The sequence below is a fragment of the Bubalus kerabau genome, chromosome 17 (assembly GCF_029407905.1).
Source record: "Bubalus kerabau isolate K-KA32 ecotype Philippines breed swamp buffalo chromosome 17, PCC_UOA_SB_1v2, whole genome shotgun sequence".
In the NCBI taxonomy this organism is placed as follows: Eukaryota; Metazoa; Chordata; class Mammalia; order Artiodactyla; family Bovidae; genus Bubalus; species Bubalus kerabau.
The window spans coordinates 66,640,286-66,756,115 of record NC_073640.1 but is presented as its reverse complement, the minus strand read 5'-3'; the positions used below and the strand labels follow the sequence as shown (position 1 = coordinate 66,756,115).

At 57.6% G+C, this 115,830-nt stretch overlaps 12 protein-coding genes and 2 long non-coding RNA genes across 30 annotated transcripts; 8 read left to right on the top strand and 6 right to left on the bottom strand.

Moving 5' to 3' along the window:
- Window positions 1-3,085: 3,085 nt before the first annotated feature.
- Window positions 3,086-6,288, bottom strand: ZNF579 (zinc finger protein 579). 2 transcript variants are annotated; one of them, XM_055551863.1, is made up of 2 exons: window positions 6,158-6,288; window positions 3,086-5,188 (listed from the first exon to the last, which is right to left on the bottom strand). In XM_055551863.1, exon 2 carries the CDS (start codon window positions 5,184-5,186, stop codon window positions 3,504-3,506), a length of 1,683 nt encoding a protein of 560 aa, XP_055407838.1. In that variant the 5' UTR covers window positions 5,187-5,188; window positions 6,158-6,288; the 3' UTR covers window positions 3,086-3,503. The 2 variants fall into 2 exon arrangements, with proteins under 2 accessions (XP_055407838.1, XP_055407839.1); XM_055551864.1 differs by lacking the exon at window positions 6,158-6,288 and adding an exon at window positions 5,852-5,914.
- A 7,708-nt stretch (window positions 6,289-13,996) lies between these two features.
- Window positions 13,997-19,679, bottom strand: FIZ1 (FLT3 interacting zinc finger 1). Of its 2 annotated transcripts, XM_055551584.1 has the most exons (3): window positions 19,585-19,679; window positions 17,794-18,151; window positions 13,997-16,930 (listed from the first exon to the last, which is right to left on the bottom strand). In XM_055551584.1, the coding sequence occupies exons 2-3, from the start codon at window positions 18,109-18,111 to the stop codon at window positions 15,749-15,751; spliced, it is 1,500 nt and encodes a 499-aa protein (XP_055407559.1). In that variant the 5' UTR covers window positions 18,112-18,151; window positions 19,585-19,679; the 3' UTR covers window positions 13,997-15,748. The 2 variants fall into 2 exon arrangements, with proteins under 2 accessions (XP_055407559.1, XP_055407558.1); XM_055551583.1 differs by lacking the exon at window positions 19,585-19,679 and having other exon boundaries at window positions 17,794-19,377.
- ZNF524 (zinc finger protein 524) lies at window positions 17,360-23,516 on the top strand. Of its 5 annotated transcripts, none has more exons than XM_055551586.1 (2): window positions 17,360-17,379; window positions 22,234-23,516. In XM_055551586.1, the coding sequence occupies exon 2, from the start codon at window positions 22,273-22,275 to the stop codon at window positions 23,068-23,070; it is 798 nt and encodes a 265-aa protein (XP_055407561.1). In that variant the 5' UTR covers window positions 17,360-17,379; window positions 22,234-22,272; the 3' UTR covers window positions 23,071-23,516. The 5 variants fall into 5 exon arrangements, with proteins under 5 accessions (XP_055407561.1, XP_055407566.1, XP_055407563.1 ...); XM_055551591.1 differs by lacking the exon at window positions 17,360-17,379 and adding an exon at window positions 19,685-19,797; XM_055551588.1 differs by lacking the exon at window positions 17,360-17,379 and adding an exon at window positions 20,007-20,144.
- A 474-nt stretch (window positions 23,517-23,990) lies between these two features.
- On the top strand, window positions 23,991-34,829 carry ZNF865 (zinc finger protein 865). 2 transcript variants are annotated; one of them, XM_055551580.1, is made up of 2 exons: window positions 23,991-25,087; window positions 31,288-34,829. In XM_055551580.1, the coding sequence occupies exon 2, from the start codon at window positions 31,314-31,316 to the stop codon at window positions 34,437-34,439; it is 3,126 nt and encodes a 1,041-aa protein (XP_055407555.1). In that variant the 5' UTR covers window positions 23,991-25,087; window positions 31,288-31,313; the 3' UTR covers window positions 34,440-34,829. The 2 variants fall into 2 exon arrangements, with proteins under 2 accessions (XP_055407555.1, XP_055407557.1); XM_055551582.1 differs by lacking the exon at window positions 23,991-25,087 and adding an exon at window positions 29,454-30,297.
- Window positions 34,830-37,242: 2,413 nt separating this feature from the next.
- ZNF784 (zinc finger protein 784) lies at window positions 37,243-40,451 on the bottom strand. The gene is given in 3 exon segments (XM_055551585.1): window positions 37,243-38,371; window positions 38,374-39,124; window positions 40,304-40,451. Coding segments are annotated over 3 exon segments (963 nt in total). The 5' UTR covers window positions 40,382-40,451; the 3' UTR covers window positions 37,243-38,237.
- Window positions 40,452-51,622: 11,171 nt separating this feature from the next.
- On the top strand, window positions 51,623-59,874 carry LOC129631509 (OTU domain-containing protein 7A-like). 5 transcript variants are annotated; one of them, XM_055552571.1, is made up of 3 exons: window positions 51,623-51,967; window positions 54,113-54,214; window positions 59,551-59,874. In XM_055552571.1, exons 1-3 carry the CDS (start codon window positions 51,921-51,923, stop codon window positions 59,765-59,767), a joined length of 366 nt encoding a protein of 121 aa, XP_055408546.1. In that variant the 5' UTR covers window positions 51,623-51,920; the 3' UTR covers window positions 59,768-59,874. The 5 variants fall into 5 exon arrangements, 1 of the variants encoding a protein (XP_055408546.1); XR_008704061.1 differs by lacking the exons at window positions 51,623-51,967; window positions 59,551-59,874 and adding exons at window positions 51,994-53,758; window positions 55,992-59,531; XR_008704060.1 differs by lacking the exons at window positions 51,623-51,967; window positions 59,551-59,874 and adding an exon at window positions 55,992-59,542 and having other exon boundaries at window positions 51,983-54,214.
- A 126-nt stretch (window positions 59,875-60,000) lies between these two features.
- On the top strand, window positions 60,001-62,685 carry LOC129632524 (zinc finger protein 580). Its single transcript, XM_055554220.1, has 2 exons — window positions 60,001-60,630; window positions 61,973-62,685. The coding sequence occupies exons 1-2, from the start codon at window positions 60,175-60,177 to the stop codon at window positions 62,501-62,503; spliced, it is 987 nt and encodes a 328-aa protein (XP_055410195.1). The 5' UTR covers window positions 60,001-60,174; the 3' UTR covers window positions 62,504-62,685.
- Window positions 62,575-65,292, top strand: ZNF581 (zinc finger protein 581). Its single transcript, XM_055554225.1, has 2 exons — window positions 62,575-62,993; window positions 63,567-65,292. The coding sequence occupies exon 2, from the start codon at window positions 63,586-63,588 to the stop codon at window positions 64,180-64,182; it is 597 nt and encodes a 198-aa protein (XP_055410200.1). The 5' UTR covers window positions 62,575-62,993; window positions 63,567-63,585; the 3' UTR covers window positions 64,183-65,292.
- A 696-nt stretch (window positions 65,293-65,988) lies between these two features.
- Window positions 65,989-69,592, top strand: CCDC106 (coiled-coil domain containing 106). Of its 3 annotated transcripts, none has more exons than XM_055554223.1 (6): window positions 65,989-66,136; window positions 66,818-66,884; window positions 67,000-67,107; window positions 67,196-67,372; window positions 68,368-68,580; window positions 68,978-69,592. In XM_055554223.1, the coding sequence occupies exons 2-6, from the start codon at window positions 66,863-66,865 to the stop codon at window positions 69,292-69,294; spliced, it is 837 nt and encodes a 278-aa protein (XP_055410198.1). In that variant the 5' UTR covers window positions 65,989-66,136; window positions 66,818-66,862; the 3' UTR covers window positions 69,295-69,592. The 3 variants fall into 3 exon arrangements, with proteins under 3 accessions (XP_055410198.1, XP_055410197.1, XP_055410199.1); XM_055554222.1 differs by having other exon boundaries at window positions 65,993-66,241; XM_055554224.1 differs by lacking the exon at window positions 65,989-66,136 and adding an exon at window positions 66,212-66,245.
- A 150-nt stretch (window positions 69,593-69,742) lies between these two features.
- On the bottom strand, window positions 69,743-71,564 carry LOC129632527 (uncharacterized). Its single transcript, XR_008704573.1, has 2 exons — window positions 70,643-71,564; window positions 69,743-69,901 (listed from the first exon to the last, which is right to left on the bottom strand). It is a non-coding gene; the product is annotated as an uncharacterized LOC129632527 (long non-coding RNA).
- U2AF2 (U2 small nuclear RNA auxiliary factor 2) lies at window positions 71,286-84,347 on the top strand. Of its 2 annotated transcripts, none has more exons than XM_055554219.1 (12): window positions 71,286-71,483; window positions 75,048-75,183; window positions 75,664-75,708; window positions 75,952-76,055; window positions 76,150-76,301; window positions 77,394-77,510; window positions 77,646-77,784; window positions 80,573-80,652; window positions 80,764-80,886; window positions 81,048-81,134; window positions 81,243-81,491; window positions 83,612-84,347. In XM_055554219.1, the coding sequence occupies exons 1-12, from the start codon at window positions 71,435-71,437 to the stop codon at window positions 83,744-83,746; spliced, it is 1,416 nt and encodes a 471-aa protein (XP_055410194.1). In that variant the 5' UTR covers window positions 71,286-71,434; the 3' UTR covers window positions 83,747-84,347. The 2 variants fall into 2 exon arrangements, with proteins under 2 accessions (XP_055410194.1, XP_055410193.1); XM_055554218.1 differs by having other exon boundaries at window positions 81,048-81,146.
- A 560-nt stretch (window positions 84,348-84,907) lies between these two features.
- EPN1 (epsin 1) lies at window positions 84,908-95,845 on the top strand. 2 transcript variants are annotated; one of them, XM_055554216.1, is made up of 11 exons: window positions 84,908-85,178; window positions 87,668-87,988; window positions 90,884-91,133; window positions 91,711-91,835; window positions 92,248-92,322; window positions 92,755-92,838; window positions 93,565-93,868; window positions 94,057-94,167; window positions 94,288-94,374; window positions 94,932-95,183; window positions 95,259-95,845. In XM_055554216.1, exons 2-11 carry the CDS (start codon window positions 87,761-87,763, stop codon window positions 95,465-95,467), a joined length of 1,725 nt encoding a protein of 574 aa, XP_055410191.1. In that variant the 5' UTR covers window positions 84,908-85,178; window positions 87,668-87,760; the 3' UTR covers window positions 95,468-95,845. The 2 variants fall into 2 exon arrangements, with proteins under 2 accessions (XP_055410191.1, XP_055410192.1); XM_055554217.1 differs by lacking the exon at window positions 92,248-92,322.
- Window positions 95,846-103,708: 7,863 nt separating this feature from the next.
- On the bottom strand, window positions 103,709-110,938 carry LOC129630861 (uncharacterized). 2 transcript variants are annotated; one of them, XR_008703793.1, is made up of 3 exons: window positions 109,021-110,938; window positions 108,184-108,285; window positions 103,709-104,795 (listed from the first exon to the last, which is right to left on the bottom strand). It is a non-coding gene; the product is annotated as an uncharacterized LOC129630861 (long non-coding RNA). The 2 variants fall into 2 exon arrangements; XR_008703792.1 differs by having other exon boundaries at window positions 109,119-110,938.
- A 3,921-nt stretch (window positions 110,939-114,859) lies between these two features.
- Window positions 114,860-115,789, bottom strand: LOC129630743 (vomeronasal type-1 receptor 4-like). Its single transcript, XM_055551236.1, has one exon. The coding sequence runs from the start codon at window positions 115,787-115,789 to the stop codon at window positions 114,860-114,862; it is 930 nt and encodes a 309-aa protein (XP_055407211.1).
- Between the last annotated feature and the right edge of the window lie 41 nt (window positions 115,790-115,830).

Below are 115,830 nucleotides of genomic sequence, written 5' to 3'. Positions count from 1 at the left end.
AATGGAATATTATTCAGCCGTGAAAGTAATGGCATGCTGATACAATTTACAACCTGGATGGACCTTGAGGACACCAAGTGAAAGAGACCGGATACAAGAGGCCACGTGCTGTGTGACACACGTCTGTGAAATGTCCAGAAAAGACAGGTCTCTAGTGACAGAAAGTACATTTGTGTCTGCCTGGGATTAAAGGTGGAAGCTGGAAGTGTGTTTAATGAGCAGAAGAGATCTTTGGAGCGGGGTGGGGCGGGGAGCAGTGATGAAAATGTTCTAAAATTGGCTGTGGTGATACTTGCATGATCCTGTGAATTTACCAAAAATCATTGACCAGCACACTTAAGATGAGTGAATTCTGTGGAATGTAAGTGACACCTCAACAAATATGCTTAAGAAGAAAAAAGCAGAGCCTATAATGGTATCTCGCTAATGATGCCATTGTGAAGACTGTGAGCTAATTCACATGAATCTCCTTAGAGACATAGGGCAAATACTCAAGAAATCTGCTCTGTATTATTATGATCAAGTGTGACAAGATCGTCTGTGTAAAATGCTCACTCCAGGGAAAGACAGCGATCAACACAGAGTTAAGATTCACGAACAGCCCTAATATTGCTTTACGATAATACCAATCACTTGGTTGTTTTACAGTTTCCTGGGGCTGTCCCGTGTACATGGACCTCAGTTTTCTCATCTGTAGAATGGGAGATGTGGACTGCATCTCTAAGGCCCTTTTCTTGCCATATGTCCTATATTTTGTTCTAGGAATGTTTCTCTTCAGATGTAGTGTCTTGAAGTATGAGTAAGCATGTGGGGTGGGGGAGGGTAGTGGGCACACCTGTAGTGGGGGTGCCTTGGGGCTTGGAGGCCAGGATGTGTGTGGGGGGGCCTTGAAAGGTGGGTTATATGGCTGGGAGCTGATTGTGAAGGTCGTATGGGCTTGGTGCAGGGTTCAGGATGTGGAACCAGTCCAGCCTGCATTGGAATCCCGCATCCACCGTTGCCTACCTATGGGACTTTGGATAAGAGAGTCCTGCTCCGAGCGGTGTTAACTCCTCTGGAAAATGGTGAGGATGTTCCCTGTGGGAACTATGATTCCCTGAGATCATATCTATATCAATAAGAAAGCAACAGCAGCAAAAACTTGCCCCCAGTTGTCAACCACTGTCTTCAACTCTTTCCACAAAGTGATTTTTTTTTTTTTGGTCATGCCATGGAGCTTGTGGGGGTCTTAGTTCCCTGAGCAGGGATTGAACCCAGGACCTTGGCTGTAGGGGTCCAGAGTCCTAACCACTGGACCTCCAGGGAATTCCCCCACAGTAATACATTGCTCCAAAGGGCTCAGTTCACGTTAGTGATCATGGAAGTAGGACAAATGCCTTCTTAGCATGAACCCTCAGTTTGCCTCTTCTATAAACGGGGCTGTGTAATCACCTTCCTCAAGGAGTTTCATCCGTGAGATTGTGCTGAAACGGTGTCTGGCCCGCCATTGGTATGTGGTAATAGGGAGCCACTGAAGGTTCCTGGGGAGGGAGGTGGCTGGCCTGTAAGGAAACATACCCCAGCCCCCTTTCCCCCAGCACCCAAGGTTAAGTTATAGTTTCAGGTAGGATCTGGTGCACTGGAGAATGGGGCTTGTTTGGAAACTGTCATTATTCGTGCCGATATGTGATTACCTTCCCAGCAGTCTGTGAGCTCCCCGAGGGCAGGTGTTCCTCTGGTCTTTGGCGCCAACATGCAGCCTGGGGTGTGGTGAATGCAGCACAAATGGAGACCTTCCCACGTGCCAGGCACCGTTCCAAGGGCTCGGCTTCAATGCGTCTCGTTACGTCTGGGAATTCTGCAAAGCGCCGAGTGGTCATCGTCTCCCCGGCCTGCCTCTCAGCCCCCATCTTCGCAGCTTCCCTCCTGCCCGCTCTCTCTGCCAGTGTTTCATCGCACCAGGGAAGCAGACCCCCTCCCTGAGCCTCGAGCCTCCGTTTGCTGCTCTGGAAAACAAGGATGATGTCACCCGTCCCTCTCCTGGCCTCCCAGGTGTGGAGATAACCTAAGTAGTCAGGGCCACTGTCTGCACAGGGTGAGAGAGCCGTCGACGGGCACCCTGGTCGGGGCGGCGGGGGCAGGATGTTGGTAGGAGGAAAGAGAGGGAGCTTAAGGAGGACTGGCCTGGAGACATCCCCTCTCCACTACTAGGACCTAAACAAATGGGCTAAACACACACACACACACACACACACACAGACCTCGAGGCTGTGTACACAATGACACTGCCCACCCAACCCATGATTCCTTGTGGTTTCTTAAACAGGGAGAAGCCACCCAACACACACACACACACACACACACACACACACACACACACCTGCTCCTTTGCCCCTGCTCTTCCCTCTTTCCACCGGTTCTTCATTCAGGTCAGAAGGTCAGAGGTCATCTCCGCAGAGGCCTTGCCGTCCCCTTGGGCTCTGTCTGCATAGCGCCCCGCAGTCCTCCTGGAAGCCCTTATCAGTACCTGATGTTGTGGTGCAGACTGGTTTATTACCTAGGACAGCGAGGTTCTGGTGGAGCTTTTGGTGATGTGGAATGTTTTAGATTTGTGCTGTCCAGCCGGGTAGCCACCGGCCACAGGGGGATACTGGGCACTTGAAACAGTGTGACTGAGGAGTGTTTAATCTTATTCTGTTTTAATTATTTTATCATGAACGTATTATTCTCCATTTCAGCGGGAGCACCGCCTGGGGCCCGTGGCTACACAGTGTCAGCCGGTGCTGAATGACAGTCCCGGGTCCCTGCAGAGTGTCTTTCCTCTTCTCACGTCTCTGGGGCCTCACACTGCGCCCAGGCAGTATTCGGTGAATGAGTGCATGTAGGGGTCCCCAAAGACCCCTGGGCAGAGGGCAGCTTGTTGTTTCCCACCCCTGGCTTTTCTCATGAGTGTCTTGCTTGGCTCGCGGGCCCATGTCCCCTGAAGTGGGGCTCTACCTTCTTCCACTCTGAGCCAAGGCTCAGGGCCTGGCGGACGCCGCCCTGCTCCTGACTCCCCCACCCCACCGGCCTTCCCTGTACAGACAGCCCCACTCTCTCCAGTTCCACAAACTCACATTTATTCACAGACGGACAAAGGGACAGGGACAGACCTTTGCTCACTGGGGACTGCCCCCCACCCCAGGATTCGGCAGTTCCAAAGAGGTGATGGTGTCCAGTGTGTGAAACGGGGAGGCAGCCAGGCTGGGGGGTGGGTCCCCCTTCAGTCTCCATCCCTCTAGCCAATGTCCTCCGCCTCCGACTCAGAGTCCTGCCTACAGACGTGGGGCGAGCAGTTTCTAACCAGCATCAGGGGCCTGGGGGTGGGCGATGGGGACGGAGGGGCGTCCAGCCCCCGCCCCTAGTGTCGAGGGCTGGAAGGGGAGGGTGGGTTCACAGAGGAGGCTCCTCTCCTTTCACTTCTCTCCTCCATGCTGCAAACCAGGGGCGGCTCCCACAGTGGGGCTGAAGGGGGTGGGTGCGGGTCAGGAGGCCAGGCCCCCCAGACCGCGCAGGTGAGCCTTGCTCTCAGTCTCCTCTTCCTCCATCTCGAAAGCTGAGTGGTCTTGGCTGTCGAAGCAGGAGGCGCTGAGGAAGACAGGGGGTGCCGCCGCCGGCGACTGGGGCGGGGACCCCGGGGATGGCGGCTCTTCCTTGATGTGGTCGAGGGGCAGCGGGAGCCCCTCGGTCTCCTGGCCCGCGGGGGGCGGCGGGGCGCGCGCTGGCGAGGCCGGGGCCTGCAGCGCCTGCTGCGCGGCGGCGGCCCTCTCCAGCTCGGCACGGTGGCAGCGCTGGTGGCGCAGCAGGCTGTAGGCGCGGGAGAAGCGGCGAGAGCAGTGCGGGCAGGGGTGCGGGGCCGGGCCCCCGGCGTGCACCTGCGCGTGGCGCGCCAGGTCGGCCAGCCGCTTGAACTCCCGCTGGCAGCGCACGCACTGGAAGGGCCGTGCGCCCGAGTGGGTCACCCCGTGCTGCCGCAGGTGTGCCCGGCGCCGGAAGCCCTTGCCGCACTCGGGGCACCAGAAGCGGGGCTCGCCGGCCGGGGCCCGGGCCGGGGCCGCCTCGCCTCCGTTCTGCCCACCCGGCCCGCCCTCCGCCCCTTCGCCCCCCTCGGGCCCCCTCCCTGAGGTCCGGCCGCCCGCCGCCACCGCCTTGTCGTCCTTCTTGGCCGCCGCGGGCAGCGGGGCCAGCAGGCTGAGTGCGCCGTGGACGCGGCGGTGCTGGCGGAGGTAGGAGGCCAAGCGGAACGCCAGGCCGCAGTCCGTGCACACGAAGGGGCGGTCGGTGGAGTGGACCAGCCGGTGGCGGGACAGCGACCAGGGCCTGGCGAAGGCCTTGAGGCAAATGGAGCACTGGTGGCGCTTGGGGCGCGGCGGGGGTCCCCCCTCGCCCTCCTGGTCGCCCTCGGGGCGCAGGCACGGGTGCGCTTTGAGCTCGCCCTTGGTGGCGAAGGCCTCCCGGCAGCGGAGACACAGCAGCGTCCAGTCGGCCTGCAGCAGGACCTGCTTCTCCTCCTGCCGCCCGGCCGCCAGCGCCAGCTCGGCCCTGAGCTCGGCCGCCCCGGCCTCGGCCTCGGCCCCCTCCGGCTCACGGGGCCCCGCGCTTGTGGCGGCCGCTGGCGTGCCTGGCTCCCCCGCGGCCCACGGCTCGGGTCGCGCCGCTGCCTCCTCCTCAGCCGCTGCGTCTTCCTCCTCGGCTCCGGCGCCGGGTGGCTGCTCGGCGGCCTTGTCCTGCGGGCCCCAGCCGGACTCGGCTGCCTCCTTGGCTGCCCTGTCGATGGCCAGCTCAACGCCGCCTCCTGCGTGCTCCTGGGCCAGGTGGCGCCGGAGTTGCGCCGGCTCGGGGAAAGTGCGAGGGCAGGCGGCGCAGCGCAGCGGGGGCTGCGGCCCGTGGCCACGCAGGTGGCGGGAGAGGTGGGCCGGCCGGCGGAAGGCCTTGGGGCACAGGGGGCAGGCGTGGGGCCGCAGGCCCGAGTGGCTCAGCCGGTGCCGGGAGAGGTAGTAGGGGAAGCGGAAGAGGCGGCCACACGTGGGGCAGGGCAGGGGGGCCCGGGGGGCTCCGGCGCCTCCCCGGCCACGGCCTCGGCCTCTCCCACGGCCTCTGCCCCGGCCCCGGCCCCGGCCCCGGTGAGGTGGGCTGCCCTGGGCTGGTGGAGGGGGCTGCGGATCCATGCCTGTAAAGAGAAAGGGAAAAGACAGAGATATTGTTGCGGGGGCTGGGGGTGGGGTGGGGGGGGGGCGGTGCGGAAATGCAGGGACAGAGCGATGGAGAGACAGAGAGGGTCAGAGGGTTAGCGAGGCAAGAGAGGGAGAGACAGACGGAGGAAAGGGGCCGGGGTGAGAGGCAGAGACCTGGAGAAGCAGGAAGATGGGACGGCGAGAAGCAGAAAGCAGGAGAGAGATGGGGACACCCAGCAGAGACAGAGATGAAGAGAAAACAAAGAGATGCAGGCAGAGATGGGGCCAGCACAGAGGCCAGCGGGACTGTAGCAGGATGGAGCTCGGAGAGACAGGGAGACAGAGAACGAGACGGAGACAGACAGAAGAAACGGGGGCAAAGTCGGTGAAGCGCTTTTCCTCCGGAGGGACCCGGCCGGAGCCTGCCGGGAGGGGCCGGGACACAGTCCCCGGTGCCAGAGAGGAGGGGGTGGGAGGCAGAGTCCGGAGGCCCCGGAAATGGAGTGTGGGTGCCCGGGTGGCCAGAGGCTGGGAGAGGCCGGGATAGGAGGGCTGGGAGTCCTGGGCTGGGAGGGGGCTCAGGGGCCCGGATTCCGGGGGCTGGGGGTGCGCGAGCGCTGGGGAGGAAATGCTGGGTACCCGCATCTAGACTTGAGTACCTGGGGTGGGGGGTGTGGATTCCAGGGTCCCCGGGGGTGGAGAGGGCTGGGGGAGGGGGCCGGGCGCCTGAGACAAGGGAGAGAAGGGGGCTGGGGGCCCGGGCTTGGACGCCCCCCGGGGAAGGCCACTGGGGCTGGGTGGGGAGCCCCCGGCCCCCGAGGGGGGCCCGTCCCCCCACCGGGCCGAGCCCTCGGTCCCCCGCAGGCGTGATCAGCAGAATCGGGGCGGCGGGTAGCGGCCTCCCCGGCAGGGTTCTGAGCCCTGGGCCCGCGGCTCGGCCCCGCGGCCCGGCGCCCAGCCCTTACCTCCGCGCCCTCCGCCTCTCCGCTCCTTTCTTCCTTCCCCGCGGCCGGCCGAGCGCGGACGGCAGTGGCGGGGAGGCAGGGCCCCCGAGCGCGGTGGGGGCGGGGGCGGGGGAGGAGGCCGCCTCGGTGTCGCCGCCTAAGCCTTCCCCCCGGAAACCCGGCTACTCGTCCGCGCCTGGAAGGGGAAAAGGCTGGCGGGGAGGCCGGAAGCTGGTGGACGGGGGGACCCAGGAGGCGGGGACGCAGGGCGGCTCGGACGCCTGGGTCCTCTAAGGGGAGGGGGCTGGGGGCCCGTCCTCTGCCTCCAGGAGGTCAGCCCCCACCTCTCACAACACACACACACACACACACACACACACCCATTCATTCCTTCAACACATGCACATTCATCAGGTCCTGTCTGCGCCAGGCACTGTGAGGGGCGAGGCGGGTGGCCGGGAAGATGGTGAATGCGGCCCTGAGTGACAGGCGACGGAAAAGTCTCCGCAATCGGGATGGGAACCTGGCTGCAGCCGTCACGCGGCTGCCTGAGAAGGCGACGTTCCCTCTGTGAGCCTCAGTCTCGCCCTCCGTGATTAACCCCCCCGTGGCTATCCACTTGACGCTAAGAAACCAGTTTCTCATTGTGCTACGTACTTTCACTCCATCCGAAGCCACCGGTGTTTACTGAGCACCTACTATGAGCTAGCTCTGTCCTTGGTGCTGGAGCTGAAGTAGCTAAGACAGAGGCCACCGGACCCAGTGCACAGGGACCTCCCGGTCTGACGGAGCAGGAGACAGTCACAGGCCCTTCTGCCCTCCTGGAGAGTGTGCTCCAAGGCAGGAAACAGGATGCCGTGGGATTACCGGAGCAGACTCGCCTCTGAGTGAGAGTGACCCCTGAGGGCTTCCTGGAGGCAACAGTGTTTCTGCTGAAACCTGCAGGATGAAAACCAAGAGTTAGAAATGGGAAGAAGAGCAAATGGAAATAGGAAAGAAATATACCAGCGCTACTCAGAAACATGCCAGGAGAGGTGTCTGTATCAGGTTAATCGTTGCAGTATTGTGCCTTGCTTCAAAACAGGGGAAGTGAACTAAATGCCCATTGGTCAGGGATTTGAGTGATAAATCTACCCAGCAGAATGCTGTGTGTTCATAAAAGAAAGAACAAAGAAGTTTGCTGTGTAGAAATATGGAAAGTTCCAAGTGATAACAGAGAAAAATTTGGAAGACAGAGTACAGCCTGCCCCGTTTGCACTTATCAGCAGGCTGTGTCTGGGTGAACTGGGAGAACTGGGAGGAGAGCAAAGAGCTCGCAACATTGTCTAACTCCCAGGACTGAAAATGACTACACTCTCTCCTTTTGTACTTTTGGAACTTGAAACCATAGTGAATGTGTTCCATACTTCACAAAGTAAAGAGAAAAGAAACAAATGGGGATAATAAAAAATAAATGAAAATAAATGATAACTTACAATGTAAGTGCTTTACAAACACAAACCCATTTGTTCCTCCTCGTGTTCAGTTCAGTTCACTTCAGTCGCTCAGTCATGTCAGACTCTTTGCAACCCCATGAATTGCAGCACGCCAGGCCTCCCTGTCCATCACCAACTCCCGGAGTTCACCCAAACTCATGTCCATCGAGTCGGTGATGCCATCCAGCCATCTCATCCTCTGTCGTCCCCTTCTCCTCCTGCCCCCAATCCCTCCTATCCTGTTAGGAAGTGGGTAACATTACTCTCCCATTTCACAGAGCAGTAAAGTGAGGTCCTGAGAGTTTCAAAGTGGTGGGTCTAAGTCTCTATCTCACAAAGAGATGACAGAGATGATAGTTGGTGAGGCGCATGATTATTAAAAGCACTTGGTCGATAATACTGTATTTTAAGGATCAAAAGTCTAAACACATCCATGGAAACAATAAGCACCAAATTTGGGGTAAGGTGACCTCTGAGAAGGGAGAGGCAGTCAGGGGAGGGGAAAGATCTATGCAGTCAGGAGTACCTTATGTTTTAAAACTAGTAGTCAATATATGAATGTGTGCGTGTGTATATTTTTATTTGTTAAAATACACATAACATAAAATTTACCACTTTAGAGACTTCCCTGGTGGTCCAGTGGTTAGGACTCTGGGCTTCCACTGCAGGGGGTGTGGGTTCGACACCTGGTTGGTGAACTAAGATCTCACATACTTTGCGGTGCAGCCAAAAAATAAAAAATAAAAATTTACTATTTTAGCCAATTGGAACTGTGTACAATTCAGTGAAATTAAGAACATTCACAAAGTTGTACAACCAACTCCAGTGTCTAGTTCCAGGACTTTTTCATCACCCTGGACAGAAACCCAGATATATTAATCTGTCATTCCCCATTCCCTTCTCCCCTCAGCTCCTGGCAACCAATAATTGTCTTTCTGTCTCTATGGGCTTGTCTACTGTGGCTGTTTCATATCAGTTGAGTCATCCAGTGTGCAGTCCTTTATGATTGGCTTCTTTCACTTACAGTGTTTTCCAGGTTCATCCATGTGTAGCCTGTGTCAACACCTCATTCTTTTTGATTTAATTATTTTTGGCAGCACTGGGTCTTTGCTGTGGTGCACCGGCTTCCCATTGCAGTGGCTTCTCTTGTTGTGGAGCACAGGCTCTGGGCACGCAGGCTTCAGTAGTTGCAGTTCATGGGCTCTAGAGCACAGGCTCAATAGTTGTGGTTCAAGGGCTTAGTTGCTCCATGGTACGTGGAATCTTCTCAGACCAGGGATTGAACACGTGTCCCTTGCATTGGCAGGCTGATTAGTATCCATGTGTCACCACGTATGTGTGCTGTGTGTCCAATGCTTCATTCTTTTTATGGCTGAGTAATATTCCATGCGAAGAGCTGACTCATTGGAAAAGACTCTGATGCTGGGAGGGATTGGGGGCAGGAGGAGAAGGGGACGACAGAGAATGAGATGGCTGGATGGCATCACCGACTCGATGGACATGAGTCTGAGTGAACTCCGGGAGTTGGTGATGGACAGGGAGGCCTGGCGTGCTGCGATTCATGGGGTCGCAGAGAGTCGGACACGACTGAGTGGCTGAACTGAACTGAACTGAATATTCCACGTATGGGTTACTGTATTTTGTTTACCCATTCATTTGTTCATGAACCTTAGGTAGTTTCTACCTTTGGACTGTTGTGAACAGTACTGTTAGGAGCATTCGTTACGTGTAAAGTTTTTGTTTTAATGGCTGTTTTCAATTCTTTTGGGTACATACCTAGGTGTGTGTGCTATTATTTTATTATATATATTTTAAGGCCTTAAAGTATTTTTTTCTAAATAAAAGAAAGAAACGAATTCAGGAATGAAGGTGAGGGAAAGCAGTTTCAGAGGGATCAGCGTGCTGTCCGTATGTGCAGGCGGCGACGGCCGTGGGAATCCGTGCCTTGGGGGGACACATGGGGCCTTGGATGGGGGCATGGCGAGAGCCGCACGAGCAAGGACGTCCGGCCTCCCAGTCCAGGCTGAAGGCCTGACGCATTCCGAATGTACTGAGGAGCTATTGAAAAGGTTTTAAACTGGAGAGTCACATGATGCGATTAGTGTTTTAGAGAAATTCCTGTGGGACCCGCGCGGATGCCCGGCCGGATGCAGGGGAGATGGAAGAGAGGAGAAGGGAGGGGCGGGGCCCAGGTCCAGGTGAGTGAGGAGGCCTGGGCTGGGCCGGCTCGGGCTGGGGGCGGGGTCCCCGGTCAGGGGGCGGGACCGGCTCGGGCTGGGGGCGGGGTCCGCGGGTCGGGGGCGGGGCCCGGGTCAAGGTGAGAGAGGAGGCCTGGGCGGGGCCGGCTCGGGCTGGGGGCGGTGTCCCCGGGCAGGGGGCGGGGTCCCGGACAGGGGGCGGTGTCCCCGGCCTGGGGGCGGGCCTGGTGCTGATTGGCCCAGCGCTGCCCTTCTGGGTGCTACTCCCGCCGCCGCCGCCTCCTCATTGGCTTCCCTGCTTCGCGGCCCCGCCCCTCCCTGGAGTCCTGCCTCCAGCTCTTGGAAACCGCGATCACTTTTGCTCCCGCGCTGAACGCGGTCCCGGGGCTCTCACCTCTTCCTCCTCACCTTCCTCACCTACACCCTCGCTTCCCGCCCTACCTACCTGAACCCTGGAACCTCCCTTAATGGGTTCCAGCCTTTCTCCCTCTGCTCCATCCTCACCGCGCTCTTGGCTCGTTCACTCTCAGGGCCTTTGCACGCGCACTTTTCTGCCTGGAATGCTCTTCTCCTAGGTCGTCGTGTCCGACTCTGTGACCCCATGGACTGTAGCCCGCCACGCTCCTCTGTCCATGGGATTCTCCAGGCAAGAATACTGCAGTGGGTTGCCATTTCCTTCTCTAGGGGATCTTCCCAACCCAGGGATCGAACCCGCTTCTCCTGCACTGCAGGAGGATTCTTTACACCTGGGAAGCCCTCTCCTGGGTTACCATCATGTTTTCCTTACTTCCCTCGTTTCTTACAGATCTCCTCAGAAACATCTGTCCCGTCCACCTTAGCTCAGATAGCCCTTTTGGGAATTCTCTGGCAGCCCAGTGGTTAGGACTTTGCGCCCCCATGGCAGAGGTATCGGTTTGATCCCTCATGGGGAACTGTGACCCCTCCCACAAGCTGCGCAGCGCGTTCGAATAAATAAATAAAAATTAAGAGCTCTCCTGTCACCATCTAGTCCTTTCTTGGCCCTAATTTTCAACATTGTACGTATTACAAATATTAGTCTGTGTATCAGTTGCCCACTGATTGCCTATTTCCCCTTCCACTTGAATATAAACGCCCGAGGGCGGGGGTTTCTTCACCTGTTTGTTTACCTGCTTTACCCTAGTGAACGTCGCACATCGAGCAATATTTGTAGGTGAATAAAGAGGGCCGAGGGGCTTCCCAGGCGGCGCTAGTGGTAAAGAACCCACTTGCCAATGCAGGAGACGTTCAGAGACGCAAGTTCGATCCCTGGGTGGGGAAGATCCCCTGGAAGAGGGCATAGCAACGCACTTCAGTACTCTTGCCTGGAAAATCCTTTGATCGAGGAACCTGGCGGGCTACAGTCCAGGGGGTCGCAAAGAGTGAGACACGACTGATAGCGCGCACACAAAGAGGGACGCGAGGTGAGAAGGACGCGGTTTTGCAGTTGGGGCGCCCTGGAAGGGAAGACTACCGTGGGGAGCGGGGAGATGCGGAGCGCAGGTGAGCGGGTCTGTGCGCGGGAGTCAGCGCCGCCCACAGAGGCGTGGGAGTCGCCGGCGTCTGGCTAGTTAGTGATGCTCCGGAACCGCTGAGATCGCCCCCAGGGTAAAACCCACCCCTTCAGCCTCTGAGCCTCAACTGAGCACATCGATAAAATGGGGTCTCCGTGTCTCGAGTAGGGGACCAGCTCCAGGCCACCCCCTGGCACTGGGGAGCATTCGGGAAAGGGAGTGAGTTCCTTTTGCTACCGTCTCGGAAGAGAAAGAATTGGTGTGCAGGTGAGGTGGGAGGGAGGTCCCTACTCATCACCCTACTGCCAGGCGGGCGTCTCCATGACAACCCTGGCATGTTTCCAGGCCCTCGGCTCCGCAGGCCGAGCGGGTCTCCAAGTGGGCGGGTCTTGTCCTTGGGGGCGGTACCTGTACCTAAGGAGGTGGGTCTTATTTTTCTAACTCGGAGGAATATGTATGTGTGTGTATATATATATATATATATATATATATTACCCCAAATGGGTGAGTCTGCTTCCCCTTGCTGAATAGTGGGGGTATAGAGGAGAGGTTGAGCATTCCCAGGGGCCCACCTGCCACCTTTCCAAATGGGCACGTGTGGATCTCCAGGCAAAACGTCTTCCTTGAATGACAAACTCCCACTTGTTTGCCCTCAAACTTATTTCCTTCCATTAAATGTTTTTTTTTTTTTTTTCTGTGTGAAGTATAAGACGTATCGGTGTAAAGGGCATGATAAAAACACACAATTTAACAAAGAATTATAAAATAATCATCAGATTAAGAAAAGCAATGTTGGCAGCCGCCCCAGAGCCCTATAGAAGGTTCCACTATGTCCCACACCGAGCTTAACCCATCTATCCACACTGTTGTGAGTTTTACAGGGGAAAATAAAAGTTTTCCTCTAGATGGCTCATACCAACAGGGCGTCCTAAACAACATTACAGTTCAGTTTTGCTGCTTCCATGTGGTGGCCTGGCTTCTTTGTAACTTTCCTTTGTGAAACTGTGTGTCTCTGTACTCATGCATTCTTTTCCTGTATAGTGTTTATGGATTTATCTGGCTGGGTTGGGTCTTTGTTGGGGCAGGTTCCTTGTGGCATGTGGGCTTAGGTGCTCAAGACATGTGGGATCTTAGCTCCCCCACTGGGGATGGAACCTGTGTCCCTGCATTGCAAGGCAGATTCTTAACAACTGGACCTTCAAGGAAGTCCCTATAGTATTTCATAGCATAATATCTGTCGTTGTTGTTGTTGTTCAGTCACTAAGTCACGTCCAACCCTTTTGCAACTATGTGGACCCATGTAGTCCACCAGGCTCCTCTGTCTATGGGGATTCTCCAGGCAAGAACACTGGAGTGGGTTGCCATTTCCTTTTCCAGGGGATCTTCCCAACCCAGGGATTGAACCCCAGTCTCCTGCATTGCAGGAGGATTCCTCACCATCCGGGTCACCAGGGAGGCCTGGATAAATATACCACCTTTTATTTATTCACTGTATTGGTGATGACTGTCTTAGTCCATTCAGGCTGGTATAACAAAATACTACAGACTGGGTGGCTTATGAACAACAGAAGTTTATTGCTCACAGTTCTGGAACCTGGAAGTCCAAGGTCAAGGTGTCAGCATTTGCCTTCTGCTGAGGGTCCTTGTTCACTGCTGTGCCTTCTCTCTGTGTCCTCATGGGGTGGAAGGGGCTACAGTCTCTCTGGAGTCCCTTCAGTTACAAAGAAGCCCTTTATGAGGCATGAATCCCATTCGTGGGGGCTCCACCCTCATGACTTAAGCACCGTCCAAAGGCCCCCACCTCCAAATACCATCACATTCATTGGGTACTAAGATTTCAACATATGAATTTTGTGGGACACGCTCAGATCATATCAATGAGTATGTCAGTGGTTCTGAGTTCAAGGTTTCTCTAGGGTTCATGCCTATCAATAGCAGAGCCTTATTAAAGCGTGCCATTGAGGGCTGGAGAAGGGGTCAAGAGGATGAGATGGTTGGATGGCATCACTGACTCAATGGGCAGGAGTCCGAGCAGACTCCGGGAGATAGTGGAGGACAGGGAAGCCTGGTGTGCTGCAGTTCCCACCACCTCCCAAGCATCTCAAATTTAAGAAGCTCAAGATGGCACTCGTGACCCCCTAGCCACTACCTAAACTTGCTTTCTCTACGTTTTTGGCCTCACCATGAAACCAGCCCCCGCGCTGATTCCTCCCTTTCCATTAAACACACGCACACACACAACACACCCTCCCACATCCCACCTCCAGGATTCATCTCAGGGGGCCCCCAGCTCTGTCCACCACTCGGCTCCAAGCCTGCACGTCTCTCTCCTGGTGGACTGCAGTAGCCTGCTCTGCATTTCCTCAGCCCCCTTCTCCACTCAGCAGCCAGAGGGACCCTTGGAAAGTGCAGCAGCGGTCGCATCCCTTCATACTTACAGTCGTGCTTATCAGTGTCCACGGAGCACAGTCAGATGCCTATGTCAGCCCAGGGTCTGCGTGCCCTGACTCCTGCTCACCTCTCCACCTCCTCTCACCACCCCCTCCCCTCCTGTGCTTACCCAGCTGTCCACTTGGCCGGCCCCTCCTCACCCTTCTGGTCTCAGATCAGGTGTCACCTCTGCAGAGAAACACCCCCTCTCCCCACACCAGACCACTCCACCTACGGTGATGCAGCCCAGCCATTTGTTTTTTCTTTTTTTTTTTTGCCATTTGTTTTCTTAGGGAGTAATTTTGTTCGCTGCTGGATCCCCAGGGGGAATTACAGTGCCTGGCACTCAGTACAGGAATAAAATTTAGTGTGTAGAAGACAGTGTGGAAAGTCTGCTCACTCTCAGATGGGAGGATCCTAATCTAGGGAAGGACTCTAAGGGACAAACTTGGTTGCCTGGGAGACAGCACCTAAGGGGCGGGGCCTTTAGGTGTTTAGGGGGCGTGTGCTGTGGTATTGAGGGTTTCTAAAGCGTGTGTCTGGTCCCAGGGGGCATGTCCATCCGTTGGGGGTGGGTTTTGCTTTTCAGAGGCAGGGTTCCACTCGGATGAGATCTAAACCATCCCTGACATTAAAACGGTCATACACTGGGACTGGCAGTGTCCAGTGGTTAAGCCTCCACGCGCCCAGTGTGGGGGGACACGGGTTCGATCCCTGATCGGGAAAATTAGGATTCTCACATGCCACGAGGTGGCAGGCAGTCTCTGTGAGGGAGTGGAGGACTCGAAATGTTTCCGGCGAAAGGAAAGCTCTGTCTTTGTCTGTCTCCCTGCCCTAATTCAGGGAGGTAGAAGCCCCCACGTCCCTAAAAACCAAGGATCAGGACATGAGACGGGAGAGGCTGAAAGGACAGCGTTTATTGGGGTCCAGGAGAAGCTACGGAGTGGGGCGAGGGGGCGAGGTCAAGGCTCACAGGGGACACCCCGCCCCCAGCCAAACCCCCCTTCCCCTTGGCGCTGGGAAGAACACAGACAAACTGACAGAGATGGAAAGACAGGTGCTACAGCAGAGCGAGGGATATCCCGGTGAATCCCACGCCCCACTCTTGAGCTCACAGAGCGGGGAATGACGTGGACTGGCCCCCACGCTGGAGGGAGGGGAGGAATGTCTGCCGTATTCACTCTGAGGAGGTGGGGTGCAGGCTGCAACCCGCACCCGCCCATTCCAGTGGACAGGGGGTGGAGTCTATGTGCATCCGAATCAGTCCATCCTATGGGGGGCGGGGGGTGTCGGATTCTGAACCAGCCTATTCTAAGTTTTGAGGGGCGGGGAAGATCATTAGGGTCCATCCATTCCGCAGTAGGGGAGCGAGACCGGGCAACTACCCTGGTCCTCTTTCCACACAGGGTATAAGTGACAGGGGAGGAGGCAGATTCCGGCTATATTTGTTATCTGGGGGCACCAGTGACTCCTGGTGGGTAGCATTTGGGGGGATCCAGGGAAATCCGGGGACATGGTTGCCCCCATTCTCCAGATCTAGGTGGTTGGAATGATGGCTCTTAGGAAGAGGGGCAGTCTTCCCTGGGGTGGGGAAGGGGGTGCCCATCTTTTATTATTAGGGCCCTCAAGAGGAGAAGGACTTGTGGAGACCCCTTTGTCATCCCCAGGTCCCCACATATTAGAGGCCAATTGACTTGGGGGTGCTGAGCACGTGTTCCAGGGGCCTCGAGGTTACGAGTCTCTCTATAGATCCCGGACCCTTGAGGTTAGTCTTGCCGCCCACCAGCTCAGGGGCCCGTGCAGGTTCTGGGTGGTCCCCTGTCCTCCAGCCAGGGTCCCCTCTTCCCAGGGCCCGTGCCTGGCTCTGGAGGGCCAGTGGGGGGCCTCCCTCGTGGTCCCTAGGTCCCCGGGGCCCGGGCCTTGAGTCCAGCCCGCCGGGGAGGGGAGGTCGGACAGCGGGGCGCAGGCCCGGCCGCGTCAGTCCATGCCCCGGTGCAGCTTCAGGTGTCTGGAGAGGTTGCTGAGCGTGATGAAGCCCTTGCCGCAGACATGGCAGGGGAAGGGCCGCTCGGCGCCGTGCAGCAGCCGGTGGCGTTTGAGGTAGCACTCGTGACGGAAGAACTTGCCGCACTCCAGGCACGGGAACGGCTTCTCGCCCGTGTGCACCAGCACGTGCCGCTCCAGGTCGCGCGGCGAGCGGAACAGCTTCTCGCACTCGGAGCAGCCAAAGATCTTCTTGCCGCGGCCTGAGGCAGACGCGGGCTCCCCGGACGGAGACTCCCCCTCGCGGGCGGGCGCTGCCACCGCCTCTGCGCTGCCCGCGCCTGCGCCTGCGCCCTCGCCGTGGCTGGCGCGCCGGTGCTCCTCCAGGGCCGCCAGCGCCGCGTACAGCGCCCCGCAGTGGCCGCAGCCGTAGGCCGCGGGGCCCGAGTGCGCCTCCAGGTGGCTGGCCAGCGCCGCCGCCGACGCGAAGAAGGTCCCGCAGTCGCACTGGTACAGCGTGTCTTCCGACGGCTCCGCGGGCGCCTCGCCGCCGCCCTCGGGGAGCAGCACCCCCAGCTCAGGCACGCCGCCCCCGGCGCGGCCCAGGAGCAGCCCGCCGTCCCAGGCTGGCTGAGCCTCGCCGCCCTCGCCGGCGGCCCCGGGGGCCCAGGCCTGCGCCGGGGGCGCGCCGGGGCCCTGCAGGTCGTGGGTCAGCTTGTGTCGCTCCAGCAGCGCGGGCGCGTTGAAGTCGCGCTCGCAGCGAGGGCACTTGAAGGGCTTCACGTCGGTGTGCGCCGCCCAGTGGGCCGCCAACTCACGGCCCTGGTCGAAGCGCCGAGCGCACGCGCCACAAGCGAACGGGGGCAGGGAGGCCGCCGCTGCGGCCGCCGCGGCCTCAGCTAGCCCCCAGCCCCCCGCGCCGGCACCTGCCCCCTCTGGACCCTCGCCGCCGGCGCCGCCCCCGCCCGCCCCTGAGCCCCCGCACACCGAGCAGGGCCCCACGTTGCAGCAGACCGAGCAGGGCGCGCTCAGGGCTGGCAGGCCTGCGCCGGGCTGCAGCGGGGACGGGAGCGCCCCACGATGCTGGCGCTTGAGGTGGCGGCCCAGGCTGGAGCGCGAGGAGAAGCGGAGCTCACAGACGAGGCAGCAGTAGGGCTTCTCACCAGTGTGGACGACCTGCAAGGGCAGGAGGGAGAGCCCGGCAGGGCTGAGAGTCTGGCCCTGGGGACAGAGTCTTGGCCTCCCGAAGGGACGCGGGGGAAGCCTCCGGCCAGGTCCACCGGGCCAGGATCTAGCTGCGACCCTCTCCTCATTTTCTGCGTCCGGCCATTGTCCGCATTCTTTTGGTCCCTCCAGCCTCAGGACTGGCTGTTCCCTTTTCCTGTTATGCTGTTCGCACGGCGAATTCCTGCTCTTCCTTCGGGTCTCAGCTGCACCATCACCTTGCCCTGACTTTCCTACCTTGTCTAGTAGCCCAGAGCTTTCCCCCTTTTCTCCTTCACAGCAGATGGTTATTAGTGCTGTTGCTGTTTTAACTTCCTTCCCCAAATCTCTTCCTTTCTAGATCACCCTCGCCTGTGAATTTGCTGATTGTCTACCTGGCTATGGACCACTTTCAATGGAATGTAAGTTCTCCGAAGGCACGGACTTTATTGATTTCATTCTGGTAGCCCCGGGGTTGGGAACTGGGAAATCAGTTGATAGATAATTGCTGAGTAAAGGAATTAAGTACATATATGGTAAATCTATCTGAAAAACGGTACGGGAAGATGAACACAAAGTTGCAGATGCTGGCATATGAGCAGAAGCACAGGACAGGGGAGGGGCAAATTTACTGTGAATGTTTTAGTTCCTGGGTTGGGTGGTGACTCAAAGAGAAACACCTCATGGTTTCACTGGACAGGATGCTTCGATGGGGAGGGAGGGAGAGAGAAATTCTCAGGGGCCAGCTGTCTGCTACTGCCCACAGTGGGTCTCCGGGACTCCGAGGGCAAGTCCAGCACAGCGAGGCCAGCCTAGGGCCGGCCTGCAGGACTCACCTGGTGATGCAGCAGGCCGGTGGAGTCTCGGAACCCCTTGGGGCAGGCGGAGCAGCGGTAGGGTCGCTCGCCGGTGTGCGAGCGCAGGTGGTTGGCTAGGTTGAAGCTGTGCTTGAAGCCCTTGCCGCAGCGCGGACACGCGTGGGGTTTGAGCGCAGTGTGCCGAGCGAAGTGGCGCCGCAGATCCGAGCGGTAGCGAAAGCTCTTGCCACACTCACTGCAGTGAAACGGGACGCGGGGGGCAGCAGCGGGCGGAGCCGGGCCCGGGGCCGGGGCCCGGGCGGGGAGCGGGGGCGCTGGCAGTGGCGCGTCATCCATGGCGGCGCGGTGCAAGGGCAGTGGCGGGTGGGGGCTCTCTCTGGAGCAGGGAGACATGGAGGGGGGTGAGGGAGTCACCTCCCCATCAGCCTCCCCAATTAGGCTCCTTGGACTCCGAGACCTGCCACTTGTCCCTAGAAATCCAGCGAACTAACTCCTAAACCCCGCCCATCTGTCAAAGGCTACACCCACTGCTCTTAAAACCCCTCCCACTCTCCTTGGACCCCCGCCCCCCACTCATCTGCCTATCTTCCCAATCACTTCTAAGCTGGACTCCACCCTGCTCCAAGCCCCACCCACTGTGGTTAAGCCCCGCCCGCTCGCGCTCAGGCCCCACCTACTCCTTCCAAAGTCTTGTTCCTGAAGCCTGTTGTATTTCTGAAAGCCACCCCCTCTCTTTGAAGATGAAAGTCATCTTCGGAGGAAGGCTGACATTCTTAGCCAATGAGAGAACAAAGATTTTGGGTTAAGGGCATATGAATCAACCTTCCAGGGTGACCATGACTATCCTCGAAAAAACCAACTGATTCTATTTCCATCCACAAAATAGGATACTAGGAGGACCTACCTCAGGAGGTGGTGAGGACTAAGCAAAATTGTGGTCACACGCGCCAAGTGCTTACTGACCGCACAGTAAAGATTCAACAGCTAAGCTGTTTTGATTAATTGCTGTCTGCTAAATTCCTCCGAGCTTCCTCTTGAAGTCCCCATCTCTTCTCCAAGATCCACCTCCTAAATCCTGCTTTTTCCTTAAGCTCAGGCTTTATGTAAACCCCTTTCTTTCCAAGGCCACATCACTCTCCCTCTCTTGCCACCTCAGCCGTTCCTCTCTGACACTCTCCCCATCTTCTCTAAGTCATTTCACCTGCAGTTATAAAGACTTGCTATTTCCACTAAAGACGCCCCCAAATTACACGCTTAAACCCCACCCTCCTCCACTATGCCCATCACTTTCTGAAAGCTTCATCCCTCGACAAACTCCACCCCTTCTTCTAGCTCCTCCCACCTCCACACTGAACCCTTTTCCCCACTCAGCCTCAGTGGGGACCCTTCAACCTAGGGCCCGCCTACCAGTCTCCCGGAGCCACGCCCCTTCGCCAAACCTCGCCCCTTGCCCAAGCTCCTCCCACTTCGACCACAGTCCCGCCCACTCCCCAAGCCACGCCCACTTAGCCTCCTCGTAGCTATCGCTCCGCCCCGGCGCCGCTAAGCCCCGCCTCCTCCCCACCCAGTCGCCCGCGGGGCTGGCCCCCCTCCCCAGTCAGCTCGGGGACCCAGGCCCGGAGAGCCGGCCTTTTGTGCCCCTCCCCCCTGTCCCTGAGGTGCGGGCCCGGGAGCCCGGGGCGGGGGCAGGTCTGGCTGGGCCCGCGATCCGGCGAGTCCACCTTGCTCGCTCGGAGCGGGGTTTCTGGAGCCGTGAGGCGGCCCCGGGAGGCCGGGAAAGTCAGTCGGCTTTCCTCTTTAATTACTTACACCTCCCTCTGGGCGCCGACATTTTGGGCAGCGGGGGTAGCGTCACTTCCACTGGGGGGCCCCTCGACTTCCGCCTCGGCTCCCTTCTCCCCCGCACTCCCTCTTCCTCCCGCCTTCTTGGCTTCCCTCCTCCCCGCCGCCCTCCCTTCTCCTTCTTTCCCGTCCCTTTCCCAGCTGCTGGAGGGTAGAGAAGCCAGGGCGGCGCCATCTTGGGTGAGGGCATGGGGAAGGGGCGGGACTTAGGGAGACCCTCGGCGCCATACAGACTAAGGGCAACAAGCTACGAGCGCGCGGCCTCATCCCGGCGTTGTCGACGCTTGTGGGTGTTAACAAAGATGAGGGCAGATTTGATTCCCTCGTCGCAGCCTCAGGCTTCTCCTGGGTAGGACGTCGAGTTGCATCAGGAAAAAACAGATATTGAAGTTCGCCGCCTGCGACAGAGACAGGAGGAAAGAGCGGGCTCCATCTTGTGCTTTACTCTTCCAGTGGGCTTTGAAGCCCGTCGGGCGCCATGTTAACTACGGGAACCCGCCGCCATTTTCCCGTTTCTCCTCCTTTTGGTACCTTTCTTTCATTGGGTCACCCGGCTGGGTCCTTTGTGGGAGGACGATATTTCTGTTTATGTAGGATGTGTTGGTACGGTAATTTTTTACCGCTCGGGGCCAGCGAGAGCGGCGGGTACTCAGGAGCGGCCTGCCGATGGGGACGTGAACGGCCCTTAGGACCCAGCGCGTGCCCTTTGTTCCCCGCGGGCCGAGCCTGGCCGGGCGGGGGCGCCGGGGGCGGGGCGTCCACTCCGAGGGGCGGGGCCGCGCGCGCGCCGCCGGGAGGCAGGGCCCCCCTCTCCCCCGCCCCTCCCGCACGCCGGCCTCGCGCCCCCGCGCGCGCACACTCGCGAGTCCAGGCGGCATGCAAATGAGGTACCCGAGAGGCGGGGGGCCCGGGTGGGGGGACGGGAGCGGGCGAGGGGAGGCCCGGGGCCGTGCGCGCCTGGAGCGCGCCCCCCACCTGCTCCGGCTCGCGCGACCGCCGAGGCGCGCGCGCCGACCTCGCGCCCCGCCGAGCCGGCCCTCCTGGCCGCGCGCGCGCGCAGACCCCCTTCCTGGCTCGGCCTAGCCGTCCGCGGCTCGGCGCCGCTCATTGGCCGCCGCCCCCGCAGGGCCCGCCCCGCGCGGTCGGGGCCGCCGGCCGAGCGCGCGCCTGCGCCCGGGTAGAGGAGGGCGAGGGTCTAGGCCCTGTTCCGGAGACCCGGGTTCTGGCCTAGGCACCCCCAGCAGAGGGAGCCGTGTGGTCACGGAGAAGTGGCTGCCCTTCTGTGGGTCTCACTCTGGGTGCCTGCTCTAATGGGGCGCACCTGTGTTTCTCGCCCTTCATTTTAGTACACTCTAGTTCCCTGGTCCCAGGCCCTGGTGGTGTTGCTGATGGTAGATCGTTTGGTGCTTATTACAACCGGCAACCCTGCTATGTTCATTTTACAGAGGTGGGAACTTGCTCGGAGAGGCAAGGCCGCTTGCTAGTTAGCAGAGCGGGATTCAAACGCAGGGCTAAGGGACCTCATGAGGTCCCCTGGGCTCATTTCTTATTACTCCCTGAGACACCGGGGTCCCTGAGAACAAGTCCTGACCCGGCCGCTTACCAGTGGAGGGAGTTGCAACTTGTGCCTTCGTTTTCCAAATTTGCAAAAAGGAGGTGATATACCTTTATTCAGAGGGTTGGTGTAAAGCTTAGTTACAAGCCATGATAAGAGCTAATATCTCCTAAGGACCTCTGTGTATGAAAGTGTTAGTCGCTCAGCCGTGTCCGACTCTTGTGACCCCATGGACTGTAGCCCGTCAGGCTCCTGGGTCCGTGGGATTCTACAGGCAAGAATACTGGAGTGGGTTGCCATTCCCTTCTCCAGGAGATCTTCCTTACCCAGGGATGGAGCTCGGTTCCTCTGCATTGCAGGCTGATTCTTTACTGTCTGAGCCACCAGGGAAGCCCCCTGCGTACTGAACACTTTACATATATTATCCTCATGGCACGTCTGTGCAAGTAGGTGGAAATACCCTGTTTCGCAAAGGCTTAGCTGGGGCTCAAAGAGGTGAGCGCCTTGCCCAAGGCCACCACACAGAGAGTGAGTGACAAGCTCAGGAATCTGAGCTCCAGAGCTCTGATCAAACCTCTGGCTCCAGAGCCCAGGCTCTTAACAGCTCTGACGTACATCCTCATCCACAACTCAGGAACAGACAAGTCCCTTTCTTTTTTCTTCCAGTCGTGACACCCCGCCCCCTTCTCTCACCTCCTCAGGAAGAGAGAGAAAACATTTCTGAGGCCTCGCTGGCTCTTCTCTCTGTTCTGAGGCTCAAATACTGGCCTGCACCCTCAGTTGGACTCTGTCCCCCCAGGAGGAGTTTTCTTTATTTTTGCTGGTTGACCCTGAATGTCTAGGAGGAGTCAGGGAGGTCTGGGAGACGGCTATGGGGCTCAGGTGTTTAGTGACTGGTACAGAATTATCCTGCTATTTTACCCACTAGCTTGGCTTTAATTGCGCGTCCAAGCGGATGTCGGCCATGCCCTGGTCGCCGGACTGGAACCCAGGAAGTTGTCTGGGGTACTAGGGCTAGTCCAGACCACCCTGCATTGACGGCTGCCCCTCTCTTCTCTTAGCCCGGCTCCAGTGCCCAGACCCAAGTCCCCCACTGCTCAATGGACACCCCCAGCCCAGACCCGTGGCCTTCGCCTTTGCCTGAGGAAGAAGAGAAACCTCTGGCTTTACCGCCTCCTGTTCCCCGGGGCCGCCGAGGCCGAAGTCTTGGGGGGGCCACCTCCTCCCACCGGACGCTCAAGGCCTCCCTCCCGCGTAAGCGGGGCCGCCCCGCCAAGTCAGAGCAGGAGCCCCCCCTGGCACAGGGGGTGAGCGCCCCGGTGGGCAGCGGCGATAGCAGTGACCTCCTGCTGATCGATGATCAGGGTGTGCCCTACACGGTCTCCGAAGGGTCAGTGGCCGGCGGGCCCGAGAGCTCCGGCCCCGGCCCTAAGAAGGCGCCGCACTTCTGCCCGGTGTGCCTTCGGGCCTTCCCCTACCTCTCCGACCTGGAGCGTCACAGCATCTCACACTCAGAGCTGAAGCCGCATGAGTGCAAGGATTGCGGCAAGACCTTCAAGCGGTCCAGCCACCTGCGGCGGCACTGCAACATCCATGCGGGCCTGCGGCCCTTCCGCTGCCCGCTCTGCCCCCGCCGCTTTCGAGAGGCAGGCGAGCTGGCCCACCACCACCGCGTCCACTCCGGCGAGCGCCCCTACCAGTGCCCGGTGTGCCGGCTGCGCTTCATGGAGACCAACACGCTCCGGCGCCACGCCAAACGCAAGCACCCCGAGGCCATGGAGGCACCTCTGTGTCCTGCGGACCCAGAGCCTGAAGCGCAGTGGGACGACGACGGTATCCCGGCCACGGCAGGGGCCGACGACGACGAGGAAGAGCTGGAGGGGAAAGAGCTGGCCTGACCCACACCCCCGGCCACCGCTTCCCGGGCCAGGTTTAGAGCTTGGTGTGCCGTGGGCGTGGGGCCTGGGCAGCGAGGCCGGGACACCTTGTCTGGTGGTCTTCCCATTGTGGGAGTGGGCTGAGGGTGCAGACCTCAACTTCTGGATCTTGCTGCCTTCTACCACCCTCCCCCGGACTGACAGGCCTGTGGAGGCAGGGACTGTGGAAATAAATCTCTGCCTACTGCCCACTGGTGTGTGTTCCCTCAGGGTCCCAGGGCTGGCCCCCTTCTCCCTTCCAATGCCCTTCCGCCGCTGCACCACCCCCATGCCACGTGCTTCTTTAGCTTGGCGCTAAAGACTGGGTTAGGAGAAGCCTCTGCTGCCGCTCCCATCTCCAGTGGACCCCAAAGCACTCCCTTTAATGTCCACTCAAGTAAAACATAGAACCTTCGTTGCAAACGTGACCCCGAGTCCCCATTCCCCGCGTCATTCTAACCAGATTCCATTCTAATCAGCCACCACTTTGGCCCATCTCTTTGTTCTGGAGCTGTTTGCAGAGACACAACGGAATTAAGGGTTGCGTGCTGGACTGACCACTCCAGTGCTCTTGCCTGGAGAATCCCAGGGACGGGGGAGCCTGGTGGGCTGCCGTCTATGGGGTCGCGCAGAGTCGGACCGGACTGAAGCGACTTAGCAGCAGTAGCAGCAAATAGATAAGGAGTGACCTGGACCTGCAGATCTCAGGACGTTGCGCAGTTAGGTGATGGCTGTGGGCGGGGCCTAGGATAAGGGGACTGAGGACGGGGAGGGGCTTAAGCAAGTGGGCGGGTTGGCGGGCAGAAACTGAGGGCGTTTAGAGGGAATGGATAGGGGGTTTATCCGACGGGAGGGGCTTCAAGGGGAAACTGCTGGAGAGCAAGGTGTTGGGACAGGTAGGACTTGAACTGTGAGGATGCTGAGCGGTGGATGTAACTGCTGTGCAGGCCAAGGGGAGAGAAGAGGGTCCTTAAGAGAGGAGTACCGAAGGAGAGTCCCAGAGGAAAGCAGAGCTTAGGAGGAAGGGCTGGAGAGACTTGGGCTTAGCTGCTTGAAGTGGGGCTGAGTTAGAGGCGAGGCTTAGAGCGAGTATACTAGAGGGGCCGTGTAAAATGTGGTAAAGCTGTGTGGTTCGAAACTTCAGCCTGCGTCAGAATCACCTGAAGGGTGTTTTAAAACGCAGGTCCCTAGGCTCTACCCCCAGGGTCTGTGATTCAGGGAATCTGGGGTAGGGGGCTGGGAATTTACATTTCTAACGAATTTCCTGTGGCGCCGCTGCTGCAGGTATTCAAGCCACACCTTCAGACCCCCTGACTTAGGGAAATGCTTTGGAAGTGCGAAACAATTGTACGTGAAAGCGGTGAGAGAGGCGGGGGCTTAAACACTGAGAGCGGAAAAGGCGGGGCTCACGCTCAGGGGCGTGACTCGGCCCCAGAAGCTCCGAGAGGCGGGGGTTACCAGGGAGAGGTGGGCTTCCAGAGAGTGGGGGCCTTTGAGACTGGGAAGTACGGGGCAGACTTCAAGGGCTGGGTCGACGAGGGTGGGTTCTGAGGCGGTGAGCGGGGACTATGCTAAATAAGCTCCGAAAGAGGAGTCGTCGGGGCTGGGGCGGGGCTTAGGCGTTAATTTTGCATAAGGGGCGTGGCTTAACGAGGGGCCCCAGGCGTGTGGGCGGTGCCCTAAGAAGGGGCAGGCGCACTGCGCTCCGCTCGCCCACCGGAAGCGGGGCCGGCTTCCCCCTGTCCCTGCGGCCCCCGAGCCAGCGCGCAGGCGCACTTCCCCTTCCCGGTCTCCGCCGCCGCCTCCCCTTTCCGCTCCTCCACGCCGGCGCCTCGGAGACGGGCGCGATTTCCGCTTCCGGACGGGCGGGCAGGCGGGCGGCGCGGGGCTGCCGGGGAGGGGGAGGGGGTGGCACTTCCGGTCGGGCCCTCGGGTCTCCCCGGAGCGGCGGCGCCTCCTCCGCCTCCTCAGCCTCCTCCCGGCGGAGACCCCGGCGCCGGTGAGTGACGGGGCGCGTGGCCCGGGGGCCCGGGGGCAGCGTGGGCGGGGGGTCCCGCCCTGGCCCGCCTTGGTTCCCAGAGCGTTCCTATCAGTGCTTCTCGCGCCCTGCCCTCGCTGGGGGCCCCCCCCATGACTGCTCCCCCAGAAGACTACTCCGGATAGCGCCCCATTACCGCCCCCCGTGCAGGACAGCTACCAGAGCGCTCTCATTCGTGGCGATCCCTCAGCTGCTGCCAGGGCCCCCCACTAAGGCTTTCTCATAGGTTCCCTTTCTACACAGCCCCCCCCCCCCCCCCGTCTTTGCTTCCTGAAGGACAGCCCTCAAAATGCCATCGGCATTGCTCGTCCCCGTGCAGAGCAGCTGTCCGTGAACCCTCCCTTTGGTATTCTTGTAGGTTGCTTCGCAAGAGTGTGGTATTAGTGTTTTATAGCAGACCCCTATTCTCTCTGTCCACGCACAACAGCCCCCAAAGCTCCTAACCACCACCACCCGCCAACGCCCCTTTCGTTACTGTAAAAATACATTGCATTCTGATCAGCCGCCCAAAATACCTTTTTTCCTTTTCTCCCCCACCCCTCCCCGCAATAATCCCCCTTGAGAATATTGCTTTCGATGACCGACACCCTCACTCCCCCCTTCCATAAACAGCTCCCCCTAGAGTTGTGCTCTCACACACCCTCCCCACCTTCAGGTAGGAATAGCTGCCGGTTTAGTCCCAGGCTCCCCTGAAACCCCACCCCCCACCCCGCCCTCCTCGGGGTCAGCGCCTGTCTGGGGTCCTCCCAGGGAACCCCACGTGAGGCTTTCCCCTCAGCTCCTCTGCTCCTGGCCCTAACAGCTCGCATCCTCACCTGCAGCTTCTCCCCACGCCCCTTCTCCTGGACTCCCCAAGGAAGACCCAGCTTCGGCCGCCTCTTCCCTTGGACATGCATTCGTTCACTCTTCACCGAACGAATATGCACTTGCTGTTCCAGGTCCAGGGTGTACAGCGTGAAGGGGAGCGAGCCATACAGTCTTTGTTTTGTGGGTCTTTACAGTCTGGTTGAGACAGATCAAAAGCAAGTAAACAAGATCGGTGCTGTTTTCTGGGTTTTTCTGAGAGCCTTAAGAGGTACTTCAGAGGTGAAACCTGAATTAGCACAGGCAGCCTCGCCACGGAAAGGTCTGGATGAATTGTTCCAGGCAGAGGCCCTGAGGTGGCTGTGAGCGTGCTGATGGGAGGGGCAGCAGGGGAGGTGGTGAGGTTGGAGCAGAGGAGTGGAAGGGAAGATGAGGGGGGAGACGGTGTGATCTCACAGGGCTTCAGAGGTGGGGGCATTGTGATCAGTCACCTGGCCTTGGTCAGCTCTGCGGAGCCCAGAGCGTTCTTCATTTGTTCATTCTTTTCCTTTGTTCAACAACTGTTCAATGAACACCTGCTACACACTGGGGATGCAGCAGAGAACAAAACAGACAGCCCTGTCCTCGTGGAGTGCATATGCCAGCTCTGGGGCAGACAATTAAAGAGCAAAATATAGATACTTGTGTGAAAGAAATACAGCAGGGTAAGAGCATAGCAGGGCTGCAGTGTCAGAGGAAGTGACAGGAAGGCCTCTTTCAAGAGATCCCTGTCCCCCCAGCACCAAGAAGTTAGATCTGTGTGTAGACTCCTCTCCTGGACAGCTGCAGTCCTCCGGGGGGGATGAGGGGACTCCTTAATGCTCACCTCTCCCGGGAGTGAAATGGTTAAGAGCATGAAACCTGGCTCGCACTAGCCTTCATATCTCTGAGCAGACCACTCCCTATTTCCAGGCCTCATTCATTCACTCATTTAACACATTTGTCGAGATAGGCCCTGTTCTAAGTGCTGGAGCTAGACCAGTGAACAAGTCAGATGCAAAATCTTGCCTGCTTGGAGCCCACCTCCGGGAGGGGCAGTCCAGCAACAAATAGAACATACGTGGTGGTACTGACTGGAAGGCATGGCAACCCACTCCAGTATTCTTGCCTGGAGAATCCGCATGGAGCCCTGTGGGCTGCAGTCCATAGGGTCGCAAATGCACATACGCATGCACTGACTGGAAAGGAGAGAAGCGAAGGAGGCTGGGGTGAGCAGGAATGTTGCTCTGGGTGACAGGTCACAGTGGTCTTGGAGCACCCTGTTGAGAAGACAGCATCTGAGCAGACGTGAAGGAGATGAGGGGGTGAGACAGCTGTATGGATGGGAGTCCCAGCCTTCCAGGCAGAAGCAACAGCCTGTGCAAAGGCCCTGGGGCAGCGATGGAGCCGGCATGTGGCCAGAGCTGCCAGGAGGCAGCTGGGGCTGCGGAGGTCTTCTCTGACCTCCTCTGAGATGTCACTGCAGGTTTTGAGCAGAGGAGCAACAGTGACATGGTTCGGTCTTAGTCTTCTGTCTACTAAGTAAGAACAATAATAAAGCTTATCTTTTTCCTTTTTTCGTATTTATTTGGCTCAGTCGGGTCTTAGTTGTGGCGCGCGGGCTCCGTAGTTGCGGCATGTGGGATCTTCATTCCCCAACCAAGGATTGAACCCACTTCCCCTGCATTGCAAGGCAGATTTTTAACCACTGGATCACCAGGGAAGTCCCAGGAATGCTTATCTTGCGAGTCTGTTGTGAGTGTGATTGAAACAAGACACATAAAACAGTGCGGTGTTGGTAGCATGGAGGAAATGCCAGTGGCTAGTCCTAGCGTTGTGTGGCGGCAAAGTGAGTGGGCAGAGTATTTCCGGCACAAAGTGGAGTGAAGGCTTTTTAAAAATTTTATTTTGGAGGAGATATTGAAAGACAGCATGGAAATTCCCTGGTGGTCTAGAGGTTAGGACCCCATGCTTTCACTGCAGGGGGACCAGGTTCCATCCCTGATCAGGGAACTAAGATCTTGCAAGCCATGAGTTGTTACCACAAAAATAGAAAAGGATAGATGGCATGTTGTGAGGATAACAGCATGTCCTCTTGAACCTCATCACTGGCCTGCGATTCCTGGCCCTGCCACTTGGTGGTGGTATGACTTTAGGAGATTAATTGACCTCTCGGGCCCTCAGTCTCTTCCTCTGTAAAATGGGGTTAATAATCTGAACCATCTTCTACGGTTATTGGGAAGACTCATTGAGTCAACACACATGACGGATCTAAAAGGGTACTTGCCACGCAGGAAGCACTCACTCGGGCCCCGTTACTGTGTGTCATTGTTATTGTCATTACAGATGAGAATCTCATCACAAGGCAGCTTTATTGCACCAGCATGGCCCACAGGTCTGGGCATCAGGGGCCTGGAATCCAGTACTTGCTTTCCCCTCCTTGGGGAAATGACCCCTCCCACTTCTGTTTCCTTCCTTGTGCAATGGATCCAGTCATGTACAGGACGTTAGGAGGCATCAGGGTGATGGTCCACATGAAACCCGACAGACAGTAAACACGAGTTGCTAGGACTGTGATTGCAGTTGCTGTGGGACTCCTGCCCCTTGGGAGGGGCTGCCCCCTCAGGCCACTGCCCGAAATACACCATACATCTCCCCTTAGAAAGACAGCAGTTTAAGACTCAGGTCCCCGGAGACAGGAAATGTGGCTCCTTTCCCAGTGGAAATAGTTGTGAGTCCGTTCAGTTTTGTCCTTCAGTCCCACCGCCTGCATCTCAGCCTCAGTCCTTAGGCATCTCACCTGCCTTGGAGGCCCTCTTCACGACATCATTCCCACCAGAACTCATCCTCCTGGGTACACCTCGACAATATCAGCTCCATCTCGGCTAAATGCTGCCACCCCCGCCCCCGCCAACCCCGGAAGTACTGTTCAGCACAGTCGATTCCCTTTATTCAACGAATTTATATCAGCAGACACCAACAGCTATGTTTGCCTCTGAGCCCAGCTTTAGCTGCATCTAACTTTTGTTACTTTTCCATTTTTGTCCATCTGATTTCACACTGGTGATGAGGGAGGGTGCTGTTTAATCCCCACATTTCAGCAAATAACTTACCGAGTAGCCACGCTGCGCCAGGCGCTGTGCTAGGTGCTGGGCGCCCAGTGGTGAGCCACACAGGCCAAGTGTTCGCTGTCTTAGGCGAGGAGAGCCGACAGTAGAGACAGCAAGAGGAAATATGCGCAGTATGTTGGCAGCAGTGGCTTTGGTGAAAAAAGCGCGGCAGGATGAGGGGCGCGTGAGTGGTGGGGCGAGGGATGCACGTCCCCTCTCCTGGAGGCGACATCGACCCGGAGCAGAGACCTCAAGGGGGTTAGGGCAGGGGGCGTGGGGTCTGGGGACAAGGGTCTAGGCAGGAGGGAGCAGCCTCACCGCCATGTGTTCAGGAAGGTAACCCCCCTCCCACCCGGCCCCTGTAGAAACGCCCCTCATAACCCAGAGAGCGCCCCCAAAGTAAGGCTCCTGTCCCCCCAGTTCCACCCTCACCTTCCTCCTCCTCGGGGAACCACCTTGTGCGTGCGCGTCATGGCAAGGATTCCGAGGGTGCTGGCCTGGGGGAGCGCCCCGCAGCCTTAGCTGTGTGCTTGGGGTGGGGCGGGGCTTCATCCCGGGACCCGGCCCCGCCCCCGCCGGGAGCTTCCTACCACCACCCCCCCCCCCCCCGCCCCCATCCTTCACATGCCTCCCCACGGTCCCCTCCCCAGCCCACTCTAGCACTGCCTCCCGGACTCGGCTTCGCACACAGGCTTCCACCAGCACCTGGCCACGCCTTTGCTCCTTCCGGAGATCAGATTAACCAGCCGAGTGTGAAGGGCATGGGCTGCTGAATCGCACCCAGGGACACCAGGAGCTGGAGGCTAAAAATTCTGACCTCCGGGCAGGGGTCGGGGAGGCACTCACCTTTCACCTGTCTGGGGACAGAGGCAGCCAGACGGGCCCACTGACCCCTGGGGTGGTCTGGCCGCAGGGCCCGGGCCCCAGCAGAGGGGGGACAATGGCTAAAAAGCACGCCTGACCGGGCGGGCCCTTCTCCCCGTGGCACTCCACCCGCTCAGTGGAGGCATTTCCCGGGGCCTCTGGTGGGTGTCAGGCTGAGATCAATTGCAGGGGACACTGGATTGAGGCAGACGGATGCTGGCCAGCTGCAGTCTGGAAGGAGAGGTCCTGGAAAAGTGCTTCGAGAACAACTGCTGGGTGGAGGGAGCAGGAGTTGCCCCCAGGGGCGAGGGCGGGAACCCCGACTCCTGGACCACCTGCCACCAGGCTCCTCCCAGGCGCGTGATGCCCATGAAGGTACACGTAGCTCCAGGGACTGGGCCAGCGAGCTCTGCCAGCCAGCCCCCTTAAGTCCCCCTCCTTATGGGGGTCAGCGCCCCCTTTACAAGCATAGGTCAGGACGGGGATGGGGCTTAAACCCTGGCCCGGCATGTTTCCTACTGTAGCTTGTTTTTCCTCAGGCCGGCAGCGCCTCCTTCCTACCTGGTAGTGCAGGAACTACCCACACGGCCCTCGTCCCAGCTCTCCCCCTGCCCCCCCCTCCCCCAACCCTGTTTGTCCTGACTTTGTGTTCCTACTATGAGGACGAGAATCCCCAGAGGGCACCGAGTGTCCACCGGACCCACCAGAGCTTGTCGGGTCCTCGCAGCAGCCCTGGGAGACAGGGACATGCTTTGTCACCTCCACGTGTAGATGGGGAGGGTCAGGCACAGAGAGGTTCAGGAACTTGTCCAGGGTCACACAGCGAGAGGCTAGCAGGGCATCGTGGCTCCACAGGCCACCCTCTTAACCACTCTGATTGAAACGGTTCTTGTCTTTTGGCAAAGGCAGAACCTGAGGGGTTTGGGAGCACAGGGCTTGGGCTAGTGCGTGTGTGGTGGTGGGGGCTACAGAGAAGAGGGCCTGGGTGACCCAGCCTCGAGGCCTGAAAGTGTTTGCACAGGGGCCTGAGACCAGAGTCTGAGAACAAGGTGTGCCGGCGGTGTTGGGGATGGATGGAGATGTGTGGGAACCGCGGGAAGAAGGGAGAGGGGGAATCTCTGGAGGAGGAGGGAGACGAGGGCCAGAGAGGTCGCGAGCAGGGGGCGGCAGGCCGAGTGGGAGAGATCAGTCATCGTGCCAGCGGAGCCCTGGGGGAAGACCACTCGGTGCGGGGGAAGGACAGAGGGACCGACGGGCGAAGACGGATAGTGCGGGGGCCCGGCTGGTGCGTGTGGCTCTTTTAGTGCCCGCAGCTAGGGGACCCCGCGCGGCCCTGCCTCCTGAGCCCGGCTCTCCTCTCCGCAGGGTCCCCCATCTCCCCGCCGCCCAGGATGGAGGCCAACCCAGCGGGCAGCGGCGCCGGGGGCGGCGGGAGCGGCGGCCTGGGGGGCGAGGACGGGGTCCACTTCCAAAGCTACCCCTTCGACTTCCTGGAGTTCCTCAACCACCAGCGATTTGAGCCCATGGAGCTGTACGGGGAGCACGCCAAGGCGGTAGCTGCGCTGCCCTGCGCACCGGGGCCCCCGCCACAGCCGCCGCCACAGCCGCCGCCGCCCCAGTACGACTACCCGCCCCAGGCCAGCTTCAAGCCCAAGGCCGAGGCCCCCTCCTCGTCGTCCTCCTCGTCCTCGTCCTCCTCCTCGTCCTCGTCGTCGTCCTCCCAGGCCAAGAAGCCCGACCCGCCACTGCCTCCCGCCTTCGGGGCACCGCCGCCCCCGATCTTCGACACGGCCTTCCCTGCCCCGCAGTGGGGCATCGTGGACCTCTCGGGCCACCAGCACCTGTTTGGGAACCTGAAGCGCGGGGGGCCGGCCTCCGGGCCGGGGGCCGCCCCGGGGCTGGCCGCGCCCCCGGGGACTCCCGGGCCGCTCCCCGCTGCCTCGCAGGCGCCGCCGGGTCCGGCGGCGGGGGCAGCAGCCTGCGAAGCGGCCAAGGACGACAAAGGCTACTTCCGGCGGCTCAAGTACCTGATGGAGCGGCGCTTCCCGTGCGGCGTGTGCCAGAAGTCCTTCAAGCAGTCCTCGCACCTGGTGCAGCACATGCTCGTGCATTCTGGCGAGCGGCCCTACGAGTGCGGCGTCTGTGGCCGTACCTACAACCACGTGTCCAGCCTTATCCGCCACCGCCGCTGCCACAAGGACGTGCCGCCGGCTGCGGGCGCCCCGGTGCCGCCGCCACTCCCGCCGCTGGGCTTGCCAGCGCCCGCCGCGCCCTCCTCGGCGCCCCCTGGGCCCCCGGCCGCGCCCACCGACGGCAGCGCGGCCCCCGCGGGCGCGGGCGTCGGTGTGGCCCCTCCAGCGGGGACGGCGGCGGGGGGCGGCGACGGCCCGTTCGCCTGCACGCTGTGCTGGAAGGTGTTCAAGAAGCCCAGCCACCTGCACCAGCACCAGATCATCCACACGGGCGAGAAGCCCTTCTCGTGCTCCGTGTGCAGCAAGAGTTTCAACCGCCGGGAGAGCCTCAAGCGCCACGTGAAGACGCACTCGGCCGACCTGCTGCGCCTGCCCTGCGGCGTGTGCGGCAAGGCCTTCCGCGACGCCGCCTACTTGCTCAAGCACCAGGCGGCGCACGCGGGCGCTCCCGGGCCGCGGCCCGCTTACCCCTGCGAGCTGTGCGGCAAGTCCTACTCAGCGCCGCAGAGCCTGCTGCGCCACAAGGCGGCGCATGGCCCGCCCGCCGCCCCCGATGCGCCCAAGGACGCGGCGGCCCCCGGCGCGCCGCCCGCACCCGCCTTCCCGCCGGGGCCCTACCTGCTGCCCCCGGACCCGCCCGCCTCCGATGGCGAGAAGGCGGCGGCCGCGGCGGCCGCGGCGGTGGTGTACGGCGCAGTGCCCGTCCCGCTGCTGGGCGCCCACCCGCTGCTGCTCGGCGGGGCCGGCCCCGGCGGGGCTGGGGGCTCGGGCGCCAGCACTCCCGGCAAGACGTTCTGCTGTGGCATTTGCGGGCGTGGCTTCGGGCGCCGCGAGACCCTGAAGCGGCACGAGCGGATCCACACGGGCGAGAAGCCACACCAGTGCCCGGTGTGCGGGAAGCGCTTCCGTGAGTCCTTCCACCTGAGCAAGCACCACGTGGTGCACACCCGCGAGCGGCCCTATAAGTGCGAACTCTGCGGCAAGGTCTTCGGCTACCCGCAGAGCCTCACGCGCCACCGCCAAGTGCACCGGCTCCAGCTGCCCTGCGCCCTGGCCGGGGCCGCCGGCCTCCCCGCCGCCCAGGGCGCCGCAGGGGCGGCCGGCCCGAGCAGCTCAGCCGCGTCTGGGGCCGCCGCGGACGGGCTCAGCTACGCCTGCTCGGACTGCGGCGAGCACTTCCCGGATCTCTTCCACGTCATGAGCCACAAGGAGGCGCACATGGCCGAGAAGCCCTACGGCTGCGACGCCTGCGGCAAGACCTTCGGCTTCATCGAGAACCTCATGTGGCACAAGCTGGTGCACCAGGCAGCCCCCGAGCGCCTGCTGCCGCCTGCGCCTGGCGGCGCCCAGCCCCCGGAGGGCTCCGGCGGCACCGACGCGGCCACCGTGCTGGACAACGGGCTGGCCGGGGAGGTGGGGGCAGCCGTGGCGGCGCTGGCTGGGGTGTCCGGGGGCGAGGACGCTGGCGGGTCCGCGGCGGCCGGGGGCAGCGGGGGCGCCAGCGCGGGCCCCGAGCGCTTCAGTTGTGCCACCTGTGGCCAGAGCTTCAAGCACTTCCTGGGCCTGGTGACCCACAAGTACGTGCACCTGGTGCGCCGGACCCTGGGCTGCGGCCTGTGCGGCCAGAGCTTCGCGGGCGCCTACGACCTGCTGCTGCACCGGCGCAGCCACCGGCAGAAGCGGGGCTTCCGCTGCCCGGTGTGCGGCAAGCGCTTCTGGGAGGCGGCCCTGCTCATGCGCCACCAGCGCTGCCACACGGAGCAGCGGCCCTACCGCTGCGGCGTGTGTGGCCGCGGCTTCCTGCGCTCCTGGTACCTGCGGCAGCACCGCGTGGTGCACACGGGCGAGCGCGCCTTCAAGTGCGGCGTGTGCGCCAAGCGCTTCGCGCAGTCGTCCAGCCTGGCGGAGCACCGGCGGCTGCACGCTGTGGCGCGGCCCCTGCGCTGCGGCGCCTGTGGCAAGACCTTCCGCTACCGCTCCAACCTGCTGGAGCACCAGCGGCTGCACCTTGGCGAGCGCGCCTATCGCTGCGAGCACTGCGGCAAGGGCTTCTTCTACCTGAGCTCCGTGCTGCGCCATCAGCGCGCGCACGAGCCGCCGCGGCCCGAGCTCCGCTGTCCCGCCTGCCTCAAGGCCTTCAAGGATCCCGGCTACTTCCGGAAGCACCTGGCGGCCCACCAGGGCGGCCGGCCTTTCCGCTGCTCCTCCTGCGGCGAGGGGTTCGCCAACACATACGGCCTCAAGAAACACCGCCTGGCGCACAAGGCTGAGGGCCTGGCGGGGCCGGGAGCGGGGGCCGGCCCGTTGCCCGGGAAGGACGCCTGATCGGGGAGTGTGCCTCCCCATCGCCACTCCCATCAGACGTCCCCTCCCGGACTCGCCCCTCGGGGGCGCGGACCTCCTCCTGCCGGCCCTCCCATCCATCATCCTTCCGAACTTAAGACAGACTAGTCTCCTCCCCCAAGGCCCATGTCGTGCAGACCCTAGCCTGCCTCTCTCCACCTGGACCTCCCTGGCCCTCTCCTCCTATCGGACACTGAACTCGACCCTCCGTCCACCCCTAATGTGTACCCCTCTCCAGCCCCACTGCCCTAGCAGCCTGCAGCCCCCCCAGTGATATGGGTGGAGCCGGGTCTGGACGGCCTCTCCCCCTTCCCCCGGCAAACTGGCCGGACAGCGGAGCGTGAGCGGTTCGGGAGGGCACGGGGTGGGGGCCTGGGTGCTCTTGGTTTGTGGGGGTGGGGGGCGGGGGGCAGACGCGGCTTGTACAGAGCGGAGAATAATAAATCTTATCAACAGGGCCGCTGGAGTCCCTTCTTTCGTCCCAGGGGAGGGGGTTGAGTGCTGACAAACGGAAGGCTGAGAACTTCGGCTTCCTGGAATGGTGACTTCCCAGCACCTTCTGCCTTGCCCTGCCTCTCTCTGCTTTTCCTCAATCAGCTGGTAGTCACTGAGGCTTCACCATGTCCAGGCTCTGGGCTCCCAGTGGAGCACGTGCAGAACAAGACAGGTAAGTCATGGCTCTGGGGAACCAACCAGGTACCTGGACCCTGTCCCCTTCAGAATGCTTTTGTGGTTTGTTTATTCCACGGCCAACATTTCCCCAGGGCCCATCTGCCCAGTCCTTTGATGGACATGGGGAAACATTGGCACCAGTGGGGAAGAACCTGCTTGCCATTGCAGGAGTCGTAAGAAACATGGTTTCGACCCCTGGGTCGGGAAGACCCCCTGGAGGAGGGAATGGCAACCCACTCCAGTATTCTTGCCTGGAAAATTACATGGACAGGAGCCGGGTGGGCTGCAGTCCATGGGGTTGCAAAAGTTGGACACGCCTGAGTGACTTAGCACCGGAAAACACAAAGTGGACACGTTCCTGGCCCTCAAATGAGCCAGAAGAGAGCTGGTGAGCCAGGGCTGTTTATTATACAGCCCATTTACAGGATGCCTCCTTCCAGGGTGACTTCGTGGAACTCCAGAAGCCCTTTCACAGCCCTCATTTTGGTCCTCAGAGCAGTGAAATATATGCCCTGTGAGGCTGACTTAGCCCACTTGTCAGACGAGGATGCTGAGGTCCCCGAGATGAAAGGCTCCAAGGATACCTAGCAGGTTCGTAGTAGCCCTGGACCTACAGTCCTGGGTGCCTCAGGACTGAAATCTGGAGACCAGCTCAGGTCAGGGCTCACTGCCTGGGTGAGTCCAGTTTGACCCACTAGAGGGCAGGAAGCCAGTGTGGCCATCTTGCTCTAATGCCAGAGACCCAGCAGGTGACAGACCTGGTGTGGGACTCAAAGTGAGTCACATGGATGCTGTAGAGTGGAGTCTCCCCGGGGGTTGAGAGCATGGCACACTCTCCGCATCAGACTGGAGGGGCTAACCAGGCTCTCAGGAGGAGCAGGACATCCAAAGGATGACAGGGCCGTGGAAGCTTGCCAGGTGATGTGGGCATTGAATTCCAGGTGGAGGATTAAAGCGTGTCCAAGTCAACCCAGCTGTTCCAGCCAATTTTGAATAGATTGGTGTGGCTGGAGATGCCGAGGGTCGGGGACTGGCTCCTGAAGAGCCACAAATCCCAAACAGCGGAGCTCGGATGACCTTGGAGGCAGGGGTTGGAGGCTGGCAGCCGCTGGATCTGAGCCGCTGATTCCGGTTTAGCCCATGGGAGGGAAAAATAAAAAAAGACTTGGCTGCCAAACTTTGAACATGGAGCAATTTTACATATGGGGACTTGCCTGGTGGTCCAGTGGTTAAGACTCAGAAACCCAGTGCAGAGGGCCGGGGATCAATCCCTGGTCGGGGAACTAGATCCTACATGCACAACTAAGACCCAATGCAGCCATGTTAAAAAAAGAGAGAGAGTACACATAATATAAACAGCAATGCAACTTTTGAAAATTTGGAAGATCTAGCAATGTGGTCTGCATCCGCCCGGGGCCAGGTAGTCCTTGCTCTCTTTGGACGTGGCATGTATTCTCTAAAGTGCTGCAGCACCATCGCATCCCGTGTCAGTGGTCCCATTTCACCTCGCTGGTCCTGGTGTTTCTCCTCAAAACCCCACCACCTTCCTCACTCACATCATCATGAAGTGCCTATAGGCACTCACATTTGGGATCCCTCCTCGCGGCCACAAGGAGCTGGGGGTTGGTGACAAGGTGGGGATCTGTGTTTCCAAAGGGTGGGTCCAGGTGGCCACAGCCTGGAGAGTGAGGAGGGCGGGGCCCCGACCTGTGAGACTTGTTGGCTTGGTCTTCAAGGGTAGTGATGATGAAAAGAAGCGTTCAGATTCCAACAACAGGAAATCGATAAGGGATTAGACGGATGGGTGAAGGGTGAAGATGGCTTAAGGAACCCACCAAGCTGTGTAGCTTGGGTGGTGATGTCCACACCAGGGGCATCTCCTTGGTGAAAACAGAATTCTCTTTCATCTATGGGATGTCTTGTGGGGGTGTTGGGTGAACAGGAAGAGGTGTGAGTCCTGGGCTCCCCTTCCTGAAGCATACCAATCCTGGGAGCCCCTTCATATTGCCGAACTTCCCTGACCCCTAGTTCCACAGCTGAACCGCATAGCTTCTCTGGATAGCCAGAAACTGTCCACCACCAACACCTCCCCTGACCACCCCCTCCCCGGTTCTAAAGATGAGGAAACAGAGGTTTGAAGAGAGTCACAACTCACTGCTGGGGACAAGACCCCAGGGTAGCCCTCCTACCCACCCCCCAAAACAAGATCAACATAGAGAAACCCTTCAGAAATTTCTTTAATAGGAATAGCACTGGAGGCCTCCCACATCCAGCCCCCAGGTCCTCCTCTGCCCCTAACCCAATGACTCATCTCCTGCCCCACACCCACCACAGGCCCTCCAGGACAGCTCCATCGGCATCCACCAACCCTTCCGTGGGATAGCCTGGGACCGGCCTGTAAGCTGTTTGCTCCCACTTGGTAGTGGAAGGGAATTAGATCCACTGGGGGCTACTTGGTAGCCCCCCGGGAGGGCCTGGGCTCTGAGCCGAGAGCTTTAAGAGGGGAGCAGCAGCTGGCTGAGTGTGGGCCATCTTTTTAGTTGTCTTGAAAGAGGAGTCTGGCTTAGGGGAGGGACCACCATGGGAGCACGGGTTGGGCTCCTGGTGTCAAAATCCTTAGGGTCAGGCTTCCATCCTTGACACTGTGACTCGGGGACCCTTTGGCTTTAGGTGACAGGGTCCCAGCTTCTTTATTGGAGGATCCAGCGGGCAGACTGAGGACAGGTGGGCAGTATTAGGGTCAGTGTGATCCAGTGAGGTAGGCGAAAGGGTCCGGCCTGGATCCCCCTGCCCCAAGAAGTGCCCAGGCTCTGCTGCGACAAGTGATGTCTTGCGCAAGGACAAGCCATCAGGGAGGCGGACGAGGCCATGACATCCAGCCCAGGTTCCTAGCACCCACAGGGCTGCCACTGTGCCTTTCTGGGAACCACACGCAGGGGCTGTGTGACTTGTGAGCGTCCTGAGCCCGGCTGTCCGTGTGCTGTCCCACGCCGGCCGCTCGTGGCCATCTCTGCGAGCTCTGATGTCACCCCACCCCGAACCTCTCCTCATCCTCCCTAGCCTCTCTTGCCCACCCACTCCCCCCTTGCAGCAATGTGCGCTCCCAGACTACTGGTCGACCTCCACCTTTACTCTGGCCGTCTCCCCATGCCCCTCTTCAGGAGGGTTCCCTGTCCCACACCTGCTCCCCGGCCCCTCAGCCCCCGGTGCCAGCAGGCCCCCAGAGTCCCCCGGCCCCGGCCGTGGACGTGGGTGCGCTGATGCTTGCGGAAGTTGGAGGAGTTGTTGAAAGTGCGGTCGCAGAGGCTGCAGCGGAAGGGGCGCTCGCCAGTGTGGATGCGCGCGTGGACGCTGAGCACCGAGGACTGGGTGAAGCCCTTGCCGCACACGCCGCAGTGGTAGGGCCGCTCGCCCGTGTGCACCCGCTCGTGGTCTAGCATGTCTGAGGAGCGGCGGAACGGCTTGGTGCAGAACCTGCAGGCGAAGGGCTTCCCCACCGCCGCGCCCGCCGCTGCCGCCGCCAGCACAACCTCCGACCTCTCCGGGGGCGCCCCGGGCCGCTGCTCTGGAGTCGCCGCCGCCGCCTCCGGGGGCCTTCGAGGGGCCCCCGGCTCCACCCCGTGTCGGTGCTGGTGCCGCAGCAGAGGGGCCAGGGCCTTGAAGGCCCGGGGGCAGAGGGCGCAGCGGTAGGGCCGCTCGCCGGTATGCAGGCTATAGTGGGCACGGAGGCTGGCGGGGCCGGGGCAGCTGTGGCCACACACATGACACCGGCTGGGGTCCCCACCCTGCCCGCCACCCTCAGCCCCCGCCAGGTGACCATGTTCATGGAACAGCAGCTCGGAGACCAGCCGGAAGGCAGCCGGGCACAAGGCACAGTGCAGAGAACCTGGCTCCGGGGGCTCGGGGACCAGGGTGGTGTCTGTCACCTTCACCACCTGGATCTCGATGAGGTCACTCGGGGGGGTGGCCGGGCGGCCATCATCATGCACCAGGACCTGAGTGGGGAGAGGGAGAAACAGAGGAGCCTGTGGACTCTGCCACACCCCACCCCCAACACACCCCACTTATTAAAATGCTCTCTGCAGCCTTCTGGGCCCCTCGATTTCTAGATTCAGCTCTCTATCCTCCGGGATTCTGCCCTATGACCATCAAGGCTTCCCCTCCTGCCCAAAATACATCACAGATCCAGCCATTTCTCTCCTCCACCTGCACTTAAAAGCCAATCATCTCTTGCCAAGTTTCCTAACCCTCTGAATGTCTCTGTGCCTACGCCTGCTCCCTTATAACCCACCTCCCCAAAGCAGCCCGAATGACCTTTTGAAAAATGGAAATCAGACAGCAGTCATTTTCCCACTCAAAACTGTCACATGACTCCAATTGCACTTAAAATCCCAAACCGTCATCTAATATCCACCATGACCCAGCTCCTGCTTATCTCTCTGACCCCAGTGTAACTATAAGCCGGTACACAGCTGACTGCTCTCGTCTAAATTTAGCTCCCCTACCCCCCACTCTCTCAGCTCACTCTTTCCAGATCACAATTAAGTCTGGTTTATTGTCTCTCTTCCCCTATTCCACTGCGCGCTCCAAAAGAATACAGTTTATGTATTCGTTCGCCTCTCCATCTCTCTGGCCCAGGTAGGACTAGTAAATGTCTGTTGAATGAATGAATGTCCTCAGGTACTCTCCTATCCTGAGCGCGTGTCCAAAGTCACCTGGAACAGTCATTTCTTCCTCCACCCAAATCCTCTCTTGGGCATCAAGACGCATCCCTCTGATCCCTGCAGAATCATACCCCACCCCAGCGTGGATGCCCCAGCTATAAACCCACACCCTTGTCTTTGAGGGTCACCTTCCCAACCTACCAGGTTCGCTACCCCTAAAATTTAGGAGGCTCCGCCCCCTGATTAGACAAACTCCATCCCCGGGAACTCCTCTCCGAACTCATCAACAGCTCAGATGTCCCACCCACCCCTCCTCGGGGTCCACCCACCCAGGCCCCACCCACCACCCTCATTGGCTCCACGATAACCCCGTCCCCTCGCCCACCGAGAAGCTCCGCCCCCAGAGCCGGAGCCATAAATGCCACCCCCGCCCCGTCCTAAGCCCCGCCCCCAGCCCTGCGACCTCCTGCCATCTCGAGTCCCCAGTCTTGGCCCCTTCCTCGCCCGCACCACGTCCGGAGGTTCCGAGGATCGCGGCTCCGGGGCCGTTGAGCTCGGACTCGGGGGTTCCGGGCGCGCGTCGGCCATCTTCTGCCCAGGCCCCGCCCCCGAGGCCCGTGGTCGCCTCGGGAGGGGGCGTGGCCTGGGAATGGCGTCAGCGCCTCGGCGCAGGCGCACTGGAGGATTGGGCGGGGCATCCAGGGAGCTGGGAAGAAAGAGGTGAATTTCTTCTAATCACCTGTCAGTGCCCTCAGGAGCCATTCTGCGTGGTGCACTGGGTGCCAGAGAAACTAACTCGAATTTCTCTTTTTAACCTGTATGAGTAGGCTCTGGCAGTCAGTTGACACTGACCAGAATTGAATGATTTTTCTGTTTTCATGCTACAAATTTTTGCGGTCACCTCCTCTGCATGGGTTGCCTTAACACAGTGAGACCAAGTTTACCAATGTAAGGATTTTAAAGTCCATTTGCAGAAATACAGTCATCAAACAGCCACACTGGTCGTACTGGGGTTTGTTAGCAAAAGTCCTTAGGTGGTATGATGTTTGGGAGGAAAGAGCCCAAAGATGGGTTTTTACAGCACCAAGGACAGGGCTGCCTTAAGAGTCCAGTTCATTCTGTGGCCTGGTTGTGTGACTTTGAAGGGGTCGCCACATTTCTCAGGGTCGTGCCTGCATTTCTCTCACGTACAATGTAGATGGTTGTAAAACCCAATAAGAAAGAAATTTGCAAGATATTTGGATTGGAGCAACTTTAAATTGTTTTCTTGGGAGAGCAGGGGCATCAGTTCAGTCGCTCAGTAGTGTCCGACTCTTTGCGATGCCATGGACTGCAGCATGCCAGGCTTCCCTGTCCATCACCAACTCCCAGAGTTTACTCAACTCATGTCCATCGCATCGGTGATGCCATCCAACCATCTCACCCTCTGTTGTCCCCTTCTCCTCCTGCCTTCAATCTTGGCCAGCATGAGGGTCTTTTCCAATGAGTCTGTTCTTCACATCAGATGGCCGAAGTATTGGAGTTTCAGCTTCAGCATCAGTCCTTCCAGTGTATATTCAGGACTGATTTCCTTTAGGATGGACTGGTTAGATCTCCTTGCAGTTCAAGGGACTCTCAAAAGTCTTCTCCAACACCACAGTTCAAAATCATAAATTCTTTGCTGCTCAGTTTTCTTTATAGTCCAACTCTCACATCCATACATGACTACTGTAAAAACCATAGCTTTGACTAGATGGACTTTTGTCGGCAAAGTAATGTCTCTGATTTTTAATATGCTGTCTAGGTTGGTCATAGCTTTTCTTCCAAGGAGCAAGGGTCTTTTAATTTCATGGCTGCAGTCACCATCTGCAGTGATTTTGGAGCCCCCCAAAATAAAGTTTGCCACTGTTTCCCCATCTATTTGCTGTGAAGTGATGGGACCGGATGCCATGATCTTAGTTGTCTGAATATTGAGTTTTAAGCCAACTTTTTCACTTTCCTCTTTCACTTTCATCAAGCGGCTCTTTAGTTCTTCTTCACTTTCTGCCATAAGGGTGGTGTCATCTGCATATCTGAGGTTATTGATATTTCTCCTGGCAACAGGGGAAGAGATGCTAAACATGACGATCATTCCTAAATTCTGCTTTTCCTTCTGGGAACATGATAAGGTTGCATTTTCCTTTGCAATTAGACGTGGCCTTGTGATTCTGTTTGCCCAATGAAATATAAGTGGAAGAGATGTGTGTCAACTTCAGCACAAGGTAAGAGCCAGCTCAACTATTGATCACTTTCCATTCCTGCTGTTCTGTGCTTGGGAACTTGTAGGGTGAAGTGAAGTGAATTCATCATCCTGAATTCCAGAATATGTGTCTACAGCGACCAGAACCTGATGCTCATCTTCCTTAGATATATAACATTTAAAATAATCATGCGTTGTCTAAAGCCACTGAGCTTGGTGGTGTTTGTTACTGCAGAAGGATCTATTGACAGATGAATATATGGAGTCTTTTATTAATATTATCTGGAACCATTTCTGTATACAAAAAAATATCCAGAATCATAAATAGCTCCCTGTTCTCACTAATAAACAAAGACTGTACAACTTTACAGAAGCAGTCTAAGCCCTCTGTGTACCCCTCCCCATCGATTTCCTCCTTCCCTTCCCTGAGAAAGGTTATTAGATTCTGCATCTTTTGTTTACCATTCCTATGCATGTATGTCTTTCTATTTTGTTACATACATGATGCAATGTGATACTGTCCTGTACATTTAACACCTCTAGGATAAATGGTGTCATTCAGTGCAATCTTTTCTCCCCTCAACATTGCTTTTTTTATATTTGTAAACATCCATAGTGTAGTGTAGTCTAGTCATTCATTGTCAATGCCGTTTTGATAGCCGACTGATGATGCCAGATTACCTTTATTCATTCTCCTGGTGGTGGACATTGGGTTGGTTCCAATTTTTTTCCTTTTTACTGAAGTATAGTTGGTTTACAATATTGTGGTAGTTTCACTACAGCGAAGTGGTTCATACACACACACACACACACACACACACACACATATATATATTCTTTTTTGGATGTATATATTTTTTGCTTCTTTTCCGTTATAATCTATTACAAGATATTGAATATCAGTAGGTTCTTTTTGGTTATCTCTCTCTTTTTTATTTTGTTGTTGCAAAAACCTGTATTATTTCCCTTTGATGGAAGGCTCCAGAGAGGTCTCCAAAGTGGTTAACAAGTTGCCTAGTGGGGCTTCCCTGGTGGTCCAGAGTCTGTCTGCCAACACAAGGGACACAGGTTTGATCCCTGGTCTGGGAAGATTTCACACCCTGGCGGAACTAAACCCCTGTGCCACAATTTCTGAGCCTGAGCTCTAGATCCTGTGCTTGCCACAGAATAGCCCCCGACTCGGCAACTAAAGAAATCCCTTGAGCAGCAATGAAGACCTAGCACAGCCAAAAATAAATAACATACAACCAACCAAACAAACAAAAAATATAAACTGCCTAGTGGCAGAGAGAGGCTTCAGGCAGAAGCCCTACCACCAGAGGGGCTCCTCAAAGGCCGCTGGGCTCCAGAGGCTCCTGCTGCTGCTGCTAAGTCACTTCAGTCGTGTCCGACTCTGTACGACCCCATAGACGGCAGCCCACCAGGCTCCTCTGTCCCTGGGATTCTCCAAGCAAGAATACTGGAGTGGGTTGCCATTTCCTTCGCCAGTGCATGAAAGTGAAAAGTGAAAGTGAAGTCGCTCAGTCATATCCGACTCTTAGCGACCCCATGGACTACAGCCTACCAGGCTCCTCTGTCCATGGGATTTTCCAGGCAAGAGTACTGGAATGGGTTGCCATTGCCTTCTCCGCCAGAGGCTCCTAGCGGTGCTTTGGAGGCTGAACCTTTGCAGGAGAAAGCGGTCCAGCCCCACCGGGGACCAGGCGGCCTGCTGCGCTGGTCAGGTGGGCGCCCACCGTCGTGATGAGTTTCACCCGTTTGTCCAGGACGTGGCTGCAGGAAGTCACGGAGGTGGAGTCGGGAGGGGAGGACCCGGGGCCTGCGGTCCACGAAGGCCTGGCTCGGGGTCTTCTCTGCGAGCAGGGCGGCCCCAAGGCTTCCGGGGTCTGAGCCCCTCGTCCTGCCCTGGACGGACGTCCTGGAAGAGCGCGCGGCCGCAGCGCTGGCTCTGCAGGTTCCATGGAGCTCTACGCAACCCCCCCCCCCCCGTCCCCCGTCCCCCGTTTCTCCCCCGATCCGTGGGGAGATGGCCCGCCCTCCAGAGCCGCCTGGTCCTAGTGGTCGGGGAAGCCCAGAGAGAAGTCGGGGCTGGAGGCGGAGGCTGCACATGGACCGGGTGGCTGGGGCGCCTCCGCCTGTGGGAATAATTCTCAGGAATCTGGGAGCTCACGGGTAGCCGGAGACAAGGAGCCAAACTCTGCAAATGGCGTTGGCTGGTCCTGGGGGCCGAGGACATCTGGTTGGTTCCAAGGTTGCCACTGGAAAAATGGTTGGAAGGTGGTCGGAGGCTGGAGGAAGGGGCGTCCCTGGGCCTGTTCTGTCCGAGCACCGTGGAAGGAGAGAGACATTCGCAGTGCTTCCCAGCGCTCTGCCGGTTATCTATATACAGTACTATGATTCTGTTAGTCACATCCTCCCAATTTATCCCCTCCCCTACTTTTCCCCTTTGGTAACCATAAATTTGTTTTCTACTTCTGTGGGTCTATTTCTATTTTTTATATGTATGTATAAAAAGTTCGTATGTATCATATTTTAGATTCCATATATAAGTGGTATCATATAATTTGTATTTCTCTGACTTACTTCATTTAGCACAATAATCTCTCCTCCATTCATGTTGCTCCAAACGGCATCATTTCATTCTTTCTTAATGGCTGCATAATACTCCATTGCTGGAGGAAGAGATGGGAACTCACTCCAGTACTCTTGTCTGAGAATCCCCATGGACAGAGGAGCCTGGTGGGCTACAGTCCATGGGGTCGCAAAGAGTGAGACACCACTGAAGCGACTTAGCACAAATGCAATATTCCATTGCATGTTGATATATGCCACTTTTTATCCATTCATCTGTCACTGGACATCCTGGTGCAAGTTTTTTGTTGTTTTTTGTTTTGCTTTCTTTTGAGCAGTGACTAATCTAACGACTGTGAATTGTCAGTACTTACTACTCAGGAAATATCTTGTGCAAGTGAGGAACCCCTGAAGCTTAAGGTTCATTAGATTCATGGTAAACCCACCTCTGCAGTTATGCTTAACTAATTTTATAGCAAAGAATTCTATGTGCTTGCTATGTGTGAAGAAGAATCCTTGTAGATGGGGCAGAATATCAGATGGAACTTGACTGTGAAGGCTCTGAGTTCCTCCTTTAGGAACCGTGCTGTTACTATTTACTTCACCTATTTTCTTTCCTTTTAAAAAATTTATTTTTAAATTGAAGGATAATTGCTTTACAGAATTTTGTTTTCTGTCAAACCTTAACATGAATCAGCCACAGGTATACATATGTTCCATCCCTGTTGAACCTCCCTCCCACCTCCACCCCCCCCATCCCACCCCTCTAGGTTGATACAGAGCCCCTGTTTGAGTTCCCTGAGACATACAGCAAATTCTCGTTGGCTATCTGCCGGGGTCCAGCCCCAGCTGATCCAGGGTATTCGAAACGGGGACGGCGTCAACGACCTATTTAATTATTTATTCATCAAAGATATAAAGAGTAATAGAATGAGGATAGCTCAGTAGGAAAATTCAGTGGACAAAAGAGGCTGAGTAGCTTGGTTTACGCGGGAGACCAATAAAACTTCAAGACAAGAAGCTTGCACCACTTACGTAGGCCGTAGGCGTCCTTCTGTTCTCCCAAAGGAGAGGAGACACTGAGGCCTCCCCGGTCAGATCTTAGAAGCCCAGGCAAAATTAGTAAGCTTGGTGGGTTCCACGCTCCAGATGGAGACTCAGCCAGAGTGAGAGAGAGAGAGCGACATGGGGAGACCAGTATTTCGAGAATCTGATCCCAATTCTTTATTTTCCATGGTCTACTTTTAAACACTGAGATGTTATGCAAAAGTCACGTGGGGTCAGCAGTCCTGACTTTTATCAAAGTCAGGTGCTTCATACAAATGTATACAGAGGTCTTAGGGGTGTTACATCATCTTCTGGCCAGGGGGCCTGCTGACAATTTATGACCCTCTCCTTGTGACAGCGGTCAGTCAACCAGGACATTTATTTCTCCAGGAGTGATTATTCTTAAAACAGACGCCACCCAAACAAAGTTACATTCCTATAGGGTGAGGGTGTAGTGGGTTTTAGTTAAGGAAAGAATTTACTTAGCCTAAGGTCTAACGTGATTAATATCAAAGGTTAATACTTATTTCTTCTATATATTCATTAATGTGTGTAACGGCAGGGGATATGGAGACTTAGCAGCAAACATTGGCTCAACAAATGAAAAACCCTTCATCAATACAATTTCTAATCAGCCCACTATACTTATACTAATGGTTTTCTAACTTTTCTAAGGAACCTGTTTTTAGAAGGTTTAAAGCATCTCGTGCCTCTCACAGTTGGGAGGCTGTGAGCAATCACATGTGGCCGGACAAGCCTGTCAGGCAGGCTAGAGAACCTTCAGAGGAGTTTGTAGGTTGAAACACTCCTATCACGCCCAGGAATTATTATTAACTGGAGCTCTAAGTTAACTCCTTCTCCGAAAGAGGTGGTGGGGGACAGCCCCCCGTAAAGTCAGAGGTGTAGGGGAGAGCGCAAAGTAGTAAAGTAGGCAGGCTCTGGTTATGGGGGTAGATGCTTGAGGATTTCCAGGGGGACTCCTGAGGCTCGATCCCGCCTTTGCGTATGTGGAGCCTCCTTCCTCATGACCTTTGCCATGGGCGGAGTGCCTCACGCCGGCCCCCAACAGCTATCTATTTTACATATGGGAATATAAGTTTCCATGTTACTCTCTCCATACATCTCACCCTCTCCCCAAGTCCGTAAGTCTGTTCTCTATTGTCTGTTTCTCCACTGCTGCCCTGCAAATAAATCTTTTGGTACCATATTTTTAGATCCTAAATATATACATTAGTATACGATATTTATCTTTCTTTTTCTGACTTACTTCACTCAGTATAATAGGCTCTAGGTTCAGCCACCTCATTAGAACTGACTCAAATGCATTCCTTTTTATGGCTGAGTAATATTCCGTTGTGTATATGTACCAGCACTTTTTATCCATTCATCTGTTGATGGACATCTAGGTTGCTTCCATGTTCTAGCTATTGCAAATAGTGCTGCAATGAACACTGAGGTGCATGTGTCTTCTTAAATTTTGCTTTCCTCATGGTATATATATACCCAAGAGTGGGTTTGCTGGGTTATAAGAAGGCAATGGCACCCCACTCCAGTACTCTTGCCTGGAAAATCCCATGGACGGAGGAGCCTGGTAGGCTGCAGTCCATGGGGTCGCTAAGAGTCGGACACGACTGAGTGACTTCACTTTCACTTTTTACTTTCATGTATTGGAGAAGGAAATGGCAACCCACTACAGTGTTCTTGCCTGGAGAATCCCAGGGACAGAGGAGCCTAGTGGGCTGCCGTCTATGGGGTCGCACAGAGTCGGACACGACTGAAGCGACTTAGCAGCAGCAGCAGGGAAGCTCCACATGTCAGGTGCAGATAAAGGGGGGAAATTATAAAGAAAGAAAAATCAAGTTTGCAAACTTAAAAAAAAAAAAAAAAGGAAGAAGAAACGAGGAGCAGGGAACTCCCCTAGAGGGTGATCCTTTTGGGATCCCTCTTATTAGAGCCTAAGCGCAAAGCGGAATCTTCCTTTCTGGGCTTCGTGTTTGCAGCCCGAGCATTTTTGCAAAGGGCCTATATCGCTCAGCTTCTAGCAGGGGTCTCCTCTTAGAAGTCCGGGTCGCTCCCCGCTGGGCCTCCCGTAAAAGCACTTCCCCACTGTCCGCCGTTCCCGCTCGACCTGAGCAGAAAGGGAGCTCAGAGGACGGATCTGGTGGGTGCGGGAGGCTGATGGCCAATACTGAGGGGTTTAGACTCTAAACTTTAGAAGAGGAGCGGATAAATGAAGGAGGGAGAAGGAGGACCATAGAGAGGTTGGCGGCAGATAGAGGGGTCCAGGGTGGGAGGGAAACGAGAGAAAGCGTCTGGCAAGAGCGGTAGGAGGGGAAACCGTAGAGAGGCGCTAGAGGGAGGACTAGAGGGGCCATGGTGGGCGGGGAGGTGGGTAGATATGAGGGTAATTGGCTTCCAATGCGGACAGCCGAAAGGACCATTTCCTTCGGTGTTTTAGGGTGGTTGGGGGCGCGGTGGCAGCTTGCCTGGTGGCTCAGTGGTAAAGAATCCGCCTGCCAATACAGGAGTTCCATCCCTGGGTGGGGAAGATCCCCTGGAGAAGGGAATGGCAACCCCCTCCAGTGCTCCTGCCTGGGAAATCCCATGGACTGAGGAGCCTTGCGGGCTACAGTCCATGGGGTCACTAAGAGTCGGACACGATTGAGCGACTAAGCGCGCGCGCGCGCACACACACACACACACACACACACACACACACACACATTATCGCTCTAGAACTCTCTCAGCCCCACCACCCCTTCTGTAGCTCAAATCTCGTTTGTTTCTCAGCTAGATTTCGGCCCCAGCCTCCTCCCTACTCTCTGAACTTGAACTCTCTAGCCCGACAACATAGGCAGAGAGACCTTTCTAAAACTCTCATCCTTTCCCAGCTCAAAATCCTTCTACACTCCCTCTTGACTCAAGACAGAAATCTCAACTCCTCTGCCCTGCCTTCATAACGAAGTTCCCGCCAAGCTCGCTGACCTCCTCTCACCGCTTTGATTGTGCATCTTTCAAACACAACATGTCATAACCCCCAGTGAAACCCTCATGCTTTCATTGCTCCAGGTGCCAGGTCTTGGACTCTTCTCACTACCCAGAATAACCTTTCCTGGGGGATCCTGGCCATTTCATCAGGCCTTAATTCCTCCAGAAAGCAACCTCTGACTCCTGCCTAGTTCCAGATCCCAGGCTGACTGAGGCACTCCTTCAGGCTACCGGTTTTACTGGAATGCTTGTAAAGCCCTCATATGACAGTTCCCTCATTAACTCCCAGCTCGCCCCGATGCCTGCGACACGAACTCCAAGTTCTTCAAGCTGGTCCCTGTTGATGTCTCAGCTAGCATTGTCCCTGGCTGTGCACATGATGCTCGCAGCTGCTGCTGTGCTTGTGATGTGCTGTGCTTAGTTGCTGAGTCATGTAGACCACCAGAAACCTCTGTCTATGGGGATTCTTCAGGCAAGAATACTGCAGTGGGTTGCCATCCCCTCCTCCGGGGATCTTCCCAACCCAGAGATCGAACCCAGGTCTCCTGTGTTGCAGGCAGATTCTTTACTGTCTGAATCACCAGGAAAGCTCAAGAATACTGAAGTGGGTAGCTGTGGTTCTTAAATGTGTCCAACTCCTTGTGACTCCATGGACTGTAGATTGCCAGGCTCCTCTGTCCATGGGATTCTCCAGCCAAGATTTCTGGAGAAGTCATTCCCTTCTTCAGGAGATCTTGCCAACCCAGGAATCAAACCTGCATCTCTTGCATTGACAGGCAGGTTCTTTACAACTGAGCCACCAGGGATGTTTCATCACCCTGAAAGAAGAATGGTTCTTTAGGCTGTTTGCAGTCCTGGCCTTTGCCTCCCCTTCACTGCACTTGAAACTGCATTCACAATTCCCAAAGGCGGGCTAACTCTTTTGTCCACATCTGAGCTCAGATGTTTCCTCCAGGAAAACGTTCTAATTCTGCACCCCCCCCCCGTTGGGTCATGTGCCCCTTCTGACCCCCTGGAGTGCCTCATCATTGCACTTGTGACCCTACTTTGTAGTTGCCTGTTTGTTAGTTGGCCTCCCGTAGATTAGCGTCTCCAATATGGAGGCCACCAGCCATGCGTCGGTATTGAGCACTTGAAACAGGATTAGTCCAGGTTAAGGTCTAAGGTGGCAGCTGCTAGCAGATACTGTTTTGAGAATGGCAGGTGCTGGCCTTGAGTCTGATACAGTTCAGAAAATTCAAGTTCTCAGTAATGGAACAGTGCATCTGAGACCATGTCTACAATGACTACCCAGCTCCATTAACAAAAAAATATGTATTTTTTGGCTGCACTGGGTTCTTCTTGCTGCACAGGCTTTCTCTAGTTGCAGCAAGTGGGGACTACTCTTTGTTGAAGTGCGGGGCCTCTCATTGCTGTGGCTTCTCTTCTTGTGGAGCACGGGCTCTAGGTGCTCCAGCTTCAGGAGTTGCAGCACATGAGCTCATTAGTTTCGGCACACAAGCTTAACTGCTCCTTGGCATTTAGGCTCTTTCTGGACCAGGGGTCGAACCTGTGTCTCCTGCATTGGCAGGTGGGTTCCTATTGACTGTGCCACCAGGGAAATCCTCCAGCTCCATTTTTGATGCCTAAGCCACAGTGACTCCATTTTTATTTTACTTACATTCTTTACTGGTTATAGAAGATGTATGAAGACAATGTATGCTTGACAGGCCATAAGACAGGCTGTTCTGGTCAGCATAAAGTTCAAGACAGATCATGTATCAGCCAGAAGGACTTCCCCATACATCAACATCTGAAAATTTCTTCTATCATAATCTACATCTGAATATAGAAAAGTAAGATTAAAAGGAAAAGCAAAGAGTGTCTAACAGTGCATGACAGATGAGGAAACTGAGTCACCACATGCTTTTCAGATTTGCCCAGAGACAGGAGTTCCCTGGCGGTTCAGTAGTTAGGACTTGGTGCTTTCACTGCAGTGGATCTGGGTTCAATCCCTGGTGTTGGACAACAAAGATCCCATAAGCCAAGCAGCCTGGAGAGCGGAGGGGTGGGGAGGTTTGCCTGGAGAAATTTGAGGTCTGATTGATTTGAAACGAGAATTGGAATCCTGCTGTTTCTAAGCTCCTCATTACAATCTGATCTTTGCCAGGAAACATGGAATGCCCACTCTTTCAAGACAGTGGGTACTGAGGCAAGAAGGCGGCCGTTTGTGAATTCCCAGCGCTCTGCGTGGGTAGGAGCTAGAAAGCCCAGCCTTCTGGTTTTTCCTGGCCAGCACCCACAGCCAGCCTTGAGGGCTGTGTCACATTCGGGCAGCTCTTTCCCTAACCGTCTTTCAGCTGCACCCCTCTAACTCTCAGGGACCATAGGACACGTTCCTGAAAATGACGGTCTGGGGATGAGAAAGTGTAAAGACCTCTCGGATTTAGGATGTAACTCTGGCTCCGGCACCCACTTGCTGTGGGACCATCAGCCTCTCACTTAAACTTCTTGCGCGTCAGTTCCCTCATCTGTAAAATGCTAGGACTGAATCTGACACCTTCTTGTTCAAATTCTCTTTTCGGCATATATCCGATTCTTTAGTGACGCTGACTCGTCGTTGTTGAATTTGTCTCTTGATTGTCATCCCTACCTGCTTCTCCTAGGTGCTGGGGCTGGGGTTCCTGGGAAGACGTCAATATTTTGGTCTCTGTCGCCCCCAGGAGGCTTAGGAGAGTTCCTTGTTGCAGCAGGTATCCAATGCAGATAACATGTGTCGCCTCTTAAGGTAGAGGAAGGCGGGGACTACCTAGGTCTGGTTGGCTCACGCTTTTACCCCCATAAGCTGGTATCTAAGAGCCATTTGTGTTGAACAATACACAACAGATATGTGTTGAACAAAATAACTCCGCTTCAAGCCAGCGGAACTAAAGGTCCTTGGAACCCTTCCTTTGAGGGGTATGTTTCCGGGCGGAAGGCTTTCACGTGACCCCCCCCCCCCCCCCCCCCGCCCCTCTGCTCGGTGGTCGGAGCCCGTGTGTCCCCACTTAGGGCTCCCGGGTAGGGGGTTAATGTTTTCGCCTCCTGCACTCCGGGATCGGGCTTTCGGGAGGCCATTCCTCATAACGGACGAACAGAAGGGTCACGCCCGGAGTAAGAGCCCTGGAGCACGAGACCAGGTCACCAAGACCGGACCTGCTGACCCACTGAGGGGACATGGTGCTTGCAGCTACTGCTGTGCTAGTGATGTGCTGCGCTTAGTTGCTGAGTCATGTCCGACTCTTTGTGACCCCATGGACTGTAGCCCTCCAGAAACCTCTGTCTATGGTTTGTGCCGAGCCTCTTGGGAACAGAGAAGCGGCGGAAACCAGGCAGGTCTTGGGGCGGGGGAGCGGGGGAGGTGGCTTTGGAAAGAGATGGTGGGGAGGTGATGGGATCGACCGAATACAGACTCTGGAGGTGAGAGGCTTCATTGGCGGCCGCGGTGGGGATGGCGGGGGTGGGGGGCAGTGGAAACACTTAATTGGTGTCGCAGGACCTGCATGAAAGGAAGAGACCTTGGAGCTGGAGAGAAAGATACTCGAAGGGTATTTAACCGTCTGCTTTGCCCCTTCGCTCTGTCCTTATCAATCCCTGCTCACTGACTGGACGGGCACAGACGCCGTGAGTGGGGAAGCCCAGTAACACAGCCCCACCCAGCGCGCGGCTGTCCCAGCTACCTGCCGGCTTCCAGGAACGCGGCCTGTCTCAAGGCCCACGCCCTCGTCCGTCCGGACGTCCGGTGCTTCATTTGTGAAGCTTGTGGCAAGGCCTTCAAAGGACCCCGCTGTCTCTGCCCGCCCCGTCTCACCCACCGAGCTTCCTGCCGCTGCTCTTGCTGCTCCTGGCAGGTCAGCCTTACCAGGGAGCCGGTCAGCACGCCCTGGTGTATCAGGGCAGACTGGGTCTCCTGCTAATGTGGGCACAAAAAGGGAAAGATACAGTGAAAGTCTCTCAGGCGTGTCTGACTCTTTGCGACCCCATGGACTGTAGTTCATGGGATTCTCCAGGCCAGAATACTGGAGTGGGTAGCTGTTCCCATCGCCAAGGGATCTTCCCAACCGAGGGATTGAATACTTGTCTCCCGCATTGCAGGCGGATTCTTTACCAGCTGAGCCATCAGGGAAGCCCGTGGTAGATGCATAGGGAGGGAAGGGCACAACAGGCATGCCTTTAGGGGGCCACGTCCTGGGAATCCTGCCCCAGGCCGCCAGCATCCAGCTCGAGGGCTGTCAGTTGCAGAGCTAGGCCCTGGCATCTCTGAAGGACAAGGCAGCATCCTTTTCTGTGCTGGGTCTTTCTAACACTGTATGATCTTCAGCCTTCGGGTGTGCTGCGAGTCCGTGGGTGGCAGGGGAAGCAGGAGACAGTATCATGAAAGATGTATTCACCTCCCAGGGCGATTTCTGGTCTCCTTGGCTCAGATGGCAAAGAATCTGCCTGCAATGCAGGAGATCCCTGGGTCAGGAAGGTCTCCAGGACTGGGAAATGGCAACCCACTCCCGTTTTCTTGTCTGGAGAATCCCCATGGACAGAGGAGCCCGACGGACTACAGTCCATGGGGTCATAAAGAGTTGGACACGACTGAGCGACTAACAACACTTTTTCCTATTGTAGAATGACTGGTTCCTTCTCCAGCCTAGAATGATAAAGTGACTTTTAAAGGCAAGTCACTTTTCGGACAAAAGCTATCTCTTTTGTCTTCCCTCCCTCCGCATCTGCCGCGTCTCCAAATAGTGACTTTATACTGGCTGGGTATTTTCTTTTTTTCAACCCTCCGATGGCAGAGGTGAGGCGCTCAGGCACCCGGAACTGTGGTTCGCGGGTGTTTGTTTCCCGCCGGGACGGATGCCTCGGGCCCCGCCCGTCCGCAATGGTGGCGGGAGCCGGAAGAGGGCTTCCGGCTTTTAGAATCCACCTCCACCGCGCCGCGGACAGACGTCCTGGGGCCGCCTCTCGGGCCACTTCCCGCCGCGCTCGGACCCGAGAGGCTCCCGCTCCGCCAGCCTGCGCCGGGAGGCAGGGCCTGAGCTCCGCGCGGCCGGAGAGGCCCGAGCGGCGCGGTGCGTCCGCTGGGGCGCCCGCTCAGACGCAGGCACGCGGGGCGGAACGACTCGGAGCTGGTGGGTTCCGCGGAAAGAGCTAATTTAGAGGATCCCGCGTATGTCCGCCCCCCAGGCTCTCAGAGGGCTCCTCGACCCCGAGCCTCTTCGGGGGCCATGGGCCCTCCTTCCCTAGGATGGACCCCACCCCGGGGCCCCTGCCCACCTCAGAAGGCCCGTCACCCGCTCACCGCCGGGGATGGTGTTGGCCCTGCGTGGCCGGAGCCCAGGCGCTCCTCCTGTCCCTGTCCCTCCCCGGGAGCTCCCCGCATCGCCGGAGCCACAGCACTCCCCGCTCGGAGGTCTTCAAGCACGCCAGCGAGGATTCGGAGGCGTCGCTTCATACACCTGCCCGCTGTGCTCTTGTGTTCTCAGGAGGCCCGGCGGCTGGCCCAGCACGTCCAGGACCGCTCGGCTGGAAGGGATTTCCTGGACGGTGGAGAGACCGCAGGGGCCCCGTAGAGGCTCCCGTTTCTGGTACAGAGGGTAGAGTGCGGGGTCTGGGCCCCCTGCTTACTTGCCCTATGATCTGAGGCTGCCTCGCTGGGCCAGTTTCCTCCTCCTGAAATTACTTGTGACCTCCAGCTATCCTGGCCAGCGGGGAGAAGCAGGAGTCTCTTGTTGGACCCCTGACTCTCCCACAGCCTCTCTTCATAGCCTGGGATCGATCACCACCCATCCTGGACTCAGTTTCTGTGAGATGGGACAGAATGAAGCGTCCTTATTAGGTGAGCTGCAAACTCACCTAATATGAAGGTAGCACACAGTGTTGCGTAACTTTTATTTTTTCCTTTGACCGAGCAGAACAACTTGCGGAGTCTTAGTAGCGCCTTGGCGGATCTTAGTATTAGTTCCCAACCAGGGATGGAACTTGCGCCCTTGGCAGTGAAAGCCAGGAGTCCTAAGCACTGGACTGCCAGGGCGTTACCTTCATCACTTCTTTCTAGTAACTCATGGTGCCTGCTGAGGCAGATGAAAATAAACGTTAGTTAGTTTGAGTCCTTTTTAAATTGCAGTGGTAGGGCTGGAACCCAACCAAGGTGGGAACCTTTCCTTTGTGGGTGTGGATTGTAGGCTGGAGTGCTGTCCTAGGAGTAGGTCCCTCAGTTGGGTCGGAGCTGGGTGATGCCACATGTGGCTGGGCCACCTCAAGAAGGGCCTCAGATCCCAGGCGGAGGAACCTGGGGACTTGGTCCTGAGGGTCACAGGGGATGTGAGAAGGTTTCATGCATGTGAGGCAGCTGTGAGATGAGTATCGGGCCAGGGTGGGAGGAGTTCTGGGGGCCAGGGTACCAGGGAGAAGGCTGGTGCAAGGGCCCAGGTGGGAGGAAGGAGCCAGAGCTGGAGCTTGGGGGGTGGAGGAGGAGGGAGGGAGCACTCGGTGCCTGCCCGGCTTTGGGGAGTGAGGGGGGGGGGTGGGATGGGGACCTATGGGTGGATGTAGGGCGTCACCGAGACCCTGTCCCAGGAGAGAAGCAGGGCATTTTGTTTGGGTGGGGGAGATGAGCTTTACCTTCGGGCAGGGTGACTGAATTCCATTCATTCGATCATTTAACCAGTATTGAATTCAGCTGCTCCTGGCTCCCCAGACCTTTGCTAGAGTCTGAGGATAGACTTGCCCAGGACAGAGCAGGAAAGGCAGGCAGGAAAACAGCAAATCCGTTAAGGAGCAAGACCCTCAGGGACTGTAAATCGAGATGCAGAGGAGATGGCCCGAGGGGCAGAGGGGGGCCTCCCCTCCCCTCCCTGCCTCTGATATCACCTGCAGTGCTCCAGTGATGAAGGGTTACTTGAGTTCCCACCTGGCCAGAAAAGATGCATCCTTGTAAGGGGTTGGGAGGAACATTCCAGAGGGAGGAACAGCACACACAAGGCCCAGGAGGTGGGAGAGGTTGGCAAGGGGGCACTGTGGTGCTGGGGGCCAGTCCACACAGGGCTGGGGCGCTTCTGGGGTTTACTCTAAAGTGCAGCAAGAAGGGTTTGGGGTTAGGGAGTAACATGTTTTGGTGGGTTTACAAAATTGCTTCAGTGTTGCCATAGGGAGAGGGGGCCAGAGGAGGCAGAGGGGTGGGAGGGGAGGCTGTTACCATGGCAGCAGTGGGCTGGGGACAAGCCCGAGGTGCCCGCAGACAGTGGCCATGACCTCTGACTCAGGTCAGGTAGAGGCAGTGCCATCCTGGCTCCCCCACCTGAGGATGCATGGCTTCCGGCCCATCACGTGACCTCTCTGAGCTTCTGTTTCCTCGTCTATAAGGTTGGGATCCTCAAGACGCTTCCCGTCTGGGTCTGCTCTGAGGACTCGGTGCATCTAACAACCACAACCGCTGGCACCCTGCTGTTCAATCGCTCAGTCATGTCCGACTCTGCGACCCCATGGACTGCAGCATGCCAGACCTCCCTGTCCACCATCTCCCGGAGTTTGTTCAAACTCATGTCCATTGAGTCTGTGATGCTGTCCAACCATCTCATCCTCTGTCATCCCCTTCTCCTCCTGCCCTCAGTCTTTCCCAGCATCAGTGTGTTTTCCAGGGAGTCAGTTCTTATTAGGTGGCCAAAGTATTGGAGCTTCAGCTTCAGCATCAGTCCTTCCAATGAATATTCAGGGTTGATTTCTTTTAGGATAGATTGGTTGGATCTCCTTGGAGTCCAAGGGCACCATAGGAAAGGCCCAATAAATGTTAGTCATTGTTACTATGTCGAGATGGGTGTGGTTCTCACCTACAAAGCTAGTTTTCTGGATCTGAAACTTAAGAAAGGGATCCAGGGGAGAGATTCACGGGGGTGTCTCTGTAGCCCAGGATCTGTGTTGTTCCCTCTAGGGACATTTGGCCAGACCTGTTGTCACAGCCGGGTGAGAGGTTTGGGTGGGGGCGGGGGTGACAGTGCTCCTGGCATCTGAAGGTGGCACCGCAGATGCTGGTCAGCCTCCATAGTGTGCAGGACAACTCCGCAGCAGAGAATGGCCCAGCCCCCAGAGGTCAGCAGCGCCAAAGCTGAGATGCCTGGCGTAGACGGAGGGGTGTTGGCCCCTTAAGCCAGTGTGCTGCTGTTACTGCTAAGTCGCTTCAGTCGTGTCCGACTCTTTGCGACCCCGTGGACTGCAGCCTACCAGGCTCCTCCATCCATGGGATTTTCCAGGCAACAGTACTGGAGTGGGGTGCCATTGCTGGACACCCTCTCTCAATCCACCAGTTTCCGTCCATTTTCCCTACCACCTGCCATGAAACTAGAGGAGGAAGAACTTGTAGGACCAACAATATACAGTAGGGAGCCACACTTTAAAAAGTGAAAAGGAACAGCTGAAATAATTTTAAGGACTCATTTAATACTTAACCCACTCAGTTTACCCAGAGTATCCTTTCTCAGTGGAATCCACACAGACATCATTCACGATGTACTTTACACTCTTTGTACTCAGTCTTCAGAATCTGAGGGGTGTCTGCATCACAGCCCACCTCAGGTCAGCCTGGACACATGCCAAGTGCTCGAGAGCCACGTGGTGGCCAGTGGTTGCCCTTCAGGACTGTACAATTCTGGAGGATCTTTGTTTTTCTAATAAAACTTTTATTGAATAAAAAATTAAGACAAACACCAAAGTTATTCTCCAAATCATGTAGGATATAGTGATGCCATACAGTAGGCCCTTGTTGGTTATCCATTTGAAATATAGCAGTGTGAACATGTCCATCCTAAACTCACTATCCTTCCCTCCCCATCCTCTCCCACCTCCAGAACCATAAGAGCCTTCTTTTAAGTTGGTGAGTCTGTTTATTTGTTTTGGTTGCATCAAGTTTTAATTGTGGCATGTGGGATCTAGTTCCCTGACCAGGGATTGAGCCCCGGCCCTCTGCATTGGGAGTGTGGAGTCCTAGTCACTGGACCACCAGGGAAGTCCCTGTGAGTCTGCTTCTGTCTTGTACATAAGTTCATCTGTATCATTTAAGATTCTGCATATAAGGGATGTCATACAATGTTTCAGTTTTTCTGACTTTTTTCTGACCACTCAGTATGACAATCTCTAGGGCCATCCATATTGCTGCAAAAGACATGATTTTGTTCTTTTGCTGGTGGAGTAATATTCCATTGTATCTGTGAATGACATCTTGATCCATTTATTTGTTGATGCGCCTTTAGGCTGCTTCCATGTCTCCTCTATTTTAAACACAGCTGCAGGGGAGGATCTTTAGCCTGATACCACAATTGTTTGGTCACTTGCAGGTTTCTTGAAGGTTTTCTGAAGAATGTTTCATCAGTTCAGCTTACTGTTGCCCCACCTAGAGACTTTTTTCTATTTCTGGGGATTTGTGTGTGCATTTTCTGGTATTTAGATTCAGTTCAGTTCAGTCACTCAGTCGTGTCCGTCTCTTTGCAACCCCATGAATTGCAGCATGCCAGGCCTCCCTGTCCATCACCAACTCCCGGAGTTCACTCAAACTCATGTCCATGGAGTCGGTGATGCCATCCAGCCATCTCATCCTCTGTTGTCCCCTTTTCCTCCTGCCCCCAATCCCTCCCAGCATCAGAGTCTTTTCCAATGAGTCAACTCTTCACATGAGGTGGCCAAAGTACTGGAGCTTCAGCTTTAGCATCAGTCCTTCCAAAGAACACCCAGGGCTGATCTTAAGAATGGACTGGTTGGATCTCCTTGCAGTCCAAGGGACTCTCAAGAGTCTTCTCCAACACCACAGTTCAAAAGCATCAATTCTTTGGCGCTCAGCTTTCTTCACAGTCCAACTCTCACATCCATACATGACTACTGGAAAAACCATAGCCTTGACTAGACGGACTTTTGTTGGCAAAGTTATGTCTCTGCTTTTGAATATGCTATCTAGGTTGGTCATAACTTTCCTTCCAAGGAGTAAGCGTCTTTTAATTTCATGGCTGCGACACCATCTGCAGTGATTTTGGAGCCCCCCAAAATAAAGTCTGACACTGTTTCTACTGTTTCCCCATCTATTTCCCATGAAGTGATGGGGCTAGATCCCATGATCTTAGTTTTCTGAATGTTAAGCTTTAAGCCAACTTTTTCACTCTCTTTCATCAAGAGGCTTTTTAGTTCCTCTTCACTTTCTGCCATAAGGGTGGTGTCATCTGCATATCTGAGGTTATTGATATTTCTCCCGGCAATCTTGATTCCAGCTTGTGCTTCTTCCAGCCCAGCGTTTCTCATGATGTACTCTGCATATAAGTTAAATAAGCAGGGTGACAATATACAGCCTTGACGTACTCCTTTTCCTATATGGAACCAGTCTGTTGTTCCATGTCCAGTTCTAACTGTTGCTTCCTGACCTGCATATAGGTTTCTCAAAAGGCAGGTCAGGTGGTATGGTATTCCCATCCCTTTCAAAAGGGAATGGCAAACCACTTCGGTATTCTTGCCTTGAGAACCCCATGAACAGTATGAAAAGGCAAAATGATAGGATACTGAAAGAGGAACTCCCCAGGTCAGTAGGCATTTAGATTATTGCCCAGTAAAACATATTTGCGATCCAAGCCAAATATAACTCAACCCTCTGTGGCCCGCGGGTCTCCAGTTTGCAACTGGCTGAGTGTGGGTCAGGAGCTGTACCTCAGGGTGGGCAGCCACTAGCCACCTATTTATTTAAAAAAGAGAAACGTTTTAAAGTCAGGTCCTCAACCACGAGCCACCTTTCAGATATGCGGCAGTTCCCCTGCACAGAGCAGGTCAGAGGATTTTTCCATCATTGCAGAAAGTTCTTGTTGGCAGTTCTCTCAGAGGGAGCTCTGGCCCAACCCGGGTCCTTGGTCGGGGCGCGACCTTAGTGCCGGTTCTCTCTGCTCTGTGCCCCCAGCTGCCGCGCTGGCCCCACGCAGCTCTGGTGCCGGCGGCGCGTGGCGTTCGCTCCCGGATCATCGCGCAACCGGAGGACGAACTGCGGGCGCGCGGAGTGGGGCCTTGCGCGCGGCTCCCAGCGCTGCTCTCCGGGTTCCAACTCCTCGCGTTCTCCGCCTGCGCCCGCCTTGCAGCACTGCGGCCACCTGGCTGCCCGGAGCCGACCCCCGCTCTAGGTCCCGGGCCGGCCTGGATGCCCTGCCACCCTCTGGTCATCGGCACCCCCACCCCCCAATCCTAATCTCCCCATCTGGGGACTCTGGTTCTCTCCGGTCCTCTGTCCCCTTCCCCCGTCCCCCCATGAGAAGCGCCCCCCATCTCCCCATCTGGGGACTCTGGTCCTTTGGGCCCCCCTCCCCCCCAACCCACCCAATGAGAAGCCCACCCCTCCGTATCTGGGGGCTCTGGTCCTCGGCTCCCCCGATATGAGAAGCCCACCCCTCCCCATCTGCCCATCTGGCAGGCTTTGGGCTTCTCTGGGCCTCGGTTTCCTCACTTTGCGGGCGGGAGGATCCCAGCGGGGACACGTTGGCCCCCAGGCTGGCCTCTGGACCTGGGACCTGCATCAGCCCCGCGGGCAGAAATGTCGGCCCTCCCGCCCTCGGCCTCGCCGGGCAGCGGACGCAGGCGGGATGGCCGGGGCGAGGAGACGGCCTGGGCGACCCCGGTCGGGCGGGACTTCGGGCAGACGCAGCCCCGCCCACCTTCGTTTACCCTCCGACCTAGGTTCCAGGCCCCGAGCAGCTCCCGGCGCGGGCGGTCGCTGCGGTTCTCGCGCTCTGGCCCCCTCCCCGCTCCCGACCCCCAGAAGCTCAAGAGTGGCGGAACCTTCGCTGCGGCGCGCGCTTCCGGCCGGCGCCGTTTCCCAGGGACGCCGCTGCCCCTCGCGCCCCCGCGCCCCCCGCGCCTGCGTTCCCGGCGCCGCCGGCCCGGAGCTCCCCGAAGCTTCGGCCCCGCCGCCGCCGGCCCTCGCGAGGGGAAGCCCGGGCCGCACGGGACCTCGGCCCGCTCCTCCGGACCCGAGAGGCCGCTGCACCGGGTACAGGGGTCGGGATGGAGGGAGGAGCCGCGCCGGGCCGGCCGTAACCGGGATGGGGGGTGGGGCCGGCCACGGCGGGGATGGAGGGGCAGGGGCAGCGCGGGTCCTGGGGGAGCGCGGGAAGCTGAGCGAGGCGGCGGGGTGGCGGCGCTGAGCCGGGCACAGCGCGGGGAGGGATGGGGAAATAAAGGTGCTGCATCCCGCGGAAGGGAGGTGCTTGGGACGGGGGCTCCGGCAGCTATGGAGAGGGTCGGAACGATGTCAGCGGCCTATGGGTAGGGGCCGGGCCAGAGAAGGACCCCCGGGAACGGGGGAGCTGGGGATGTAGCAGGTGTGAAAGTTCACAAGGCGACGCCTGCACAGAAGGCTGGCAGTTGAGGTGTCCTAGCGATGCGTACCTGAAATTCGGAGGTTAGATGATGGAGTGAAAGTCGCTGAGTCGTCTCCGACTCTGTGCGACCTCAGGGACTGTAGCCTGTCAGACTCCGCTGTCCATAGGATTCTCCAGGCCAGAATACTGGAGTGGGTAGCCGATCCCTCCTCCTCCAGGGGATCTTCCCACCCCAGGGATCGAAACCAGGTCCCCCACGTTGCAGGCGGATTCTTTACCGTCTGAGCCATCAGGGAATCCCCTAGGTGATGGAAGAGTGTGTTGAATCCTTAAGGTGCCAAGTGTAGGAACAAGTTAGAGGAGCTCCGGTTGGAAAAGTGGGGAACTGGATTAGTGGGACTCTGGGGACGTACCTTGGGAGGAAATTAAGAGCAGCCATAGACGTATCCAGGTTTGGGAGCCCTTCCAGGGAACTAGTGGGCATGGAGGTCTAGGAGGTCTGGAGGCCAAAGAGAGGCCTCTGCGGTGGTCCTGGGGGTGGGGTGGGGGGTGGGGAGAGGATGCATCCTAAGTTGTGGCCGAGGAAGCGACCCGTTAGACAAATTCTGGAGGCAAGACTCCTGGCGAGACTTGGAAGAAGCCATGAAGATGTAAAGGACAAAATAGGCTTGGGATTTGATTGGCTGTCGAGGAGTGAGGGAGGCGGGAAGCAGGAGGAAGGCGAGGAGGAGGAGGAGGAGGAGGAGGGAAGAGGCCGGGTGATGCCTTCGGGTCCCCTGGGGGAGGAGAGGAGGACTCGCGAGGAAAGGCAGGTGGGGTCTCTGAGCTGCTGACCTTAGCGGGAGAAGCCGTCGAGGCTGCCTGGTGCGGCCGAGCGAGTCGGCCTGGAGGCAGCCCCCTTTCCCGTTAGGGAGGAGGTCAGTGGGACAGAGGGCCGCGAGCGCTGAGACGGCGGGGACACTGTCCCCGGGCAGCGGCCGTGTTGACCTGTCTCCCCTCCGCCGCTCCCAGCTGCCGCTCCGGATGCTGCTGTTGCCGCCGCGGCCCCCCCACCCTCGGGCCTCCTCTCCCGAGGCCATGGACCCGCCGCCCCCCAAGGCGCCCCCTTTCCCCCCGGCGGAGGGCCCTGCCTCCACTGCGTCCTCGGCGGCGGGGCCCCGGCCCCCGCGGCTGGGCCGCCACCTGCTCATCGACGCCAACGGGGTCCCCTACACGTACACAGCGCCGCTGGAAGAGGAGCCGCGCGGCCCGACCCCGCGCGAGGCGCCGCCTGGAGAGCCCGGGCCGCGCAAGGGCTACAGCTGCCCCGAGTGCGCCCGCGTCTTCGCTAGCCCCCTGCGGCTGCAGAGCCACCGTGTGTCGCACTCGGACCTCAAGCCCTTCACGTGCGGCGCCTGCGGCAAGGCCTTCAAGCGCTCCAGCCACCTGTCGAGGCACCGCGCCACGCACCGCGCCCGTGCCGGGCCGCCGCACGCCTGCCCGCTCTGCCCGCGCCGCTTCCAGGACGCCGCGGAGCTGGCGCAGCACGTGCGGCTGCACTGAGCCGGCGGGCGGCCCTGGCTCCCCTCCCCGCGCCCGGCGCCCCAGGTGCCGCTCCCGCGTGGTGAGCACCTGCCGTCTGCGCGGGAGGGTCGACGAAAGGCTGCGGCCGCAGCCTGGTTCGCTCCTGCGTCTCCCCTCGCACCCGCCACCCTCACTCTCTCTTAATAAACATTCCGCACTTCGCTTCAGGGCTCTTATTTGCGGCGCTGGGGCGGGCGCGGGTGGTGAAGCCAGACCGTGAGCACGTGGGAACCACCGTCCCGGCGCGCGTTTCCGGCCGGAGCCGTTTCCTGGTTGCCCGGGCGCCCCGCCCCGCCCCCACCGCCTTGCCCTGGACCCTCTCCTCCGTCCCCCGGTCCTCTCCGCCCCTCGTCGGCGCCGCCAGCTCCCGGGGGACGCCCCGAGCGCCCCGGCCTGCCGCCGTCTGCACCTACGCGGGGAGCCCGGAGCCGATCAGGAGCCACCCGGACCCGAGAAGCTGCTGCACCGGGTACGGGGGCCGGGAGGCGGGCGGGAGCTGGAGCGGGCCGCGGGGCGGGGCAGGGCGCGCGGGCCCCCGAGCGCGGGGCGGGGCGGGGCTCGCGGAGAGGCCGGGGCGGAGGCCTGCGGAGCGCGGGCAGGCTGCCGGGAGTGGGGGCGGGTGGGCGTGCCCCGGACGGAACGCACAGGGGCCTGGGGGCGGGGGAGGACACAGGGCTCCCGACGCGGCCGCGCACCCGAGAGGGCTCGGGCACAGGCCGAGGGGGCGCCCGGAGCGGGCACTGACCCCCACGGCCGGGTCAGCGGCCTGGAGGCCTGATGGGTGGGGCCTCCGGGCGACTTGTGAGCTGAGGAGGGCAGACAGCCACAAAGACATCCCGTGCCTGCGGTCGGCGGTGGGAAGGAACGGAGAGGTGTCTCGAGGAGGGGGCGCCTTGGAACCTCAGAGGGTCACGGAGTCAGGGTAGCGCTGCAGAGGATGCAGCGGTCCGGAGCAGGGCACGCAGAGCGGGAAGGACGGAGCTCGTGGGGCCGAGCTTCCCGCCTCCGCGTGACCTCCTCGTCCTGTCTCCCACCCCCCCAGGCCTCAGCCACCCCTCCGGATGCTGGTGCTGCCGGCCCCCGGCTCCCGGCCCCCGGCGTTTCCCTCCGCTGAGGCCATGCAGGCCCCTCCCCCTCGGACAGGCGGGTCCCCAGAGCCCGGACCTTCCTGCTCCACAGGATGTCCCCAGACCTCGCCCTCTTCTTCCAGGCCCAACCACTACCTGCTCATAGACACCCAGGGCGTCCCGTACACCGTGCTGGTGGACGAGGAGTCTCAGAGGGAGTCCGGGCCCGATGGGGCGTCGGCCCAGAAAAAATGCTACAGCTGCCCCGTGTGCTCCCGTGTCTTCGAGTACATGTCCTACCTGCAGCGGCACAGCATCACCCACTCTGAGGTGAAGCCCTTCGAGTGCGACACCTGCGGGAAGGCATTCAAGCGGGCCAGCCATCTGGCGCGCCACCACTCCATTCACCGGGCAGGCGGCGGGCGGCCCCACGGCTGCCCACTCTGCCCTCGCCGCTTCCGAGAGGCGGGCGAGTTGGCCCAGCACAGCCGGGTCCACTCCGGGGAGCGCCCTTACCAGTGCCCGCACTGCCCGCGCCGGTTCATGGAGCAGAACACGCTGCAGAAGCACACGCGGTGGAAGCACCCCTGAGCCAGGCTGCGGGGGGCCCCCCAGGTACCGCGGGATTCTCGGGGCGGGGGTGTGTGCACATGGACACCTGTTGTCCTCAGACAGCCGGCGAACACCAGGGGGCCCTGGACACAAACAGACCCACCGCTGCGGGGAGGCCGACCCCGGCCTTAAGGAGAAGTCCTGCAGTCATCTCCGGGTGTTTGGGAGATAGGATGAGAGCAAGACCCCACGTTTCCTGAATGGAACCCTCTAACCTCAGAGACACCAGCGATTCCACGACTGAGCCCTGACTGCCGGGGTTGGGCCGGGTTAGTCCGGGCCCGATGGGGCGCAAGAGTGCCATGTGTTACCGATCTAGGGCCTGAGAACTGTGCCTGGGGGCCATCAGGAATCTGCACTGTCTTCCTGAGACCCGCCCCCTCCCCCCACAACGTGCAATGCTGGGGGAAAGGGCCCCAGACTTGCCTCCCACTCCCCAGCCAGAGGTGGAGACTGGACACTCACTCAGTAAACACGTGGTCCACTTTCAGCACCCGAGGTCGGTTCTGGGAGACTGTCTCTGCCCACTGCCTGGCAGGGAGACTTTGCAAGTGCCTGGCCCACCTGGCTGGGGAATGGGAAGGTTGGCCTGTGATGGGGCTCATCCGAGCTTGGCTCCTGACCACCTGTGTCATTGAGGCAGAATGTTTTTAATCTTAACTTTCTAAAAACCACGACCCATTGTAAGAAACACATTTTATACGGCAACCCGGTATACAGGTACACAAAATACATGCAAAACAAAGGTTTAACAATAGTTACTTCTGCGTGCAGTCCTCTCATATTTTTTTTCCATCTATTTCATATCTGCTGATTACAAATTTCATTCTACCATATTAAATTTTCTGCGCATGAATATGTCGTTTGAAAGACACCGAACTAGGGCAGGTGCCTCCCCCTGCACGTTTTGACACCGGTAGTGAAGTGAGGGGCGTGTGGCCAAGACGGTTCGACTCTCCAGCTGTAAGTTAAAAAGCGCTGCTCTCTTAAGGGCCGGTAGGAATTCTGGAGCACGAAGCTACCGGAGAGAGGGAGGAGAGGCAGGTGGCGCTGGGGCAGAAGCCGAATAAACACCTGCCCTTTCACCGAGTTTTCTTTGCGTGTCGGAGTTGTGTCAGGCACTGTGCTAGGCCTCATCTCTTCCAACCTCTTGTTGGGTGGAGGAGAAAACCAGCTGTCTCTACTCCCTAGAGAGGGAGCGTCCCATAATCTGACTCCAGATAACACTCATAGGGTCCCGAGCTTGAGTTCTGGCCCCGGCCAGGCGCTGGGCTGAGCGTCGTATCATTCTATCCCCACAACAGACCTAAAAGGGATTATAATCGCCCCACTTTACAGGTGAGAAAACCGAGGCTGCGAAGGTGCGGCCAGGACTGGAATCTAGGTCCCGAAAGTTGCAAAGCCAGCTCTTAATAACACGGGGGCAGGGACTGGTTTTTAGGCCTTTATTTTCGGGGAGGGGTAACTCACTACTCTAAGGGCCCCGGGAAGCCTGGGGTCCTGCGTGCTCAGCCCAGGGGAGATACAGGAACGGGTCGCGGGGGTTCACTGCGGCCAGTTCTCAGCATCTCTCTTAAGGGGATCCTCAACCTTCCCGGCTGTTCCCTACGTCTCCCTGCCTCGCCCAAACCCGACCCGGCGCCTCCTCACCCACTCGGGTGACCCCGGGCGCCGCCAGCTCTCCAGGAATTGGGAATTTCGTGACGTTCCCTGACCAGGCTTCGCCGAGGGCGGGGGGGGGGGGGGGGTGCGGGTAAGTGCTGCAAGGGGCCATCGCGCAAGTGCGGCCCGAGTCTCCGCCGCAAACGGCCGGCTCACCGGGGACCCGGGACTCTGAGAGGAGGCAGGCCACCTGCGCACCGGGAGGCTCCGGCTGCCGGCCCTCCTCGTCGCCCGTCTCCGAGACTCACCGCCGCCTCCGCCCCTCCCGCGGGTGGGTGGTCGCTTCCTTTCGCTCCCCGTCACACTTTGCAGACGCTCCCCGGCGCCGGGCATGGGCGCCGCCGCCGTCGGTCCCCGGGCCGGATTCCGCGCGCGGGTGGGTGAGCGGGGGGCCCCGGACAGCCCGCCCCCGGGCACTGGGGGGTGGTGGCCGCGTCCGCACCTGCGGCCAGGCGCATCCCCCGCGGGGACCACTCGCCGCCGCCCGACCTCCCGCCCGCGGGACAAAGGGCGGGGGCGGCGCATCCCCACGCGTGACCTTCTCCCGCGCCGCGCGCGCCCAGCCCCCCGCGGGCGACAGGCCGGTGCTCGCCCGCACGAGCCCGGGGGGTTACCCGTGGGCGGGGAGGCCCGCCCGTGGCTGGGGTCTCCACCCAGCGCCTGGAAGTTGGGGCACTCTCCTAGGCCAGTGACCTGTGTTGAGACCCTGTCGGCCTACTTCGACCAGGAGAACCCTGCTCCGTCGACCCCACGGGTCCTCCTTCCTCCAGCTCCCCACTCCCTAGAGCCTGGGAGTTTGTAACCCCAGGTGTCCTTAGTCTGCCGGCCTCCGTCAGACCCACGAGTCCCGGCCTTCAAACAGCCCTCCCCATGTCGAGAGCCCCAGGTCCCCCGGAATGCCCCCCAGAAGCCCGTCAGTGTTCCTCCATCTGTGGCTGCCCTTTTTGTCCAGTGGCCCTGAGGCGCTCAGCTGCCGGGGTCTGCAGAAGGCCGCGCCATGAACAGCCGGAGGAGGCCAGGTGAGGAACCCGGGCCCTGCTCCACCCACCCCTGTCCCTGCCCTTTCCTCCCTGGCTGGGGTCTGGTCCGAGGCCCCAGGACCTCCCTTGGGTGAGCTTAGCCTCTCTTCTCCAGTGAAGAAGGACAGCGAGGCCTTGGAGATTTCCATCCCCTTCGATGAGAGGCCCCACCTGGACCCGCAGATCTTTTACAGCCTGAGCCCCTCTAGGGGGAACTTCGAGGGTGAGTGGACTGGAGGGGGACTGAGTCCCGTGGGGGTTCAGCCAGGGTCCTTGAGGCCTGGGGTGTGACCAGGGCCGACCGCCCCTAGAGCCGTCGGAGGCTGCTTCCCCGACAGCGGCCCTGATGAACAGCGTCCGGGCCCAGCTGCACCTGGCCCTGGAGAGGAACTCCTGGCTGCAGAAGCGCATTGAGGACCTGGAGGAGGAGCGGGACTTTCTGCGGTGCCAGCTGGACAAGTTCATTTCCTCTGCCCGCCTGGACGCAGGTGAGGGCGTCCCCTCCTCCCCAGGGGGCCCAGCTCCACCCTTCTCAGGGACACCGTGCTCTTGCATTCACACTTCTCCTTTGGTGGCTCTCCATGGGCTCCAAGCCCAGCCTCCTTCCTGCTTGAGTTCTTCTGCTGATGGGCGGGACTATGGCCTGCTTGTCTGGGTCCTGAGCACTGCCCCTCCCCCTCCCCACGGGGGCTTTCCTGCCCCGCATCTTTAGCAGTGGCCTGGAGGATCCTGCCTCTCCTCTCCCTCACTGGTGGTCAACCCCTTGCTGGCTCCCTCGAAAGCTTCCACTTCCCTCTCTGGGAAGTCATCTGAGAGTTAGGGCGAGGGCCCTGCGGTTTTTCTCAACACCTACCTCACTGGGGACCCCTGTGCTCTGGCGCCACCTCTAGCCTGGGTTGCTGGGGCCTACCACCATCCGTCCCGGATGCTGGGGAAACCCACGCAGGATGGTCAGGGGCAGGGGCCCCTGGACTTTCTTCGTGGGAAGACCAGCACCGGGCTCCGAACCCGCTGTCAAGAGGGAGGGCCTGCATTAGAACCTGGGCAGCTTCCTGGTCTGGGTAAGGGTGGGGGCATGCCCTTCCCAGGGGACTAGACCCAGACACTATTTCTCTTGGGGTATGAACCCCACACTCCCAGCGAGGCCTTGCCTGCCTCCACTCTTCTGGAGGCCTCACTGGGTCCCCAGAAAACTCCTCCACTATGAGAACCCCACAAAATCACTCTGCTGAGGTCCCCGTGGTACTGGCCTGGTCCACCGGGCCCCTCCCCCAGACCTCTTGCACCAAGTCTGAGCATCCTCAGGCCACGCCCCACCCAGGACCCCCAAATCCCGGCCTAGTGTACTGTGTTCAGCTGGGCGTCTGTGCTGCACTTCCTCCTGGGAGACCTCCTTTCCTGGGGACTCTGTGACCTGCTACCCGCCCCTCGCTGTCCTGTTCCCGCAGTTCATGCGTGTGCGTGTCTTCCCGCCTCTCTCCAGACGACCACTGCCGGGGGAAGCCCGGGCCTCGGCGGGCCGAGGGGGACGGCCGAGGGGGGACCGGGGGCGAGGCCTCAGACCCCGAGTCAGCTGCCTCCTCCCTCAGCGGAGCATCTGAAGAAGGCAGCACCGTGGAGAGGAAGAGGCAGAAGCAGAAAGGAGGCCCAGGCCGGCGGCGCTTCGGGAAGCCCAAGGCCCGGGAGAGGCAGCGGGGTGAGTGGGGGACGCGCGGGGCTGGGGGTCCGTGTGAGCTCCCCTCTCCCTACCCCTCCATCGGCAAACAGACCAGATCAGACCTGGTTGACTGTCTGGGCCTCCGTGGGTGGTCGTGGTTTATAGTCCTGGAGTTATGGCCCACCCTCGCAGCTGCCTCTCTGGAGCGTCAGGCTCCGGGGGAGGCGGCAGTAGCCCAGGAGGACTGGGAGGAACGCAGCCCTTCCCCGCACTCGGGCCCTCCCCGGGCCTGCTTGTCTCCCCTTCTCCCACCTTCTGTAACTCACAGCTAGCCTCCTGGGCTTCCTGCTTCCCCTTTCTGCCTCCCCGCCCCGCCCCCCCCCCCCCACACCCCGTCTCTGTACCCCCAACTCTCTCCCCTGCCCTCGGCTTGCAGTGAAGGACGCGGATGGGGTCCTCTGCCGCTACAAGAAGATCCTGGGCACCTTCCAGAAGTTGAAGAGCATGTCTCGGGCCTTCGAGCACCACCGAGTGGACCGCAACACGGTGGCGCTGACCACGCCCATCGCGGAGCTGCTCATCGTGGCCCCGGAGAAGCTGGCTGAGGTGGGCGAGTTCGACCCCTCCAAGGAGCGCCTGCTCGAGTACTCGCGCCGCTGCTTCCTGGCCCTGGACGAGGAGACCCTCAAGAAGGTGCAGGCCCTCAAGAAGAGCAAGCTGCTGCTTCCCATCACGTACCGCTTCAAGCGGTGATCCCACCCGACCTGGCCTGGCGCCCGCCCTCCAGCTCCTGCTTCCCTCGCCCGGCGCTCGGGGCCCGCGTGTGCACGGGCGGTGGGCCCCCACGAGGGCAGCTCGTTTCCGCTCGGACCGCCACCCCCTCCCCAGGCCCCCTGTATATAGGTCTGTCCCCTGGGTCTCTCACAGCCCTAGAGTCTACCCTGCCCTCCGCCTTCCCTGGGTTGGGGGCGGTCCTCGCCTAGTCCCGCTTCCAAGAGAACCACCATCCAGGGCCCGGTTCTGTCTTCCCTGACCACTGGCACCCCCGCATCTGAGCGGCACCATCCTGCCCTCGCTGGGCCCTCTCTCCTGGGAAGACTGCGGGACCCTGCGGGGCGAGGCCACTGTACATACCCCGTCCGCACCCCAGCCCCGCAGCGAGCTTCCCACCCGCCTTCCGAGACCGCCCGAGTCCACGTGAGACAGAGCTATTAAGATAATTTAAATTAAAAAGATGATAAAATTTGGAATAAACTAGGCCCCGGCCTTTTCCTGGGCAGGGGGTGGCCGTTGCCGCGGAGACGGTGACGGGGGCTCTGGAGGATTCCGGAACGCGGACCGTCAGGCGGGAGCCGGGGAACTGGGCGAGACAGGGTGTAATTAGCCCCCCGCAAAGGCCGGGGGTGGGGAGGGGAGGCAGCTGTGCCCTGGGGAACTCGGGGGCGGGGCAGCACTCCGGGGAAAGTGCGTGAGCACCACCCGCTGGGCTACTGGGACCAGAGACGCGGCGGCAGGACGAGAGACCATGAGACCTCCAGCGGAGGTGGCCGACCCGGGCAGCCGGAAACCTGCGAGTTGACGACTCCGCTAGGAGGCGGTATCGCGAGATTATCCATCTCCCGGAAGTGTCCGCTGCGTCGCTCGCGGCGCCTGCGCGGCGGGGCGAGCGCGCTTGTGCGGTCGCCACGGCAACTAGTAGAGGGGGCGGCCTTGCTTAACGGTCGGGAAAGCGGTGCCCTCCCCGGGGGAATGGGAAGACTCGCGCACGCGCGCTGAGGGCTCTGGAAGCGGGGGTGGGGGGTGCCCTTCTGGAGCAGCTGAGAAACCTCGCCTCAGACCGACGTCTACGCAGGCGCAGAAGCCCATCTCGGCCTCCCCCCGCCTCCCGCCCGCTTTCAACGTGCGCAGGCGCACAAAGCCGCGCTGGCAACCTCCGCAGCGGCCGCGCGCACCCTTTACCCCGCTGGCTGCTTTTGTCCCGCGCAGCCTTCTTAGGCCCTCCGCAGGAGCGGCCCTTTTTTTCCTCCCCTTTCCCCACCCGGAGAGTCAGGTGCCGAGAGCTGGGACGCTGCCCTTCTCCGTTTCCTCTCCCCTGACCCACCTCGCCTCCGTCCTCCCTCCCTTTTCGGTTCCCGGAGCCGGAAGGAGCCGAAGCACTGACGGAAAAAGCCGAAGCTGTCACCCGTGAGTGGGGGGGGGGGGGTCTTCCCGAAGTGGTGGCGGAAGGAGCCGAAGTTCTCCGGGAGGGGAGGAGGGTGCCACTGGAATCTCCGGAAGGAGCCGAAGTTTGGAAACAGCTTGATCTCTGACTGGGTCCGAAGGCGAGCGCTGGAAACCTTCGGAAAGTGCCGAATCCTGGACGGTTAGGACTGTCGGAAGTAGCCGATTCGCTTGGACTGGGCCGGCGGAGAAGAGCGGGGAGAATCAGCGCAAGCAGTCAAAGGGACGGTTTGAATTTTCAGAAGAAGCCGGATTCTTAGAGGGGGCTGGGTGTAGAGGAACGCGAGGACCTCCGAAAACATCCGAACGTGGAAGAGCTAATATCCGAAAAGTTACGAAAACTTGGGAGAGTCCGTGAAACCCTCACTTCGGGTGTTTTCGGAAGCAGCCGTAGTCCCCGCTCCGGACGCTTTCCTCTACGGTCCGGAAATAGCCGACGCGTTTCGGAGCCAGACCCTGGGGGGGAGGGGCACCTCGCGGGCGCGCAGGCGGGGAGGGGCGGAGCCGGGGCGGGGCGGGCGGGCAGCCAGGCCTTGATTAGGTAGGAGGTGGCGGAGCGCCGGCGGCGGCCGGAAGTAGCCGAAGCTAGCGGCGGAAGTAGCCGAAGCGGCCGGAGCGGGCGCGCGGCAAGGCGAAGCGAAAGCTGCACAGCGCCCTACGCGGCCGCCTCAGTATGTCGGACTTCGACGAGTTCGAGCGGCAGCTCAACGAGAATAAGCAAGGTGAGAGCGCCGGGGGAGAGGGGCAGCGGGCGGGGCGGCTCTTGGCTTCCCTCCGTGTCCCCCGCCATTTTCCCCGTCGCTTCCCCCTCTTCTCAGGGCCGCGCGGCGCACCCCCCCCCCCCCCCCCACGTCCCGCAGCGCGCGCCTCGCTCACATGACCGCGCGGCGGGGAGGGGGCGGCGGGCGCCGACCCGGACGCATGCGCGCCGCGCTCCGCTCCGCTCCCAGAGTGGTCCGCTTTGGAGGCGGCGCTGGCGCGGCGGGCTCGCCTGGTGTCACCTCATGGATTTATGCGTTTTTTAATCTGGAAAGGAGATTGTATAGATGATTCCCGCAACTCCTCCTTTTCGCCCGACGCCCTGGCACTTCCGCTTCCGGCTGGTTCTTCGGCCTGGTTCTCCACGCCCCCTTTGTTCCAAAATGGCGGTTGTGGGTCCCCCTTCACGTGGGCGCTGGCAGTGCCGCGTGGGGAACACCTCTCACCCCGGCGCCTTTGCCTCTCGTCCTGTTCACCGGCCGCCGGGGCCCCGCGGGCCGCTGGGGTCGGGCGCCAGGGTCGGCGCCGGTGGAAGAGGCCGCATTGTCCGTGCTCCGTGCCCCTCCCGCACCCCTTCTCGGGGCCCTGGCTCCCCCGGCGGTCGCAGTGCGGAGTGTTTGCCTGTCATCGCTCCCCACGGCCTGCGCGATCGCGCCAGCCTCCTAAATCTCAGCGTGGAGCGGACTCTTGGGCACTGAGCGAGGAGGGGGCTCGCTTCACTTTGGGGGGTGGGAGGAGCGTCCCCCTCGGGAGACGCCGAATCCAAGCACGGGGCCGTGATTAGTTTGGGGACCCCAAGAACGTTAGCGCTGGGAGAGGTGTAGGACAGTTAGCAGGTTTCCTTGCCTTAATCCGGTTTGAGAGTGAACAAACTTAAATTTAGGTCGAGGGAAGGTGGCGGGCTTGAGGTTTACTGTCCTTGTGTCTGGAACGCTGAGTGAGGGGCGCTGGGATTCACCTTTCGGCCCAGCCTGAAGTTGGGGAGGGGTGGCTGGATCAGTAGTCTGTGCCTGGGGAACCGTACGCACAGGTTGTCTGTCACATACACGATGCACTGCTTAACAGCATGGGCTTTGGAGGGGAGCAGACGTGGGTTCTAGCACCTAATTAGTTACTGAGTATTTGTGGGCCTGTTTTTTCCTTATGTAGTTAGTAGACTGCCCCCTCCCCCCTTTTTTTTGGTCGCTAGAACTTTGGTCAATTAACAGATGATAGTAATAATAGTTAAGTTTACAGCACCCACCACAATGTGTCACGCACATTGCTAAGCTCTTCTGCAGTTTTCCTAAGTGGGTTCTTGTAACAGCTCCGTGAGACTGAAGTGATTTCCTGCCCTTCGCAGAGGAGGAAACGGCTCAAGAATAAAAGCTTTCCCAGATTTCAGCTGATCAGAGGCAGAGCTGAGATTCAGCGGGGCAACATGCTGACAGTGTGTGCTTGGCCTCCTTTAAGTGCGGGATAAGTGATACCCTTTCAACGGTGAAATCGTTCGTAGTGTGAGGGCTCACTCAGGGAGGAAATGTGGAGTCGCGTTTCCAGCAGATGTCCCCAAGCCGTACACCTGGGGGTGCCCGCGAGCCTCATTTAAATAAGAGGAGAAAACAGGTCTAGAGGTTTGGTTGCTGTTGCACGGTTTTGTGCAGGATAGCTGAAACGGCCCCTGAGTCTGCGGGCCTGCAGAGCCGCGTCCTGCCAGTCTGGACAGCCAGAGCTGATGGAGCTGCCCTGGGGCACTGACACCCGCGCTCTGGTCTCTGCCTGGGTGTCCCCTCTGCCCTGGGAGGCCAGGCCCTCAGCCTGGGCATGTCCCTGGGGTTGGCGAGTTGTTCCCATAACGACGTGGCTGTGGCATTTAGAGCAGCCATAGCTCCCTTCCTGTTTGATGTGTGTTGGATCATTGTGTGTGTGTTTTTTTTTTTTTTTTTTTCTGGGGTGGGGGTAGGGGTTACCCTTGCCTTATGGGGGCAGCTTTGCCCTCATGCTGCTCTGCCCGAGTCTGTCTTGGCGGTCCTGCCTCCTCCAGGCCTCAGCCCCTGAGACCTGGGTTCCATGTCTGTGTCCACGACACCCGGCGGGCGCCAGTGCTTCCTGTGTGACCACCTCTCTCTGCCTGTGTGTCTGTTTCTGAGCCTCAGCTGCAGGGAAGGGTCTCTGCCCGTCTTAGCAGTGGGGAGCCAGAGGCCCAGAACCGTTGTCGTCCATCCCCTTCCCAGGGCCAGGATGCTCCTCACACTGCTTGCCCATTCCTCCTGTTTCCTTCTGGTGCAAGTCTTGGATATATTTTTCATGTTTAGTCTTCATCTTGGAGGAGGCAATTCCACCATCACTAGTGGTTCCAGCCAGGTCCTAATGGGTCTGCCTGTTTCGTGTTTAGAGGTATTGCCCCTGCCTAGTTGCCCTTGACCTTTCAGGGTTCACATTCAGGCTTCACCTGTATCCAGGCTTTTTGGCCAGGGCAAATCACATGACCTCCCTAAGCCTCAATTTTCTCATCTCTCGTGAGCGATCCCCCCCCCCCCGTCCAAGTGTTTCCCACAGTAACCCTGGGGGTAAAACTAGCAGAGTCTGGTTTTAGACAGCATCTGAATGTTTGCAACGAGGATTTTTTCTTTTCTGGGTGCTTACGTAGCTTGTTTTAGTGTTAAATGAGTTAAAACTCATTTATAAAAGTTCGCGGGTAGTTGCTTCGGAAGAGCTTGAGAGTTGAAGCAGTACGCACGAGGCTTTGACAGCCTCTCCTTATTGCTCCTGCCTCCTTGTAAAATGAGCTGGAGTATGAGGGTTGGTCGAGCATAGTGGAGGAACCAGTGGCCTCTTTGAACCGAGGGACTGGACTACAGACCGCGTGGGGCAGGAGCCACGCGCCTCAGAGGGTGGCGGGCTGCTGGGCGAAGGAGGGGAGGTTGAAGGCCTCATCTGTAGCGGCTGTGGAGCGGTCTGAACGAAGGGCCCACCCAGCTCCTGCATCCTTGACGCTGGGGGCGGTGGGTGGGGCCTCCCAGGAGGGCGTTCCGCTTGGTGGGCGGGACGGGACGGGTGGGTGCCCCGCCCCCCAGGGGCTCTCCGGCCCCGCCCAGCCTGAGGCGGGCCTGAGGTGGGGCGTGGGGCCGGCTGGTTGCGGAGGACTCTCCTGAGGGGTCGCCGGGTCCCTTCAGGAAAACATCACTGGGTCTCTTGATTCCCCAGCGTCTAGCCCTGCCCCTCTCAGGGACGACCCTGGGTCAGGCCCCTCAGCCCTGGAGGGGGACCAGGAGCCAGCCTCCTCTGTCTTCTCTGGCCCCCCAGCTCCTCCTGAGCAGACTCAGGTACCTTACGCCCCGGGGCCCTGCCAGGCCCTGTCCCCTCAGGTAACTGCTCCCGCCCGGCCCCCAAGGCCCTCGGGCTCCGCGTGGACAGGAAGCCTGCCGCCCCGCCCTCCGCGAGCCCTTCCCCGTGGGGGTGGCCTCCCGGGCTGGGGCGCGGCCTCGGGGGCGGGCGGGCGGGCCGGCCGGGCTGCCCCCGCCCAGCTCACGGCCCTGTCCCCGCAGAGCGCGACAAGGAGAATCGGCACCGCAAGCGCAGCCACAGCCGCTCCCGGAGCCGGGACCGCAAGCGCCGCAGCCGGAGCCGCGACCGCCGCAACCGGGACCAGCGCAGCGCCTCTCGGGACAGGCGGCGCCGCAGGTACCAGGGCGGCGGGGCTGCGTCCGGGCCCTCTCCGCGCGGGGCTGGGGGCTCTGCTGTCGAGTCTGACCGCTTTCTTCTCTCTGCGGGGGTTTTGGGGGCGAGTCTGGGGTCAGGGTCCCCCTTTCCCCGTCTGGTCTGGGTTCTCTGTCAGCTTCCCGGGCTGCGCTCTGCCTCCCTGAGGCAGGGCGGCGTCTCTCGGGACAGCTCTCTGCTCTGACGCCTCTTCCCTTCCCAGGCTGCCCCCTGTTCTCTCTGCCCCGAGTGGAAGGGCGGGTGGGTGGCGCCCCGCCTCTCCACCTCAGCCTCTCCAGCTGGAAGGTGGTCTGTCCGGCCCTTCTTCCCTTCCTCGTGGCTGGGGGGCTTGGGGGCGATGCCCTGCCCCAGCCCTGGGGCTCAGTGCCCTCGGGGGGGTGTGGCGTGCGGGGGAGACGAGGGTCCCCAGTCACCCCTCCCCACACCTTTCCCTCCCACCCCCAGCAAACCTTTGACCAGAGGCGCTAAAGAGGAGCACGGTGGATTGATGTGAGCTTCTCTTCTGCCCCTTCCCTCCACGCCCTCCCCCGCCTCCCCCGCGCACCCTGCCCTGTCCTCGTCCGCCTGCCCGAGCACCGGGAAGAGTCCCCTGCCCGGAACGGGCCGGCCCTGATCGTGTCCTCTCTCTCCTTGAGAGCCGAGCCGGGGCCGAGGGGAGCCTGGGGGGTCGCAGGCCCACCTTTGGTCAGACTGAGGTCGCCCCGCCCCGCTCTCCCCTCCCGCCTCCCCCAGTCGCTCCCCCCGCCATGAGAAGAAGAAGAAGGTCCGCAAATACTGGGACGTGCCGCCGCCGGGCTTCGAGCACATCACCCCCATGCAGTACAAGGCCATGCAAGGTGGGCTCCACGCCTGGCCTGGGGGCGGGGTGGGCGAGGCCCTCAGCAGACCCGGCTCTGCCGCGTCCTCTGACCCCTTCTGTCCCTCTTGAAGCTGCGGGTCAGATTCCAGCCACCGCCCTCCTCCCCACCATGACGCCCGACGGTCTGGCTGTGACACCGACACCGGTGCCCGTGGTCGGGAGCCAGATGACCAGACAGGCCCGGCGCCTCTACGTGGGCAACATCCCCTTCGGCATCACTGAGGTACTGCCCTCCCCTGCCCCCGCTGCCCCCCCTTCCTATGCCCGCTGTTCCTCCCTCCCTCCGTTCCCTCCCCCAGCCTGCACGGGTCAGACTCTGCGCCTGCAAGGCCCACCGGCCCCCTCCCCGACGGACGATGGAGTTGAGCCAGCCAGGGGCCGGGCTGGGTGGCCCTCTCCTCCCTCCTCTTCCCTCTCCCGTCTCCCCTCCCCAGTCTCCTCCAGCTGCCCAGGGATCAAGCACACACATAATGTACCCACGAGTCCGTGGTCCGAGTCCGTGTGGAGAGAGACAGAGAGGGAGACATGCACACGCACACACGCAGACGCACGCCCCCAGCCTCTCTGACACGCCTCTTGTTCTCTGCCGCCTCCCCGTCCTCTCCCCCACCCCTCCATGGTCGCTGCTCTGATTTTGATCGCCCTGACCTCCCTCCCTTCCCCACCACTCCTGTCCCCTCCCCTCTCCCTACCCCTTCCCGTGGCGCCCCCGAGAATCCCGAGATCAAAGAGTTGTTTCCATTTCTCTTTAAAGTGAAATATTGTGGGGCTGAGATCCCTCGTAGCAACAAAAAGTTTGCTACCATCGGCGAAGGCAAGTAAGGTCCATTCTGACTTTCTCAACCTGCACTTTGCTGCATTTGATAAACCAGCCCCCGACTCCAGGACCAGATCCCTCCACATCATTCTTCTCTCCCCCCTCCCCGCCCCGCGCCCCTCCCTGCCCCTTCTCTCTGACCCTCTGTGTGTTCTGCCTGTTGATGCTCCACTTCATGCCATTTCTCTCCTGCTGTTGCCACTGGATGTTTCTTCTGTACTTTCCGTCTCTGTTTTCTCGCCTCTCTCTCTTGTTTCCCGCTTCTTTCTGACGACCTCCCTTCTTCCCCGGTTGGGGCCCCTGGCTGTCTCCTGTGCTGCCCCCCACCCCCATTTCTTTCATCTTTCTCCTGCGTTTGTCCCCACTACTGATCTCTGCCCCCACCCGGACTCCACTGTCCCCCCCTCCCCCCACCCCTCTGTGTCTCCCTCTCTCACCCTTCCCCTCCTCTCTCCACCTCCCCTCCCCGCCCCTCCCTGTCTCCTCTCTCCTCTGCAGGAGGCCATGATGGATTTCTTCAACGCTCAGATGCGCCTGGGGGGGCTGACACAGGCCCCTGGCAACCCTGTCTTGGCCGTGCAGATTAACCAGGACAAGAACTTTGCCTTCTTAGAGGTGAGCAGGCCTTGTTCCCACCGGGCCTTTCTGCAGCCTGCTCGCCACCCAGCTGCAGTCTTGGCACCCTTGGGTGGGCTCTGCCCAGCCACTCACCCTGCCCCTCACCACCTCCTTTGCTGTCCTTTCATTCAGTTCCGCTCAGTGGATGAGACCACCCAGGCCATGGCCTTCGACGGCATCATCTTCCAGGGCCAGTCGCTGAAGATCCGCAGGCCTCATGACTACCAGCCCCTGCCGGGCATGTCGGAGAACCCTTCTGTCTACGTGCCTGGTGAGTGGGCTCTGCGGGGCCCGAGGGGTGCGCAGGGCCAGCCCGGGGCCTCTCAGCCTGTCGGGGGCCGGGGCAGCCCGAGGGTCTTGGGAGAAGTGGGATGTTCTGGGCCTCCAGGTCAGTGCGTGCATGCTGGAGCCCACGTGGATGCCCGCGTGTCCACTGAGCTCCACGGGCCTGATGGGTGGCTGTCCTCTCCTGTCTCAGGGCTTCTGCTGACCCCTTGCTTGAAGCTGGTCTCCCCACTCTGGTAGGGGAGACAGCGAAGCAGACCTGGGTGGCCAGAGTCTGCTCTCTGATGGGCCAGAGAGTCCCTGTGCTTTGCAGCCGCATTGTCTCTGGTGAAGCTCCTCTGTCACTCGGGCCCGAATGTCCACAGATGCTGGCGTTGGGTGCCGTGTCACACTCACGGTGTAAAAGGCCCTTCTGGAAAGCTCTCAGACCAGGCAGGAGCGGCACGTGGCCGCACTGGACCTGCAGGTTGTGCTGAGGGGTGGGCCTGTGTTGTGGGCGTCACCACACCTGGGGGTCGAGAACATGGGCTGTGCTGGCTGAGGTTCACACCGAAGGGCGCCTTTTGGAAGCAGTCCTTGTGCTTGTGAAGCCAGGGGCGCGGGGCCCAGCGAGGGCGGCCCTTGGGGACCACCTGGCTCCTCTCTGGTCCCTGCTGAGAGTGTGGGGAGGCCAGCAGTCTCCGGAGCTTGGGGGAGACCCTGATGTGCCGCTGACTTGCCGTGTTTTCCGTGCACATGTGTCTGGGGGGATCAGGCCACAGGATGTGCTTCTGTGCCTCCTGGTGACCTGAATGCGTCCTTACCGTCTTATTGACGCAGGCTGGCCTGAGCCCGCCATGCCAGGCACCATCCGGGGGTGCCCTGTGGGTATGGTGCTGTTGTGATTCTCCTGTGGTACAGGGTTAGAGCTGGTGCCTTATCCCTGCACGCAGGCCTGCCTGTCACCCATCTCTTGTGGGAGCCTGGCTCTCACTGTGGCCGGTCTCCTCTCCTGGGATTTGCCTCCAGCCTCCACGGAGGGGCTGGGGGTCCAGCCACAGTGACCAGGGAGTGTGCTTCCTGGGCTGTGGAGGGGGTAGGAAGCCAGATTCTGCATGTGGGTGAAGCATTCTCAAACCAGAAAAGTTTCTCTGTAACGATGAGTTTTTTTTTTTTTAATTTCATTTTTCACTCTGCGAGTCTTTGTTGCTGCTTGAGGGCTGTTTAGTTGCAATGCTTCTCTTTGCAGTGGCTTCTCTTGTGGGGCTTGAGGGCTCTCGGGCTTCAGTAGTTGTGTTGTGTGGGCTTAGTTGCCCCGAGGCAAGTGGGATCTTCCTGGGCCAGGGATCGAACCCTTGTCTCCTGAGTTGGTGGGTGGATTCTTAACTACTGAGCCACCAGGCAAATCTTAAACACAGTATTTTGATTTTGTTTTCTACTCCAACGAAGAAGTCGAGTGTATGATTGAAGAGATGAAAGTGATAGTCGCTCAGTCATGCCTGACTCTTTGCAAACCTGTAGACTGTAGCCCACCAGGCTCCTTTGTCCGTGGGATTCTCCAGGCAAGAACACTGGAGTGAGTTGCCATTCACTTTTGCAGAGGATATTCGTGACCCAGGGATCAAACCCGGGTCTCCCACATTGCAAGCAGATTCTTGACCACTGAGCCACCTGGGAAGTCCCAGGGAGACGCATTTGATAAAATTCAACAGATGCTTTTGGTTGGAGAAGAAACAGTTCAGGACCCTGGATGGAAGGGGCACGGCCTGAGGCTGTGCACCTGTGTGGTCCAGAGGCCTCTGCAGGCCAGGCCAGTGCCTGGGCAGTAAGGGCTCCTGCCGAGGAGGTGGTGATGCTGCGGGGCCTGGGGAGGCTTCAGAGCCCATGTGTGAGGCCAGAGCTGGTGCCAGCGCGGGAGAGCCGGGCAGGGCGTGGGCTCTGGGCACCCACGCTGGCCCAGAGCCTCAGTCTGCAGTGTATGATCTGGTGCGGGCCCTCCTGGCACCCTGAGTGACCATGGTGGGGTGGTGGTGGCTGGGACGTGGCCTGCCCTCCCTCATGCTGGGCTGCCTGGAGTTCGGTGGCCTGTCGTTCTCATCCGCCCCCCCCCTTCCCCCATGAAGAGCCTCACTCCGGGCGGAATGCTGGTCCTCTGGGCCACCCGGCACTGGGTCGCAGAGGTGGGCCAGGCCAGGTGGCTGGCCGCAGTGGGCCCTGAACACAGTCAGGAGTCAGCCACAGTGTGGGCCCCGGGAGGTGGAGGACAGCACTGCAGAGCCTGGTGGGCTGGGGGGTCGAGGCGGGAGGGGGGGCGGGGGGGAGGGGAGGGTGCTCAGCAGGGGCTGTGGCCAGTGGGTGTCTGGTGGTCCTGAGGCCTGCTCCGCTGAGGGGCCCCCACCGGACGTAGCTCAGTGCTGAGGGGGTGGGTACAGCCCAGCCTCACGTACAGGCCCGAGGTCCCATGGGGCCTGGCCCAGAGGCACAGGGGGCAGGCCCGGGGAGGCGGGGCCCCTGGGGAGCCCTGGTTAGGGGGTGGGGGGCGGGAACTCTGAGCTGGGGCCAAAGGGTGAGGGGAGGCCGTGGCTTGCGACCCTCCCTGGGGGCTGAGAGCTCCCACAGCTTGGGGCAAGCGTGGTTGCTGAGCCGGCCCAGTGTGCGGCTGTGCCCGCTGGTGTCACGCGCCGTGAGGAGGGGGCTGGCGGCCAGGCAGGCCGCCCTGGAGACAGACCCCAGGTCCCCGTGATGACCGTGCCAGGAATTGCAACCTGTCTGCTCTACCCCTCCCTCCTCACCAGGAGTCGTGTCCACCGTGGTCCCAGACTCTGCGCACAAGCTGTTCATCGGGGGCTTACCCAACTACCTGAACGACGACCAGGTAGGCCCCTGCCCACCCCAAAAGCTGACGGCGCCCTGGCCCGACCCCTGGCCCCCACCCCCCACCCCCCCGGCCTGCCCTGAAAACCTGACGGTGCCCCGGCCCGCGCAGGTGAAAGAGCTGCTGACGTCATTTGGGCCGCTCAAGGCCTTCAACCTGGTCAAGGACAGCGCCACTGGGCTCTCCAAGGGCTACGCCTTCTGTGAGTACGTGGACATCAACGTCACAGACCAGGTGAGCCCGGCCCCAGCGCACCCGGCCCCGCTGTGGTCTCCCCTCAGGGCGGGGCGCGGGGCTCGCAGCTCTCCCCTCTTCGCCGTGCCCTGTCTGCCGCTCAGCCTGCTCTGACCCCGACCACCTCTCCCTGCCCCGGCCCCTCCCCCGCCTCACCACAGGCCATCGCGGGGCTGAACGGGATGCAGCTGGGAGATAAGAAGCTGCTGGTCCAGAGGGCGAGTGTGGGCGCCAAGAATGCCACGCTGGTGAGCCCCCTGGCACGTCATCTTCCATTGGCTCGGGGCGGGGAGGGGTGCGGGTCCCCCAACGCCGGGGGTGGGCACCCCGTGACCCCCGCCTCCACCCCTCCACAGAGCACCATCAACCAGACCCCCGTGACCTTGCAAGTGCCCGGCTTGATGAGCTCGCAGGTGCAGATGGGCGGGCACCCGACGGAGGTGCTGTGCCTGATGAACATGGTGCTGCCCGAGGAGCTGCTGGACGACGAGGAGTATGAGGAGATTGTGGAGGATGTGCGTGATGAGTGCGGCAAGTACGGGCTCGTCAAGTCCATCGAGATCCCGCGGCCCGTGGATGGTGTGGAGGTGCCTGGCTGCGGGAAGGTGCGTGCCCGCGCATACACACCACGCGCGCACACATGCTGCTCTGACCCTGGCAGTGTGTGAGGCAGCGATGCAATGCTGTGGCCGAGCACTTGTCTCTGCAGTGAAGCAGCTTTCCTGCAAAGCCTGCTCCTGCGTGCCGCTGTGCACATGGTCGGCTCTCCTGGGGGTGGGGGGCACAGTTGCAGCCCCCGTCCCCAGGCCAGCTCCTCTGCTGCGCTCACTTGGCCACCCCCAGCTCTTCCTCCCGGTTCGCTTCCTGGTTTCCAGGCTCTGATTCTCAGCCCGCCAAGGTGTGCTGACCCTGCCACCATTCCAGTGTCAGCACCTCGCTGCACCCTGGGGAGTGTGTGCGCCTCATGATCCCCCAGCCACTCACCTGTGTGTCTGCGGGACACTGTTAGACCTGAGGGGGGCTGGGGGTAGGGCAGGGCCCCCCGGTTTAGCAGAAAGGTTGGCAAGTGGTGAGGCCCACAGAGGGTCCCAGGCAGGCGGCACTGAGGGCGTGGGATTAGCCGGAGTGGGCGCGGGAGACCTCGGTGAGGTCTTCGAGTGGAGATGGGGGTGGGCGTGCAGCCCTGCGGAGCTGGGAGTTCCTGGGGTCAGGGTGACAGCAGGGTGGTCTTCGGGGCTCTGCAGATGAACCGTCTGCTGTTGTCTGGCAGGAGGACGGGGAGAAGGCGTGTCAGCCCCTGGACCCTGTATCTGCTCTGTGTGTGTTGGGGGCAGGGGTCATCATGTGGTCAGACTTGGGGTGACGGGGCAGAACGGAAGCTGAGAAGCAGGGAGATGAGTGGGTCAGAGGCGAAGGGACAGTGCTGGGGCCTGGGGTCCCAGTGAGGTGCTGTGGGCATGGGGGCAGGACGGACTTGCTTTCTGAGTGGGGGGTCTGGGGTCGCTAGGTGTACTGGTAGAGGGGCGGCCCACCTGGGAGGGGCCTCCATGAGGTGTTGGTGGGGAAATGGATACAAAGACCTTGCCCGGTCTCTGGGATTCGCCCGTGAGATTTGTGTCCAAACTGTTACCATTCTTTTCAAACATATGTAGGAGTAGAGAAACCATCAGGGTGATGGTGACTGTATGGAATAATACTTCAGTTGGGTCAGAGCACCCCATTGGCCAGTGTCAGGATGCCGGGGTGCTTGCTGTCAGTCTTAATTTCCGCCTCAGCTTCCCATCTCCTCCTCTGCGTTTCTTGGCTGCAACAGTGTGTCTTGTGTCACTCGAGCACTTGCTCTCCATCTGAGCCACTGCTGTCTCGGGTCTGGGGGTCTGTGCTGCCACCTGGGCCCCATCCTGCCTCCACACGCCACCGTACCTGGCGTGACGGTGAAGAGCACCTCGGGACTGCCCAGTGCCCCCTGGGGACACATCCACCTTGGCTGAGAACTACTATAAACAGAGGACTAAAACATTTTTATTTTAAAAAACCCACATGATACCGTTCGTACACTAGCAAAATTACCCTTCGTATCTGTCTACCCAGGCATGTTTGAGTTCCCTTTCTGTTTCAAAGATGTCTTTTTACAGTTGGTTTGATCAAAATAAGAACCCTGCAGGTTGGTTTCAGACTTTTCTTTTTTCGGTAAGCCGTTTTTGTTTGTCGAAGCATTAGGGTGTATTTTCTGGATTCTCTGTTTCCCCTTATTCTGAATTAGGCTGGTTATGTCCACCCCTCCCTCCACTTCTGTCAGCTGCTGGTTCAAGCAAGATGATGATCTTGAGTAGATCAAGGTTCAAGTTTTTTCTTTGGAATCAGCCTGGGTGTGAATACTAATTGCTGAGGCTTCCTTATTTCATCCCTTGTTTCAGGAAGACACCATGGCCACTGGGGAGCACTCAGGGGTGCCTGGTGCAGGTAGACTGCTCTCCTTGAGCCTGCCTGGTGCCCTGCCTTTTGGGCTCTTGACTCGAGCTTGCCTCCGCTCTCCATGCCCCTGAGTTCTGTTTCTTTGATCCTGGGGTGCTGGAGGGTGTTGGGTGAATGTCCCCGCACCTGCAGTGAGGCCGCTGTCCAGCCCTCTTCCTCCCGTGGAGTTTTGGGTTTGGGTGGGTGCTGCTCGTTGCTGAGAGGGAGCTAAGAGGCCTGGGTCTTCACAAGCCTCGTCTTGTTCCTACAGATCTTCGTGGAGTTTACCTCTGTGTTTGACTGCCAGAAAGCCATGCAGGGCCTGACGGGTCGCAAGTTCGCCAACAGAGTGGTCGTCACAAAATACTGTGACCCCGACTCTTACCACCGCCGGGACTTCTGGTAGAGGCGGCGGGGGAGGGCAGGGGCGGAGCTGGCTGGGGGCTTCTCCCCCTTCTGCTCCCCCCGTTTTCCCCCTCTGAAGACGATGGGCAGAGGAGTGACAGCCGAATGACAGCCGGCAGCAACTGGAACGGCAGCAATTAAGGGTGGGGGTGGGCTGGGGTTGGGGCGGGGCGGGGACTGGGGAAGTGCGCACACAGACCCACACAGACACACGCACCCACAGACACAGAGGGAAGGGCGGGGAGGGGGTGACAGCAGGGCGGGGTCGGACCCCCACAGCCCCTCCCTGAAGCAGTCTTCTCCCGGATACCCCCTTTCTCTTACCCTTCCCCACCGTAGAAACATAGCGTGTTTATATTTTATGGCCAAACTCTTTTGAATTTTGTTGTCCGGCCCGGTACCCTGCCCCTTTCCTCTCAGGACCACAGCTCCCGTCCTGGCCTCTGGTCCTCGCCCCGGTGTCCTGGTTTCTTACGTAGTTGATTCTCTCTAGTCTCCTGGACTTGCCCCCAACCCCGTGGCCCCTGTCCCTCTCCTCCTCTCTGTGGCAGTTTCATATTTGCTAAGACGAATTTGCTCATTAAACATTTTGTTGTATTTTACTTTATGGAGCTGTTAAGTGTCCCGTGTGTGTGAACCCTTCGCTCTCCAGGTCTTGGGGGTTCCCTGGGCCCCAGGCTGGGGCCTGGCTCTGGGAGGCCCAGCTGTCAACCCCGGCGTGGGTGCCTCTGCCCTTTGGCGCCGCCGAGGTGACAACTCGCCTGCGTGGCCTGCCGCGCTGGGACGGGCCGGGGCGTGGCCCTGGGGAGCAGAGGGCAGTGAACTGACCTAGCAGACAGCGGGGAGTGTAGGGGGGGGGGCAGCCGGCTGGCATGGTGGGCCCAAGAGCTCAGGTCGCCCAAGGCACCGCCGGCGGTGGCGCGTGGCCCGGGGGCCCAGAGCTTGCGCGCGGAGGTGGTCTGGAGACGATGCTGTTCCCGCTGTTTCCAACCAGACTCTCCCTGCGTCCCGCCCCTATGTCGGCTCGCGGCGGCGGGCGGAAATGAGGCAAAAGGTACCCGGCCATGGCGCCCGCGCGCCGGAAATGACGACACGCGGGAGGGCGGGGCTAGGATGTGGCGATTGCGCAGACTCGCTGCAGGCAGGACGGCCGGGTGGGTCGCGGGGTCATTTCCGCTTCCGGTCCGTCGCCTTCTTCGGTTTCTTCCCGTCCGCTCGGCGGCTCCCCTCCCCCGCCCGGCTCTCCGCGCCCCTCCCGGGCGGCGGGGCGGCGGGGCCGTCGACGTGCAGCCCTCCGTGCGTCCGCGCGTGCGCCCGAGCGCGGCTCCGCGTCCGCCGCCCGAGGCCCGGCACGCGCCCCGTGACACCGAGGCCGAGCGGGGGCAGGAGGCTGCCCGCCATGAGCCCCCAGAGCGCGGCGTGAGCAGCCCGAGGTGAGCGCGGGCGGGGAGCGGGGGGCGGGCGGGCGCGCTCTGGTAGCTCCGCGGCTTTCGTGTGTCTGCGCCCGCCCGGCCTGGACCGCCCGCGGCTCTCCGCCCTCCCGCGTTTGCCTCCCGCGGGCCCCGCCTGGGCCTCGCCGGTGCTCGTGTCCGTGTGTGTCTCGGCGTTTCCACAGAGCGCTCATCCCTGTGTGTCTGTACCGGTCTTGTGCTTTTCTGTCACGTGTCGGCGTCGGAGGGTCAGAACTAATGCCAGTGTCTCCGGTCTGTGCCTCTCTCCCTGCCGTCCTCCCGTGTCATGTTTGTCCTGGTGCTCGTCTCTTCCAGCCCCGAGTCCCTCTCGGCGGGTCTGTCGCTTGGTCTGGAATCTGGCCTTCCTCCCAGGTTCATGAGTGAGGCGTGAAGAGCCCGACTCTGCAGTGAGAGGCCCACTTTGTGCCACCCTGTAATATTTATAAGCTGACCAGACAGTTCCCTAGTCTTTAAAATAGTAGGGCAGCCGTGCCTCATAACGGAGGTGATGCTGCCCCTCGCCCCTAGCCTGTCCTTAGCTGCTGGGAGCTCTGGTTCCCATTAGTACTTGTAGATTTTCTGTTTCACACGGTTAAGGTTTGATATCGTTTGATATCTGAGTAACTCTTGGAGAATTTTGCCATATCATTTGTCTTTTATTTGATCTTGTAATTTTGTTTGGGTCAGCCAATTGTGAAAAACCTAGTCTCCTTCTTAGGCATACCCATGAAGTCTTAGCTTTGCTGTGTTGAGTTTTTCTTCTAACGTCCTTTAGTATAAACACACTGTGTTAAGATAGCACATATTCTTTCGAAAATGTTTTTTTTCTGATGATGAAAATCAGCCAGTGTTATTGAGCTCTTATTATCTGTGGGTCGGGGAGTTGAGTACTTTATGTTCCCATTGTATTTAATCAACAAACCCGGCAGCTGGAAATCCTTTCCTTTATTTCAGAGTTGAGCAAACTGAATCCCAGGGAGGCCAGAATTTGGACCCAAGTTTCGTTGTTCTTTCCCTTTTTCTTGTCTGATTTCCCAGTCCCAGCTTAGCCTGTTGGTTTCTGGGTCTCTGTGTTCTCTCTTTGCCTCCCTGCTTCACTCCGGTCTCGTTTCTTTATCTGTCGCTGTGTCTTTGCCCAGGTTTCTCTGTGTCTTTTCTCTCCTCTCTCTCTCCTTTCCTCTCAAAGGCCCTTGCTCTGTCGCACACAAGCGCCGTGTCTTCGTGTGTCTGGCTGGGCCTGACTCTAGCCCTGGCCATCTCTCTCCAGCCGTTCACAGCCGTCTCCGAGTGCCTGGCTCCCCTGCGTTCGGGGCAGGGACTCAGGTGGTAGGAGGCCTCCACAGGAGAGGCTGCGGGCGATGGTCAGAGCCTGCTCTGGGACCCGGCTGCCCCGGGGGAGGCCCAGGCCTGGCTTCCTCCCTGTGAGGCGTCCACAAGTCACGCACGGTCTGTGCGGCGGAGCAGAGGCGCAGGCGTGGCCTGGGGCGAGGCTGTGGAGGGTTCACGGATCCCCGTCCCCCTCTTCTGTTTCTTCTCGTCGCCCTCCCCTCAGCACAGGTTAAGTTAAAGGGACCTGTTTTGGAGCCTGAGGTGGCCTGGGACGGAGCCTGCGCCGCCTGCCTAGTGTGTGACCTTGACTGGGCGCTTAAGTTCTGTGACCCGTCTCCTCCTGTTAGAACCTGGTGTTGGTGTTAGATGAGATCACGCGTGTCCCATGCTCCCTGAGTGCCGGGCACACCTCCGGGGCCCAGCCAGGGGGCTGCACTCTTCCTTATCTCCCCCCGGCGGGACACCACGTCCCCCTCCCCACCTCCTGGCCCTCTCCCTTTCTCGGCCTCCTCCCTGTGTGCCCCCGTTTCTGCCCCCACCTGCTCTGGAGGTCTCTCCTGCCCGCCCCCCCGTCCCTTCCTTCCTGCTCCGTTTACTGAGTGGCTCTTCCGGGCCAGCTCTTCTGCCGGGAAAAGCCTCGTCCGTCCAGAGCTACATGGTTGCTGCCCCCACGGGCTCCGGGGGCGGCCAGCCCGAGTCAGACATGCTTAGGAAATCACGAGGACAAGCCCTGGTGTGGGGGTGGGTTGGGCTGGAGGTTCCTGCTGAGCCTAGTGGAGGACGGGAGGAGGAACGGGGTGGCCGTCTCAGGACCCACCCACGGGGACAGCGCGCGTCCCGACCCCCGGCTTCCCTTGCGGTGTCTGGACTCCGTATAGAGGCCCCATCTTACAGAGGAGAAAACTGAGGCTCCAGAGGTGCGAGCTAGGAAGTGTTAGCTGGGGTGTGCCCCAAGGACCCTTGGCCCCCTGCACGCTCTGCCACCAGAGCAGGAAGGTGCTGGGCATGATTGAGGAACTGAGAGACAGTGGGGTGACTCAGGCAGAGCCTCGCCGGTTGTGGCAGGAACCCCGTCCTGCGCCTCAAGGGCCAGGCGGCTGCAGGCCCCACGCCTGGTTGTGAAGGTCCTCTCCACCCCCTAGATGCGGTGACCCGCCAGTTGCTGCCACGCCGCCTCCCCCGTCCTGTTGCCCGGCTCTGCTCTCCCCGGGGGCCCGCCCCCACCCCCTGCCACCATGTCGACCTCCTCGCTGCGGCGCCAGGTGAAGAACATCGTCCACAACTACTCGGAGGCCGAGATCAAGGTGCGTGAGGCCACGAGCAACGACCCCTGGGGCCCGTCCAGCTCGCTCATGTCCGAGATCGCCGACCTCACCTACAACGTGGTTGCCTTCTCCGAGATCATGAGCATGATCTGGAAGCGGCTCAACGACCACGGCAAGAACTGGCGGCATGTCTACAAGGTCAGTGTGTGTGGGGGGCCCGCCGGGCAAGGGGGGCGGCTGACTGCGGGGCACCCGGAGGCAGGCCCACTTTCCCAGTTTCCGGGAGGAACTGGAGTTCTGTGTCTTTTTAGTGAAGGCAACAAACAACGATTTTAAGAATTTTTAGTTTCGTGGTTTTTTCTCCTTATGGAGTTAGGGCCATTGTTTAAGGTAGTGCTGGGCCGCAGTGGCTGCTTTGTTGCGGAGCACGGGCTCTGGGACATTTAGGCTCGTGCTTGTGGCGCTTGGGCTTAGTTGCTCTGCAGCGTGTGGGATGGACCACATGCCACCTGGACCAGGGATGGAACCGTGTCTCTTGCATTGGTAGCTGGATTCTTATCCCCTGTGCCATCAGGGGAGCCCCAAGTCTTGTGAACTTTGAAGAAGGGGCAGGTTCTAGGCTGGTCCGCTCTCAAGGCCTACGTGGATGTTCCGTGTCCACTCTCATGTGCCGCAAGCCCAGCCCCCTCCACACCTCCTGTCATCCCTGGGGTCCTCTGTGCATGGGGCTCCAGGCAGGGGGTAGTAGCCCCAGGGAGAGTGGGGGTCATGGGACGGCTCCGTATCTTTGCTGCGGTGGTGTTCACGCAGCTACGTCTCATTTCCAGAACTCAGAGCTGCATGAGAGAGAGTTTTACTGTAAGTCATTTCCTGCTTTTAAAAAGGAAAACAAGTCTGGGTTTTAGGGATCATTCCCCATTAAGAGAACAAAGGTTTGTTACTTTTAAAAACCCCACACTCCCAAGTGTTTAAGTTCGGGCTGATGATAGGGGACATAACTGGCTAGCTGGTGGTGATTTTTGAGTGGCTTGCACCGTCTGCTCTTTCACACATGGTGGGGATGACTGTCCAGGTGTGCTTGCCATTTCCCAGAACCGGGATTTCTGGGCCCATGCTCGTGCCCCGACCCCGTGCTGTGCATGTGGCCCCTATTCAGTGCACAGACAGACAGACCCCGGGTTTCGGGGGAAGGGAACTCGGTTGCACACGGCCCTCTCCCGTTTCACTGCTGCTCTGGGGGCCTGGGGCCTGGTGTCCCAAGGCGGGTCCGGGAGTGGCCAGGGCTGGGCTGAGGCCTACCTCTGGATAGTGGACTCCTGGGCCCAGGAGTGCTGAGGAGTCCCATCCATGAACTTGAGTGGTCAAGGTTCTGCTCTGTGTGGGGTGGGCAGCACAGGGAGGCGCTGGTCTCATGGCCCGGAGCCCGCGCTGGCCCGGCCACCCGGCCCGGGGAGGCTGCAGGGCTGCTGGCTCCCTGCCATGCCCCGCTCAGCTCACTGATTGCCCGAGGCACTTGTTGGGGAGGGACAGGGCCTGGTGACTGGGCTGTGGGTGAGGGCGGTGGAGGCACTTTCTCCAGGGCTGCCCCTGCACCGGATGGAGGCGTGCAGGTTTGCAGCGAAGCCCACCAGCTGTGGCTGCAGCCGCGCTTGGTGTGAGGGAAGTGGCTGTTGGCTTGTGGCCTGCGTGGGGCTGCGCTCAGGATGGGACCCTGGCCCCCGCGGGGCGACCTGCTGAGCCCTGTTGGCGTGTGCCCATGGCTGGGATCCCTGGGGCAGCCCGCTGGCCCCTCTGTGTGCCCGGGGTGGGGATAGGTAGCTCGTCTCCCAGGGACACGGCACCTGAGGTACTGACAGAGACTCCCGGGGCTGCGGTCACTGATGCCCGCTTCCTGTGCGGAGGGTGAGGTGTGGCGGCTGCATGGCGCTCACATGTGTCCCTCCCCTAGGGGTTAGGTCGTCCCTGTGCTCACACACTGCAGTTCCAAAGTGCTCAGAGCCCTGAGCGTTCTGAGGCTGGTGCCAGGGCTGCTTCTGGACTGGGCTGCGGTGGTTGCCCTGGTGTGCGGGCCCCCGGAGCATGGTGTTGGCATCCCCTTCCCTCGGGGACTGCTGTCCTGTGTGGGCGTGACCTCGGGAAGCCGCTGAACCCCAGGGTGTGGCTGGCCCGGGGGGTCAGGAGCCTGTGGTCCCCATGCGGTGCGAGGTGTAAACACCTCTGGGTAAGTTAAAGACTAACCTCCGGCAACCTGGTAACCGTATCGACACACCTCCGGGAGCCGTGCCAGACCTTAGCTGGGCTCCCAGGGAGGTGGTGGAGACGTGACCTGGGTGAATTCCAGCGTGGCCCTGGGCTGGCCCCTCTGCTGACGTGGCAGCCCAGGGCAGTGCAGTAGGTCTGGGAGGCCCGGGCGTCACCTGCAGACTGCGTGTGCCCTCTGCCTGAGGACTGTGGCCGGGGCCTCCTGCAGCGCCTGGACAGACCCAGCCCTCCCTGGCTCTCAGAGGCCTTGCCCGGGGTGTGGGCTGCGGGGTATTCCCATCTGACTTGTTGGGAAGGAAGTGTGTCCCCATGTCATAAAATGAGAAGATCCCAAAGGTTGTTTCTCCCTCCCTCTGAGGCTGTGGTCCTCCAGTCGTGCTGGGCGGGTGTGGAGTCCCTGCCTCAGACGACATTTGCTAGGCTCCTGGTATGCACTGAGCACCTGAGTGTGACCTTCCGGGTCCAGCCGCGTGGCCTTTGTCTTCGTTTTTTTGAAACAGCAGGTCTGTGCTGTGCAGGGACACCTGCATGGGCTGCGGGCCAGGCCTGCCTTTCCCCCCGCTGTGCCTTGAGACACACGGAGGTCGCACGCACCGCAGTTCGTCCTTGTCACCCAGGGGCGCCGTGCCGTGCCGTCATCACCCACCTTGTTCACAGCATCTTCGTCCCCCAAGTCCGGGCTCTGGGTTTGCCTGCTTCGATGCTTCTGTGAGCTAGCTGGTGCACTCTGTTCTTGGGGCTCGGCTCCTGCTGCCCGGGGGGCTGTTCTCCAGGTCCCGCTGGGGGCACTGGTGCTGCTGGGCCCTGGGTGACGAGGCAATGCCCCTGCAGGCCATGACGCTGATGGAGTACCTCATTAAGACGGGCTCGGAGCGCGTGTCACAGCAGTGCAAGGAGAACATGTACGCTGTGCAGACGCTGAAGGACTTCCAGTACGTGGACCGCGATGGCAAGGACCAGGGCGTGAATGTGCGTGAGAAGGCCAGGCAGCTGGTGGCCCTGCTGCGTGACGAGGACCGGCTGCGGGAGGAGCGTGCCCACGCGCTCAAAACCAAGGAGAAGCTGGCGCAGACTGCCACAGGTGAGCGGGGGTCACTGCGGGCTGGGATCACGGCGAGACTCCAGCGGCCGGCCGGGGGTTTCTCTGCTGACCATGGTCAGGGTGGAGCAGTGCAATGCTGGGGGCAGGGGCTGCAGGGGAAGGCTGCTGTTCCCTTTGGTCTTCACCCGCGTTTTCTCTCCAGCCTTTGCTCACTCACCCCTGGTGCCCAGAGCGGGGTGGGGCCAGCTGTGCAGGCTGTCCCCTCCCAGCATCTAGCCCTGGGCCCAGCCCTGGAGCCCGAGATCCCTGGCTCCCCAGTGGGAGCCATCGGGAGCTTTCCAGCCCTGGAGAAGGGGGAGGAGGCCATTCATCCCTCAACTGAGAGCCGGAGCTTAGGCCTCTGGCTCAGAGGTCTTCAGGGCCCTGCCCCTCACCAGCTGACTTCTGCCCAGGCCCTCAGGGCCGTCCCTCCGCGCCCCGGTCGTTCCTCCAGGTGGGGTCACCTCACTGTTCCTCAGCCACGGAGTCTGCATCCCACTGGGGCACGGGAGCGTCTCAGACTCTGCCCTCTGTTGGGTCCCATCTTCTCGGGGTCTCAGTGGCTGTGTTCCCTCAGCTTCCTCTGCAGCCGTGGGCTCCGGACCCCCGCCCGAGGCGGAGCAGGCCTGGCCACAGAGCAGCGGGGAGGAGGAGCTGCAGCTGCAGCTGGCGCTGGCCATGAGCAAGGAGGAGGCCGACCAGGTACCGGTGCGGCGCTGTGGGGTCGCAGGCCGCGGGTCTGAGTCCGCTCTGTTTCCATCTCCACGCCTCGCCTCCGCCCCTCCAGCTCTCCCTCTCCGCCCCCCTCCTCTCTGGAGGACCGGCCCCACCCCAGCTTGTCTCTGCTGTTCTTCACCAGGTCGGGGCCCTGACTCTGTGTCTCGTGCTCGGTCTGGCCCAGCTCTGTCTCCCTCCTCGCGTGTGTGCATGTTCACGCTCTCTCCCCTCACCTCCCCGGCCCCGCCCACCACCTGGTCCCGCCCACCACCTGGTCCCGCCCCTCACACTCTGGCCCCGCCCTTCACACACCTTCCGCGGCTCCGCCTCCTCTCTGACCCCGCCCCCTCGTGCTCTCTCTCCCCGGCCCCGCCCCCTCACGCTCTCTCTCCCCCAGCCCCCGTCCTGCGGCCCCGAGGATGACGCCCAGCTCCAGCTGGCCCTTAGTTTGAGCCGCGAGGAGCACGATAAGGTCAGAGCAGCTTCCCCGACCACCAGGCTCCCCTAAGACCCTTCCTAGGTCCCCGCCCCCACACTCCTGCTGCAGCTTCTGTGGGACCCCTTGTCAGACCGGCTCAGACCGTGCCCCACCCCCACCCCAAGGCGTGTGTAGCTGCTCTGGGCTGAGGGCGCCCTGCTGGCCACCGCCAGCACCCACCCCACGGGAGGAGACCCCTGTGTCAGGCGCCCCTGCCCCCGTCTGTCCCCACACAGCACCCTCACTCCGACCTCGCCCCGCCCCCGTGTCCCTTCACATCACACCTTGGTCCACATCCCATTGTAATTTTCAGTTGCCTTGTCTGGGTGGGGGGTTCTGGGGCCATGCATTTGGGGGAGGGGGCGCAGTGAGAGTCCAGTCACCCAGAGTCTGACCCCTCCCCGCCTGCCGCTCCGGGTGGATCAGGAGGAGCGGATCCGCCGTGGGGACGACCTGCGCCTGCAGATGGCCATAGAGGAGAGCAAGAGGGAGACGGCAGGCCAGGAGGAGGTGAGTGTGGCCCTAGGCCAGCCTTGGCCAAAGGTGACTTCAGTGTGCACACAGCTCCCTGCTCCTGGGAGAGGGGGCATAGCTAGGGGCCCCCTCCGCATCCAGGGGGACCTGGCTCAGCCCAGGGACAGCCCGGGATCGGTGTGTGCACTGCTGTGCTGCTTGGAGCCCATGAACTGGGGCAGGGCAAGGGGGCCTGGGTCGGCCCGGCGAGGACAGGGCCCAGGGCGGCTTTGGCCTTGGTCCTCAGTTCTGCAGGGCTGGTTGGCGGTCTGGGTTGGTGGGGAACGGTGTGTCTGTGTAGGGGCCTACTGACGGCTGTGAGGAGAGCGATGGCGGGGCCCCGAGGAAGGAGGGCTGGGGGCTGTGTGGGGCGGGGAGGCGGCGGGCAGAGCAGAGCCTGTCAGAGCAGCCGGCGGCGGCGTCCGCCCCCACTTCCCTCTAGTCCGCGGAAGCTCAGCCTCCTGGTGGGCCGCCTCCCTCCCCCTTTCTCCTCCTGCTAAAAAGAAAGGGTGTCTTTTATTTTTAGGTCTGGTCTGGGGTCATCTCCACCTCTCTTTCTGTTCTGGGCACTTCTCTGTACCTGCGGATCCCCTCTCTATCCCCCAGGGTCCCCTCTCGAAGTCTGGGGTCCCCTCCTCCTCCTGGGTACTTTTTTCTACCCTCCCCACGGGGTGCCCTCTGGGTCCGGGGTCCCCTCACCTCTCGCTTTCTTTTCTCCTGCAGTCATCCCTCATGGATCTTGCTGACGTCTTCACGGCCCCGGCTGCTGCTCCTGCCACTGATCCCTGGGGGGCCCCTGTGTCCATGGCTGCTGCCCTCCCCACGGCTGCCCCCGCCTCGGACCCTTGGGGGGGACCTCCTGTCCCTCAGGCTGCTGATCCTTGGGGGGGTCCAGCCCCTACGCCGGCCTCTGGGGACCCCTGGAGGCCTGCTGGCCCTGCAGGGCCCCCAGCTGACCCTTGGGGGGGGACCCAGGCCCCTGCGGCTGGAGAAGGACCAGCACCTGACCCGTGGGGGGGTTCCGATGGTGAGACCCCCTGCCCCCAGTGTGCAGCCCTGGGGGTGGGGGACTGGTAGCTGTGGAGGTGGAGGTGCCCTCTGGGATGGGGGAATGGGGGCTAGGTGGGAGGGGCCGGGCCCGCGGCCGCAGGGACGCCTGACTTAGGGTGGGCAGAGGGGAGTGCCGGCGCCTCACACGCCTCCTTCCGGCCCCAGGTGGGGCCCCAGTTAGCGGACCCCCGGCCTCTGACCCCTGGGCCCCAGCTCCGGCCTTCTCAGACCCCTGGGGGGGGTCCCCTGCCAAGCCCAGCACCAATGGCACTGCAGGTAACTGGAGGGGAGCTCGGGGGGCGGGGGCAGACCCCTGGGTGTGTGAGGGGTCCGGTTCCTAGGTCCTAGGGTTCCTGGGTCCTAGGGAAGCTGAGTGCCATCTTGACCCCCGCACAGTGGTTGGGGGATTTGACACGGAGGCCGACGAGTTCTCTGACTTCGACCGCCTGCGCACGCCCCTGCCAGCCTCTGGGAGCAGCACAGGTGAGCCCCCACCCCTCCCGCGCTGGGCGTCCATTGCACTGTCGCCCTGGTGTTCAGAGACGAGCACGTGTCCTTTGACGTGATGGCAGGTTTGGTGGGGAGCCGCGCCCCCCTCCTCACCTGCCTGCTGGGGTTTCTGCATACGGTGGGTGTGCTGCCCGCTGGCCTGGCCTGGCCTGTGCGCCCCGCTCCTGGGAGACCCCTGTGCTCTGTCCACGGCCGAGCAACGCTCACTTGGAGGCAGCAGGCCGGGATGTCATCCTTCCGCCTCTCTGCAGCTTTTTTTGTGCCTTTTCCCCAACATAGCTGGGGTTCTGCTATCTTTAAAAAAACAAAACCAGGCCCCGCGAAGGGTACTCGGTCCACCTGGCCCCACCCCGGTGGTCCCCACGTGTGTGCCAGTCTTCTGGGAGCTGTCCCCGCTGCTGGACCTGCACCTCCTCGCCCCTGAGGTGGAGGCCTGGCCCCTGGACCACGCCCGCCGCGGGTTGCTCGGGGCCCCTCTCCCGGGCCCTGCGTCTCGGGGTCTCCCCTGAGCCCCTCTGCGGCCCCTTCAGGGGAGCTGGAGCTGCTTGCCGGAGAGGTGCCCGCCCGCAGCCCTGGCGCCTTCGACATGAGCGGGGTCGGGGGCTCTCTGGCTGAGGCTGTGGGGAGCCCCCCGCCCGCCCCGACCCCCACGCCGCCCACGCGCAAGACGCCGGAGTCTTTTCTGGGCCCCAACGCCGCTCTGGTGGACCTGGACTCGCTGGTGAGCCGGCCGGGCCCCGCGGCGCCCGGGGCAAAGGCCTCCAACCCTTTCTTGCCAAGCGGTGAGTGTAGCTGCGGGGGCTGTGGGGCGCGGGGTCAAGGGCAGACCCCTGACTGCCTCGCCCTCCTCCCCGCAGGAGCCCCGGCCACCGGCCCCTCCATCACCAACCCCTTCCAGCCTGCGCCCCCCGCGACGCTCACCCTGAACCAGCTCCGGATCAGCCCCGTGCCCCCTGTCGCGGGAGCGCCGTCCACGTACATCTCTCCTCTCGGTGGGGGCCCTGGCCTGCCCCCTATGATGCCTCCGGGACCCCCGGCCCCCAACACTAATCCCTTCCTCCTATAATCCGGGGCGGGAGGGGCCTCCCCCATTCTGCTCCCTGGGAGACCAGTGTTGTGAGTGCATGTGAATCGGGGGACCCTGCCCCCCCCAGCGCCCTTCCCCCTCCTGGGGCCCACTCACACTACAGCCTCTTCCTGTGTCCCCCACCCGCCTCCCTGAGAGAAACTGGACGCGGCTGGGGAGGGTGCTGGCCGGAGGAGGACCCTTCCCACGGCATTAGAAGGGGGAGGGGCAGCGGGGGGCCCCCGCCAGTTCCCCTCCCCCAGCCCCTGACTGGCCCTCAATCAGTGTTTGAGCCGCCTCCTCCCCTCACGCACCCCTCGGTGAATCCTCGGTGATGATTTTGGCAACTTCGGGAATAAATGGCAATTCTCACGGGCATGGAGCCCCCCGGTCCCACTCATGGGTCCTGTGGCCCCTTCCCCCAGGGGCCCGGGGCTCGCAGTCCGTCTGCCTCTTAGGGGCAGGGGGGAGCCTCGATTTCCCTGACTCCAGGTGCGTGGGGGATTCTGTGTCGGGGGTGGGAGGGGGCTCCGTGGGTGGTTGGGCTGCGGCCCCCTGGCAGTCTGGAGAGCTGATGGAGGTGGGGCGTGGACGGTGTCGATAGCGGGGCTGGACTTGTGGGTTGTTGGTGAGGACTCCGTGTGTGCACACATGCACACCCGCCACCTGGGGCGCAGGACCCTGGGCCCCCAGAAAGAGCGCTCGGGTGACTGGGCTTCGGGGGGAACCCCACTGCACTCGAGGGGCTAGGTCCCACCGTGGGGTGCTCCTGCAGCTGTTCTCTCAACTGGCTCTGGCTTCAGGGACACATGGGCTGGGTGCCCCGAGATCAGCTGGCCCACGTCCTTTCCCAGAAGGTGCCCCGCTCTGGGTGAGGGCAGGGCAGACCTCCAGGGTGCAGGGTGGCCTGCACGGACGCCCGGGCTTCCCCGCTGGACCACCCTCTGACGTCTGGGGGACTGGCGGGTCCTCGACACTACAGCTATCTCTGCGCGCCCGGTGCCGGACGGACGGAAGAGGGGCCACCCCGCTGCCCCAGGGAGGGTGGAGACCCAGGGAACTTGCTCCGGCCAGTTGAGTTTGGCCGGAGGTGTTCTGCGGGGAAGCGGGGCGGGGTTCCGGTGAGTGTAGACTGGCAGGACACGCTTCCTGTCCGCAGGGCGCCCACATCCTCAGCACCGCCCATACTTACCTGCCCTCCCCTGCACCTGCTATGGTCCCTAACTCCCCCCCCACAGCCCCTGGACCCCACACATGGAGCCCCTTGGTCCCCCCAAACCCCGATGGTAGGATGAAGGTAGGTATTCCAGAGGCTTTTCACCAAAAATACGTTTCTTTTGCCGTCTTTAAATTCCCTATTGAGCGTGTCTTGCTTTATTCTCCTCTGCTCAGTTGTCCAGTCGTGTCTGACCCTTTGCGACCCCACAGGATGTAGCCCACAAGGCTGGTCTGTCCATGGGATTCTCATCCAGGCAAGGATACTGGAGTGGGTTGCCATGCCTTCCTCCAGGGTATCTTCCTGACACGGGGATTGAACCTGCATCTCTCGCGTCGCCTGCATTCGTGGGTGGATTTTTTAATGCTGAGCACCAGGGAGGCCCCCTGGGCTAATTCTTTATTTCTTCCAGCTTATTTTACTTCTGTTTGATCACTTAAGAGTTTCCCTGAGTGCTGTTTAACGTGTTCCTTAAAATACAGTTTTAACTGATGCTTTCCAGCGCAGGAAACTGTAGAGAGGAGGACCCGCCCCCTACTGTCTGTGCTCAACGTTTGTCCAACCTCCCCCAGATCCAGTTTCCTCACAGCCCCTCCCCTGGAGAATTTTGGAGATTGCACTCTGGCTAGGAACGGTTTGGTGTTAGTTTGTATGTGGTGGGGGGACCCTACAGATGTCCCTGTAGCTCAGGCACAGAATCTGCCTGTGATGCAGGGGGCCAGGTTTTGATCCCTAGGTGGGGAAGATTCTCTGGAGAAGGGAATGGCAGCCCATTCCAGTGTTCTTGTCTGGAGAAGCCCATGGACACAGGAGCCTGGTGGGCTATGATCCAGGGGGTTGCAAAGAGTTGGACACGACTGAGCACACATAACTTGAATCGTTATAAAGAAAAAATGATTGTTTAAAAAATGTGAATTAAGCTAGGTGCTAGAAATGGATGGATGTGGTTGGAGCTCCAGCCAGACCCCTTTTCCTGTAGCATGCCACACAGCCCCACCTGCAGACTGACTTGCGGGTCTCCAAGAGCTGCCCCCACAGAGAGCAGCAACCTGACACTGCAGACCAGGAGAAAATACTTGCCAATCTGACACTGGAAAGGATTCAACATTCAGAATGTATAAAATACTCCCCCAAACGAACAACAAAAACAACCCCATACAAAAATGTGCAAGGACTTGAAAAATGACATTTCTCCAAAGACATACAAACAGCCAGCAAATACTTGAAAAGGTGCTTGGCATCATTAGCTGTTGGGGAAGAGCTGATGAAAACCACAGATAGCACCTCACAGCTGCTAGGGTGGCTACAGTCAAGAACTGGGAAATGGCACATACTGGAGAAGATGTGGAGAAACGGGGACGCCTGTGCATTGCTGGTAGGACTAGGAAATCGAGCAGTGGCTGTGGAAATGTGTGGCGATTTCTCCAAAGGTCACACACACAGATAGCCAGGACCCAGCTGTGTCTCCCAGGTGTACATGAAACTAAGCTGAAACCGGGGACGTGACAGACACCTACACATCCATGTTCACTATTCACAACAGCCAGCAGACAAGACCGCACAAGTGTCCATCAGTGACTGAGTAGGTCGATGAAACGTGTGTATGTAGAACAGACTAGATTTCAGCCATAAAATGTGGAAGTTTGGTATCTGCCACAAGGTGGAACGACCTTGAGAACATTATGCTTAGGGAGACAGGGCACCTACAGAAGGACAAACAGCACTATGACTCGGCGTACATGGAGTACCTGGAGCAGGCAAATCTGTAGAGACAGAGTAAAACAGGACGGTCTGGGCTGAGTAGAGAGAAGGGCCAGTGATTGTTTTAATGATACCAAGCGTCTAGGTGGTGGTGATGGCTGCCCACATTGCGAGTGTGTTGATTGCCACTGCATTATACACTTGAGGATGGTTAAAGTCGTAAGTATGGTGTTAGGCATGTTTAATAACAAAAAAATATAAAAACGGGTAAGTGGTAGATGACTAAATACAGCAATCATGGATGGTACAGAAACTGACTTCTGTACATTTAATCTTCGACAGCAAGGAGATCAAACCAGTCCTAAAGGAGATCAGTCCTGAATATTCACTGAAAGGACTGATGCTGAAGCTCCAATACTTAAGCCATCTGATGTGAAGACGTGACTCATTAGAAAAGACCCTGGGAAAGATGCTGGGAAAGATTGAGGGCAGGAGAAGGGGACGACAGGATGAGGTGGTTGGATGGCATCACCGACTCAACGGACGTGAGTTTGAGCAAACTCTGGGAGATAGTGAAGGACAAGGAAGGATGGCATGCTGCAGTCCGTGGGGTCTTAAAGAGACAGAGTCACCACTTAACGACTGAACAACAACAGCAAACCTTTCAACAGTGATTTCAACAACTCACGAGCAGAACTGAGGGGATCCAGAGTCCGTAAGGATCAAGAGGAAGGGGCTAAAAGTGGGGAAGCAAAGCCAGAATAAGAGTGGCCTGCATCAATCACAGACAAGACTCCAGAAGAATAGTGGTGTAAAACTTGAAAGTGGAATTCAGTATGTAAAAGTTGACAAAGGTGACCACCAGCATCAGGGTGGTGTGGGCGGCTCTGGTCTCCAGGGGGCATCTGTGGTGTCCAGTGGGGGTGTGAATATACTGCACCCTCTGGTGGTGTCTGAGCAGGAGAAGTACCATGGAGCCACTGGACCAGACCATGAGGGTAAGAAACACGGCATCCGAGGTGGACCACAGGAGGACAATGGCTGCACTGGGACTTGATGAACAGAACCACTTCCCTTGATTGTCGGTATCATTTCCTGTGTCCTGTGGACCAGTGACTGCCACAGGAACAAAGATAGTCATTAAGAGACTGAGCATCCAGCAGACCCAACAGGAAGGGCCAGTGACCTTGGGGGCCCTTCCTCTGAGCATCACCCACTCCGCTCTCCTGGGGGTGAGAGTGAAGGACAGGTGCTCAGGACACAGGTGGAGCACAGGGTGGTGCCTCGAGCCACTCTCTGTATATAATACACAAACTTACACCCGAGACTGGACAGGGGCTTCCTCAAAACAAAAACTGCAATGGCAGTGTGAGGAATGCCAGGGGAGAGAACCAGGAGGCTGGCCAGGGCCAAGTGTGTGAGAATCACATCTGTGCCTCCTTTTCCGGTCAAGCAAGACTGGAGACATGCTGTGGAAGAAAAGGAAGACATTACCCAGAGCCCCCAACCACCACCTGGAATAGAAAGCTAGTTTTCACAGCCGCCTCCCCTAGTGTTCTCGGGGCATCTCTGTAAAAAGACATGGAGGGGACGTCAGAGTGGCCTGGAGCGGAAAGGGGGCTGAACTGGTGCTGACACCAGCAGTCTTCACATAGAACCAACAGTGGGCAAGAATTCTTGATCTCTTCCTCTCCTGAGAAGGAGACACCGTCATACTCCACAGGAGGAGCGCAACCTGGAGAATCTACACATGACGCCACTTACTCTTTTCGCTATGATTATTTTGTATTTATTTCCATTTACCTGTATATCCTGATCCTCCACCTGAAGGTAAGGTCCATGCACTTAGGAACCAGGTCTGTCCTGTTCAATAACATGGTTGACCAATAATAGGTGTTAAATAACATGTACTGAGTATATGAATGTGTTACAGGACACATATGCAAGGATGTTCTCCACACCCCTTAGTTGAGCTTATAAGATGGTCTAATTTTAACAGAGTGTGCAAGTGAGTTATAGCAAGCTCCTATTTCATCAGACTTACTGGACACTAAATAACTTTTAAAAATGAGTCTTCAGGACTTCATGGACTTCAGCTTTCCAGGTCCTCACTCAAGGAGCTCATTCAAGTCATCACTCCATCCTAACAGGACTGAATAGGAAGAAAATTCTTGCATCATGAAGACAGGAGAGACAACGGGCACCACTGCCTCCAAGACTGGAGAGACGGACAGTGACTAGCGGGGCTCAAGGTTCTGGAGCAGACTCATGATGGAGACACCTTGCGAATAAGGCCTGCCAGGACGAGAAATGCTGCAACATAACTGATGGGGAAAAAACTCCCTTTGTGCTTTCAGTGGGGAATGGAGGAAGAAACCATTTTCAAATACACCAGAGTGTGGGGTTCTTCTTACAAGGTCTGCCTTCAGGAGAGACTTAACTGGAGCCTAAGCAGCCGGGGTCTTCTCAGAGCCTGACTGACCTGGGAAGGGAAATCCCCAGCATCCAGCCCACTCTAGCCATGCTGTCCCATCCAAGGGGGAGAAAAACATGGAGAAACAGGTTCACAGTCCAGAGGCACAGGCTCACGGACCAACTGAGACCTCATCGTAGGAGGTGGACGCTCCCCTCTCCCCACACCTCACCACCACATTGCTAAGATTTATTAACAGTTCCTTTAACCCAGTACACTATGTCCAGATATCAAGAAAACATTCCTAGGCATGCTACAAGGCAAAGAACAGTTTGAAGACACAGAGCGAGCATCAGACGCAGACACGGCAGGACTGTTGGGATGGTCAGACCTGGAAGGTGAATCAACTATGATCACTGTGCTGAGGGCTCTAGTGGATAAAGCAGACACGTGCGGGAACAGCTGGGCAATGAGAGCAGGAGAGGGGAATTCTAAGGAAGAACTAGGAAGAAATGCCGGAGACCAAAGCACTGTCTCAGAAATGAAGGATGCCTTTGATGGGCTTGTTAGTAGGTTGGAGGGAATGTTAGTAGATGTGGAAAGAGTGTCTGAGCTTGAGGGTCTATCAATAGAAATCTGCAAACTGCAAGGCCAGGACAGAGACTTAACACAAAATGGAATATCCAACGGCTGTGGGAGAAGTACCAAGGGTGGAACACGTGCACAGTGGGACTATCAGAAGGCAAGATAGAGAAAAAGAAAAGAAATATTTGAAGCAACAATGAGAATTTCCCCCCAAAACAATGTCAACACCAAACCACCGATCCAGGAAGCCCAGAGAACCCTAAAGAGGATAAATGCCTTCTCCCCAAACCATATTTGCAGGCATGTCATATTCAAAATAATATATGTTCAAATACCCAGTATTCTTGCCTGGAGAATCCCATGAACAGAGGAGCCTGGTGGGCTCACAAAGAGCGGGTCACAGAGTCAGACACAACCGAGCAACTGAACAGTAATGCAGCCCGTCAAGCTCTGGTGACGGAAGAAAGTGGAGATGCCACTGTCCTGCCTGTGTAGAGACTCAAACATCCCTCTGCTCTGGGGCACACATGTCCCTAAGTGCACACATACTGCTGGACACCAGGCTGACCTCACGTGACACTTGCTGAATTCACAAATGCCTCCGTGCTGTGGACCCTGCTCTCTCAACTCTGCCTTCTGGAGAAATCTGAGATGTGAAGACATTCCATAAACTGGACCCACCTCCAGGCCACTAGGTTCTCCTGTGGCCTCCACTGACCACTCAGCTGTGGAGTGAGGCCCCTGTGGGGGCTTTTATGGGGGACGGTCCCTCCTCCCTCCTTACTTACATCCCACCTCTCCTCCTCAATCCCATCAGAATTTATTTCTGGAATAAGTGAGATTTTATTGAGGACATAGGGAGTTTACCACAAGGAAAGGTGAACAGTTTATCCTGGCAGCAGTTTTATTTTTGTTAATGTTGAAATAATTGTCCAGGTCTATGATGGCGCTTCTCCTACCCAGGGTGACCTGTCAGCAAAGCAAAACTTAGATAAATCTCACCCCTGTAAGTGTTTCCCTGGACCAGAAATGCAGTGTGTCCAGTCAGCCAACCCCTGAGCACTGTACACATTTCCTGGTTTCTCCTCACACCAAACGAGTTCCACCATGTGGTCCCAGACCATCAAATGTTTTTCATCTTACAGGCTGGTTCTTTATTCTTTATTCTATAAAAGTCTCCTTTTTCTTCAGCTGTATTTTGCAGTGTTTTGAATGGGGGGCTATTTCATGACATGTTAAAGTTTATCACCTAAAATGCTTCCTTTCATCACTTTGAACAACATAAAGTATTATTTTAATACATGCACCCCAGTGTTCATAGCAGCACCGTTTGTAATAACCAAGCAACCTAAATGTCATTGACAGATGAGTGGATGAAAAAGAGGTGGTGCATATATAATGGAATATTACTCAGCCATAAAAAAGAAAAAAATTGGGTCATTTGTAGAGATGTGGATGGACCCAGAGTCTGTCATACAGGGTGAAGTGAGTCAGAAAGAGAAAAACAAACACTGTACATTAATGCTGGTTGATTGTTAAATAAAAATTTACTGGAATTCAGGGATGCCTTACAATGATCCCGCACTACAATGACAACAGAAAGTATGTGTGATGCAGAACGTGGGACTCAACAGCCCAAAACAGTTACATTCTGACTCTGCTGCTGCAGCTCGGTGAAGGCAGTGGGGCTTCCAGCTCCACCTCCCACTCTGCCTCAAAGCCCCTGGTGCAGCCGGCCCTGGGACAGCCACACACTGCCCACTGGATCCCAGACGCTCCTGCTGTCTTAGGTTTCCTGCTGAGTAGGTGTCAGGCTTTAAAATCTAATCTTAGGGATAATTCTTTCACACTGTGCTTCACCAGATAACTTGTTTTATTTTATTCTGGATATGTAGATTTCAAAGACACTACTTGATCCCTAAAAATACAATTGGAACCCACGTTTTCAAGCACACAAAACTACCGCCAATAGTAACAAAACCCCACTCACATACACCTCGGGAACACCTTGTCTGATTTCAACTCTCATTTACACTGAGATGGATCTAGTTTTGTCGATAGCCCCCTCGTATGTCCTTTCCCTGGAGAATTTAAAATAATTGTCCTCTAAGCTGGAACTTTGATGCTGCTGTTGAGAAATACACCATGACATATTCAGCAGGAAACTGTGCTGCATGCAGTCAATATGTTCAGAGGCGAATGAACTTAGGGGGAGACTCATGATAAAATGGGTTTCCCTGGTGGCTCAGCGGTAAAGAACTCGTCTGCTGATGTAGGAGACGTGGATTTGATCTCTGAGTTAGGAACATCCCCTGGAGGAGGAAATGGCACCCACTCCAGTATTCTTGCCTGGGAAATCCCACAGACAGAGGAGCCTGGTGAGCTACAGCCATGGGGTGGCAAGAGTCGGGCAGGACTGAGCGACTGATGACAACGAGCCACGAGTGTGGCAGGACCTCCTCCGCGCTGTCTTGAATGCTCCAGTGACCGCCTCACAGCTCCTTGCCCCAGTGCACACCTAAACCTGGCCGGGCATCACTGACTGAGCATATCAAAGAAAACAGTGAGCAACCAAACACAACGGTTACAAACTGTTCCCTGGTTGGACCTACACATGGATTCCCTCTCCCTGGATGGCAAACGGAGCCCCACCTGCAGGGACGGGCTCAGGAGACTCTGGAGACCTGCCCAGGCCAACCGCAGCTCTCCCACGTGGACACACTGGGTGAGCCCTCCGACCCACCCCCAAGGCCCCCAGCCAATGTCCCACTGAACTAGAGTCCACACACCCTTGCTTTTAGCTATGTTTCCATCCACACTTCACAGCCCCTGTGGGATCAGGCTTCAGCTGAAGCCACCTCCTTGATTGAAAAAAAATACTTAGGGATACGTTGAACTAAGGAATGAAGGCTCTCTACAAATGAAAACTATGAGACTTGATAAAGTCTTGATGAAAACTAAACTTCCTTGATGAAGGAAATTGAAGAAGACATGGCATCTTAGGATCCATAGCATGGATTGGAAAACTGACATTATTAAAGTGTCCATAGTACACAAGTCAGCTATTGATTCAATGCAGTCCTTAACAAAATTTTAATGGCATCTTTCACAGAAATAGAAAAAAAATTTCCCCAAATTTTGTATAGAACCACAAGATACCTCAAATAGCCCAAGCAATCATGAGAAAGACAAACACAGCTGGAGGCATCACATTTACTGTGTTAATTACTACAAAGCTAGAGTTATTAACTGTGTGTGGTGTGGTACTGGCACAAAAACAGACACAAGACCAAAGTAAAACCAGAGACCCCAGAGGTAAATTCACACATCTCCTGTCAAGTAACGTTTGACAAGGCAGCGACAGACACTTGTTGAGGAAAGGGCAATCTCTTCCACATACTGGTATTGGAAAACTAAATAAAGAAATGGAGAAAAATGAAATTGTAACCCTATTGTACACAACTCACAAAAATTAACTCAAAATGAATTAAAGATGTAAGTGTACAACCCGATGCTATAAAATCCTGAGAGAAAACATAGGGAAGAAGGTCCCTTTGACATCAGTCATGACTGATTTTTTAGATATGACACCAAAAGCAAGAGCACCAGAAGCAAAAAGAAAAAATCAACAAGTGGGACTACATCAGTGTTAAAAACTTCTGCACATCGAGGGAAACAGCAAAATGAAAAGAATCTATGAAGTGGGAGAATATAACCCGATAAATGGGCAAATGAAATGGATAGACACTTTTCCAAAGATGTGTCTGCATGGCCAACAGGCACATGAAAAGATGCTCAGCATCACTGATCAGGAAAAAATACAAAATCACAGTGAGATATTACTTCACACCTGTTAGAACAGCTCTCATAAAGAACACAAATGTTGGTGACAATGTGAAAAAATGAAACCCTTGTACATTACTGGTATAAACTGATGTATATTATTAGTTTATTGGTATAAACCCTTGTATATTATTGGGGCTATAAATTGGTAGAGCCACTGTGAGAAATATGGTGGTTCCTCCATAAATAAAATTACCATATGATTCTACTTCAGGCTGGATATATATCCAGAGGAAATGGAAACAGAAGCTTGAAGAGGCATCTGTACCCATGCGTTTATTGCAGCACTACCCACAATAGCCAAGAAATGGAAACAACCGAAGTGTGCATCAACAGAGGCATGAAGCTGGGAGATACATGTATATATATGAAAGCGAGACAGTGAGAGTGGTAGTTAATCAGCTGTGTGATCCCAGGGACTGTAGCCCGCCGGGCTCCTCTGTCCATGGAGTTCTCCAAGCAAGAGTACTGGAGTGCATTGCCATTCTCTTTTCTCTCTCTCTTTTCTCTCTCTCTTTTCTCTCTCTCTTTTCTCTCTCTTTTCTCTCTCTCTCTCTCTCTCTCTCTCTCTATATATATATATGTAATCCAGCCATTAGAAAGATGGGAATCATGCTATTTGTGACAACATAGATGGACCTTAAAGGCATTAAGCTAAGTGAAGTAAGTCAAAGATAAGTACAGTATGTTATTACTTATATGTGAAATCTTAAAAAACCAAACTCATAAAAACAGAGAGTAGAACAGTGGTTACCAGAGGCGGGGGTTGGGGGTGGGGTGGGAAGTTGGTGATGTGTATTTAAGGGTATAAACTGGAGTGAGTAGATAAATAAGTTCTGCAGAGATATCGCACAGAGTAGTGATTATAGTCAACAATACTGTATTATAAGTTTCAAAGTTGCTAACAGACTAGATCTTAACTGTTACCACCATAAAAAAAGAAATGATAATTATTTGATGGGCTAAAGCCCTGAACTAATCCTATGGTGGTGGTCATTGCAATATACAAGTGTATAAAAGCAACACACTGTACACCAATGTACACAACGTTTTATGACAATTATAATTCAACTGAAAATGAAAAAAGGTCACTGTGGGTTTTATGTAAACAACTGTTATTCAGTGAATTACTACTCAACAATGTAAACATGGCTGTTACTGAAACTGACTATATCAATAGATTCTCAACAGTCATTTAAATCATTTCAAGAGCAGAAACAAGGAGCTCTAGGGTGTCTAGAAATCAGCAGCCAGGGGCAAAGGGCAGGAAAACATGCAGCCCACAATGTAAAAGGCCTGCACCAACCATATGTGACATCCCACTAAAGCGATGATGCAAGCAGCAAGAACAGAATTCAGTAATTAGCAGGTGACAGAGGTGACCATCAGCATCAGAACGGTGTGGGCAGCATTTCCAAGTACCTGCATGCAGCAACGATGACCCGGCACAACCAAAAAAAACCCCAAATGAGACCTCGTCAACCTCAAAACTGGTAAAAGGACACAGCCAACAGAGTGAAATAAATTTACAAAGCAGGAGAAAATGCTTGCAAGTCACATATCTGATAAGGTGTTAATAAATATATTAAATGTATCTAAAATATATAAAGAACTCCTGCCACTTAACAACCTGATTAACAAATGACCAAATGATTTTAAATAGACATTTCTCTAAAAAGGATACACAAATGGGCAAGCAGAAAATGAGAAGGTGCTTAAGATGATGAATTTTTAGCTAAATGCAAAACAAAACCAAAATAAGACATTATCTTACACAAATTAGCATAGTTACTCTTGAAAAAACCCAGAAAATAACAACTGCTTCGAGGAGGAGGAGACATTCAAACACTTGTGCACTGTTGTTAACTTTATAAAATGCAGCAACCACTATGGGAAACACATGGCAGATCCTCAAAAAATCGAAACTAGAAACACCACAGGACCAAGTCGTCCAAATACTAGGGACATGTCCAAAATAACAGAAAGCAAAGGCCTGAAGAGACATTTGCAAACTCATGTCCATAGCAGCACTTTTCCAACAGTGAAGAGGTGAAAACAATGAAAATGTTGACCTTCTGATCAATGGTAAATAAAATACAGTGTAAAAGCTCAATGGAATATTATTCGGCCTTTAAAAGGAAGGAACAGCATGGATAAAACCCGAAGACAATATTCCAGTGAAATAAACCCACCACACACACACAAGTGCTTTAGAATTCCACACACATGTGGCATATAAGTCGTCAAATATATATAACATTAACATAAAATGGTGGCTACTAGTATCTGGGGAGAGAGAAAATAATGACCTTTTTTTAGGTGAGTTCTGTAGGGACCAGTTTCGTAAGGTGGAAAAGTTAAGAGGGAGATTTTTAGCATAACAACTATATACTGGATACTGGAACAACATATACGGGATATTGGAACTATATACAGGAATATACTGGATACTACTGACCAGTACAGCAAACACTGGGATTGTGCTCAACTAAAAACATTTTTGTTTGAAATGTAACTTTCCAACATAACATAAACTAGTCTGTATAATACAAAACATTCTTCAAGGGGATTCATTTTCTGAAAAACATTTTAGAAAGCGAGAAGCCACAGTAATGCTAAATTTCCTAAGGAAGATTAAGGTTCTGTGGGTATCAGTATAAACTTATATGCATTGTCTCTAGTTACTGAAATAAGTAATTTCTAATTACTGATAAAGAGAAGATTGTTTCTTAAAATTTTAAAATAGAAGTAATAAGAGCAAAAGGAAAAAACAAAAGATGTCAAACTTTATATGTCACAAAACTAAAAAGAACCAACTAAGCCCAAAGTTAGCAGGAGGAAGGAAATAACAAAGCCTAGTGCAGAAGTGAGCACAATGGAAACCAGAGAAACAACAGAAAAGGTCAACAAAACCAAGAGTTGGTTTTCTGAAAAGAACACATTCATTTCGTTACTTACCCCTGGCAGGAATGTGAGGACGCTCTCACTCCAGAAACTCATTTTGTTTTGCAGCTCTGCTGTCCTTGCATCCTTTTTATAAGTCCAGCTGAACTTACTTAGCTAAAAAAAGCAAGAAACGCACGTTGGCTTCATCACATCAACTCCTGTTCCCCCTCCTCCTGGAACCCCCTCTCCCACCACTTCACTCGCCTCGCTGCTCCTCATACTCCAGTCAGCTGGTTTCACTGGGTCATCCACATCTGCTGGCCATCTTCAGTCACCACCACCAAGCCTCGCTCTTAGTCTTATAATAACACGCACACTGTTGTTTCTCTTCCTCCTCTGTCCCCTGTCCCCAATGCCCTGAGAGCCGTGGGAGGACGGGCACTGCTCTCTTCCCCTCATAGATGCTCTACCCTCAGCGTCTGCACCCGGGGGGCCTCCCCTCTGGCTCTTCCCCAGCACCTCCCACAGCAGATGGAGGAAATGCAGACATCCATCTGTCTGAGCTCTCCTCTGAATTATGATTCCCTGCAGACTCCCTGGGACTCCAGAATGCTAGGTTTTACTGTAGCCGCAGTGAATCTCATTTTAAAAACCTTCTTTCGCAGCAAAAGTCCTGACTTGAAGCTCGCTTATGTGAAATCCTCCGAGGACCCCACTGAAAACCCCCCTCTCTGCTCCCTAAGTTGCCCCCTCATCCAGCCGGAGCCCGGGTGTGGACACGCAGAGGCAGGGTCAGCACGTCTCCTGCCCAAGGTTGGTGCCCAGACAGAGCTCCACGGTCCTCTCCCTGGAGACTTCCTCTGTCCTGTCTGTTTTCTGCCTTGAGACTGAACACGAGGCAGCGCACACCTGCCCGGACCTGGCTCCAGAGCTCTGGGCAGGGAACTGTCGACCAGGGTGGGCCAGGGGCTGGTGAGTCTACAGTTACAGGGACAGGGCCCCCAGACCTGCTGTCCCCACAGACGCCACCACCCCTACAGTGGCTGGGTCGGCCTCTCTGTCTGCACGGAGAGCGTGGTGCGTGTCCCATGAGGAGTCGGTTTTATCTCCCATGCTATTCATCCCCCTCTCAAGTGATTAAGCAATTAAAGATCCTAACCGAACAACCAGACCACAGGTGAAAACACTTCTGTGTCCTCTGTGGAAAATCAAAGCTGAGAAAGCATAATCAGGCGTTAAAGGGACAAGCGAAGGTGCACCAGTCACTTCCTTCCTGCGCTTTCTCCTGGGCGTGCTCCTCGGGGAGGCGTCATCTCATCACAGCTCTGAGCTCCATCCCGGTCAGGAGTCTGGCTCCAGTGACTTCAGGCTCCATGGTTCCTGCTCTTTACGGCCGGAGCTCTTTTTCTAATCTGGAAGGCAGCCCATTTTGAAGCCATCTTTCCCACCTCAAAATGCTGTGGATCCCTAATGCCCCCAGGCCTCCACGGGAGGACGATGCCTTTTATTGGGACAGTTATTCGAGTGCTTCGTAGGGACGCAGTCACACCTGTTTTCACGTTGTCTATGGGCAGCGTCTACCTGCAAAGGTGGCCTTAATAGGTGTGGCAGAGACCACGCAGCCCATGACTCTAAAACACCTTCTCGCTGATGCTTTATAAAAATCTGCCTCACGTGCCTTTTGATGGCCAAGTCGAAGATCTCTCTCGGTAAATGTCACGCTGCACTTGAAAATACGCGTTGTTGTCCGGTCAGTCGGTCGTCTCTGACTCTCTGCGCCCCATGGACTGCAGCACAGCAGGCATCCCTGTCCTTCACCATCTCCTGGAATTTGCTCAAACCATGCCCATTGAGTCACTGATGCCATTCAACCACCTCATCCTCTGTCGCCCCCTTCTCCTCCTGCCCTCAATTTCCCCCAGCAAATATGTGGGTTGTTTCCAAATATCTTTTGACGTTGATTTCTAACGTAATTCCAAGTGGTAAGAGAACAGACTCTGTATGATGTCAGCACCTGTAGACCACGAGATTTTGGCACCTTGTTTTATGTGCCAGGATGTATTCCAGTGTCTCCTGGTTTACAGTCTATGGGAACTTGAATCGAATTTGTACCCTGTTGCTGTGTGAAAATTATGTAAATCTTAATTATGTTGAATTGGTTCACAGTGCTCTTCGGATCTACTCTTTCTACTTCTTTGTATATTCATTCTATTAATTTTTGATATTGAAACTCCAAATAAAAAATCTTAATTTATCCACTTAAAAATAGTTGTAATATATAGTGGAACTACATGTAACCTTGTTCTGTATTTTCCAGGTCTCCTGCAAATGTGTCATCATACTTTCATAATTTAAAAACATAAACATATATTGAAAGGGATTTGCCTCAAGCACCTCTCTTGTATATAGTGCTTCTACTGCCCCACACCCACCCCACGTGATGGTCCGAAACGCCCCGGCCCTGGGCCAACCACACATCCCTGTGGCCTTCTGACAGGCTTTCCACTGAGAAGTTGCTCTTTTTTGCTGTCTTTTGCTTCCTACTGGGTCTGTGTTCACGTCTTCATTCTTCTTTTGGGGCTAATTCAGAGTCTTCTCAAGTCACCATTTAGGATGAGGAACTGTCAACGCCCAAGTCCTGTCCACTGTCACTTTTCAGGTCATGGAGGCCAAGACCCACACCCCTATAGGCACCTTCTTCAGGTTTACTGCAAAGGCACAAATAGCTCATTCACTTTACTTCTGTGATTCCACTTCTTCCCCAAACCAGAATTTTCTTGGGGAAACTCACTTGGACACTGTTCAGTTCAGTTCAGTCGCTCAGTCGTGTCCGACTCTTTGTGACCCCATGAACTACAGCACGTCAGGTCTCCCTGTCCATCACCAACTCCCGGAGTCCACCCAAACCCATGTCCATTGAGTCAGTGATGCCATCCAACCATCTCATCCTCTGTCATCCCCTTCTCCTCAGGCCTTCAATCTTTCCCAGCATCAAGGTATTTTCCAAAGAGTCAGTTCTTTGCATCAGGTGGCCAAAGTATTGGAGTTTCAGCTTCAACACCAGTCCCTCCAATGAATATTCAGGACTTATTTCCTTTAGGATGGACTGGTTGGATCTCCTTGAAGTCCAAGGGACTCTCCAGAGTTTTCTCCAACACCACAGTTCAAAAGCATCAATTCTTCAGCACTCAGCTTTCTTTATAGTCCAACTCTCACATCCATACATGACTACTGGAAAAACCATAGCCTTGACTAGATGGACCTTTGTTGGCAAAGTAATGTCTCTGCTTTTTAATATGCTGTCTAGGTTGGTCATAACTTTCCTTCCAAGGAGTAAGCATCTTTTAATTTCATGGCTGAAGTCATCATTTGCAGTGATTTTGGAACCCTCCAAAATAAAGTCTGCCACTGTTTCCACTGTTTTCCTCATCTATTTCCCATGAAGTGATGGGACTGGATGCCATGATCTTAGTTTTCTGAAGTTTGAGCTTTAAGTCAAATTTTCACTCTCCTCTTTCACTTTGATCAAGAGGCTCTCTAGTTTTTCTTTGCTTTCTGCCATAAGGGTGGTATCATCTGCATGTCTGAGGTTATTGATATTTCTCCCAGCAATCTTGGACCCTGAGTAGGTGAATGTTTTTATATACAGCACAAATGGCTATAACTGGAACAAAATCTTCCTATTTACAGTAGCTATTCTCCTTACACGAAGGTATTAGATTTTTCTCTTCAGTTATGTCTTAGGTTGGCTAAAAAGTCCATTTGGGTTTTTCTGGAAGATGTATGGAAAAACACGAATGAACTTTTTGGCTAATCCAACAATATAGACAAAAGATAGGCAGGGTGGTTAGGCATTGGGTTATAAGCATCTAAGCCACCTTTCAACAGATGATACATAGACTGAGGTGGATATAGTCCAGGTTTCTCACTGTTGGTGGAATATTTATAAGCACAGAAGAGGGGAAGGGTACGATAAGCCCTAGAGTTTGGTTTTTAATTGGAGGAATTATGACTAACTCATGTTTTTGTTGTTCAGTTGGTCAGTTGTATTTGATTCTTTTGCAACTACATAGACTGTAGCCCGTCAAGCTCCTCCACCCATGGGATTTTCCAGGCAAGAACACGGGAGTGGGTTGCCATTTCCTTCTCCAGGGGATCTTCCTGACCCAGGGATTGAACCTGTGTCTCCTGCATTGGTAGGCAGGTTCTTTACTACTGAGGCACCAGGGAAGCCCAGTAACAAGCTGTTGATCATCATAACATTTGTGTAGACTGAGTTAGAAAAGTGCTTGCTTTTTTAAGCAAGCAAGGTGACTCTGCTACGTGACTTGGGGATGAAACCCGCCGCCATCTTGCCTCATGCAACCCAGTCCTACAGATGCTCACTGGGTGCTGGCAAGGCCCCCAGGAGGCTCAGTGTGGGCCGTGGTAATCCACCCCAGATGACACAGGACAAGCAACGGCCGAAAACTGATTGACAACCAGGATGCTGAACACTTCAGCCTCTGCTCAACACGTCTCCTCTCCTGCTCTGGACTCAGAGTGCGCTTTGGAGCCCTGTATGTCCATCGAGAGGTGAATGAATAAACAGGTTGTGGTATATATATGTGTGTGTGTGTGTGTGTGTGTGTGTGTAATGAATATTACTCAGCAATAAAGGGAGCACACTGAGTCACTTCTAGTGAAGTGACTGAATCTAGAGCCTATTACGCAGAGTGAAGTGAGTGAGAAAGAGACAAGTATCACATATTAACAGATGTATATGGAATCTAGAAAGATGGAACTGATGAGCCTATTTGGAGGGCAGGAATAGAGATACAGATGGAGAGAACAGGCTCGTGGACACAGTGGGGCAAGGAGAGAGTGGGATGATTTGAGAAAATAGCATTGAAACATACACATTAACGTATGTAAAACAGAGAGCCAGTGGGAGTTTGATGTAAGATGCGAGGAGCTCAACCCAGTGCTCCCTAAGGGGTGGGAGGTGGGAGGGAGGGGACATGTGTATGCCTGTGGCCGATTCCTGTCGATGTATGGCAGAAGCCACCACAACATTGTAAAGCAATTATCCTCCAAATAAAACAAACAAAGAGCCCTTCGGTGTCCGCGTCTCTCCTCACGCTTTCAGAGGCTGCTGGGCCCCTCTGCTTTAGGAGTTTATCTGGTCTGAGTAAAAATGAATGAGGGAAAGAGCGAATGATTGCACGCACACATGGCTGAAGAGAAGTCTCTTCCTTCAACAGACTCCTACCAGTAAACGCTGAAGGCTGAAATGAGACCACTGCGCGTGTTTTGACTCGGGAGGGCGTTGGGGTGGGAGCTGAGGAGGTGCGCCGGGATGAGCAGCCGCATACTAGGACAGTCTCAGGACGTCTCCCAGCAAAGAACTCGCTGACCGATCGCAAGGCCCCTGGTCCGTGTAACATGGAGACACCTGTCAGGCGCCCGTGACAGGGCTGGGACAGGCAGGCGCGGTGTGTCCTCCAGCAGGAAGCACGGAGAACGTCACAGGGCCTTTATTTCTTTTTAAAGAGTCCCCGCCCCCCCCACAATGTGGACCATTTTTAAAGTCCTTACTGAATTTCTTACAGTATTGCTTCTGTCTTACGTTTTTCACTTTTGTCCGAGAGGTGTGTGGGATCTTAGCTCCCCGACCGGGGATGGAACACGCGCCCCCTGCGATGGAAGGCGAAGTCCTAACCACTGGGCCGCTGGGGAAGCCCCAGCATCTTGACTGGTTCAGGAAGCTTTACTGAGATATCACTGACATGGAAGATATGTGAGTGTGAGGTGTATAGCGTGGTGCTTTGATACAGGAATAGACTGTGAAATTATTGCCACAGGAAGGTTGACACCTCCATCGCCTCAGAGAGTTAGCTTTTCTCCCGGCTGGTGGTGACAGCATGGGCGATTTGTCTCTCACTGACTTTCTAGTATAAGGTGAGCGTGTAGTGCAGCGCTGGTAGGTGCCGGCCCCGGTGGCGCATCAGATCCTCAGAATGTATTCATTTTATAACCGCAACTCAGTGCCCTTTGACCAACATCTCCTCATTCCCCTGACCTCCCGGCCCCTGGAAACCACTCTCTCACTCTCTGCTCCTGAGTTCAGCTTCTTCAGATTACACGCACAGAAGCTGCCACACAGTACTTGTCTTTCTCTGTGCCGTTTATCTCAATTAGCATAGTGCTCTTGAGGTCTATCCATGATGCTGCAAATGGCATGATCTCATTCTTTTTTATGGCTATGTAATATTCCATCACTGGAGAAGGAAATGGAAACTCACTCCAGTATTCTTGCTTGAAGAATCCCCATGGACAGAGGAGCCTGACGAGCTGCAGCCCATGAAGTCGCAGAGATGGACATGACTGAGCGACTAAGCACAGCACAGCACTGACTTCAACAGTAGCAACTTCCAGTTATAAAGTAAGTAAGTCACGGATATGTAATGTACAACATGGTTCAGTAGTTAAGTATACTGTGTCACATGATGAAAAGTGGTAAGAGAATCAATCTTCAAAGGTTTCACCACAAGAAAAAAGTTCCATCGGTACAGTACCGTGTGGAGGTGGGTAGATGTTAACTAGATTTATTGAACTCATCATCTGTAATGTATACAAATATTCAATCATAATGTAAGTCCTGAAGTGATATAATGTCACACTTATTGTACTTTAATAAAAATAGTCACTCAATACTTAAAGAAGAGAATTAGTTATTATTGAAGGCATCTACTAGATATTTATCACATTAAGCATTATTTCTATTGACTCCATAGCAGATCCTAGGAGTTTTAGGATCCCTTAGGAGCAGCAGAAAGGGGGAAACAGTGGGAAAACATGAGGCCAAGACATCAGAAGTCTGCATCAACCACAGACGAAACTCTACAAGAACAGTGAGATAAAAAGAAAAAGTGGAATTCAGTATGTAAACAATGATGAAGGTGACCACCAGCATCAGGATGGTGTGGGTGGCTCTGGTCTCTGGGGGGCATCTGTGGTGTCCAGTGGGGGTGTGAATATACTGCACCCTCTGGCGGTGTCTGAGCAGGAGAAGCACCATGGAGCCACTGGACCAGACCATGAGGGTAAGAAACACGGCATCAGAGATGAACCACAAGTAGCCAAAGCTTGTGACATTACCTGAGATTGAGCAGAACCAATTGCCTTGTGAATCAGTATAGTTGTGTGTGTCCTGAGGACCAGTGATTTTCAGAGGAACAGGGATGTACATTAAGAGACTGAGAATCCAGCAGGTGCAGCAGGAAGGACCAATGAACTTGGGGGCTCTTCCTCTGAGCATCACCCACTCCGGTCTCCTCAGGGTGAGAGTGAAGGACTGATAGGTGCTCAAGACAGAAGTGGAACACAGGGAAGTGCTGAGAGCCATCCTTTGTATATAATACACAAACTTACACCCAAGGCTGGACAGGGACTTCCTTGACACAAAAACTGCCATTATGTGGGGAATGCCAGGGGAGAGAAGAACCAGGAGGTTGGCCATGGCCAAATGTGGCAGAACCATCTGTGTGGGTCTCTGCTTGTGGCCCAGCAAGGCTGGAGAGATGCTGCGGGAGAAAAGGATGGCATTGCCCAGAGCCCCAACCACCACCTGGAGCAGAAAGATGGTTTTCACAGCCGCCTCCCCTGTGTTTCTCAGGGCTTCTTTGTGAACAGACATGGAGAGGATGTCAGATTGGCCTGGAGCGGAAAGGGGGCTGT

Bases quoted from the DNA above. Each gene is read 5' to 3' on its own strand.
- ZNF579 (XM_055551863.1), bottom strand. From the start codon at position 5,186: ATGGATCCGCAGCCCCCTCCACCAGCCCAGGGCAGCCCACCTCACCGG.
- FIZ1 (XM_055551583.1), bottom strand. From the start codon at position 18,168: ATGTCTCCCTGCTCCAGAGAGAGCCCCCACCCGCCACTGCCCTTGCAC. The intron at 16,931-17,793 runs GTGAGTCCTGCA...CTGCCCTTGCAG, and splicing joins CCGGCCTGCTGCATCACCAG to GTCGTCCACACTGGTGAGAA.
- ZNF524 (XM_055551586.1), top strand. From the start codon at position 22,273: ATGGACACCCCCAGCCCAGACCCGTGGCCTTCGCCTTTGCCTGAGGAA.
- ZNF865 (XM_055551580.1), top strand. From the start codon at position 31,314: ATGGAGGCCAACCCAGCGGGCAGCGGCGCCGGGGGCGGCGGGAGCGGC.
- LOC129631509 (XM_055552571.1), top strand. From the start codon at position 51,921: ATGGTTTGTGCCGAGCCTCTTGGGAACAGAGAAGCGGCGGAAACCAG. The intron at 51,968-54,112 runs GCAGGTCTTGGG...TTGTGTTCTCAG, and splicing joins AGAGAAGCGGCGGAAACCAG to GAGGCCCGGCGGCTGGCCCA. The intron at 54,215-59,550 runs GTACAGAGGGTA...CTGTGCCCCCAG, and splicing joins CGTAGAGGCTCCCGTTTCTG to CTGCCGCGCTGGCCCCACGC.
- LOC129632524 (XM_055554220.1), top strand. From the start codon at position 60,175: ATGTCGGCCCTCCCGCCCTCGGCCTCGCCGGGCAGCGGACGCAGGCGG. The intron at 60,631-61,972 runs GTACAGGGGTCG...CGCCGCTCCCAG, and splicing joins CCGAGAGGCCGCTGCACCGG to CTGCCGCTCCGGATGCTGCT.
- ZNF581 (XM_055554225.1), top strand. From the start codon at position 63,586: ATGCTGGTGCTGCCGGCCCCCGGCTCCCGGCCCCCGGCGTTTCCCTCC.
- CCDC106 (XM_055554223.1), top strand. From the start codon at position 66,863: ATGAACAGCCGGAGGAGGCCAG. The intron at 66,885-66,999 runs GTGAGGAACCCG...TCTCTTCTCCAG, and splicing joins GAACAGCCGGAGGAGGCCAG to TGAAGAAGGACAGCGAGGCC. The intron at 67,373-68,367 runs GTGAGGGCGTCC...GCCTCTCTCCAG, and splicing joins CTCTGCCCGCCTGGACGCAG to ACGACCACTGCCGGGGGAAG.
- U2AF2 (XM_055554218.1), top strand. From the start codon at position 71,435: ATGTCGGACTTCGACGAGTTCGAGCGGCAGCTCAACGAGAATAAGCAA. The intron at 76,302-77,393 runs GTACTGCCCTCC...TCTCCTCTGCAG, and splicing joins TCCCCTTCGGCATCACTGAG to GAGGCCATGATGGATTTCTT. The intron at 80,887-81,047 runs GTGAGCCCGGCC...GCCTCACCACAG, and splicing joins ACATCAACGTCACAGACCAG to GCCATCGCGGGGCTGAACGG.
- EPN1 (XM_055554216.1), top strand. From the start codon at position 87,761: ATGTCGACCTCCTCGCTGCGGCGCCAGGTGAAGAACATCGTCCACAAC. The intron at 93,869-94,056 runs GTGAGACCCCCT...TTCCGGCCCCAG, and splicing joins CCCGTGGGGGGGTTCCGATG to GTGGGGCCCCAGTTAGCGGA. The intron at 95,184-95,258 runs GTGAGTGTAGCT...TCCTCCCCGCAG, and splicing joins CAACCCTTTCTTGCCAAGCG to GAGCCCCGGCCACCGGCCCC.
- LOC129630743 (XM_055551236.1), bottom strand. From the start codon at position 115,789: ATGTCTGTTCACAAAGAAGCCCTGAGAAACACAGGGGAGGCGGCTGTG.